Source organism: Haliotis rubra, unplaced genomic scaffold (genome assembly GCF_003918875.1).
Source record: "Haliotis rubra isolate DU_JTF1 unplaced genomic scaffold, ASM391887v1 Scf1643, whole genome shotgun sequence".
In the NCBI taxonomy this organism is placed as follows: Eukaryota; Metazoa; Mollusca; class Gastropoda; order Lepetellida; family Haliotidae; genus Haliotis; species Haliotis rubra.
In genome coordinates, this window is record NW_025765607.1 from 1 (window position 1) to 135,789 (window position 135,789).

Below are 135,789 nucleotides of genomic sequence, written 5' to 3' on the forward strand. Positions count from 1 at the left end.
TAGATACCTGGGGAAGGGTGGTTTCCAGTCGGAATTGGTTGATTTGCACGGGTTTCACACCCTACTGTCTCCTGTGCAATTGGTACCACCGTAGACATCTTGTCTAGGAAACTAGACCGTATACGTTTTCCTAAAGATGCAACCTCACAGCGGGAAGTCAAATAGGTGTTTCACGCACTTTCTGGCTATTTTCCCAATGTGCTTGGCTGCATCGACGGTACTCTAATTGCAATCGTCCGTCCACAAGCATGCGAGGAGGCAGCGTATGTTTGCCGGAAGGGATTTCACGCTGTAAACATCGAAGCCATATGCGACGGAGATCTAAGGTCAGTATGAAAGCACTCATAACTTTCTAAATCATACCTGCATACGTAAAACTGGATGGATACAACTCTACTGTACAATATTTACAGAGAGAACACAGTAATATTTTGATGCAAGCCAAATGCGGAAGTGATTACTTCACAATCTATAACCTTGACATTGAGTGATTAATTTGAATATCTATTTTTAGAATTTAAAGCCTGAGAGGCCCGTTTGAGGTGTCGCAGTTATTTTATTCTAATGAAAAACGTCTAAAAATTAAAACTGGAATTGTACACTGTAATGTCATTGACCGAGTGCAAAGGATGTAAATGACATGTTCATGCATTATTGTTAACATAAAGAAATTAGTACACAATTAGAGATAGAGAGTGTACTATTCCTTACATGTATGGATTATAAATTATATATTGGAAAGGAAATTTTAAACTATGATACATACTGCATATACCCTGGAAATATATATTTTAGCATTAGCATCACATAAATTGTTTTGTACTCCGGCAACACGATTTTCTCTTCTTGGTATGTTGGTAGAAATGTATGTTGTGTTATTACAGGTTCACCAATGTTGTATGCAGATGGCCAGGTGCAACACATGATAGCTACATCTTTAATAATAGTACAATTGAAGCTACCTTTAAGAGTCTGGAGGTAGAAATGGATGGTTGCTTGGAGATTCAGGGTAAATTTGATTATCATTTTGTAATAAAATAAGCTTAAAATGAGTGAAGTTTCATAAATAAAATATATGTACTTGATTATTCCATTTACTAAGAGTAAGAATACATCCAGTTTGAATTTGTGTTGTATTTACTAACATTGTCTTCATATTTCTCTTATAAATCATTTGCGTGTATATCTACAAAATCCTTCAGACATGCCTGCAGACCATGGATGGTCACCCCTGAGAAGCAACCCCAGACACAGGAGAGGAGAGATTTAACCGAGCGCTCTGTCAAAAAGGAACACAGTGGAAAGAGCTTTTGGCCTAATGAAGTCTCAGTTTCGGTTAGTTCGATTATCATAATGAAATTAATATTTCAGAATAAGCAAAATAAATAATTAAAAAATATATAATCTCAAGGTGTTAAACACAAAAATTAAAAGTTCATTTATATCAAAACTGAAGGCATGAATCTGTCATTTACTTACAAAGAATTAAACCATTTTGCAAAATGAAGTTTAAGATAAAGTATGAAAATATTGTAAAAATTATCCATATAGTTATTGTCTGATAGAGTAAGGAGACTATCTCTTTACAGACATAGCTCCAAAACCTATAAATGGAACTTTCAATCACTGAGGTATCGATAAATTGATATAGCTTTAACATGAATGTAGTAGGTTCTCTTTAATAATTAGATGCCTACACAAGTCAACGGGCTGCCTGCCTTTCAAACCAGACAAGTGTCATCGGCTCGTGTATGGTGTGTGCCAGCTACACAACCTGTGTATCAACCATCGCCTTCCACCCATGCCAGCCCTACCTGCAGAGGATGGCAATGACCAGCCATATGACGGTCCACTTAGAGATGGACACCAGACAAGGAAACGCTTGATAGAAAGCCCTTTCAACTAACATATATGGTAAGTTTTTACAACAGTTCATTTGTTTTCCTTGTATATGTCAGCATGAAGAGAAATAAATAACCAATTTTTCGATAAAAATATAATCTGTTAATGCATTTAACTATGGAAAATACACTAAGTACATACATCTTATGTTATGAATGTACACTGGTATTTTGATAAGGACTTGTTGTATTTGTAACAGGAACATTGCAAAGCATCATTAAATTGGTTCATTTTTCAAATTTCTGGGTTATCCTAAAGGCACCAACTTCAACTTCATATGTACATCAAATGAATGTGTAAATTTCATAACCAATTTCATCCAAAAAGTATTTCTTAAGTAAATTTAGTATCATTAAAATGTCAATATATATATATTTTTCAATCTTCTAAATAATTAATTTCAAGGATATATTTCAGAATATGATAAGAGAATTCAATGCCATAACAATTTCACCATATGAATAATCAAAATACATTTTTACCTCACATACATTGCAAGTTTGTCAATTGCCAATATCCTGAATCATTGGAGCAATGTAAACTTAAATCTAGTAATCAATCATAACATTATTCTGCAGATGAGGAAAATAGGTCTTTAGGTGATAAATTTCATCAAAGACACCACTGAACCATCTATGGAATGTTTCAGTAAAATATTCAGTAAAATAACAGTTGATGTTTGAGATATGCATGGCATAAACAATGGGACGGATTGAGTGAAAAACAGTGTTAGGGACATGTATATCAACTCCTATGCAAGTGGTGGTACAATAAATAGATTCATTTTCACAAAAGCATTATATCAGCAGACACATGGAAGTTTTATTCAGTATTTTAGCCGATATGACCTATTACAGTACACTTGTAGATGTTTTACACTGTACAGTATAGTTAAAATAGAAATATACATACATAAATGAACTTATATTTGCAAAAATAATATTAGATTGATATTTCTTGAGTTTAATCAGTTTTCCATTAGTTGATATCTTTGTACAAAGTTGTGAACATAGAGAGGTATCTGTTTAAGAAAATTAAAACTTTACAAATGAAAAGTTCATGACACTCATCCTTGACATTGCTTTCATGACAATAATGACATAAACTGAACTATTATTGTTATCATGTACATTTCTCTTCTAAGTTTTAAAAGACATGAAATTTTGGTAATGATATTTGTAATGTAACATATGTTTTATTTGGGATTACTCTTCTTAGTGTATTAATGATATTTGTAAGGCTCAGAGAGCTCCTAAAGTCCTGTAGCTTGCAGTTAAGGTACATACCTTCTGTAACAACAAATGATTTCATACAAATTATTAACAACCAATGGTACTTGATAATTTAACAGGACAACTCGAACAAGCTTGAACTACTCACATCCCCAACATATGACAAAATGGATTTATTTCACTTCATTGTTAGAATGTCTTAATAGCAAAGTATTGTATATACATTCAGAATTCAAATGTGATGATGGGTGAGATGCATATGGGAGTTACAGTCTGATCTGCCTGTTTTCTCATCAGCCGCAACCATTGAGTATTGGCTCTTGCAGGCGCTCTCTGTCGATCTGCAAGCGTTCCGCAAGATGGCCACCTTCTCCCTCTCCTGCTGGACCACTTCAGCTGCCTGGGCTGCACTGTCTTCTAAAAACAAACGACAATCATGTCATATCCACAATAATTTTCAACAATTTCAGATACAAACATTGTTTTGTTTTTCCTTTTGTATTTTTTACTATAAAGGAACTTACTTGCAATCATCATTGATTGCATTGTACCTTGTAAAGTTGAACTGGTATATCACATTGTTAATATATGAGACAATTTCATCTTTGAAAAACTTTTCATACAATCATTACGAAATATTACTCATTGACAGTACAAAGGTTAATAATTACCATGAGTATGAACTTTTGTCTTTTGTTTCTTACTCCCAGGTCTCGAAACTACAAAGAAAATTCACAATATAATTGTTTTCAAGGATATATTGCAGAATTTGAATGTAATAACATTAAATTATTTTTTTGACTGCATCATATTATAAATGCAGTACGTATACATAATTCTTCCATTACTATAAGAAAATAGTATTGAACTGGAACTTGGAAATCTGAAGTTAAATCTTGGAATTTATTAAAATCTTAAGTATTTATAGACTAATAAACATTGTATTTGTCAAGAATGGACATATTTTCTATTTATTTTCATTTTAATACATTGCGTGACGTAGTAAGTGATATCACACTGAAAACACCAAATATTCTCTATATATTAGTCTGAGGTATATTGTCTAATTTTGCACACCAAATCTAAACGAGATAAATCTATAATTATCATGATTTGCGATGTGATATTATTACCTATGTCTGGTGACAATTGGAACGATGCTGGTGGATCATGCGGTGTTGGTGGTGCTGCTTGTCGAGGTGGAGTGCAGGGCGAAAGGAGGATAGGTGATGTCCGGGCAGAGTCGACATTCAAATTGTTGCTGCTAGTTGAAGTCGAGGGAACAGCTGCATCAAACAACACACTGCCCAATCCTGAGAAGGCTGGAAATTAATGTTTTATATGTCAGAATACCTTTGCAAGTATATTCTTTAACAAAAATGTATAAATTTATTTGGAATATTTAAAAAGTACATGACACTTAAACAAAGAGGTAAGTTACTGGTTTGCAAATATTTTAGGGCACAACTTATCATTATGCAATTAATGCTATAGGCCCCCATACTGTCACTTATACAAAACATTAATTTCACACATTACTTGGTGATCACTTGTATATCATAAGTGTTTTATGATAACGGATGAATACCTGACAAGTCTTCACTATCCAGCCCCCCTGTGCAACCATTGATTTGTGCGGATGGAATGAGGGACACCACCTGTAAAAAATTAAATGAACTTTTCAGTAATTAAACAAAAGCATAAATTTGATTATACATAGACACATTGTTACAGGTGTGACAATGCAAAAATTTAACTTGAGACATGTGCAGGTATACAGTACAAAAAAGTGACTGTACCATGATACTGAAAATATCATTGATTTATACATTCTCATATCAACAACATCCAGTAATAAACAAGTTTTTAAATTCATAATTTTATAATTTCATTACTTAAGTTTCCTCATACAAATATAGATTTATGCAATATACCTTATACTCAAAGTCACTCAGTGGAGATGGTGATGGCCCTCCGCCTGTCTGGAATATAGCCTTCTTTAGGCTAGTGGCTTTCCTCCTTGTGTCACTCCTGTTACAGATTAAAGTACATTATATCAAATTATTTCCATCTTTAAGATCATTTACATTCAAATAACACTGACCTTGATAAATTCATTTCTTTGAAGAAAATTATCAGCCTGAAATTGAATTATTGTAAAACTAAATATGTACATTTTCAATTTAAGTAGATTTTAAGGTTCTCAAAAAGATGTTATTTTAATAAATAAAATTATCCTTTTGGAAGTTAGTTCTTTGTTTCAGCTTGTTTGTCAAAGTTAAAGCCGCAGTATTGAAGGCATCCTTATAATATATTAGATAGGTTTACTGTTCTTGTTTAGTACATGAATATTATATTTTATGTAGTCTTACTTTAGAGTGGTCCATTTTTTTGACATCCTCTGATGAGCGGATAGAGGACCCGCAAGCACTGACTCTGAAAATATCAATAGGATTTGTGTACTTCACTGCAGACATTCTAATCTTTTCTTTATCAGTTATGAAAACTTTAGTAGCATGTAATATACTGTTAAACAGTATAATTCATTATCAAAAGAATAGATTGAATTCACATCAGTACTCAGAGCTCATGATAAAATATCTAATGTCTTTCTGAAATTCACTCATCAAAATATTGTGATCAATAACATTAGCCATTTCTGTGGGATTGCTAAAAATATAATCAGATAAAGTTATTTTGAATTATTTTTCGAGAGGAGAAACATGCCTGTGAAAACAATAATTTTGACTAAAATGACCAACAGAGCCAATGAGTCCTACTTTGACATTGCATTGTTTACATTTACGAGCTGATCGCGATCAATAAATTGAATAATTAGATTCACCTGTTTGATATGTCCTTCCAAATCTGTTGCTTCTTGCTGTTGGTAACAACGGATGAAAATGAGCTAAATAGAATAGACTTATGCTTCTCCACCTCATCAACTAAACAATCCATCTCGTTCCGAGTCCAGTTGACTTTTCTCGCTTTCTTTTCTGCGGTCGCCATCTCGCTTGAGCTTGACATTTTGACGTCTGCTCGGGGATTTCCCAAAAAGCTGTGACGTCATATGGGAAATCCCTTCGCTTTTCTATCTCACCGACTGAAGAGCTCGCTATCCTAGCTAGGATCGGAAACTCAAGTTAGGACAGGGATAGGATCGTTTCGAGAATGGGTCTTATCTTAAAGTTAGGATGTCCTAACTTCTGTCCTAACTAGTTAGGATCTGTCTTAGCTGGGACACTTTCGAGAATAGGGGCCCTGGTACTTATTTGTAACGTGCAATGTTAGCCATGCTGCAACAGATTAAATATCAGTTTAGGTTGCACGGGATTATGACGTGTGTTTTGTTGCACCATTATGGACACACCACCTTCCCAGTGTTTGATGATTAGCTATGTTAAGTATTATGTGAAAAAGAGTGAGACATCGGACAAAGGTTCTGAACGTTCATGATGTGCGATGTGAGAGATGGTATTCAGCAATTTATTAGCGCCAGCTATCTTGTCTTTACGGTTTTCCATAAGAAGGTCAAATCCGCCATTTTCTTTTTATGACGTTACATAGGTGTGACCTTTGTGTGACCTAATCGATTGTTGAACCCCACCCTCCTTCGGGAGTCCGGCCAAGGTGTGTGTGTCACCTTCAGGTTCACCTTAGTGGTCCGTGATTATTATTCAATTATCTTATGAGTGGTATGAGTTTGCCGACTCGAGTGTTCACACGAGAAACATGTGTTCCTTCTGTAACCCTAGTGACTACAGTCGTTGGGTGTAATACCATTCTTGGTTTAGACACTGTACTGTGCGGACGTATTACCACTGCTCTGGGATATCATGGATGTGTGTGGACATTACCCAATCGACAAGACACTCGATTGCTGTGCAATCAGTACTGCATGGGCTTCATTCCAGAAAAGATTTGATTCGTTTAAGGACTGGTCAGTGCAGATGAAACCGAGTCCTAGTCGCATGGCCCAGGCAGGATTTGTGTACTTAATCAGAGGGGACACTTGCAAGTGTTTTCAATGTGAGCTCGTTCTCAAGAACTGGGAAGTAGATGGCGATCCCTGGGTCGAACATGAAAAATGGTCTCCAGACTGTCCGTATTTGGCCCTGGTGGGAGTACCTCAGAAACATATGGCCCGCTGGGGTAGTCATGTGGATTTGCAACCAAGAGAGTGATGTAAAATGTGTGAATATTAGAAATAAATCAATGTTAAGAGTATATCTATGCATTGGTTGTCTATGTATAGTCTTTTGTTGATGTATAAATAGAGGTTTACTCAAATACTAATCTCATTGATATCCCAATCACGATAAGAGCTTGTTTGCAAGAAATTATTATGGCTAGGTACGTGTTGAAACATTACGAATTTTTAAGGTTCATGTTAATGTTTCAAGACATTGAGGAGATTCGACAAGACATCTTAGAAATGAACAGCAAACAGATTCTTGCCGTCAATGGTATTATCAAAAGGTTATTAAAGGGAAGGTTACCAGTGACTCGATATGAAAGGCGTCGTGTCCTGTGGAAAAATGATAGAAATAACTATCTAGCTGTGTTACGAAGATTAGTTCACCCCCTTTGGACGACAGACAGTATGTGGAAGAGTCTTTTTGCCAGTAACATGCCTATCGTAGCATTTGTTTTGAAACCACAGTTTGTCAATGCACTTAGAGATGAGGCCATTCAAAATGCCTGGTTGTTTGATAGAGCATTGGCTTAGTACATCTGGTACACCCGTCTTAGGTTTGTCAATCCGGGAAAAGAGCATGTATGACCATCCTGGCAGCGATGTTGAAAGCTACACCAAGCCCAAGGTCAATGAAGATATCTAAATAACAGGCCACAAGGGCTATCTAACTTCATTTAGCCGTGGACAGTGGACACGATTTTACATGCTCAGGGCTGAAGGGAAAGGAGATCCTTATCATTCTATAATGCGTTGAGGAGAAAAATCTCCCATAATGTCTGTCGATCGATATTTGGAACTGTATGATCCAGAGTGGAAGAAAGATAAACCAAAAGAAACCTCAGTACAACCTAAGATTAATTTCGTTACCCCTACTCAACAAGTGGTCGAACAAACCAAGGCTCTTATTCAGATGCAGAAGAAAGGGGGATCTAAAGTTGGAAGTTCCTATCAGATTCCCATGAAGAAATGGAAGACGACTTTTTAGATAAAAGCAGTCAGTAGACATGGTTCCCTGCCATTTAGACTCGGACCACCATGCAGTCAACAACGTGTCCCGTGTGCTACCAGACTTTTTCCAGGACAGACAATATGTTGAGACATAGAAGACAGAAACATAACAACTCCCTCCTCCTCCTCCTCCTCCACAACCACATCAACAACTCTCTCCTCCTCCTCAACCACCATCACCACCACCACCACAAGCATCACCTCCACCTCATGGACCTCCTCTTTCATTAATGCAAACTTGGCAACATCATCATCAGCATCAGCAACTACAGCAGCAGCAACCAGTGCAACCACATTCACCAGAAAGTACTACCCAGTCATTGGAAGAATCAAGGCTGCAACGTCCATTCACCATGATCGTCTCAGGGCCCACCTCCTGTGGGAAAACCTACTTAGTGAAACAGCTTCTAGAAAGAATGAACATTAAACCTTATCCTGAACGTATTATATGGCTCTACAAACGATGGCAGCCATTATAATGCCATTCAAACCCATGTTTATCCCTATGAAATTTCATCAAGGCATTCCTTCTGATCTCGAAAAGGATGCATTTCTGGACCCCAGTGTTGTGAACGTGGTTATCCTCGATGACTTAATGTCTACTGCCAGCAAAGATCCACGCATTACAGATTTTTTTTACCGAAGGAAGTCATCATCGTAATCTCTCAGTGATATCCTTGAACCAGAATTTCTATTACAGTAAGGATCCCACACAACGAAGAAACTGTCATTATCTGCTTCTGTTCAACAACCCTATTGACCAACAACCCATCATGACTTTGGCGAGGCAAATGTTTCCAGGTAACACAGACCACTTCATGGAGCCATTTCAAAGGGCCACCCAGAAGCCTTATGGCTACTTGTTGGTAGATCAAAAACCCCAAACACCTCCCCATTTGCGACTTTGTCCCAACGTATTTAATTTAAAAGGAGGCCTCCAAGCTAGGACAATTCAGTCCGAGTTAGACGTTCAGAGTGAGCAGATGTGTGAAGAAAACCTCCCAACAATGCCATCTTGTGATGACTGTGGACTCGTGTTTCAAGACGTGCATGATTTGCAAAAACACAGAAGAAACTGGTGTCCTGAAAAGTCTTCAGTGGGTCCACCTGGAATACCCTAAGTGAAAAGGAAGTGGGAGGAAGACGACAACTTCTCTCTTGTGAAGAGACCATGTCCTCTGTCAGATTGTGACTATTGTGGTCACTTGTTTAGCAATAACCACAACTTACAAAGACATTTACACGATAAACAATGTCCTGAAATGGAAACTGATGAGGATGATGAATCGTTAAAAGATGTCACACATGGCAACAGGAAAAATAACATAGTTGATCTCGAGGAGCAAGGTATAAAACGAATGTATTCACGGACGTGTGAGGTAAATAAAGACTTTTCGGATGAGAAACGACAGCTGTACATGAAAAGAAGTATAAACAAAGACATGATTCAAGCCAAACTGAAGAAATTCATCTGGAGCACGTTTAAAGAGACGTATGCCCGATTTATTACTTATCTGTACCATATGTAGTATGGACCAAAGACACAAGGAATACTGAAACGAGTAAAAGATACAAATGATATGTATCATGACGTGTTTTCCAAACTGTACCAATATAAATCTTGGGTAGAAGACTTAATTGATGATGATTATGAAGACATGACATCTGATGTAGAGAGTGAAGGGCCGGACGTTGAGGAAGGGCAATAATACAATTAGCACAACAGGTAAAGTAGACATTTGGGTGAGCTCCTATCCTAAAGCCTACTCATTTGAAACTGAGCTAATAAACAATGAAATCTGTATATCTTTCTTGTTTTTAAATGTATTGTACCCATGAAGGTCTAGGCTACCCTTCAGTAACCCATGCTTGTCGTAAAAGGCGACTAACGGCATGTGAGTAACCTATGTGTCACATGATGTCAAATAAGTGTCATAAACATGGACATAAGATGGGTGTTTTTCATGTTTGCAATTTGAGAGTAAAAGTTTTAAAATGTTGAGTAAAAGTGAAAGTTTTACAGGAGAACACATATTTCTTATTCAGTATTATATATGACAAATGCTAAATCATTTCATCGCTGTACAACCAAACTACTTGAGATATTCAGTGACCATCTGTCCTGAACTGCTTACTATTTACTGTCAATAATTCCGGTCAGACACTTGTCTCCTTACATAATGGAAGCTGACCACTTGTCAGCATACATTCAACATCACATTGAAAATTATCCATGCCATGTACTCATGATTACAGTCTGACCTTTAAACAGCGGAAGCTGACCGTTTGTGACCACGCTGAAAATAATCAACAACCATGCACACATGATTACAGTCTGACCTTTAACTTACAATAAAACAATTTCTGGTCAACTTGAACCGGATAACTTTGCGAGCACAGGAAGCTAACACATCAACCCTCCCAGGTCCGCACCAACTGTCACCTACTTGAACATAATTTGTACACGCATAATTGATACAAATGACAGCATTAAATACTTAAAAATGGTGGTCAGTTTTAATGACTGGATGCTGGTGCTTTTAACAAACATAACACCTTACACTTTTTCATCCAATCACAGCTGTCACATGTCTCTTCAGAGACGGCTCAGTGAGCAAGCGATTCTGCTATGCAAAATAGCATAGTGTTATGTATTAATGCCTATAGACAGGGCCCCATTCACGCATATACAGGTTCACGTGAAATTTAAAAGCTACAACCGTTTATTGTTGACAGATATGTAAAATACTTGTTCCTTGTTTGACAGCTTATTTTAAACTGGCTAGTGATTTAACAAAATGCGCTGTGATATTTTGACCTTATAAATAGCAGCTAAATTCCCCCTCATTGTGTGATATTAATTCTACTTTGAATACCTATGCTTATTCTGTCTCACTGTCCCTGAACCACATTATTTTCCCTCCTTCCACATGCCCTCTCTGCAGTGCTAAAACCCTAAATAAAACAAGTCTAGATTTCCTCAGGTTCTGAATCTCTGGGGTCCTTAGGGATCCTTTTCAATTTAAACGGGCTTGTTGGTTATTATCAAAATTATATATACTCAGAGACTAAGCATTAGTTTGTCCTGTGAACACTCGAGTCGGCAAACTCATACCACTCATAAGATAATTGAATAGAAATCACGGACCACTAAGGTGAACCACCCCAACCCCCCAACCCCATACAACAGCTAGATCACATCGTGCACGTGCCTTTGGACACTTCTTCCGACAAGAGGCGGTAGCAAATCTACCTTGGCCTTCGTGTAGTCCAGATCTCAAGACATAGATAAATGCTTGGGACATTATGGGTCGTGGTTTACGCCACAGAGATCCCCCAGTACAAGGAATAAACATATTGGAACAAGTCCTCCATCAAGAATAGAACACACAACATCGCATCTTCTGATAGTCACTGCTTGGAATTATTGCAATTTTCGGAGGTGACGGATGTTACACCAGATATTGACATAGTGCTCGGTTTGTGATTCTTGATTGCACGCCAGAATCTTGAAAATGTCCACGGTTATCAGCACTACTATCTGATTCAAGTTTTCACCAGGTTTGCTTTTTGAAGAAACTGCAGTGTGTTCGTTCTTTTAGATTGGTAAGTAAAATAATCCTCCATGGTTAATTTATTCAGATTCTAAAGAAATTTGAGGTTTGGATGAGTTCCCTTTGCTATAGTTAATAGTTGCATGTTGATATTATAACAAATAGAGGGTCTTTCGACACTGTTTTCCGTGTGTACATGAACTGAACAAACTATTTCTTATTTTTTCCAGGTTAAACCGGTAAATAAATATGAAAACGAAATTGTCATCTTGTAATAAATGTGCTATATAAAATGTGGCTTCATGTGATGTGTATACATATAGGTGTTGTTCCGGTTAAGATGAAATACGTTCCTACATCAACTATGCAAACGCTAAAGCAAGACATACACCTGGCACCCAAGTGTTACAACAGGTGTTTGCATGGTCAGCGGTTGATAGGTGACCGTAGCCCTACTGCCCCATATGAAAACATTTATCTTGATAGTAGATGCCATGACGCAGTTTAGGCTGTAGCAACGACCATATATTAAATGAAGAGCGTGTTTAACTGGTCTCAATATATTTATTTATGGAATATGCGGCCCATTTTGAAACACAAGTCGCAGGTTGATAGTGTGCATGGCTTAAATATTGAAGATCTCAGAAACTTGGTTGAACAACTATTTTGTATAAAAGTCCAATTTTCTATGCAGAACTAAGTATAATCTACTCGTTTGTGTATTTAACATATTGTGCAAATTAACTACAAAATGCATGCTTATCATTCATTTGGTCTATATATACAACAACCCTGACATGAGACAATATGCGTAATGCCCTGTAGATATGGAACACTATTCTACATAATACCGCTGCGGAACAGATACTGACTGACTGACTGAGTTTGGTTTTACGCCGCTTTTAGCAATATTCCAGCAACATCACGGCGGGGGACACCAGAAATGGGCTTCACACATTGTACCCATGTGGGGATTTGAACCCGGGTCTTCGACGTGACGAGCCAACGCTTTAGCCACTAGGCTACCCTACCGCCCCTACGGAACAGAGAAGAACGTACTCTTAAAAACCTAATGAGATGAGTAGACAGGGTGACACTTTCCATGATAATAAGTGGCGGGGCGGGGGTGGGGGTCGTGGTGTTTGGTGTGTGTGTGTATGTTGTGTATGTGTGGGGGGTAGCCAAATGGTTACTAGCGTCCACTCGTCACACTGAAGACCCGGGTTCGATTCCCCACGGGTACAATGTGTGAAGACGGTTTCTGGTGTTCCCCGCCTGAAATATTGCTAAAAGCGGCGTTAAACGATACTCGCTCACTCTTAGAAGTTGGTATGATGAAGGAGGAACAAGTTTATTCGTGTCTGCACGTTGAATTTATTGCAATTCATAAAAAAACTTCAAATACAGTCATTTGGCAATTCACAACTGGTTCTCAGTATGTTTCTGGTACGGATCAGTTGTCTTGTAATTAACAAGATATGTGAGTTAATGTATGTTGTTTGTTTATGTCGCCATAGCTACGGTATAGCACACCATAACAAACCAAAAAATCATGGCGTCGTGAGATACCTGAGTAGATTGAGGGCCTCGCATATATTAGTGACTGACAAAGACGCATTTTGCACCGATGTCATGTAACACAAAACATCGTACGCTCTGGTATTACCCTACTGCGTGTTTACAGTTGATAAGATATTGATCATGTGTCCAGATCATATATATCATATGTATCCGGATCGTGTACAGTGTCTCCTTAGTGTTTTCCTTAATCATATTACATACCGAGTTCGATTCCCCATATTGGTCCGATATATGAAGCCAATTTTTGGTGCCCCCTCCGTGATATTGCTAGAATATTGCTAAAAGCGGCTTAAAACAATACTCACTCTCTCACTCACAATACGGTTCAATGTTGGCACAGAATCGAGGCGGCTACAGTACGTAGCTGAGATTGGGTGGGTAGTTGTGCCTGTTCTCTTTAATAATGTGTGTGTAGACGACCTGGATACCGATGTTCCCTGGAAACAAAGGATCGAGAAAGCTACAGGACGTAAGACAACGAAAAAATGGAGAAAGTGTGTTGCATGTAAGCGGTCTATATACCATGGCTACGCAAGCGAGCTTATACGTGAGTGCGTTTGCATTTGTGTGGGCGTGTGTGAGTTTCAAATACAGTACCAAGACGCTTTACGCACCATGGTTCATTGTAGGCTCGGAAAGGCTACAATAGGGAACAGAACTTGTAGAAATTCGTTCTTTTGTACCTATGTGTGTATGTCTCTGCTTGTTGTGCATGCTTTTCAATATGTTATGAGCGAATATGTTATGTTCCACGACAGACTGTCGTAGAAGGCAAAATCAGGCTACAGTACGTAACACTGACTGGGTGGTTATATGCGCGTATTTGTATCCGTGTGCGTGCGTGCGTGTGCTTTACTATTTCCTGAAGACGAACTGTACACTTCACTGTGAGTACGTGCTTGAAAAAAGCTTCAGTACTGTCTTTGTGTACATCGAAAAGGATATCATGAGTGAGTGAGTGAGTGAGCATAGCTTAACGCCACTCTGAACAATTTCACTTATTTCATCATGTTGAAGGAAAGGCAAACATGACATAGCGGCGAATAAAATGCCAAATCAAAAAAAAGAACAACAAAAAAATTAAACCCTCGATTAAAAATTTCCACTCAGCGAGACAAATTTATGTGAGAGCGAGTGGGGTTAATATTCATGACAGCAATATAAGCCCATTTGTAAGGCCTTTTGTTTATGCTGAATGTCAAGTCCAAAGTCCATTATCACTCCTTGGGAGTTTACAACTCAAACTGAATTTAATGTGCTCGTTGATTCTACCTGGTATTTATCAGCTGTTGGCTGTGAAGTCGTATTTGGAACAACTTCACTCCCAAAAAGAGACACCACATGTATGTGCTTCAGTGTAGGGCAGGATCTAAGCAGGCCTCAAAACATTCGGGAACCAAGTTGCCGAACACGGTCACCCATCCAAGGACTCCCTGCGACTAATGTGACATACCTTCGCCTGATACGTAGACTAAATCTTAATGTCGTCTTGAACAATATTTCAGGTTTTCACAGTATGTCTGCTAGATATCGGAGGAAGGCACAAAGTGATGTGTATAGTGCTAGGATTCGAACCCAGGTTCAGAGTTTGCACCTCAGAGACGCAGCTCTGCACAGCGAATTGCGCCGTCTAAAATGGCAAGTCCATCATACGCATCGACTTGAAAGTTGTAGGAGACCGTCTATTAGAGACGACACCAACATACACACATGAACAAACTTGTCGAGCAGCAAACCTCAGTGCCATTGATACGCAAACAATATGTTAAGAACTAATGGAGGTAACAAAAGACCACAAGAGGTTTAAAGAGAGAGGATAACTATTCCCGAGCATGCGTAGATTCACTTACTACACGTGCGCAATACTAGTAATAGTAATAGTAATTTATTCGCTTATATGGCGCTCATATCCATGCACATTGCCTGTTTACGGCGTTACGTACATTACTATCATAGGACACTATCGTACTTTCCAAAACCTTTTTCAACTCCCGCGGGATCATACAGCCATGCTGCCTGTTATGCGCAACGAACTATACACTGACATTGCCAGCACATCTTCACGGGTACCCAATTTACAGCTGTGTGAACTGAGACAATGTGGATCTAGACAACTTGTCCAAGGATTAGAGACAGCTGTGCCTACCTCGGGACCCAAACCTAGGTGCCTCCACCGGGGATCGAACCTGGGCATTCAGCGTGATAGGCAGACGACTTACCACTGCACTATTAAAAGGCAACTGTGCGACAGTGTCCCTTTAGGATTCTATAATTTAGCACTTTACGGTCGGATTCTCATTTCGAATTTTGTAGAAACCATGTTATTTGAGCTATGTATGAACGCTGGTAAGTTGACTCTGTGTTTAGTACTCTATCGAGTACTTCGATCACTTCAAAAGTGTAATCCAGTAATACGTGTCTGTCAATTACCATATACTAAGTTTTTGAGCGTTTATTTTTATGACGTTACGTTTGTCATTGCCTACCAACGAGCAGCAAACCTCGTGATACAGTGGGGGCGGTGGGGTAGCCTAGTGGTTAAAGCATTGGCTCGTCACGCCGAACACCCGGGTTCGATTCCCCACATGGGCACAATGTGTGAAGCCCAATTCTGGTGTCCCCCGTCGTGATATTGCTGGAATATTGCTAAAAGCGGCGTAAAACTAAACTCAGTCAGTCAGTCGTGATACAGTGATATTTACGCGTAACGGCTGACAAACACCCTTCACCATGCGGTACAAAGGGCGGGGTAGAGCACGGGACAAGTATAACACATAGATAACATTTCAATGTGATAAGGTGCGTTGGCTCACACAGAAATCATATCAGGGTCATTTGTGCAAGCTGCATTCAGCCTACCACATAGGTGGGTCTTCTCACAATAACCCAGCTGACAAAGACAGTATCGCCCTGTCGATAGATATCAGTTATCTCCCTTTTAATGCAAAACGAAGAGCATGATCAGCTTATTTCTCACCCGTATATTAATCATGCATTCACAACCCGGAAGAAAATGAGCGCGGTGTCAGAAGTCCACAAACAGTTTTTTACCACCAACCGGCCTGACCTACAAGGAAGAAATATTAAACTTGTTGCCGAACTCTTACCCAAGAAAAAGGGTGTGCAAACACAACATGAATGTTTTTGACACCTCGGCGTGGGAGTCTGGGTACATCTGCCTAATTCTGAACCACAGTTCTGATAGCCTAACTACAGCTTGTTGTATATCTACAGAGTCACCTGTATATGGTTAGCTATGTTTTGGTATCTCTACTGACACAGTTGTTGTGTGACGCCATAGTCAGGTGAACAACAATGTGTTCCAGAAATAGAAGAAACAATTACTTCCTCCAACGTAAAGTACTAAAGTATCATACAAGACCGTTTATAATTTATGGCTAGGGGGGCTGATGATGATGTTCATGGAGAAGTATGTACAATGTGAATGACAACCACCTTCACCCCTGAAATATATATACAAAGTAAGTGACACCACCTGCCTGTCACGTTCAAGATTGCTAAACTTCCCCTGGTACATATGTGCAAATTTGATGAAATGATGAGCGATATTCCTGTAGATAACAATTTCATACATGTTTCGCTTTCATGCACATTTATTTAAACTGTTGAGCGTGATTAGAAAATTGTAAATTGAATAAAAAGAAGCATCTGGTGAAAAATAATTACAGATAATTATAGATATATCATTCATTCATTCAGTTGCCATCATCTATTTACAGGGGCAGGAAGCGTGGAAGAAATGAAGTAACAATGTTTTGTATTTTCCTCACCCAGACCTAAAACTCTCAAAGATCAGCTTCACAAAGAATAAACACCCAAGTAGCGTGCGAATGTCTTAACTCCTGAGCTATCTAATAGCTCCCTCGCTGACTATTCATGCCCTGTTATCTCCCGGTTTTTCTTGGATTATTGTATATGTATACATCATACCTAGTCAAATTGACCTGACAAGTTGTTTCAGTTGGTTAAAATATTGTAAACAATCTGTCTCAGGAAATGATTAAAGAAATATAATTGCTGCCCCGAAAAAAAATCAATCTGCAAAGAAATCACTAGGATCCTATGAATAAAACTACAGATGAGGGTGAAAATACACGTTACATGATTATACCTGTTATTTAACTGCTCGGTCCTGTACCATGAACGGTTCGACAGTTTCAGCCTTATGCCCTTTCCCAAGGAGCTGGACATATAAAGAACGCAATGAAACCAACACATTATAGGCTATCTTTCGTTTGAGCGAAGAATCACCGCCGGGTCTAAACATTCCACTGTAACTGTTTCCTACAGAAACAAGAACTGAATCCAGAGTAAAGAAAAAAATAGCATAGTAATAGGGAAAAGAAGCATTTTGGCTTAACAAGGTAAAATTTGTAGACGAACATGAACTTGAACAACCCTCTTTTTCGTTTGCAGACCTTACAGTTATCTTGTGAATTACAATAGTTGGTACGGATACAGTGCATCTACAGGTACAAGACGTTTTAGGGGCCCTCGTAACTCTACAAAAGCCAATAAAACTGTCGAAGAGGCACTTCACCCTTGTTGAACACGTGCTTTGTGACACTAGCTACCTCTGTAATATCAACCGGAGCAATGTATTGGGAGACACAAACAAGAAGAGCTTAAAATATCTTGAAACACCCAATAAATGAAGAACTTTCAATTGTCATGCGTCATCAGTTTTGCTAATTTAGATAAGAGGGGATGATCGCGTGTGTGCGTGCGTGTGTGTGTGACGCCGGAGACCCGGGTTCTATTCTCCACTTTTTCAGTATACTTCAGAATAGGGATGGGATGCATCTCATCTTTTCGAGAACGTTACTGTTTTCAGTGAATAGAGGGAGTTTACAGGCGGAAAGTCAGAAATGTCGAATAAGTCTTTCATCATGACTTCACAGATGTTACCAATGGGCATGATGTAGCACAAGGAATCGGTAGGGGTATTGATCCACAACAGATGTGATGCAGTTTTAGTAGAAATAGTAGAATTAAATCTTGGATACTTTTAAAATGGAATTCAAATACAAATGCAATCTGTGTACTGCTACCAACCTGTCGTTGAAATATACTCAGGACGTGAAATGAGCGTTTGACCAAATCAGGCCCTCTTCTATCCTTGAACTAACTTCACATCCACGTACCTGCGTAAATTATCCACGAAAAATACGCCGAAGGGTGAATTCTTTATCAATTTCAATCCTGTTTCAAAGTGAATCCTGAACCTACACTATGCGGGGTTAAAATTCAACGTATTCTTTCAGCTCATATTCTCGGTTGAATTGGAGCATCCAGTGGACTTTGGTCAATCTTAATCTTCAAATTTTAGATACTGCTAATGGATCATATACTTTGATTTGGACTGAAGACCGGGGATGAACTTTTCAGCGGTGGTCCTTCTCAGACTAAGATCCTGCATGACGTGTTTGGCATATGGCGAGAACATGTCTTCTGTCACTCTCAGTCTCACAGGTGCTTGGGAGATATCCTCCTGGAGCTACTGAGGATAGTCCCGGTCCTCCCTAACATTCACCAACCAGAAAGTGGAACTTACTGAGTGGCACCCATTGACCTTAACCTGTGTAACCTTTGACTGTTAAATTGCTTCTACTGTCAAGTGGTACAGTATCGCAGTGTTCCATTGGCAAGAAGGATATCAAATTAGGCACTGTCCAGACAAGTACAGTGACCTTTACCCTTTCAGGGTTGACCATCGTCATACAGTTGATTGTCGCGCCATCAACATCCACACACTCACAGGTCAAATCGTCAATCAAACACTTGCCTTTCTTTTTGGCAAACGGTCAAGCAGTCACTAAATCCAATAACATAGCACCAGTGATTTATTGTCTCATGTTAAAGAGTGAGTTCGTCAAACATTTAGGTCAAAAGAATTTTGGTTGAAAAAGGTATGAAACTGCATCACGGTAAATATTAAAGAATGTAGACATTCATGTAGATTCAAATAACATCATAGCTGGTCGGAGGTTGGCAGATGGTCACGGCAGCAATACTAATGCGGTAAGAGGTCCAGATAACACTGTTGCTAAAGATTATTGTCCTGTATTACTTTCCAGAATAGTTCACGTGAGAGAGCCAGAAAACACTGTGGCCTTAGAGAACAAACCTAACATATACTCCCACTCTCCATTGTCGAAATTTCTTCGGTCATGCGATCGCGCCTTGTCAGACGAATTAGGTCAGGGTCATCGTGGTCATTGCTACTCCTCGATCTTCAGTGTCTTGGATCATCCCTTATTTTTACCGGTAGGTACGTGCTTCCTCAAAGGTCGACCAAAGACCGGTTTGTTACCATCAAGTTAGCACCAATGTTGCATCAAGACATCATTGCGTCATGCAATCCAAAAACTTGCCATCGCGTATTGTTTCGTGTGCCTTGTGAAGAATAATTAATTCTTAATACTTTAGCTATGAACGCCTGTTAAATGTTCAAATGTACCCTTGCATACAGCTGGTGCTTAATCGATGCTCATTTGTCGAGAAGGGAAATCATAATTTTGTGTGTGATGTTCTGTCATATGTTCGCTTCACTGTGACATTTGAGGGAATTGAAAGATCTGCATAATAGTCACAATCAGTCGTTTGTATTTCATGTCGACATGGGGCGGTGGGGTAGCCTGGTGGTTAAAGCGTTTGCTCGTGACACGGGTTCGATTCAGCACATAGGTACCATGTAGGGAGCCCATTTCTTTTTCCTCGCCGTGATATTTCTGGAATATTGTTAACAGCAGCGTTGTAAATTAGACCACTGCCATGACTAACCGTATCTGTTGACATGAGTGGTTTACCATCATAGCACATGGACTCCCTCTGCATCTCTGTTGACTGTCACCAAGGACGACACAGACAGGGAAGTGGTCTTTGACAATGTGCGTACATGGTGTCCACGAGTGGGGAACCTACGGGAGAGGAAACATTTACCTGTTCGCCAAGCCCTGGAATCTTCACTGTGTGATACTGATTCATAAACACATGCTTATGATATAGTTCATATGTTCATGCTCATGAGTGGATCATATGAATATGGAAATCTAAAATTCATGGTCTGATAAAGATTACTAGATCAATATATTTGGTAAATGTTTGTATATAAACGTTGCGAGTCTGTCGAGATCTTTTCGTATATAATCTGTATCATGATATTATTTTGTATCATGACATGATGAATCCAAAGATAATCTTCTAAGTGTTGAATTGGTCTCAATAAATATGTTCACGGTAGATAAGCTACGCATAGTATCTTTGATACTGAGTCATTCTTGAACTTGGTGTTAATGAAACCATACAGTAAAATATGACCTTGTTCTTTTCTCTTTCGGGTGAGATGTCCATTCTTATAGACACCACTGTAAACTCCGGAGTCCAAGTGCCCTTGAGTATCACGCTACACCTGTCAATTGATCACAGCTGTTGGTGGCATGTTTCATGTACTTCTGTTGCTTTAATGATCCTAGGATAAGGGTTTTTATGAAAGCTTAAATAACCTTAAGATGTTTATGACAGTCCGGACCGACGGATGGAATCTAACATTATTAAACGGTACTGAGATACATATAATTCTATTCTTTAGATCAAAACTCATGTTGAGATGACAAAGGGTTTCACTGTGAACGTGTTTGCTTTACATACAATGGACAATGGCATTGTAACGCTTTGTTTGTTTGCTGTTTAACGCCTCACTCATCAATTATCCAGCTATATGGCGGCGTTCTGTAAATAACCGAGTGTGAACCAAGCAATCCAGTGTTCACCGCCATGAGCATTGGTCTACGCAACTGGGATACAATGACATATATCAACCAAGTCAGCGAACCTGACTTCCGATCTCGTTTACGCACAAGCATGGGTTGCTGAAGACCAAATCTTACCCGGATCTTTACTTGCAACTCACGACCTTAAAGCGGAGAAAGTAATTTCATGAATGTGTACAAAATTATACAGCATTTAATTTCGGAATAAATATTTGTTACTGAACTTTATGTGAGGCACAGTTATATTTTTCGTTAGTGTATTATTTGTATTGTACAGGACTCAAATAAATAAAACTATGTACTTTATCTTACTTCCATTTAGTATACGTGTATTCAGAATGATTGATATACAACGTTTTTGTTCTGTCAAAAGCGACGTTTCGACATCGATTCTACTGTCGTTGCCAAGCAAGTAATGTGATTCTAAAATGCCCATCAAAGATGTTCTACATGTTTTGCCAATTGATATTATTTCTGAATCATAGTGTCTAGAAATGAAAATGATTACTGTATCCAACAATGTTACAATTATCCGCCTATAATGATATTACGGGGTGTGTATAGATCTGTTTCCTGGTGGTTAAGTCTTTAAACTGACATAAAGGTTGACAAAGCTCTAAGAGTAACTTAGGTAAGATCCAATCTCCAAAATAAAACAGAAAGATGCGATTACAATCGTCTTGTTTTATGATTACAACGATACATAGGAAGCTCCTTTTCTCTCTGAACAGGTTGGCCTGTCTTGAAAAAAGTATCATAAGAGTCATAAATTGGCACGTATCTATACATAAATTGACTACGATATGTTATTATCTCACGACCGCCTCAGATGTATATATGTTTGAGACGGTAGAGGTATACTGAACTATATTTAGACACAGCCGAACTAGTTTGTCATGGGCGATGTGCATGTACACAGGTACTCTACTTCCGTGTTACGTTCCCCAGTCAGACAGGACGATAACATCCTGGACACACCGAAGTCTCAGCTGGTATGTATAATGTATAGAATGTGAACCGTAACTTCTTATTGGTCTGAGTGGTCCATATCCTTATATCACTGCTGAAATACAACCGTGTCTGTTTGAAACCTGTCTGCAAAATATAACAGACCACTGGTGGATCGAAACTCCTTAATTACATAACTCTGTAGCTATACATACGTGTCAATAGCATAATGCATTGCTAATGTAGCGTTAATTAAATGCAACATTTTAACGAGTTACGTACAGTTTTAGTACAGTTTGTGTACAACAAAGTCTGTTTACGGTTCGTGTGTGAGCCAGCCGCTAAGTAGAGTTGCGTCCCTTGGTCCATATACCGTTTTGTATGAGCTTTGATGTAGATATGCACATTATAAACTAGTTATATGAACGCAGGACATCTTTAGACTTCCCGTCAGTAAAAAATTGGCTTTAAAAACAATGTCATTTGATTGACAATTAACATTAATATAAGTCATATACATTTCGTCGCCTAATATGGATCAACGCACAACATTATATGAGAGTTTCTGCATTATGTTTACGCTGCATAACGGCTTGAGTATTAACAATTCGGGTTGTGTCATTATTGTCTCAATTTGTTTATATATGTGACATTATATACTCTTATATGCATGCATGAACGCACGCACGTGCTTTCTATACATTCATACAGTGTTAACAAGTATATATGAACATAAAAAATTGACAGTAAATGTTGCCTGCTACATATATACAAGTAACCACTATACAGAGTAGTTATGGTAAACGATGACGATTTTCTCCAGATCTCACCGAGGTGCCAGACAACAGGCATGGTCAAGGTAGTTTCGGTTGCTATTTTTTGTGTGACTGCAGGTACGTCTTTCATATCTGTCTTATGAGTTTATGTTAAACTTAATTATGTTCTTTGTTCACATTTGAGACCTTGTTTACCTGATACACATTGAATGCCGGTTTACTCATTCTACTTCGTTTCTGCCACCTCGTAAGTGACTTCTCTCTACAGGTGTTGTATCAGGTGCCGCCAGTGCCAGTCCAGTGTTGTCTGCTGTGTCTGACACAGCCAGGTTCAGCTGGGAGATTCCACAGGGAGGTCTGGGGACAGGAAGTACTTTCTATGCTCTCAGTCCTGCTGGTGTTGTTGTGTTCATAGTGACAGGCACTGGGACATTCAGCCCCACCCCCAACTACACATCTAGACTGGTGTACCAGGGGAACAGAGCAGCCAGGAATGTCACCTTCACCCTCAGCAACATCCAGACATCAGATGCAGGGACATACACTTGTGGGGCTGGAGGGGCCGCTAGTGTGATACAGAACTGTGGACAGAAGCTTGTTGTCCTGGGTGAGTGGTTACTTTATTAGTTGTTGTTTAACATAGGATTAATATGGATCATCCATGTTTGTATTCAACATACATATTCCCATGAAAATATAGTATGTCTCAGCTATGTTACGTGTGTCATTATTACACCAATCAAAGATTATTCGAAATTTAATAAAAGCCCGGGTGTATTAGGTTTGTCGAGTTAATTGATGATCAAATCTATTGCACCAATCCCCACGTATCAGAGTTTTAGGATATCTATAAACATGAACGTCTACACTGGTTGCAATGTACTTGTTGTCCGAGAGCAAAAAGGTTGTTTTCGTAGAACAATTTACATTTGCGATAAGATACCTTGGGTACCGCATCGAATATGCTTAAACCTCTTTTAAATATAAATACAATTAGAGCAACTTTATGCAAAGGCCTGTCCTAATCATGGAAGAATAACCGTATACATTTTTTATTTCCAAGTTACAAACTGTTGTAATGTAAGTTAATGTCGCATGTGTGCAAGGAACCAATGATGTAACTGATATGTGTAGTGTTTGTAATGATCAATCGCATTCCGTTTTGGGTTATATGGTTTTGTGTTAACCCAATTTGCATAAATCGACATGTACAAGCACCTAATTTACATATACTGTATTTTGAAAGGCAAACCCACATCACCTGGTCGTCCACCAGTGTCAACAACACCTGTCTACAACCAGCAAGTGACCTTGACCTGCAGCTCCACCTCTACCACTGTCCCTGCTGACCATGGTCTGACCTTGACCTATACATGGCAGCGGGACAACACTGACATCACAGTTACCTCCCCTGGTTCCTCCTTCACCTTCACAGTGAGTTTCCGGGACAGTCACAGCTACAGATGTAGAGCGAGAGAAAGTCAGGGTCTGGAGTCAGAGTGGAGCCAGGTGTACAACATGGAGCCTCAGTGTGAGTACGCACGACGACTACCAACACTCTTATCTAATCGTAAAAAGTAACTACTTCTTCACATTTATACATACACAATGCATGAATATATGCCATTTTTCTATTGAAATCATGCTTTTTAAACCGATAATGAGGTTTTTTCATGGACTACTGAGGACTGTGGGCTACTTTTGTCAGAGACAGAGTTTCAAAATGTGCAAGGTGTTAAGCGACAGGAGTGTTTGGGCAAGATGAAACGGGAATATATTCTCTATCGCTACATTCGTCTCACGCAGCGCAGCACGTCTCAGGCATCGTAATTGCTGCACTTTTAAAATCGACCAGCAAAACACCATTAATGCACTGTAAGTACACTTAGGACCGTAGTGATTGGCGTCATCTATTGGTAAAGTGGTAAAGGGGGATAACTGAGGAATGTACCCCCATTGCAAAGAAAGAGTTTGTGACAGAAACAGCAAAACCTAATTTCAACAAACTGATGCTTACCCGAACTGCAGAAGATAAGTTGTATTGTCTGGTGTCCTATAGTCACGAAAGGAAATATTTTTGCAGTGAAGCCCCGTTAGTCTGGACCCCGATAATCCGGATGTCTCGCCTCACCGACGATTTCAGCTTGTTGCCAATCTATGCCTATTTAATTTGCCCTGATAATCCGGAAATTCGGTTTCCGGAACGTAGCTGTCACCAATCAGTATAAATAAACAGTAAATTGCGTCACAGTCCGGACGCTGTAAGTCGTGTTCACGAACCGTAACAACACCTCCCGGCGGGATGGCCTAAAAGTCGGGCCAAGAAAAGTCGGGTCGGGCCACCGGGTAATACTAAAAATGGATTGCAGAATATTAAAACGAAACCTGCACATTTGGGTCGATACACTTCCTGCCTTCACAAATGCATAGTTTGATTGAAAATGTATAGTTAATGGTGAAAAAACCCACACAACAACAATGACTACATACCGAGATTCCCGTAGAAAAGACACTGTCTTGTTGTTATGTGTTTTCCTTGATATGTCTATGAGGGAAGGTTGCGTGTGACATCCTGGTGTCCTCGGCAGGAAGTGACAGTGTTTTGACTGCTTTTCTTTCCTTAATTAAGATAGTGGGGTTCAGCATTTAACCTTTGTTGTCTCAGGCTGAATCAGCACAGGATGTTTATGTTAAAGAGACGTGGATATCGGCGAGTGTCAATGGGCAAATATGACATGATTATGTATATTAAAAGGAATATTTGAAATCACAAACTTTTTGTATATGTTATAAAGGATCAAACAAAGTATGCATTCACAAACACCAAAATTTTTGTTTTCATTGTAAACAATACCAGCTCAAATCAGATAGCCAGCGCGTATGCATATTCTTATATTTACCAATACACATGAAACACAAAATGGTATTATATCTACCTAAATACCACTTCATAAAGTAAAGTAAAAGTGAAGCCCCTTTCTCTCTCCATTCCCAACGATTTAGGAAAATGAAATCCTCGGAAAACAAAATCCGCAATCAAAAGTGTTTAGTCTCTGTTCAGCCCGACTTGGCCCGCGCTGTCAAAAAACAACTTAAACCTCACACATGTATTCTGATTTGTGTTTAAATCCATAGATTAGTATTATATCTACCTAAATATCAATGTGTGATGCTACAAAATGCCACATGTAAAGATAACTGCTCCGTTAAAGTGAAGCCCTTGTCTCTCATTTTTCAACATAGCCTCAATCAAAAGTGTTTGGTCTCTGTTCAGCTCGACTTGGCCCGTGCTGTCAAAAAACAACTTAAACCTCACTCATGTATCTTGAAATGTGTTTAAATCTATAGATTAGTATTATATCTACCTACATTTCACGTTACAGAGTCTCAAAGCGTATATATTTGAAGCAAACACCTTGCTCAAAGTGAAGCCCTATTTCCTATACATACTCAACAAAGACACAGTGTCACAAGCTTTCGGTCCGGCTTGGCCAGGGCTCTTAAATGCATCTTATATCTCACAGATGTATCTTGGATTGTGTTTAAATCCATAGATTGGTATTATATCTACTGTTCAGTGTAAGTATATAGTCTACACTGGTGACAGTGTTACAGGCAGTGTTGACGGAGTCAGTATACTGTGTCTGAGTGGGGTATTCATGCTTCACTGCGGCATGGTATCTCAGTGAGCTAGCACTATAAAACCAGCTTTAAGTGAGTTTATGGGGTGGTATGTGATTGGATATAGATGTAAAAACATTTTCGGGCCGACGGAAATGTGTATCGGAATTGGCTGAAGTATTTATACGTTTTAAATCGCGTTTCGTTTAACGATTCCACTTTTGGACGTAGCCTCGGTCAGCCAGTTCACAGGCTTCTCGTCTTCCTTGGTTTTAGCCGATTTACTCGAAATAAAGTTGTTATGGTACGCGTTTGTGGCTCCCGATTGATCAATATTATCATGAGTGTATGTTGCATTGATTAATTGTAGGCATGGTGTTCGTTAATGGGTTTATTAGCCAATAATAGATTTGACCCGCCTTGGCCCGGCCCGGCCCGGCCCGACTTTTAGGCCATCCCCCTCCCGACGATGTTTATTTGACTGGCCTCAAACAATGAACACTCGGTGTCATGGAGTTGACAAGATGAACTCTGCTAACTTTTGAGAATGTCAATTAAAGGTTGTTGTTTTAATTAGACATTAAAAGCTGTACTCACAAAAAAATTGTATATGTAGTGTGTATATCATATCTCGGTAGCAACTACGTACCGTGGGAGTGTGACCGATCACTGAGGCATTTGATGCTTTTATTTTGTGTTGGTTCATTGTGGTATAGTTTTCAAGGTTCTTTTCAATGTCGGGGCGATGGGGTAGCCTAATGGTTAAAGCGTCGGCTCGTCACGCCGAACACCCGGGTTCGAATCCCCACATGGGCACAATGTGTGAAGCCAATTTCTGGTGTCCCCCGCCGCGATGTTGCTGGAATATTGCTAAAAGCGGCGGAAAACCAAACTCAGTCACTCAGTCAGTCTTTTCACTGTCATTTTTTAATACATGTAATTATAAGAAGTGTTTTCTAAATGTGTGGAAGTGCATGTTCATGCAAACATAGAGATAAATCGTACACACAGTATCAGTGCCACATTACCCTCTACTCCAGACGGTCCCTACCAGATCTCCTTGACTCCCTCCACCTCCTCCTACACTGTGACAGAACACCAGGCTCTTCCATCAATCTTATGCTCCGCCCTCTGTAGACCCGGATGTAGCTACAGGTGGTTACACAATGGAACCGTCTTCAGCAGTGGAGCGGTGCTCCAGGGACAAGCTGACAGATCCAAGACAGGCTCCTACAGATGTCAGCCTTACAACACACACGGGAGAAGTGACAGTGTTACAGTCAGTGTTGATGTTCAGTGTAAGTATATAGTCTACACTGGTGACAGTGTTACAGTCAGTGTTGATGTTTAGTGTAAGTATATAGTCTACACTGGTGACAGTGTTACAGGCAGTGTTGAGGTTCAGTGTAAGCATATAGTCTACACTGGTGACAGTGATACAGTCAGTGTTGATGTTCAGTGTAAGTATATAGTCTACACTGGTGACAGTGTTACAGGCAGTGTTGATGTTCAGTGTAAGTATATAGTCTACACTGGTGACAGTGTTACAGTCAGTGTTGATGTTTAGTGTAAGTATATAGTCTACACTGGTGACAGTGTTACAGGCAGTGTTGAGGTTCAGTGTAAGCATATAGTCTACACTGGTGACAGTGATACAGTCAGTGTTGATGTTCAGTGTAAGTATATAGTCTACACTGGTGACAGTGTTACAGGCAGTGTTGACGGAGTCAGTATACTGTGTCTGAGTGGGGTATTCATGCTTCACTGCGGCATGGTATCTCAGTGAGCTAGCACTATAAAACCAGCTTAAGTCTGGGCTAGTAGAAGCAGCCGCACATACACATACACACGCATGCACGTCGTCATATGAGCGAAATATTCTCAAGCAAGACGTTAAACCCAATTTCACCTCACCTCACAGTCAGTGTTGATGCTCAGTGTAAGTATATAGTCTACACTGGAGACAGTGTTACAGTCAGTGTTGATGTTCAGTTTAAGTATATAGTCTACACCGGTGACAGTGTTACAGTCAGTGTTGATGTTCAGTGTAAGTATATAGTCTACACTTGTGACAGTGTTACAGTCAGTGTTGATGTTCAGTGTAAGTATATAGTCTACACTGTTGACAGTGTTACAGTCAGTGTTGATGTTCAGTGTCAGTGTATAGTCTACACTGGTGACAGTGTTACAGTCAATGTTCCGTATACCATACTTATTTCAGATTGAAATGTTTAGCCATTTTGTTTTAACCAATACCATGTCAATGATGCAGTTGTTCCCCATTTTCAGACCCAGCCGACATAAGTATGTTTACTGTTTTTTCTCTTTTGGAAAACCTCACATTGAATTCAGTGTTCAGCCATTTAGTTTCAGATGATACAATATCAATGATACAGTGGTTCTTCTTTTCAGATCCAGCCAACATAAGCACTTTTACCGTCAACTCTCACAGTGGCTCAGTGACAGTTAACGAGTCTGATGAAGTGATCTTGAGATGCCAGATTGATAGTAATCCAAAGTCAGCCATCAGGTTACTGAATGGAACTGAGGAGTTGACAAGGGCAGATAACTCCGTGACAGCAATATATAGACTGGAGTCAGCAGACTGTAGACAAAGAGGGAACTACTCGTGTACTGCCACCAACAACATCGGGGCAGCTGTCACCCAGAAGGTGGAATTGCTGGTCAGGTGTGAGTACTTTGCACTTCAGCAAATGGTGGTTACATGTGTACAGGTACATGTGATTGTCATTATACCATAATTATTTCACACTCGTTATGGGCAGGCACAAGTAACACCTTTGGATACAATGCTCGCATGGTAGTGTTATGATTATACTCACTTCTGGTTTTAGATATGTGTTTGTCTGTATCGTCAAATGTCTGACAAACTCACAAAATGAATTTAAGAAGCATAAACAATCCTGCAGAATAATTCCTCTGTAATTGTTTTCGAGTACGTACATAAATTTGCTACTTTGATCTTCATCTTACCCCTCCTGTGTGACCGGGCTAGTAGTTGTACCTGAGCCAATATCAGTTATATATCAGAATTTAACCAGGTCCACCTCGACTTGACGACTCGATTTCCAAGCAACTCAAGTTCCCTGCTAGACTTGGTGGTGACGTGACTCTATCTGTGTCAGTCCTGGCCTACCCCCTTCCTACATTTACCTGGAGTAGATCGAACAGCACCAGCCAGGACGTCAATGGTTCCTCCAGCCCTGTCTCAGACATCTCAGTCACTGCCAGACTACATCTTACTGACCTCCAACAGCAGGACTTCGGGGACTACAATCTGTCAGTGGGCAATGGCGTGGGCAGTCCAGTCACATACACAGTCAGTGTAGTGCCTGTAGGTGTGTTGTGCTTTCAGATTTGCTATTGAAGCTTAAAAGATTCAACTGTTTTCCGTCCGTCCGTGCACATTTGTCTTTCCGGAGCTGAACTCTAAAACCGTTCACTATTTCTTCACCAAACTTGGCACATAGATAGATCTGGTGGTGTACTGGTCCCTTTTGGTAGTTTTGGAATTCTGAATAAAATATTTTGGCATTTCAATGGCAAAAAGTTTTACTTAAACAGAAATTAGTGGTGGTGTACTTTTCCGGAGCAGAACTCTAAAACCGTTGACTATTTCTTCACCAAACTTGGCACATAGATAGCTCTGGTGGTGTACCGGTGCCTTTTGGTAGTTTTGGAATTCTGAATGAAATATGTTTGGCATTTCCATAGCAACAAGTTTGACATAGACTGAAATTGGTGATAGTGGTCCTTTCTGGAGCAGGACTTTACAAAACCTTTCAATACTCTCCTTCCACTTTTCTATATACACACCTAAATATTTGACATAATCATAACTTGTAGATATAATCATGAAGAGTATTTTGCCATTGCGGGGGATATTGATGACTTTGTCTTCTTGTTTATTCTGTATAGGTGACGTTTCGATCGACATAGATTCTAATGCCGTTGTCAAGCAATAATGAGTTGTATATCCATAACAATTGTCCTCATTTTTTATTTGAACTTTTCAACCAATGGAATTACATTACAATAATGACGTTTTTATTTGTTTATTTCTTGTAAGGGCCACCTCAGACACCTACACAGTTTCGAGATCTGGATAATGCAACAGCGTCGTCAATATGGTTCTCGTGGCTGCCTGGGTTCAATGGTGGACGCCCTCAGACGTTTCTAATTGAGTATCTTCAGTTTGCGACAAGAACGTGGACTGTGTACAAATCCTATGATGATCCTGGCGAGATGATGGTTGTTGAAGTGACCGGGCTTACACCAGGAGAGATTTACATATTCCGACTACAAGCTAGAAATGACTACGGGGATTCTGATAGTTATGTATTGGTAGAAGCGGTGACTGCTGGTGGTAAGTGTGTCTTCATGACCATCACTCACTGGTAACACTATGTATCTTATGGAAAACGTGTTTGCTGCAACTGAAGGAAATATATGGGTATCTTTCATGTATAATTTCTTATTTGGGTATATATTCAGAGAACAGAAAAAGAGTAATTTCTGAGTCCTTGTACGCTAATGCACTTCGTGTTTCACAAAGGGAATGTAAATGACCATATATCTGAATAAATATAATTATGTAGCCTAAGTAGACTAAGACTAAGATATCAATTCATCATCAGATATTAGGGCGTAAATATGAATATGCACAATCAACGTTGATTTAGACAAATGGTTTCGCAATTCTTTGGAATTACAGTAAACATTTATGTCGGGGTTTGTTGTGATGAGGATGGGCGTGAATAACAATGGGACTGAACTGCTTGGGGAACTGGGTAAGAACTGGTTCCTCATTGACCCCTGCTTGTTGTAAACGGTGACTAACTGGTTCTGGTTGTCAGACTCTATTGATGCATGTTATCAAGTCACTGCATGGTCTGATGGAATGTCTACAGACCGACGTCTATGTCACTAAGATATTGCGAGAAGCGTCTAAGCTAAAAATGAGCTATATACGTTGTACCCGTCTTTGGAATTTATCATGTGTCATGTATATTACAACCCACCGCTTGCAAGGGTAGCATCTACAGATAAATAGTGAAGACCGAATCTCAAAGTTAATTTTATCCTAAGGGTTTTACAGAAAACTCTTTCGTGACACCAAGTTGTAGATAAAGCATTATTATCATACTTGTGAGGAGCCCAATGCATAACGTTTCCTCAACGTAAACTTGCAACAGTGATATTACGTTGTGACACAAGGTTGCACAGTGATGTGATAATAACGATGTCAGAAATAATGGAAATTACGTCTCTGTGTCTTTAGTATATTAATTGGATGGAAATAATGCACTACCGTCTTGTTTTCTGCCGAATTACAAATAATTCGATGTACGCTCTTGTTCTTGCAATTTTCGGGAAAGAGACAGTTTACGTCGCACCACCGTTTAAGAAACGATGAATCATAACATTGTGTAACAGTCGATACACGACGTTTTGACAACGTATGTATGTAATGTTGCTGTAACGGTGTGAAATAACTTTTTATAATGACGTCATATTAATGTGGCGACAGCGTTGTATCATGACGTTACCAATGTACATCCGGAAACGCCAAGTAAACGTTGTGTGAGCTTGGCACACACACTAATGATTTGTGCGAGGCTTGTGCTTGTCACTACAATATTGCACAGGGCTCAATTGAACCCCAAATGCACACAAATGACAGTCATATTTTATGCTGTTTTGATTACATAATAGATCCACCAGACCAGGAAAAGCTCGAAGCGTCATGCATCGGTACAGGGGTAATAGCAGGAGCTACAATAGGAACCTTTCTTCTTACCCTGCTCATTGGAGGGATGGTTCTAATGGTGCTGTACCGAAAGGGATACAGAGTTGCAAACATTCTAAAAGGTACATAGTATAAGTACAACGCATGTATTTTTATAGTTTCCATCCACAGTAACTTACAGAAAAGGTATTTGTGTCTCTCCATTTCGTTTATGATACGACATGTTGATATTTGTGAAGTGTGTTTCAACCACCATGACATATTTACTATTCCTGTTTTCCAGGAGCTGCACGAAAAAGGTAATCCATATATCAATACAGTTAACTGAAACACTGCATGTAAAACTACGAAATAAGTAAGTAACTTACAATAGGTTAACTAAAGCATATTACTTTTACATTATGAGGTTTATCACCCGATTGTTTTAAAAACCTGACCTGATGTTGTTTTGTAGCTCCAGCCATCTTGAACCTGTGGAAATGGACAACAGAGGATATTCATCTCTAGGTATGTACTGGCTGCTGGGTGTTTCCCTCTAGTTGATATTACAACCATCTCTCGATCTGTTAGCACTAAATCATTACAATATGTTTCAGATCAGATCGCGGCTCCAGCGCAGTATTCAAATGTGGAGGAGGGATCTGAAAAACAACAGTACACACAGTTGAAGATATATGAGAACACAAAAGGTAGGGGCAGCTTGGTTCATATTGTTTAATCTCATGTTTCACATGGATGTATTGTCAGCTTGTTGAAGAACCAGTTCAAAGAATTGAGGTGTAATTTGTATTTGGACATATATTATTTAATTAATCTTATCTTCAGTGGATGCTGCAGCAGATACAAGTACCTATGAGGGCGTGACAGAGACTGCTCCTGTGACCTATGAGTCCATCAGGGCATCGCCATATCAGAACACTGGGGCACATCCTCAAGGTAACCAAACCATGAAACACTCCTGGTGATTCTAATCGCGTTACATCGTCATCGATCAACTGTGTTCTTAAGTGTTTCAACAGTAGTAACCCAAAGCATATGCTTCCCCTTCTGTTCGAGTTTCATACGTTTACTTTATGTGATATGTTCAGTTGATGTGATATTTGTATGTTTAATTACCTTGACTTCTGTACATTTCAGGTCTTGACGAATGAAATACGAACAAAGTCAACATCATGTCATGAGTTTCAGCTGTGGACACAGAAACACGACGTTCAGGACATAGCATCACTTTGCTTTGTGACAGGACGTCCCTGTTATTGCTTCATATTCACATTACTTCACACGATAAAGTTCCACATGCACGTTTACTGTTAGAAATTCAAATCATGTTGGTTACGCTTATGTCATCTTTGTCGATTATGTATTTAATAGTGAATATTTCGCAAAGCAAATAAGCAATATATTTTCACAATGAACACACAAATCCAATTGGTGATTACGTTGACAGATGTACATAAACAGAGACAGAACAGTCTGAAAAGTATGGCATAATATTATGGTAGCAACATAGGGGGATCAGTCATGATTTAGTGAGGTGTCAGTGGGGCAGGAAGAACCGATCCCCAGTCCTGCAGTAGGCACGAGGATACCTGTGCACTACAGAATTAACATCTGGGTGTGTAGTGACTCGAACGAAAACGAACGATTTCATCGTTGATTTGAATGACTGAATCTGTGAATCTCAACAAAATTTCAGTAGTATAATATATGCAAGTGCCTTCAGCTGAATTGATTTGAACAGACAGCGTGTATGATTTCCAACAGGTTCACAACAGCCACAAAGCAAAACTTGATTTCACGGACGGACATCGGTGTAACCATTTTATTTCTTCAGAGTTGGACGGGGCTCCGACTGGTACAACAAACTGTTATGCAAACTGTGTCTTTAGTTTTTGGAGAATCTTCGACACTATATTTAGCACAACACTGACGTCATCCTAGACGCCTAGGGGAATCGAGGAAAAGTCAATACGTTGAAGTAGTAAATTAGTTACCGCCAAAAGGTAAATAACAACCCAAGAACATTAAATATTTCACTCTTTAAGCCTTCAGTATCCCAATAGGCGTTCCTTCAATCGGAATCAGCGTTTACTGTAGGGTGTATAATACCAAACAACAACCAGGAAAACTCAGCCTGTGGAACGACCCGCGTAAACAACACAACCGGAAGTTGATCATGCATAACAACTTGGTGTATATTTTTCTTATACAAAAAAGCTACTGGCAGTTATCAGGACACAACGCAAATACCAAGTAACTTTGTAAACACCTACCAGGAAAAAGTGAGGAGGTCAGGGTGAGTGTACACACCAGATGATTATATAACTGACTTTGATTGTGTCCAAAACAGGATTCCGTAGATGTCATTGTGTAAAATGAAAGAAGGATGAGGTTACAGTGATCTTTGTGTTACCTGCAGTCACTTCCAGGTTACTTACTGTGGTGTGAAATGGTCTTACGACCGTCCACCAGAATATTGCAGACTGGCAGCACATTGGCTGAAGTGAATTACCCGAAGTTGTTTGTGACATAATCCAGATTTATCGAAGTACTGACGACATGCTGCAGCCACGTCATGGCACTTACATATCTGTGAACGAAGACAGGGCTGTTTTTATCTCTACCAGTGTGAATACTGGATATGAATCGTTTACCTCGATATAGCCAAACATGTATTGTGTACGAAGCTGTTATCACCACTAATATAAGTATTGAATGTATATCATATATGCTAAGTGTACATCAAGTATAGGTGAATAGGGATTATATTATGAGGTTATATTATGTTTTTGCCATTATGGATATTGAATATATACCGTATATCGGGAGTGTATTGCAGACATATTGATGAGACCTGTCAAAACTGACACCAAGCAATATTCTTTTTGGTTTCATCGTGTTTAAATAGACCCGTGAAGATCCGGGGTAGAATAGGTCTTCAGCAACCCATGCTTGCCACAAAAAAGGCGACTATGCTTGTCGTGAGAGGCGAGTAACGGGATCGGGTGGTCAGGCTCGCTGACTTGGTTGACACATGTCATCGATTCCCAATTGCGCGGATCCATGCTCATACTGTTGATCACTGGATTGTCTGGTCCAGACTCGATTATTTACAGACCGCCGCCATATAGCTGGAATATTGCTGAGTGTGGCGTGAAACTAAACTCACTCTATCACTCTCGTGTTTAAATAAACGATAATGTTCTCTGCCGACTGCAGGTTACACCGAACGACCAAATGCAGTCTTCATGGCCAAAGTCTGTCGTGTGGCCAGAGATGGTTGGAGCTAAGTCGTCCGACTGCAGGATACTAAGTGGTGGTTCATTGTGTGTCATTTGTTAGCATGTGTTAGGTTTGTCCACATGTAGTGTAACCTCAAACACCCAACAGTGTTTGTAAATTGTTATCAAAACAAAACCATGCAATTGGTCTCGAATATTCACATCATTATTATGTCGTTTCTTTTAAAAAAATTGTACATGTTTTGTGTATTATATTGTCCCAGGGTATGTTAATAGAAAAGAAACCAAGGATTTCACATATGTAATGATAAAAGACTGAACTCCATGGATTTGACACTTTTGTTGTTTGCTATACGCAAATGCATATGTATGTGTTTCATTTATTCATTATCATGTTGTGATATGTTGTGGAACTCGGGAAGTCCCTCTCTACTGCTTCAATATTGGAGACTGACATATTGAAGAGTTCTACAAGTTTGTTTAGAGACTAGTCTTTGAAACTAGTTCAAGTCACACATTAAATCTGCAGGTATTCTGTATGAATATATACCGACTCTTGGTAATTACATCAATGGGTATATAGAGTCTACACAGCCACATATTAAAACACATATACAGACACTCAGACAAATAGTACGTACACATATACCCGGTCGCCCAACACTATATGTGACGCACGACCTATTTGATTTGAGTGACATGTAACCTGTAGTGAATATCCAGGTGTTATGCTACGTCTACACAGACACATTATACAAGCAACAAAGGTACACTGTCGCCTATCATAATCGCTAAATGTCTTGACACATGACCTACTTCTCTGAATACCCGTCTGAATGACACACATCAAGCCATACATATCCAGCTAGCATATCAACACCGGAAGTATAATTACATACACTGTTCACCAGTGCTAGTATCTATTACTTGTGTCACTAGTTTCACACACCACCAACATGTCCATGCTGTACCTCCGTCTTATCTTCACAGTTGGGACTCGACTGGTGGACGTTCCTCACAAACAACGTGGTATGTACACGTATCTTACTTGTATGTCTATAACATGTTTTAGTTGTCACTGCATTAGGGGCAACGCAACGAGTCTCACGCCTCAGGTCCCACACACACAGTCGCCTACAATAGAACCAGGAAGTAGATTTTATGTACATCAGTACATGTCAACGGGTAGTACAGGTCTGCAGCTTTATAACTGGGGCCGGATTCACTAAATTTCGCCGAATATTCTTGAGCCTTAAGAATTCTTAAGTCTGGTAAGAATTCTTAGTTTCCATAGCAACCTATCTAAAACTAAGATTTTTGCTTAAGCAATATTCATCAAACCTCTTAGTGCTTAAGAGTTGTTCTGAACTTAAGAGTCCTCCACAGGTTACTTACGCACTTAGAATTTTCTTAAAGTAAACAAAGATGGCCGCCTATGCATTCATCGATAGAACCAACATTTTAGAAACATACACAGAAACAGAGTTGAAACGAAGATTTAGATTATCAAAAGATGGTATACAATTTGTAGTAAGTCTCATTTCCAATGAAATTTCGCCTCTCACTCAAAGAAGTCATCCTTTATCAAAGTTCTACTGACGCTGCGTTACTTTGCTTCACGGGCAAAGTACAGCTGTGTAATGCGGACCTCATTGGTGTTTCACAGTCTTCAGTGAGTAGGGCCATTAACCAAACAATAACTGCATTGTCTGCCCCTGCCATTGTTCGACAGTTCGTTTCGTTTCCTACCAGTCCGACTGAAATCCGACGAAACCAACTTGGTTTCTATAGCATCGCTAACTTTCCCGAAGTGGTTGGGGTTATAGATGCACATTCAGATTATAGCACCATCCGAGCACGAACCTGCTTATGTGTACAGAAAGCAGTACCACAGCATCAATACTCAGGTTGTCTTTGACCACAGTTCACATATCATTGATGTAGTTGCGAAATGGCCCGGGTCCGCTCATGACTCGCGCATACTGACCGAGAGCGGCGTTTGCACTTTGTTCTCTCGCCACATGATGCCTGCCGGCTGCCTCTTGCTTGGAGACAGTGGATATCCATGTAGAGACTGGCTCCTCACTCCTTATATTCAGCCTAATCCCGTCTCTCAGACAGCATACAACAGGCATATCGAATCTTGCAAACGACATGACTTTTCTCGATTAGTCAATTAGAGTTATGCCCCTGTCAAATATGACTATAAGTGAAACTGGGTTGCATTAAAAAAGTGATGTGTTCTTTCCTGGAACAATCTACAATCCTAGAATACATCAAAAGCTTTCTGACAAATACATAATGAAATGACAGTAAACATAAAAGAATACTTTAGGGCTGAATAGATTATTTATCTACATCTGTATCATGTTATGTATTTACATGCCAGTTACAAATTGCAAAATATGCTACTGAAGATGTTTTTCATAACATTTGATTTTTTGACTGACAGAGCTCATAAGAGGACACACAGCATGGTGGAGAGGGGAATAAGGAACGTTTAACTTCTTTACAAATCAACAAAATATACATTAATTATTGTAGGAGGCAAATACTTCACAGTTACACATACAAGGTGATAACATTTTAAAGTGCACTCAAAATTTACGACCGTCACTTCCCTGTGAAGGTGGCATTGATCTGCTTGGTTATATTCGTCCAAATTTCCTTCTTTCGAGCAGATGTAACGCCCGGTCCAAACTTGCCGAGTAATACAGCCTTGTTTTCCTCAACAAGGCGAGTTAAGAACAACGTCTGTTCGGCCGTCCAGTTGGATTTTCTGGTACTTTTCTTCTCCATTCTGATGTGTTGTTGTCGTCTGCGTAACTGTTTTTATATCTCCACGCGAGGAGAGTTCAACTATGCTATTAATAGATACGGGTATTTCGAATACGTCATCTAAGAAAACTCTTAGCATAAATTTGTATCCCATAATCCCATGCGTTTCTCACTTAGAAAATTCTAAGCATTTTAAAATATCTCAGGTAAGATTTATGCTCAGTGGCTTGGTGGATTGCTACTTAAGATAAATTCTCAGGTAAGAATTTTTAAGGAAACTTAAGCATAAACTTAAGCAAATTCTTGGAGAGAGTAATAGTTACCTGTACCGTTGATAACAGACAGAGCGGCCTACACAGAGAGAGTAATAGTTGGCTGTACCGTTGATAGCAGACAGAGTGGCCTACACAGAGAGTGTAATAGTTACCTGTGCCGTTGATAGCAGACAGAGTGGCCTACACAGAGAGTGTAATAGTTACCTGTGCCGTTGATAACAGACAGAGTGGCCAACACAGAGAGAGTAATAGTTACCTGTACCGTTGATAACAGACAGAGTGGCCTACACAGAGAGTGTAATAGTTGGCTGTACCGTTGATAACAGACAGAGCGGCCTAAAGAGAGAGTGTAATAGTTACCTGTGCCGTTGATAGCAGACAGAGTGGCCTACATAGAGAGTGTAATAGTTACCTGTGCCGTTGATAGCACACAGAGTGGCCTACGCAGAGAGTGTAATAGTTACCTGTGCCGTTGACATCAGACAGAGTGGCGTACACAGAGAGAGTAATAGTTACCTGTACCGTTGATAACAGACAGAGTGGCCTACACAGAGAGAGTAATAGTTACCTGTGCCGTTGATAGCAGACAGAGTGGCCTACACAGAGAGTGTAATAGTTAACTGTACCGTTGATAACAGACAGAGTGGCCTAAGCAGAGAGTGTAGTAGTTTACCTGTGCCGTTGATAGCAGACAGAGCGGCCTACACAGAGAGAGTAATAGTTACCTGTGTCGTTGATAACAGACAGAGTGGCCTAAACAGAGAGTGTAGTAGTTTACCTGTGCCGTTGATAGCAGACAGAGCGGCCTACACAGAGAGCGTAATAGTTCCCTGTACCGTTGATAACAGACAGAGTGGCCTACACAGAGAGTGTAATAGCTAGGAACATAAAGCAAAATCGAAGAAATAAGGAAAATAATGTAACACCTTCAAACAAACCGAGGAAAGATTAAGTTATGACAACTTCCGGGTAATAGTTACCTGTGCTGTTGATAGCAGACATAGTGGCCTACACAGAGAGTTTAATAGTTACCGGTACCGTTGACAGCAGACAGAGTGGCCTACACAGAGAGTGTAATAGTTACCTGTACCGTTGATAACAGACAGAGCGGCCTACACAGAGGTTGTAATAGGTACCTGTGCCGTTGATAACACACAGAGTGGCCTAAACAGAGAGCGTAGTAGTTTACATGTGCCGTTGATATCAGACAGAGTGGCCTACACAGAGAGTGTAATAGTTCCCTGTACCGTTGATAACAGAGCGGCCTAAGCAGAGAGTGTAATAGGTACCTGTGCCGTTGATAACAGACAGGGTAGCCTAAACAGAGAGTGTAATAGTTACCTGTGCCGTTGATAACAGACAGAGTGGCCTAAACAGAGAGCGTAGTAGTTTACATGTGCCGTTGATATCAGACAGAGTGGCCTACACAGAGTGTGTAATAGTTCCCTGTACCGTTGATAACAGAGTGGCCTACACAGAGAGTGTAATAGCTAAGAACATAAAGCAAAATCGAAGAAATAAGAAAATAATGTAACACCTTCAAACAAACCGAAGAAAGATTTAGTTATGTCAACTTCCGAATAAGTAATATACTTGCTTCCTAATGAAGTTAGTTTAAATCTGGTTTAAACAGTAAGTGAGTCCCGGTGTGAGGTGACAGGTCGGTGAGGGTGGAATGACAGAATGTATGTATATCTTGGTCATTTACCTTGGTGAAACCCATGGACACAGGTGTGGTGCAGACACACCAAAACACATAATGTGGTAAACAGGTATTGGATGCCCCAGGAATATGTTTCCAGCACGCCTAAAGGGACGCAACTCCGCAAAGAAAATTGCGGTGTTGTGGATGACTGGGACACATGTTCCTCTGCATCGTGAAACAATATGACAACAGAGGTGACGTCAGTGACAACAGCAGTGCTGAATACGTCAGAGAAGTTGTTTACCGGAGAGAGAAGATTTTGTCTTTGATAGTCATGTGTTGTTATTCTTATTCTGAAGTCGTTTGCTTCCGTGAAGATTATGTCCATGCAGCTGAACATCGTTCTGTGAACTTTCAGTTTCTGCCCAGAACTATCAGCTGACGTCATCATGTGGAGGTTCTGTGGAGGCAGGAGGGAACTGTACTCTGATGTGTTACACAGGAGACGCTTCACATGCAACTATACAGTGGCAGAATGGAACTATATTATACAGCGTAAGCCAGGGTAGCTGCAGCTCCACCTCCCCCTCTCTCCCAGCTGACTACACCACCTCCTGCCACAGCTCCACCAACTACACCCTCACCATCAACAACGTCGTGTACGGCAGGGATAGATTCAGATGGAGGTGTGACTATCAGTTTGGAAGCAGAGCCAGTAACCAGATACAGATGGATGTTCTTGGTATGTTTGTCATGTTGACATATGGTTAAAGTTGGGTGGATGTGAGGTGGAAGCACATCACCTGTGTTTTCAAACCTCAACACTCAACTGCTCAAACCTGTATATATTGTTTACTTTTTTGGTATTTGTTTATGTGTAATGATCACTTGACTTCAAGAAAGCGTCGTCCCACATGGTCATATCATACTGTAGCTGTGCTATTATTGACTTCCTGTGACCAATGTTACCATCTCCAGAACTACTGCATCTACCCCCTGTGTCTCCAAAGGACTGCCGTCCTACACATATACACTGTTACTTATATAGCTATTTCGTTGTTTCTCTGACCAGTGTTACCATCACTGAACCTCCTGTATCTGTCACCTGTGTCTCCAGCCCACCACCCTCCTACACAGAAACACCATACTTCATAAAGCTATTTAGTTCTGTTTTTCTGACCAATCATACCATCACTGGAAATTATTTCAACTATCGCTCATATCTTTCACCTACCACTAATCTACACCATGACAGCATACTTCATAAAATGGTGTTATTATTTCAGTTCCTCTGAACAGTGTTAGCCTTACTAGAACTACTACATCTATCGCCTGCGTCGCAGTCTCCAACCCACCACCGTCCATGACGCTGTACAGAGACGGAACCAGAGTGGTGACCAGCCCAGCAGCAGTAGAGGGATACACTGGCTGGACAGCCACCATCAATTACCAGCTAACAGGCAACATGAGGAACTCTCTGTACTACTGCCAGGCTTCCAGCACACAGTCTAGACACAACTCTACTTATTCCTTTCCTGACAGTAAGCACATGTACTGATATATCCTAAAATGTCATTCATGCTGTTGAGATACTTGTTCTATCCCTGAGATATTGACATGTTGGGTATGACCTGTATATACGATATTCCCTTTCCTTATTCCCTTTCTATCCAGTTGCTGTCAACAGTGTGTCACTAACAAACATCACGTCAGCCAATCAGGAAGTGGGAGCTGCTGAAGGTCAGCCCTTGGCCTTGACCTGTGTGGCCTCTGCCAGTTACCCTGCTGCCACAATCACGTGGTACAAGCACAGTGTTCAGGTGGCAAGTGGGATATCCATTGATCACATACCCCAATCAGGCGTTGTCCAGACCACAAGTACAATGACCTTCACCCCTGTCAGAGGTGACCTTGGTCATACAGTCTACTGTCGCGCCACCAACATCCACAACCCCTCCCCAGTGCAGTCTGACAGCGCCAGGATAGGAGTATGGTGTGAGTTGTATATTAGGTAGTTGTTCAGTTTTCATGTCAGCCAATCAATACTTGTCTAATTGTCACACTGAGTGAATAGAGACACCTAGTTGAATAACATGACACCGATGATAAATTAAGAAGATCAAATATATTTTGGTTATACATTATGAGAGTTATTACGATAGATATTTACCTTATGTTGACGTGCTTGTAGAGATATAACAGACAGCGGTCATCTAGTTGAGCAACATGACGCCGATGATAAACTAAGAACATCATGAGTGTTATTACGATAGATATTTACCTTATGTTGACGTGCTTGTAGAGATATAACAGACAGCGGTCATCTAGTTGAGCAACATGACGCCGATGATAAACTAAGAACATCATGAGTGTTATTACGATAGATATTTACCTTATGTTGACGTGCTTGTAGAGATATAACAGACAGCGGTCATCTAGTTGAGCAACATGACGCCGATGATAAACTAAGGAGATCAAACATTTTGGCTAAACATTTCGGTACATATTGAACTATGTTGACGTGCATGTATACACATAACAGACTGTCAATATTAATGCAGTAAGAGGACCTTCACCGCCGCCACAGATTATTGTGCTGCATTACAGTCGGTCCAGAACAGGTTGATGTGACAAAACCAGACAACTCTGTAGCTGTAGAGAACAGAAACCTGACCTTGACCTGTACTGCCTCCGCCTATCCCAACGTGACGTTCACCTGGGACTACAGTGATTGAACACCTGTAGATGGCAGCACGGGGTCTGTGACAGGATCTTCTACCTGGTGGTACCAGACTCTCACCTTCAGGCCAAACAAAAACAAGACAACCGTGAGATGTCAGGTCAGAAACACAAGGACTTTGACAACTAAGACAGGTTCTGTGTCACTGGATGTCAAATGTGAGTATTCCTAAGTATTCTTAGTATTCTCTTTAATGTATACAGTCTCGACATGATGACTTGCCAATGTTCAGTTTTTGCTATGTGTCTGTGCCATCTCTTGTATATTCTTATTCTGTTGATGTGCATCGAAAGACCTTCTGGAATTTGTAAATAAATATAAACAGGGTTGCCTAGGAGTGTTATACAGAGGAGTTATCACACTTGGATACATTGTGCATTCTATCTGATGAAGGGATTTCTTTGGGTGTGGAAATACCGAGCTAATTGTATTGAGATCAGTTGGGTCATGGGTTCTGCTGTTACATCTGTACTTTTATTGGTTGATAGTTGCTAACTTGGTTGTTCATGTTTCAGATCCCCCGCCTGTCCCTCCTTCCATCACACAGTTTCCGGATGTCATGTTTGAAGTTGACCAACAGACAATCAGCTGCTCGGTGACAGGAGGAAATCCTCTAGCTACGATCACGTGGTTCTGTCCTGGCACTGGATCAGCATCAGTCAGTGACAGTGGTCAGACAAGGACATCTACTCTCTCCTTTACAGTCAGCAGGAGTCAACATGGTCAACAGTGTCAGTGTCTGGGGGCGTGGCAGTATGGAGGATACAACTACACTGATGTCAGGACATTCAACGTCAGCTGTCAGTATCGTTAACTGTTTCTTGAGGCACAAGTCTATAATTTTCCAAATAGCGACACGTATCTAGGATAAGATTTCTATGTGATGGATCCCTAACGTTCGCGGTCATGCCATGAAAAGCCAGGAATACCATGAATCTTAAAGGGAAATATGTTTTACATTTCTTGTGTACCGATCCTTTGTCGCACAGTTTCTAAAACTGACATGTATTACACACCATAATTGAAGGGTAGATCGTTGGTTTGGAATATATAGGTGTACGATCTCCTGCCTGATATTATGCCGAGGACATAGTTAAATGTAATCAGCCTTTCTAACAGCAAGCTATCTGTCTGTAAAGTAAATATTGCAGTTCCCATCGACAGATGTATTTTTGAATACGTGTATGTGTGATACTATTTGTGTAACACTTAGGACGATGCAGTTTAGATATAGAGGGAATCTTTATAAAGCACGTGGCACGGAAAGAAAAAACAGCTTAAAATGCAAGTCAACTCTTTCATTACGAAACAAGATATACTTCACGTATTTATCATTTTATGCTGCAGGTCCCTCAAACCCGGAACCGCTCAAAGCCGACTGTAACATGACAGGTGTAATAATAGGAGCCACAATAGGAACCCTACTTGTTACTTTGCTGATTGAAGGATTAGTTCTAACGGTTCTCTACAGGAACGGGTTTAGGTTTGGAAACATTTTCAAAGGTAAATTTCAGTAGCATTTGAAGTAGAATCGTGTTGTGGAGATAATTACAGAAGGGATCTTTCAATTCACACTTTTATAGATAAAGATGAGTGACACTCGTGGTATAACAACTTCACATTGAGCTCATCCTGTAGCTTGAATCTATACACAATCAATAATGACAGGAACCATTTTTCACCAATGATTGCTTAGATGCAGGGTGTTGTTTATTAAATCGTTATCCTTTCATATATCTCATTTTTCCTTTCCAACAATTCCTAAATACCAAATTCGTCATTTGTGATGTTTGTATTTCGGGGTACTAAATAGGTATTCTCTCCTTTCAGGAACTGATTCACCAAAAAGGTAGGCTAAGCATGTAAATAAAAAATTTTGAAATTATCTGCTTTGAGATAACGTACGAAGCCATTTATAGTCAGATATAAACATCAATTATTTAACGCGTTCCTTTCCATGGTATGTTCAGTAATCGACCTTACTTGCCTTTGTAGCACCAGAAATCCTGAAACTGAAGAAATGGAAAACACAGCAGGATATTCATCCCTTGGTAGGTTCAACATTTCTAGTCAGACATATCGAGATGGCCACTGACAGGGAGATGTACTGATACCGTTAATATATGTTCATGTTTATTTGTTACTACAGATCACATCAACAGTCCAGCTCAGTCCCCAACCATGGATACAGAGGGTTCGGAAAGACAACATTACACACAGCTGAAGGTGTATGAGAATACAAACGGTAGATGGATACAGTTTCTTACATTACTATAGCACTCAATCATAAGTGTAGTGAGGGTATGCCATATTTCAGGAATTATATCTATCGTTGTGTTTACGTTTGGAAGGGTATACAATATATGAAATGTTCTTAGGAAATGTCATGATTTTCAGTTGAGGCCAAAGCTGAGGCAAGTAACTACGAAGACATGACAGAGACGCCTCCTGCGCCATACGAGTCCATCAGCGAATCTCCATACCAGAACAGCGGCTCTCAACCTTGAGGTAACCAATATTTTGGTTATCAATAATCATGAATAAAGAAAGCTACTATAATGAACTGTACTCAAGAAGCAATGATTATTTTCAAACATATGCCCAAGCTTCTGTTTTCTAATGTAGAATGCATTATTTTAAAAAAAAATTAGCACATTTTGTGCGATAATAAGGTAAGACATTTCACTGATATTTTTCAGATCTTCACTTTGGGAATGCGTGGAAAAAGACATCTGACACTTGGATGGATATGACTGCTTAAACTTCCTTTTGTCCAAAGTGAAGGACACCTTATAATGTGTTTTGCTCTATAACAGATGAGTTTATGGGAGGAGATGAAACAATGAAGGATTGAACCAACATCCAATCCCAATGCGAGCGATCTTAACTTACTTTAATCGAATAGATTGTAATATTAAAACACAAAACATAGCAATATCTTATGTCACATGACATTGGAATCTGACTGGTTGACACTAACTTTCTTGCACAACCTTGTGTTCATGTTGAGGGAATACCTTATAATGTTTATTACGTGTGTTAAATCTGTAACATATGAGTTCATGTGAGGAATATCATCCAGCAAGACATATTGACCCAATATCGCATTTGCTTCAGCTTGTTAAACATCTAAATGTAAGTACAGTTACCTTACCGAGGCTCGTGAGGTTCTAACATCCATTGTGTATGGCCTATCTTGTAGGAAATCCTGTCAGACAGCTGGCATAGCCCACCCAAAGGAACATAGCATAGTATAGCATAGGAACAAGTCAATCACACCGCGCAGCCATCTGACGGGAACCGCTCTCACTGTAAGGAAACATACACACGGCTTTATGTTGTACATACTCAACCACATTTGAGGAACTTATGCTGGACATAAATAGCTACGTTGATATGTCGTCTGTTTGTATCACACTTTTCTCGCAATGAATATCGTGTTGATAGAAAATAAAGTTTGTTTTCACGCTGAATATATATCGCATTACTAGTGCCAACTTCACTTTGTCGACCCGTGAGGACCCGGATTAGAACTGATCTTAAGTAACCCATGCTTGTCGTAATACTAACGGGATCGGGTGTCATGGTTGACACATATAGCTGGGGTGTTGCTGAGTTGTGTGAGGTGTAAAACTAAACTCACTCACTCACGTTTGTCGGTATTTAGACAACATTTTCTAAAATATGCATTTTATATCATTCACTGTTTCTTTGAACTAGAAAGTTTACTCCGATATCCACTGCACCAAATACACACGTATCCATCCCTACTGGGACATTACCTGCTATGCTAACAATTCTACATAAACATATTATCAGTAGTATCTTACAGTAAGTAATATATAAACACGTGTTTAAAATCGTTGTTTCACAATAAAAAGTATAATTTATATATCTGCAGATATATGTAAACACCATACAACATATCCGTTTACAACTTCAAAAACACTTCCGTAAACTGCTACACAGACCTGATAGGTTTGAAATTACTATGTTATAATCAGTCGTTTGAATATCATGTCAACAGATATGGTGAGCCCTTTTGTTGCTCGTGGTGTACTTCAGAACACTACAGAGTCAGTCGTCTGTATGTGCGTATTGTAAGCCGAGGCTGGTTACACGGATCCACATTATTCGTGTTTTGTATAGGTCTTTGCAGCAGAACAGAACGTTGAACGTGAGTGCAGTGAACTTTCCGAATTATTTACATTCTTATTGTAAGGAAATCATTCTGAACACGTCTACCAAAAACAAACATACACCAGATAGTCCCCTGTGAGAGGGAATAACGTAACAAATGTTATTAACAAATGCCCTGTACACGATGTCCACAGAATTGGGGAGTATTCATGCACAGGGTGGAGTGGTGTAAGACTTCATTGCACACTTTGTGGTGAATTGTCAGAGTTGCCTTGTTACTAAGGTGACAAGTGCAGATGATTATTACAAGACCTATTCAGGAACTGCGGAAGGTGATAAGGTGTCATTTGGCTGCCATATTCTCATTGTTGTGATAGTTTGACACGGTGGTATTTAGAATGACGCTGCAACGCATCACAAGTGATCTACAGGATGAAATGTCATCAAACAACAAGGCGACCAGATAAACACTGGTGGCCAGTTAATAACATCTTGAACTGAGGCCCAGTGCAGAGTGTGTCCATCACCGCATCTATATCACAGGAGGAAGCAAACACTATTTGTGTTGATTGCCGCGTATCAAAGACAACGGGCCACGTATAAATATAATCTTATGTATGTAACCAGGTATTAATTGAATGAATTGTTCGTTTAACACACTGGCAGGGGAAAAAATAAATTTAACAAACAGTAATTTTCAAGATTGTTTTGACCAGTCGGTGAAAAACAAGCATCTCGTTAAAATTGTGTTTCCAGTTTATTTTATTTCTTTAGTGATGCAGAAGGAAATTGTAAGAAATGATACATATCTGTTTGTTCAGACCAATGAACATCGACAATATATATTTAGTTTAATATCATTTTTAGTGAGTGAGTGAGTGAGTGAGTGAGTTAATATTTAACGTCACATCGGCAATATCTTAGCCATATCGTGACGAAAACAATTTATACAATAAAAAAATGAAAACATTGTGAAGAGTTAAACCTGTCGACGATGGACAGTAAAAATACTAGAGTATCACAGATATAAACATAAAACTAGCATGTAAAACTAAAACAGTGTAATCAAAGAAGACAATACAATATAAAACACAGCTATAGATCGCCAGCATCTGAAGGCAGATCACCATACTAGGAACCATGGGGACTTACATTACTTTTGCTACCTCTATGGAGCCTAGCTGGATTAGGACCATCCCTTCAGCCACTGGCGATTGTAGGATAATTTAGAATAACAAAAATACTACGTTTACAAACTTGGTACGTGAAAATGTTACTTTGAAAGTTTTTAGGACTTACGTACACTCTCAGGAGGCCAATAATTTTACGCTACTTCAACCCCCTTTGAGGGTACAGCCACTAACTATCTAAGTTGATAATCTGAACTACCAATTATAAAACTTTATTTTTTTACAAAACATATATCAAGGGTTAAGTCGTTGAAGAAACGTTGATACTGAAGACTTAATGTCTGTTGGACGTGAACCTGATACTTCTGACAACAAGCTGACACATTTACGTTGTCACCTCATTGTGGATCAAGGCCTCCGTACAACACAGTAAATGTGGAGATATCCAAATATGATACATGTACAATGAATCAGAGATTGAATATGTACACATACCTACACAGCCTGTCTGTCAGCTACCCGGAAGTAAATTGGTATTGTCAGCTCTACATACATCGCCTCTACCTGTGTATGTCGGTGGGCTGCTGCAAGCTTCAGTCAGTGACACGAGTCCACGTGTGTTTCTGGAGTTGATTCCACTACTTATTCTGCTAGATACTGCCCAGATACGTCGTTGTAGTAGGTACACATTGTCACTTATACTGAATGTTGTTTGTGTATAACAAACGTTCACTAACCTGTGTGCACCTGTGCATCTCTTGACGGCATTGACAGGACACATAACTTCCATACAAACCTTGTGCTGGGAATTATCTACTTTGACAGATGGTTTTCTCTCTAGCACATGTGACATATCAGATGATACCATATTTCTTGTCATAGTTCTTGTCATATGGCGTTTGGAACGCAAGTATCAACACACAAGTGTGAACAGGGTGTCTTGAAGAGAAACGCGATTTTCATTGTTTACAGTTACCTCCCTTAGTACACTGCTCAAAGAGTTCCCCCGATAAGGACTCACAGATCTGCACAGTACCTCATCTGAAGCAGGGCGATTACCGATGACGTGATTGGGAAGATATTCAATGCAGTATTAAATCCAACTCATCCTCAAGTACTAATCTTCTATGAAGTGAAAATAAATCAACATTTCTATTACAATACATTAAGCTTAAACAATATATTTGATTATTAAAAACCAAAAGAGAATAAGACGCCGACAGGCTCTCTGCCAAACTAGGTCTTGTTGGTGAAATCACATCAAACTTACAGAACATCCGTTATTAAAATAATAATGTAATATACATGTACACAGTATCGTTTCTGATGCAACTTTGAAAGTAAGAAATAATAACTAACTGTACATATAACAACATATTAGGAGCAAGGGCGACATTGTGCTGTTCCATATGTTACCAGAAACATATATAACAGCTGCATTGATGTCCCCAATATCAAACTGACACACCCAGATGACATTCTGTTCGAAACAGCGTTATAACATAACAAGGTTACCAGCAACACGGAAAACATACAACCTACGCGCCATACTGTTTCAGAGTCAGCTCCGGTTCTTGCCACCAACAGACGTGTTCCTGTGGAGGGTGTCAGCTTCACCATCACCTGTACACTAGATGCAGCTATCACTTCCACTGCACGGTTCATTAAAGGTCCTACTTCTGTCCAGGGAGGCTGCTTCTCATCCGGCAGCTGTAGGACATCTGTGTCAGGATACACTCTGAGTCTGGACAGTGCATCCAGGATCATGTCTCTAGACATCGCCTCTCCAGATTCCACCAGAGACAGCGGGACTTGGAGATGTAGTGTTGGCGCTGCAGTGTCAAATAGCATCACACTGTCTCAGTTTGCAGGTTGGTTTTATGTGTGTCAATAACATCATGATGAATGGAAACCCTTTAACTGTGGCTGAACCTGTGTGTACATTGCTACATCCGAGGGCAGGCCCCACGTCAAACCTCACACCACCAGGTTGTGTTGTCAAAATAGCACTGTTGTTTGAGAAGACATTTGGTATGATTGTGAACATGTTGGGTGGCTTTCATTTGCACTAAATTTCGTGTGAAAAGGATTAAAACTTTATTGGAAAGTACAACAATTGGGTAACACATATATTTATATTAATATATTATATATTTTTCAACTATGTAATGGAAACATTTTTATTTATTTATTAGCCCTCACTGTAACGAGATCATTACTATGACTGAGTATTTTGCTTGTTTTTCGGAGCTGTTAAAATACATAGGACAAACTTATCCATTGTTTATTCAAGTCAAGGAATCCACACATCTCTTATACTCTGTTGGTAAAAGTCTCTCCGTAACGTACAGCGAAACTGAACTGACAATATTTCCACTTAATTGGTTGTTTCTGATTGGTCCACATACATGTCGACGCCCTGTCATGTTAGTCTCTCCTCTTGTATCCAGCTGACACATAGGACATAACTGGTTAAAAGTGTGTTAAACATACACACACTTCACGTAGTCATGGGTAATGGAACAAGAGAACTAAATATCATACAAGGTTATAACATTGTTATGACACATTTGGTATTTTTGTGTTTTTTATAATACCATTGTGGCCGTGCAAGGTGCTTAAAGGTTTAGTTATGTAAACAGACACTATGTGTCGATACCAATCCTTCACTGACTGAAACGTATTGCGCTGTACGATCTAGTTAAACCACGAGGACTAATAGTTGACATCAAATCTTTACTGTATTACTCTTTACACGATGGCAGAGCGAACTGTATTTGGTTTCTGAGATGATATTTTCTACACCGGCGATTAATCTAAGGTACAAAAGAAGTCATAACGATGTTATCATGATCTAAATTAACAATCCTTGTTTAGGGCTAACTGACGTTTTGTATCAGGAGTTCGTCTCCTCTATACGTTAGGGTACATGCTACCAATAAAGAAAATGATTAAAAGTTTCAAGACGGTTCACGTTTAGGTTAATATCTTCTATTTATAAATTCAAATATATTTATCATTATATAACATCATATGGTTTATATGAAAAATATGAACGACGCACTTTTACTGCCAAATTTAAGTAAAAATAGTCACGTCATCTTGCACGGATGTATTGTTGGACAGTGGGCGTTGGACAAATTAGAGAACATTTTAAGGTCCCAGTTTACTTGTGAGTCAAGCCACTAAAACATGAAACAAGCTGTTTGCAATGCAATGAAGGATACTGCAACAGGCTATGCCAAAACGTACGTTTGATTACAATGTGGCAGACAAGAGTGGCGTACGGAAGCCAATTCATTGTGATGTAATGTGAAAGGCGTACTTTATTGCCATAATAGTCGGTGCCATTGATCTTTTAGCGAAGTATCTCAGAAAGACGTGTAAATATCAACATCAAGGCGATATTATTATCTGTCCTTACCAGCTGTCCTAGACTGGAGCTCTGTGACCTTCTCAACACTACTGACTTCTCTCCCGTCCTCCGTGACCCCGCAGAACACCATCTCCGTCACTGTGACCACTCCGTGTGCTGCCACTGCCGCCGTCATCACATGGGGATACCAACAGGTAAGACTCTTCCCACAAGTCCATCCCTCCCAGCAGTACATCTTCCACTCAGGGATCATGTCCACCAGGCCAGGTCCAGACAACCAACACTCTGTCTCTACCAGGGAACACAGTCAGACTATCTAACTACTGTTTTGTGTTTACAGGGTGTGAGTGGCGTCCCTCCCAGCAGTACATCTTCCACCCAGGGATCATGTCCATCAGGTCAGGTCCAGACAACCAGCACCCTGTCTCTACCAGGGAACACAGTCAATCTATCTAACTACTGTTTTGTGTTTACAGGGTGTGAGTGGCGTCCCTCCTAGCAGTACATCTTCCACCCAGGGATCATGTCCATCAGGTCAGGTCCAGACAACCAACAACCTGTCTCTACCAGGGAACACAGTCAGTCTCTACAACAGGCAGGTGTCTCTCACCGTCAGTGTGGAACATGACTCCTTTGATCCCCCGACGTATACCAAGTCTGTCACTTATAACACCATACAGTTCCTTGGTAGGTACACATCAACAGCCAATCATCCTGTTGTTAACTCATGGTTTCTATTGCAGCAAAAAGAAAGATAAGTTTCACATCGGCAGTAAACAAAGACAGTGTCTTAGCAAAAGTCTTGGACGGACACCCAATTATTAAATGTGGTGTTTTATGCGCCACGAATGGAACACAGATCATAAAAAATGCCACTTAAGAAGCTGTATCTGTTTGTAATGCATGTTATGCTTCAAACACCTCGTACACGTGAACCAAGGTAGGAAGAAATGAACTTCGCAAACTGAAACCAACAATCGGTTATACCAACTTGGGTTGTCCGTCAAGACGTGATGGCGTATTTCTACGACGATGTCGTATTGGCCACAGTCGGTATACTCATGGCTATCTGCGCAAAACAGATGGAGATGGACCTAGTTAGTGTTTTCACCATCAAACATATTCTGTTTGGTTGAGTGGACTTTTCAAGCAGGCATCTCATTACCAACTATTTGAGAGAAAATTTGAGACTTCACGCCTGTGTCTGTTCATCCTGAAACTAATGGTCCTCATCAGTGTATATCGAGCTATTCACATTTTGTTGGATATATTTTGTATATTTTAAAACTTTATCCTTGGCAAACTGCGAGTAGTATAGAGTCGATACACATGCATTTTGTGTCGAATTTTTGCACCGGACATCACGAAAGATTGTTCTCTATCAACCAATTTACACGAGAAATGTTTCGTTAAAGCAAAGTTGTTCTGAAAAGTCGAATTTAGAAACAATTGCGTAATTATGAGGGATTGTATGTTTTCTAACCCTTAGACCAATACTTTTCTACATCTCCACTCTAAGACAGCGCAATCGTCCAGCACAGATACCTTGTGTTGCCGTCTTTAATGGAGATTAAGCAACCACTCTAAACACAAGACGCGGCAAACAGTGTCTGGTGTAGTGGTGCAGGATTCTAAAATGTCATGGTGGAATATTTATCATATTGAAATGCGTCAAATTGGTGCAGCTACTATTGCTGTCAGATTTGTTTTATTTTCATGTGGGAAGATCAGTTGATATTCTTGTAAATATACTAGCAGAATATTCACTTTCTTTAAATGGCCTTTTGTAATATATCCGATTTTGTTACAACCAATGGGTGCTATGTCGATATGTTTCCAGAAGAGGTACACAAGACCGTACTTTCAAAATATCTCAAATCAGCATCGAACACTAACTCGGAGGTTCTTTATAGCATTTTGTAAATATCACGATATCATCAGCTCTGTGGTTTATGGTACTAAAATAGTGATATCCGGTATAATTGTTTGTCATGCCGATGTTAGCATCGATGAGTTCATTTGTTACAGTCCCGGTCAGCTCTGTGACACTGGCAAACATCGGTTCCGATAATGAGGAGATAGGACGTGAAGCAAATCAATCTTTGACCTTGACCTGCGTGACCTCAGCCAGTTTTCCCATTTCCACTGTGACCTGGGTGACCTTGCCATCAGGAACGTCACCTACAGTCAGCACAGAGACGACATCTGGTGTCCTGGTGAAGAGAACAAGCTCCGTCACATTCACTGTCAGTAGGAGTGACCAGGGGAAGAGCTTTCGCTGTCAGGCTGAAAACATCAACGGTCAGACATCCCCGTAGTCTACCAGAGCCACACTGGAGGTCTGGTGTAAGTAGACACATTCTAGCAGAGATATGTTAGATGTTTGATTTAAGTAGAGACAGTCTGGAGCAGAGTGTAGACAGATTAGATGTTTGATTTAAGCAGAGACATGTTAGATGTTTGATTTAAGTAGACACACTAACTGGAGGTTTGGTGTAAGTAGGTGACAGAGCCACACTGGAGCAGAGACATGTTAGATGTTTGATTTAAGTAGACACAGTCTAACAGAGCCACACTGGAGGTTTGGTGTAAGTAGACACAGTCTAACAGAGCCACACTGGAGGTTTGGTGTAAGTAGACACAGTCTAACAGGGCCACACTGGAGGTTTGGTGTAAGTAGACACAATCTAACAGAGACATGTAAGATGTTTGATTTCAGTAGACACAGTCTAACAGAGCCACACTGGAGGTTTGGTGTAAGTAGACACAGTCTAACAGAGCCACACTGGAGGTTTGGTGTAAGTAGACACAGTCTAACAGAGTCCGATTTGAGGATTGGCATAAGCAGACACAGTACTAGTCTTGTTGACCAATGCTGGAGGTTTGGAGGGAGTAGCATGGGTCTAACAGGGCTACACGTTTGGTGTAATTTGTCCAACAGAGTTATACTGGAGGTTTTATCTGAGTAGACACGCTGAAGGTTGGATGTGAGTTGTGTGACAGGTATGCAATGTCATGTTTACCAGAGCCATAAGACATGTTTGGTGTCAACAGACTTCTATCTATTGATCAGTCACAGTGTAACACAGCAGAGATGAAGCGTTTGTGAAAGTAGGTGATTTGTACAAAGAAGATAGAGTCTTCAGAGCTACACTGAACGATTGCAATAATTATACGAAACAAATTGGTGGTTTGTGACAAAGTGACAAAGTGTAACAGAATAAAGGTAAAGCTGATGCGGACACATATCTGTCAGATGTACGCTAGAGGTTGTGTATCAGTAGACACGGTTTAGCAAGTAGCACTGTAATGATACATAATTGTGCTGCATTCCAGTCGGACCAGAGCAGGTTGATATGACAAAACCAGACAGCAACGTGACTTTAGAGAACAGTAACCTGACATTGACCTGTGGTGCCACCGGTTACCCCAACCTGACCTTCACCTGGGACTACAACTCTCAACTTCAGGCCAAACAAAGGCAAGGCAAATGTAAGATGTCACGTCAGAAACACAAGAACCTCCCCCACTAAGACTGGCTCTGTGTCACTAGATGTCAAATGTGAGTATTCCCATTGAGGAAATATCGAGCTAATTGTATTGAGGCCATTCTGAAAAAAAGGTTCCTAGTCTCTGCTGTTACATCTATACTTCATACATTGTCATTTATACTTCATTTATACTTATACAATCTTGATTAATCCTATTACAGACCCACCACGTGCCCTTCCTTCCATCACACAGTTTCCGGATGTGATGTCTGAAGGAGACCCACAGACAATCAGCTGCTCGGTGACAGGAGGAAATCCTCTAGCTACGATCACATGGTCCTGTCCTGGCACTGGATCTGCATCGGTCAGTGACAGTGATCAGACAAGGACATCTACTCTCTCCTTTACTGTCAGCAGGAGTCAACATGGTCAACAGTGTCAGTGTCTGGGGGCGTGACAGTATGGAGGATACAACTACACTGATGTCAGGACATTCAACGTCAGCTGTGAGAATTAGTGTATCTGGAGAGGTTGATAAGTACAGAAAGCAATTCCCCACACTAAGATTTGAAGGATATATAGCATCCGATTTAAGATATCATTGTGGCCAAAATATGTCTATTTACGTTATGTTATATACCACTCCTTTCTCGAACAATTTTCCACATGACACGAATCAGACACTAAAAAGTGACAGTACTTTGGTATGGTGAGGACCGGTTATTTTCACGTCTTCAGGTGTACCATCACCTGTGTTGGAGCAAGCTGTTGATGAATTAAAGTGCAGCTAGGTTCTAACCGCGGGTTATCTTGTTTCGCAAAAGTTAAGAAGCTTAATGGTACAGTTTTCTTCAACAGATATACATATTTATATCGATATATGTGGATGCTGTAAACGATATTCAATTACGCATAGATATGTCTGTGCATTATCTTTAGGTTTCACTTTAGGTAGATCTTTAGAAGCTGTATCGACGAGGTAGATGATACTTTTGTAAAACACGTCACGTCACACAGAGGGATAACAATGCCTCAGTACTAACTCAGTAGTTATACAGTCAATATATATTTCATTTCATTCGCAGGTCCCACAAACCCACAACCACTCAAAGCCGACTGTAACATGACAGGTGCAATAGCAGGAACCGCAATAGGAACCCTACTTCTTACCTTACTGATTGGAGCACTAGTTCTGGTTGTCCTCAACAGGAAGGGGTTCAGGTTTGGAAACGTCATGACAGGTATGTTGTTAAATCTCATTGTATTGGAAGTATAATCATGAAGTATTTAATGAAATATTTACAAAATAGAGATGTTTCATATCAAAGTGGCTATATTGATGACTATTATGGTGAATGTCAAAGTTACCAGGGAATCAGTTCTGACTCAAATGCGCAAATCCAGGGGTGGTAATATATTAACGATGAAACATTATATCCTTCAGAGCAGAATTTTTTCTTTCATTAAATAATTAACGTTTCACATTTCTTGTTCTTCCTTTGCAAACCCTGCACCAGTAACCAACATTATCCAAATTGTCGAATCTTCATTTGTGTTTATTTCAGTGTACTAAATGTTCATTCTCTTTGTTTCAGAAAATGCTTCTCGAAAAAGGTATACTTCATTTGTAAATAAACTGTTTTGAAATAAGTTTGAAATACGTTAAATGTCACATACTGAAGGTTCGTTTCCATTATTGAATTCAATAATCGATCGCCTTTACCTTTGTAGCACCAGAAATCCTGAAATTGAAGAAATGGAAAACATAGGATATTCATCACTAGGTAGGTTCAACATATCAGGTTTGATACAGGTGGTCACATTTAGTCATACACCTCGTGTTTTATGTATTCATGTTGATTTGTTACAGATCACATCAACAGTCCAGCTCAGTCTCCAACCACGGATACAGAGGGTTCGGAAAGACAACATTACACACAGCTGAAGGTTTATGAGAATACAAGCGGTATATATATACAGTTTCTTACATTACTATAGAACTCAATCATAAGTGAAGTGAAGACATGCCATATTGCAGGTATTATACATGTATGTATCGTTGTGTTTACGTTTGGAAGGGTATGTAATAATGTGTATATATTTTGTTTAGTCGATGCCAAACCAGAAACAAGTACCTACGAAGACATGACAGAGACGCCTCCTATACCATACGAGTCCATCAGCGCTTCTCCATACCAGAACAGCGGCTCTCAACCTGAAGGTACCCACAACTGAGGTGATCTATCGTATTGAATGAGAGGAAAGTTACAATAATGAATTGTACACAAGAAGCAGTGTTAGTTTCCAACAAATACCTAAGCTTCTGTTCTAGTGTAGAATGCAATATTTTTATTTTTGTCATATTCTGTACGATAATAATGTGACACATTTAACTGATATTCTGTTTTCAGATCCTCACTATAGGAATGCGTGAAGAAACACCAGATGAGACGGACACTATGTCACGGGATAGTAATACACAGCCTGTGAACTGATAGGTTTCTTAGCTCTCATGTAGTGTGTTTTAATGTCATCATTTTCTCGTTACCTCATAGTATTCCCCTATGATATTTCCAAGTAGTATGTACATTATAGTAAATAAACCCAGAACATAACAGTCGTTTATGTTACTTGCATGGAATCCGACTGGTAGAATTTCTTGCACCGCCTTTTGTCCACATTGACGGTGCACACATTAACATGTTTATTGCGTATGTCTTTTTCTATAATAGTAGATGAGTTCACGAGAGGATATGCCATAATGAAGGATGAATGGTGTTCATTGTCTGTTTGTATCAAATTTCTTTTTAAAGATTACGAGTTATATCGGACATAAACACTGAATATATACTGCACTCGTATTACCACTGACATTTTAGTATTAAGACAACATTTTCTAAAGTATTTTTGCTTATTTACTGTCTTATTGAACTGGAAAGGTTCCTCCGATACCCACTGCACCAAATACACACGTATCCATCCATATTGGGAAATTATCTGCTGTGTTAAGAGTTCTACATAAAATATTATAAATAATATAACATCTTTGTGTACGTAATACAACAAATCCGCAAACTGCTGCACAGACCCGCTGGGTTTGAGATTACAGTGTCACAATCAGTCGTTTGAATATCATGTCAACAGATATGGTGAGTATTTTTGTTGCTCGTGGGCTACATCACAACACAAAAGTCAGTCGTCTGTATGTGCGTATTGTAAATCAAGGTCAGTTACACGGATCCATATTATGTACGTTTTGTATAGGTCTTTGCACTAAGGTGCCAAGTACAGGCCCGTTCACCTGTACAACGAAATATATTTCTCTTACTGTTGAAAACGTACTAAAAGATCAGTTTTTACAAAGGTGGCAATGTGACATCAGAAGCAGTCCCAAAGGACTGAAAATTATCGTGTCCTGAAAGATTTCCCATCAATTGAAAAATACCTTCTATTACCAAAAGAAATATCTTATCCCTTGCTATTATTTAGAACGAGTAATCGTCATCTCCCAATTGAAACTGGCCGTTGGAAACGCATCCCGCAAAATGATAGAACCTGCCATCTCTGTAACTCACCTTCAACAGCTGATGAATTCCATTATCTATTTAGATGTTCTGCCTTCACTCAAACTAGACGTCACTATTTGGAACCATATTATTGTACGTTCTCTAACTTGTATAAGATGAAATCATTGTTCGCATCCAACAAACTGTCTATTCTTAAGAAATTATCAAAGTTTATATCTATTATCAATAAGCCACGCACAAACTGTAAATAATGCAACGATCTTCCAACAATGCAATTAAATTTATGTATACTATATATCCTATGCTCTTGTACCACCGTGGAGGTTAAAGGAGAATAAAGATTGATTGATTGATTGACTAAGGTGCCAAGTACAGGCTATTACCATATCTATCAAAGAACTGTGGCAACGGATTATGCCTTACTTTCAGCAATGCGTCGACGTGTTTTTGGCGTGTATTGAAGCCAATGTTGATCACACTCACAATCGATTCATCATTCTACCATGGCTACGTGAAATGCTCGGTTTTGACTGGTCAATCAATAAAATTAGACGCTATCAATTTTGGATTGAAAATTGGTCTGATTTCACGACCGCTTCACTGCGCACGTATGCAACACTGCCGCATCAGCTTGACCACCAACATGGCTGATATCAACACAACAGACGTGATGGAAATGCTGATAAAACATTTATTAAAACTCGAAAAATACAATTTTTATATGATTTTTCCTCCCCAATTTATTAGGGAACCTCACTATCATATAACCTTCAATAATAAAATTTTCAATTTCAATTACAATACACAGCCCCAAACATAAACAAACATTATCTAACATGTAAATCAGAAAGCCTTGTAATTTTTATCGCTATCTATACAAACTGTGCAGCAAATCCTTACTAGACATTTACCTACCTGGTAAATGGTATATTTGTTTCCGTTTAGAATCATAAGAATTGGAAATTCGCAAGGTAACGGTCAGGCTAAATGTTCACAAAATTTATTCCACTCACACTCCATCATGTCCCGTTGCATCGTTCAAAAAATACATGTAAAAAATTGAACCACCAGAATTCTGCTCTGCCAGCTTCCCCACAAGACTGTCACTGCTGGTGATCTATGTTCGTACACTTTGAAAAAAGCTTGGCCACAATCCAGTCCCAAATGATGAAACCAATGTTTCAAGGAATCCCAAGTTAGTCGCATGTACACAAAGCAGCACTGTCACTGTTTTCGTAGCTTGCCGGGGTGGAGGCACCTACAGCCTTCTACTCCCTTCACAGAAGAGTTCAATTCGCCTCTCGCACCATGCCGGATGTCGCAGTGTCTTCCGCGGAAGGAAGGAAATGGATTTTAAATCGGTTATGGTAGAATGGAGATAAACGTATTGTGTTGGAAACTTATGTGAATGTTAGGCAGAATTGACACTCTCTAAATTAATCATTTGAACCGCGTTCGGTTCAAAATGAAATTTAGAGACTATCAATTCTGTCTAACACAGTACGTTTAACTCCTAATTTGATAACATTTTGATATACAGAAAACGCCTTATATATGTGTTTCTTTTCTTTTCAACACTGTATGCTTTCTTACGAGCGCTAGTTTATATTCTTACCTCAGCCTGGGCACAATATGAAAACGGCCCTGAGCTATAACATACACACAATTCCTAAAAATGAGCCTACATGTTGATGCATGTTAAACATTGCAGAAAATAACATTGCAATTTTCCGCTGCTTAACTATTTTAAAAAATCAGACGAAACCTATCCCAGAGCAGAGGTTACGACTAACACTCCGTACTTCAACTTTAAGGGTTCAGGGCAAACCTCTACCCATTGTAGTACACATAGGAACATCGTCAGAGTCGGGTCTTGAAGTTTGTAAAGACATCAAGTAAACATACCAAACTAGGAGACACTATTCAATAGTCAAGAGGGACCCGCCATTCGGGAAACGTAGAGGTATTCCACATCGTCAGTGTCGGATCTTGAAGTTTGTAAAGACATCAAATAAACATACCAAACTAGGAGACACTATTCAATAGTCAAGAGGGACCCGCCATTCGGGAAACGTAGAGGTATTCCACATCGTCAGTGTCGGGTCTTGAAGTTTGTAAAGACATCAAGTAAACATACCAAACTAGGAGACGCTTTACAATAGTCAAGAGGGACCCGCCATTCGGGAAACGTAGAGGTATTCCACATCGTCAGTGTCGGGTCTTGAAGTTTGTAAAGACATCAAGTAAACGTACCAAACTAGGAGACACTATTCAGTAGTCAAGAGGGACCCGTCATTCGGAAAACGTTGAGGTATTCCACATCGTCAGAGTCGGGTCTTGAAGTTTGTAAAGACATCAAGTAAACATACCAACCTACGAGACACTATTCAATAGTCAAGAGGGACCCGCCATTCGGTAAACGTAGAGGTATTCCACATCTTCAGTGTAGGGTCTTGAAGTTTGTTAAGATATCAAGTAAACATACCAAGCTACGAGACACTATTCAATAGTCAAGAGGGGTCCGCCATTCGGGAAACATAGAGGTAGTCCACGTAGTCAGTGTCGGGTCTTGAAGTTTGTAAAGACATCAAGGAAACATACCAAACTAGGAGACACTATTCAATAGTCAAGAGGGACCCGCCATTCGGTAAACGTAGAGGTATTCCACGTAGTCAGTGTCGGGTCTTGAAGTTTGTAAAGACATCAAGTAAACTACCAAACTAGGAGACACTATTCAATAGTCGAGACGGACCCGCCATTAGGGAAATGTAGAGGTATTCCACATCGTCAGTGTCGGGTCTTGAAGTTTGTAAAGACATCAAGTGAACACACCAAACTAGGAGACACTATTCAATAGTCAAGAGGGACCCGCCATTCGGTAAACGTAGAGGTATTCCACGTAGTCAGTGTCGGGTCTTGAAGTTTGTAAAGACATCAAGTAAACGTACCAAACTAGGAGACACTATTCAATAGTCAAGAGGGACCCGCCATTAGGGAAACGTAGAGGTATTCCACATCCAACGGTGCTAGATGCTTTCTTGTAGTAAGAAAATGGATATGGATGAAATACAATGACACATATCAACCGTGAAATGTGCATCCGATAATCCTTGACATGGGTTGATTTGTTGCAAACTTACCCAGTTAATTATGAATGGGATTTTACAATATAGACTGGTTGGTGACTTTGCAATCTCATTTCTCCACACAATGCATTCGGATATAAGGCAAATGTTCTGTTATTGAAGGATCACTTCAGCATGACATCAGTATAGAACGAATGTGTCCCCACTGAGCTACCACATATTAGGTCTAAATATAGCCCGTCCTACCCGACAGCAATGAGGAAGTATGATGTGTGATATTATTAGTGCACTGTGTTCAGGTTTCCACCAGACGTAGGTAGGATGCTTCATGGATAAAATACAAATTAGAAGACCATACCAGCTGAATCCAGGTAAGTGTTGTTTTTAGGCAATGCAACAATCATCCGGGTACTTTTAACCCCCCGGCCCAAACGGAGACCCAGGCAAAGACAGAGCAGTGGTCGCACACAGTGAATCCAAGAGGGTTCGATACGTTTAGGATAGGATATTAAGTGTACGTATTTTCAGGTGCTGGCGTTCTCTTTCAGGGAGTTATGAAACAAGAGGTGTAGGTATCTATATTACACTCTACGTTTAACTCCATTACTTCTAGCAGAAGCACACTTGGCAATATGCCAGCGAGAGTACGCCTACCTGTATGTTTACACAGGTGAACACCAGTTGCATGTACATATGGATTATGAGTGCTGCATGACTTGTTGAAAGCTTTACACAAACAGACGGCCCACAGGAAGGTTGTACTACACACACAAAGGCGGCCTGGTGAGATTAATCTGCATTTTACCACAGAAATATCACCAGCATATCCTGCCAGTTCAGGGCAACGGTTTTCGTTTAGGTCGCTCACGAATATGGTGAATGCTACAAGTGGTGGAGTTTCAATTTGTGTATCAATGTGTCAGTGTACAACTCAAGTGTACAAGTCAAGTATAAAGATATAACTTCCCATGAGGCACTTTCCAATGACAACCAGGGGCTCAGATAGTGGACTTTGAAATGTCCTGACGAACAACAATAATCTGGTTTGATACCATTATTTGCGGATGAACGGAATACATTTGGAAAAGTGACAGCATAGAATCGATGTGTTTACAACTGGCCACGTTTCAAACTTGATGAATCGAATTAGGTGCGTTGAATTTGGAAGCTGAACTGTAAGTTTCGACAGACCAAAGGCAGATGACTTGTCGTGTTACCTTTGGATAAGAGAGTGAGTTTGGCTTAACGTCATTTTGCACATGCTTAGAGAATGAAGAATACAGAAGAATGAATAAATAAAGAATTGGTTTTATGGGAAACCAAAAAGAGAGACAACATATATCCCTATTAAACCAGACATGTGATAATGATACTGATTGTTAAATTCAACCAGAAATCGTTTTCTTTACAGAGACATGACCAATCCGACCAGTTTTGTCATGGATACTTTGCATGCGGGTTTGATGATGTATGTTATCGGAATTGTCATCACTGGTAGGTTTATTCTGTTTTTGTAATACTCTTACACACACACAGGTGAAGTTTTACCTTATCCACTAACTTCCACTTTCCTCGATGTGTTCGGGTCAGATCCAGTACAATATCCGTTTTTTACATTTCTAATACATTTAGCCCAATGCACAAAATCAACAATCTCTACACTGTGTTGTTGTGTTTTCTCCATTCTCCGAGAGGATTCGGTGAAACAGTGCACCTCCTCAGTCCGTGGCGTCCATAGAAATCAGAGCAATAATATCTGGGGAACGAAGTCAATCAACCGAAGTAGAGGCATTTGAATGTAAACTGGCTCTGGCACTAGTACTGACTAAATGTGTAATCTATGTTTGGATCTTAGTTCGGGTTTAAAACTAATGTACGGCCATTGTTAAAAGGTTCGTTTTAGTTTATGTCTGCACTTTCCATATGCTTTGCGAAGTGTCCATAGAGAAATATCTATTTTCAAGTGTTAAACTGTAAACCATTTAGGTTCGTGTTTCAGAACTGCTTCTTTCTATACAGTAGGGATATATCAGAATACATGCATTGCAGTTGCAGAAATTGTCGAACGAGTCAGAAAACACTGTAGGATGTAATGGGTCAAACTGGTCATGATACTGGTGATACTTGTTTATAAAAGATACATTGCCATTTCTCACTGTCTTTGTTGTACAAGGCCGTTGTATGTAAAACACAATCACCTATAATGGGATTTTGATGATATCTCTCTGCTCTGATGTCGGTATAAGCGCGTTTGTTGACAATATAAAAGTCTGAATACACAAACCCCGTAGTTTTTGGTCGTTATCACAACATAAGTTTTGTGAGCCAATGCTTGGAATATCCTCCTTATGCCTGCCATAAAACGTGTCGAAAGCTTGATTATCGGAACATCATTTAAACAACGTTTGACACACTGCGTGACACTCTTTAAATCCATCGTAGACTGAGTGTTAAGTCATCACTGCGCACATGAGCATATAACACAACGTTTCCACAGGTGTACAGTCTCAGCTGACCAGTCCTGTGATAGTGAGGGAGTCTGAGACAGCCAGCTTCAGGTGGCAGGTACCAGCTGTATCAGGGGGATTCACTGTCATGTATGTCATCAGTCCATCTGGAGCTGTAGTACTACTGGCCAACACACTCAATAACAACCAGATACTGGGGAACTACACAGCTCGTGTCACCTACACCGGGAATCTAACTGCTGACCCCAAGGCCATGGCCTTTGACCTCCGTAGTGTTGTCAGATCTGATGCTGGGACCTACATCTGTGGGTATGGTGGAGTATCTGACATCATACCTCAATGTGGACAGAAGCTGGTTGTTCTAGGTAAGAGTATGTGAGGAAATGTTACCAACAGTGTCAGTCATTTGTCTGTCAAATAATAAAACAAGGACACCGAACTACTTACATTACATGATACAAGCGAGGATTATGTTTAGATTACATAGTAACAGTGCCATTCAATTGCCAGTCATGTAATAAACACGACTAGCATACGTGTGGCCGTAGCATTAGACACAGAATACGGTTGTAGAGAATTATTGCAGCAGAAATATTTCCATCGATGTTACATGTTAGTAAGATCATAAAGATTTTGGCTTCATCACAGGGTACATACATATGTACATAAGGGAAAATAACATGGTTGATCCAGGTAATTATTATATGTAGAAATACTATTAAAGGTGTCACTCACTCTCGGGAAACAACCCTTAAAACAGGAACAGGGTACAATCTTGTATTTCACTTTGACCAGTAAAATACAATGTCTCTGAGTTTTATTTGTGCATGTGAATTGGCTATTTCATGATTCTTGAACGACATATTACATCATCGATACACCTGGAGAGGAAGTACTGTTTGGGCAAATTACTTAGTATTGACTTTGTCAAACCAAGCCAAAATTCAGATTCATAAGCTTAAAGAAACACATCCAAAGGGTAGGAGCCCAACTCGTGTCCATGGATAGAGCTACCTCTTGTTTAAATGTTTACCTTACATTTTACGTTGACTGTACTGGTGAAGAAGGCTTGTATTTCATATATAAACTGACCGGCAAAAGAAAGTATACAAGGTTTTCAAGAGGCGAAAGGTTTTCAAGAGGCCATTTTCATTGACCCAGACGACAAAGACACACAAAACATAATGCAGTGGTGTTAAGAACATCTTTCCTCAACCTGAGCTAAACATCACACGCATACTACAGACACACGTGGCGTCAGACATGCGCAAGTTCACTGGGGGTCCTGAAAACCAGCTTCCATTCACATAGAGGATAAGCAGGTACTGCGTTACACACAATACATGTTCACTGCCATCACTCTAGTATCATATATGTCCACTCCTTGCATCAATACAGGCACGCACACTCCTTCTACCCGAAGACGTCAGTGGGTTAGGGCGTTTCCGCACACGTCTGTCTAGTGCATCCCATATGTCTGGAGAACGTGCTGGCCACGGTAGATAGTTTCACGTTGTTCCTCTCCAGAAAATCGGTCACAGTATGAGGGCGTGCATTGTCATGTTGGAAGACGACACGATTAGCCTGCTGTTTAAGAAACGGGAGGCCGATTGCATGCAGAACTGAGTCCCTATACCTCTCTGCAATCAAAGTCCCAACAATAATATAACTTCTCCACAGATGGCTCCCCAAACCATGTCACGCCCACCACCGTAGGATCTAACTTCTGGGACACAACAAGCAGCCAAACGTTCACCTCCACGAAGGTATAAACGTCGATCAGAGCTGTATAGGGAAAACCTGCTTTCGCCACTGAACATTACACGAGCCCAGTCGTGACGCTGCCAACGACAAACAACTGGGGCCCAACGCAATCTGTGACGTCTGTTTTCAGGGGTCAACACCTGTCCTTTGAAGGGTCTGTAGGCTCTGATACCTGCTGGCCGAAGACGTCTAGCCACCTTGTATCGACTGACACGATCAAGGGAATTCGCCGTTAATGACGTTACCGTCAGGAAACGGTTTCACATGCGTACCGTCCTCAAATGCCTTTCTTCAGCTGGTGTTGTTACCCGCGGCGTCCCACTTCTTGGTCTGTCCTGTGCCTGGCCCGTCTGCCTGTAACGTTGCAGTAGTCTACTGACGGCTCCACGGCTGCAGCCGAAGGATCTCGCAACGTTAACGTGTGTCGACCCCATCTGGAGCATACCTATGGCCCTCTCACGTTCAACTGATGATAGTCGTGGCATATCTGTGTAACCTGTCCGCACACTATCTTTTATACCCTTAGTGCATGTGAAACTCTGACAGAGGCCCAAAGTAATGGTTTATACAATTGACAACTTTGATGTTTTATTCACTACGTGCACGTGAATTTCACTGCAGGTATCAAATTGCTGCGTTTGGGCGACATGTTTCAGTGGATAATTTACATACAAAAATTGTTCTTTTAAATTTGAGAAATGGTAACTTTTGGTATACCTTCTTTTGCCGGTCAGTTTAGTTTTCCCAGTAAACTACAGATTACACTTGCTTGCGTTCTCTTTATCGCCAAATACCCCGAAACTTTTGATATAGAAATGTAAGTATACCTATCCTCACCACTTTTATTAACAAATGCACCATGAATGAAGGCATCAAGTCTTTCTTTACGTTTGCTACGAAGTGATGTATAACGTTGAAAAGTCAAATGTTTTCACAGAACACGAATTGTAAGTTACACTGAACTGTTCAACGGTGTGATGTCAAAAACCTGTTAAGCAAGAGAACGTTCACAAAGTCCTTCCTTGCTGCGTTCGCGTTTTAGATTGTTAGACCACAAACATACGTCTTCAAGATATGACAGATGTTTTCGGTGTTTTCCCGTCCTTGTGTTAGCGCAGTTTTTTGTAATTTATTTATTAATTCAGTTATTTCTAGTTTTGAACATAACGCTTTCAACTCATGTATTCACAACCGTATGAGAGATATGCTCAGTATACTTGAACGACACTTGAACATTTTCAGGTCAACCCACCAAGCCAACTCTCAGTGGACCACCATCCCCTGTGTTTGGAGGACAAGTGACCTTGACCTGCAGCTCCACCTCTGTCACTGTCCCAGCTGACCATGGTCTGACCTTGACCTACACCTGGCAGCGTGACAACACTGACATCACAGTTACCTCCACTGGTTCCCCCTACACCTTCACAGTGACTTCCCGGGACAGTCACAGCTACAGATGTAGAGCGAGAGAAAGTCAGGGTCCGGAGTCCGAGTGGAGCCAGGTGTACAACATGGAGCCACAATGTGGGTCTAAGGAAATTCATACCACTATTCTACATTAAAACTAAGCCGCCTTGCAGAGAAGGTGCATGGGGTACTTGATCGCTATTCTGACGGTTATACTTTAAGATATTATGATGGATTTCACTGATACCTCCGCACGGGTTTGAATATTTTTAATATATATTTTCATTCATTTTCTTACATTTCATTTTGGATGTGGGGGAAAATTGGAAGGTTAGAAAATCATCAGTGAGTGAATATCGATTTACGCCACACTCGGTCTGTAAATACTCAAGTATGGACCAGACAATCCAGTGATCAACATCATGATCGATCTACGCAATTGAGATACGCTGAAATGTGTCAATCAAAGGTTACTGAAGATCAATCATTAATGCAGCGGTAAGAGCATATATATACTCCTTAAAAAAAAGACATGACATAGGAACAATTTAAATCTTAGGAAAATGTCTGACTCAAACCAGTCCCTGCTGGACCCCAACATGACGGGGATTGGCTGCCGAAGACAAAACGTTTTACCGAACACTTTCTGAATAATCATGTTTTGGAGGGAAGGTCAAGAGTGTGTACCAAGTATCCTGTGTTCCCCCATCTGTGTGTACATACATTGGTTTAATCTGTTTCACTGTTCTTCCTCTCTGACAAATGGCCCCTATGTTGTGGTACTACAACCCTCCGCTCTGTCCTACACCAGGAGGGCAGGACAAGAGAGTGTACCAAGTATCCTGTGTTCAGCCACCTGTGTGTACATACATTGGTTTAATCTGTTTCCCTGTTCTTCCTTTCTGGCAGATGGCCCCCAGGCTGTGGCACTACAACCCTCCACTCTGTCCTACACCAGGAGGGAAGGTCAAGAGAGTGTACCAAGTATCCTGTGTTCAGCCACCTGTGTGTACATACACTGGTTTAATCTGTTTCACTGTTCTTCTTTTCTGGCAGATGGCCCCCTGGCTGTGGCACTACAACCCTCCACTCTGTCCTACACCAGGAAGGAATGTCAAGAGAGTGTACCAAGCATCTCGTGTTCAGCCATCTGTGTGTACACACATTGGTTTAATCTGTTTCACTGTTCTTCTTTTCTGGCAGATGGCCCCTATGCTGTGGTACTACAACCCTCCACTCTGTCCTACACCAGGAGGGAAGGTCAAGAGAGTGTACCAAGTATCTTGTGTTCAATCACCTGCAAACCTGCCTGTACATACAAGTGGTTCAAGAATGGGACATCTCACAGTGATGGAGCTACACTGACACTCCCCATGGCTGACAGGTCACAGACAGGATCCTACAAGTGTCAGGCTTCCAATACACACGGGACTGTTGACAGCTCAAGTGTCTCGGTGGATGTCACGTGTGAGTATTGTCTAATAAAGCCTGCTGTATAACGTTTAGAACCTATTGTTTGGATCTGGAAGGCACATCATTAAGCATATCTCCATATGTATAAATTTGCATAAATAAACAACTCTTCGAATTCGATTCTCTTTGAATCCCCGACTCAATTTGTTGAAATAGCGTGATTTTCCAAAACTTAGGTTTGTCTTACTTTTAAAAATAATGAAACTTTTGACATATTGCTTGATGCTGAAATATTTTTTATAAGTTTAGAATGACTTTAGGGTTCTCTTGAGAGAAGGGGCGATGGGGTAGCCTAATGGCTAAAGCGTTTGCTCGTCAAGCTGAAGACCCAGATTCGAACCTCCAATGGGTACAATGTGTAAAGCCAATTTCTGATGTCTCCCGCCGTGGTATTGCTGGAATGTTGCTAAAAGCGGCGTAAAACTAAACTCCCTCACACTCCTTGAGAGAATGGCAGGGTTCTCCTTGAGAGGCATCAGTCTGAGACTGCTGTGGATGAGAAACCTGTCCAGTGGGTTATTCTACAGATGACATATTACCAACACTCGTTATATTATGAAACACCCAATGTGTTCCAAACATTGCCCTCAGTGCCGTTGGTACAATGGGGATGGCCTTTGCCAATAATGCATCACGAAGGCACGGTAGTTCCAGTCGGTGAGTGAGATCAAGTTTCTCCATATTCCGTAGTAGTGCTTATTCTTTGCAGCAAGCAACCGAGCCTGAATCACGATGGAGGGTGCTGTCCGATATCACTTTCCTCATGACTATGACGAGATTATGTTTCGTAACTTGATTCTTGCGGCATACACCAATTTAATTGCCATACGTCGGCGTATGTCTCCGCTGATTCACCCAAAAATAGCCTGCATGTTTAGCATGGTAAAGAAAGACCATCTCATGCGTATATGTACGATTTCATGCTTTCCAAGTATAACCAACAAATGCTTTTGTTCCAAATGTAAAAAATATTGTTAATGTTCCAATTATAAAATAAATACTATTAAAGCACAAATGTTGATGTGGATTAAAAGCTTATTGAATGAGAATATATTATGGAAAAATAATGCTTCAATATACATTCCAAATATGTCAAGGCTATGGACGGCTGATTGAGAATATATTATCAAAAATATACTACCGTAAATCACCAAAAAAATTGGATAGATGTACTGACGGCATAGTCAGAGTGTATAAACATTGGCAACCAAAGGGTATCTGAGGGAAAGGATATATTAAGCCAATCAATATGGTGTAATTATAACATCTTAATAGGAGGAAAACCGGTTTGTTTCAAGAAATGGGAGGAAAAGGGAATTATATTTCTGAGTCATATTATTATAAATCAAAATGTATCATTTACTCCCTTGAATATATTAAAAGCATTTTCTGTATTGACACTAATTTCCCTGAATACCTTAGCATTAAGAATGCAGTACTTGACTACTTCAAGAAGAAAAATATGTCTGTTAAAATGCTTCCAAATAAACAAGTATATCCTATTTTATCATTCAATATAAGTTTTGTGAGAAATGGAAAGAAAAGTAAATATTATTACCAAATATTATGCGACTTTACCTTTGTTAAAACAACAGATCAACATAAATGGGATAAAATATTAGGAAGACGATTTTCCCCAAATGAATGGGAGAATATAAATTTAATGCCCAATAGATGTACACAGAGTGTAAATTTGAAATATTTCCAATAAAAGATTACTCAGAATAGTGTAACAATACTTACTTACATAGATTGGAATTAAAGAATCACCATTATGCGCATTTTGTAAACAGACACGAGAGTCGGTACGGCACCTATTGTTTGAGTGCAGTTTTTCACACACTGACCAAGCAATTTTTTTACATTTTGGTCATCTCTCCACACTCTCCTAGCAGAATAATAAGTAATAGGCAAAGTTTACCTAGACGTATTGTTGTCCCACATAAAATAATTATATGACGATGTACTTTTATTAATCAGATACTATCATTACTCAGATAATGATTACTGTACACATTCATGACTATGTATGTATGTATGTATGTATGTATGTATGTATGTATGTATGTATGTAATGTATGTATGTATGTATGTATGTATGTATGTATGTATGTATGTATGTATGTATGTATGTATGTATGTATGTATGTATGTATGTATGTATGTGTGTGTGTATGTATGTATGTATGTATGTATGTATGTATGTATGTATGTATGTATGTATGTATGTATGTATGTATGTATGTATGTATGTATGTATGTATGTATGTATGTATGTATGTATGTATGTATGTATGTATGTATGTATGTATGTATGTATGTATGTATGTATGTATGTATGTATGTATGTATGTATGTATGTATGTATGTGTGTATGTATGTATGTGTGTGTATTTATGTGTGTGTATGAATGTATGTGTGTATGTGTATTTGTGTGTGTCTGTGTGTCTGTGTATGTATGTATGTATGTTTTTATGTGTGTGTATGTATGTATGTATGTATGTGTCGGTGTGTGTGTCTCTATGTGTATATGTATGTATGTATGTTTCTATGTATGTATGTATGTATGTATATGTATGTGTGTGTATGTATGTATGTATGTGTGTGTATGTATGTATGTATGTATGTATGTATGTATGTATGTATGTATGTATGTATGTATGTATGTATGTATGTATGTATGTATGTATGTATGTATGTATGTATGTATGTATGTATGTATGTCATGTATGTATGATGCACTATTATTAATCAGATACTATCATTACTCAGACAATGATTACTGTACATTTCCATGACAACACAACATGACTTGACAGATGGTTTGCAACTGCATATGTATTCAATACATTATCAGATAATGAGTGCTGTACGCTTTCATGATCACTGCAACTAAAGAGCTGGTTTGTATGTATGTGTGTATTCGATATGGATTGCCTGTTATATTTAACGTGTATCTTTTAGAAATAAAAACATATAAAAATATATACATTAAAAAAAAACCTTTTGCTCCAATAGTTTAATTAAAATGTACGTAATCATAGCTGAGTCCAAGATAATCAAAACGAATAGCGTACGATGAGGCTGATTTGACAACGCGAATTGTAATGTATGGTGCAAGGTGGTACGATTCATTACTAGATATGTTGTCTTCTTGATGATGTAATTCGTGTATTTTATATTGCTTGCCAGAGCCTGAAAATACAAGTTCAAATGGTTTTAATATGTTCAAGAAGTGATCCACAAATATATGAATCTTCCTTATACATGCAGATGCCCCTGAGGCAACACTGAGCCCCACATGTCAACCACACAGTGTCTATGTAGGGCAGCCCAATGCTCAACTGATCTGTCAAGTAACGGCAGCCAACCCAGCAGTGACGTCTTACATCTGGACACACAATGGTTCTCCTATCTCACCAGCAACAAGCAGAGAGTACAGTCTGAGTCCTGTCTCCAGGAGCAGGGGAGGAAGCTATACATGTGCTGGGAGGAACTCAGTGGGGACGTCTAGTGTGTCAGCTGTCACAGTGGAGGTGCAGTGTAAGTAACATGACTACACTACTGAAAGACAAAGATGTGTGTGTGTGTGCGCACGTGTGTGTGTTGGGGAAGCTATACATGTACTGGGAGGAACTCAGTGGGGACGTCTAGTGTGTCAGCTGTCACAGTGTAGGTGCAGTGTAAGTAACATGACTACACTACTGAAGGACAAGGATGTGTGTGTGTTGGGGAAGCTATCCATATGCTGGAAGGAACTCAGTGGGGACGCCTAGTGTGGTAGCTGTCACAGTGGAGGTGCAGTGTAAGTAACATGATTACACTACTGAAAGACAAAGATGTGTTTGTGTTGGGGAAGCTATACATGTGCTGGTAGGAGCTTAAGAACGTGAATGTTTGCATCATGAAATAGCTTGTAGGTCCATGGATTGCGCATTATATGCATTCACAGACCAGTCCACGAGAACACAGGTTGAAGATCACGTGGATAACCGAAAGTGTATTGTGCACTTTCATAAAACTATAATATACCTCATGTTACAATCAAATAACATTTTATCTGATAGCTTCAATATACGTACTTTCACTTTAACAATGCCTCCAGTGGTGTTGTAAGCATCTATACCTGTATCACATCAATCCTAAACAGGTGACATTATAGTTAGTTTTGGAATTGTGACACACACATGGTTTAGTTGGTTTACAGCCAATCATTTATGTGCTAGACAGACTGATACCATTACGCACTTTGGTAAATGTAGTTGAACCTACGTAACTATGAAGCCACGATTTCTACAAGTATGTGCATGTATGTGTCTCCAGACAAACCTACAGTGTCAGTTCCCCAGTCCACACCTGTCAGGGAGTCACAGACTCTCAACATAACCTGCTCTGTGGATGCCAACCCTGTAGCAGCCGTGGCGTGGACAAAGAAAGATGACAGCAGCTTTACTCCTCAGACTGGATCTACTCTGACCATCAATAACATACGGAGATCACAGGCAGGGACGTATGTGTGTACAGCTTCCAACACCCTCAGTCCTTGTGTGGGAATATCTGTAGTGAGATCTGACTCTGTGGAAGTGACAGTGGATGTACAGTGTAAGTATCAGTGTTAGAATACTGGACATATGTGTGTACAGCTACCAGCACCCTCAGTCCTTGTGGGGGGACAGCTTTACCACAGTCTGAGTCGAGGGAGATGACAGTGGATGAAAAGTGTAAGTATCATTGTTAGAATACTGGAGATATGTGTGTACAGCTACCAGCACCCCCAGTCTTTATGGGGGGGACATCTGTCCAGCACCCCCAGTCTTTATTGGGGGGACATCTGTAGTGAGATCTGACTCTGTGGAGGTGACACTGGATGTACAGTGTGAGTATTATTGTTAGAATACTGGACATATTTGTGTACAGCTACCAACACCCTCAGTCCTTGTGTGGGGGCAGCTTTACCACAGTCAGAGTCTAGGGAGATGACAGTGCATGTACAGTGTAAGTATCATTGTTAGAATACTGGAGATATGTGTGTACAGCTACCAGCACCCAGGCTTCATGAGGGAGGGAGACATCTGTAGTGAGATCTGACTCTGTGGAGGTGACATTGGATGTACAGTGTAAGTATCATTGTTAGAATACTGGATAGTTGTGTGTATAGCTACCAACGCCCTCAGTCCTTAAGGGTGGATATAGTCTACACTATCAAGCTGACAGATCCAAGACAGGCTCCTACATATGTCAGTCAAAAAAGAAAACACACGGGAAAGGTGACAGTGTTGCGGACAGTGTTGATGTTCATTGTAAGTATATAGTCTACACTGGTGACAGTGTTACTGTCAGTGTTGATGTTCAGTGTAAGTATATAGTCTACACTGGTGACAGTGTTACAGTCAGTGTTGATGTTCAGTGTAAGTATATAGTCTACACTGGTGACAGTGTTACAGTCAGTGTTGATGTTCAGTGTAAGTATATAGTCTACACTGGTGACAGTGTTACAGTCAGTGTTAATGTTCAATGTAAGTATGAAGTCTACACTGGTGACAGTGTTACAGTCAGTGTTGATGTTCAGTGTAAGTATATAGTCTACACTGGTGACAGTGTTACAGTCAGTGTTGATGTTCAGTGTAAGTATATAGTCTACACTGGTGACAGTGTTACAGTCAGTGTTGATGCTCAGTGTAAGTATATAGTCTACACTGGTGACAGTGTTACAGTCAGTGTTAATGTTCAATGTAAGCATGAAGTCTACACTGGTGACAGTGTTACAGTCAGTGTTGATGTTCAGTGTAAGTATATAGTCTACACTGGTGACAGTGTTACAGTCAGTGTTGATGTTCAGTGTAAGTATATAGTCTACACTGGTGACAGTGTTACAGTCAGTGTTGATGTTCAGTGTAAGTATATAGTCTACACTGGTGACAGTGTTACAGTCAGTGTTGATGTTCAGTGTAAGTATATAGTCTACACTGGTGACAGTGTTACAGTCAGTGTTGATGTTGATGTTACTACACTGGTGACAGTGTTACAGTCAGTGTATATATAGTCTACACTGGTGGCAGTGTTACAGTCAGTGTTGATGTTCAGTGTAAGTATATAGTCTACACTGGTGACAGGTGACAGTGTTACAGTCAGTGTTGATGTTCAGTGTAAGTATATAGTCTACACTGGTGACAGTGTTACAGTCAGTGTTGATGTTCAGTGTAAGTATATAGTCTACACTGGTGACAGTGTTACAGTCAGTGTTGATGTTCAGTGTAAGTATATAGTCTACACTGGTGACAGTGTTACAGTCAGTGTTGATGTTCAGTGTAAGTATATAGTCTACACTGGTGACAGTGTTACAGTCAGTGTTGATGTTCAGTGTAAGTATATAGTCTACACTGGTGACAGTGTTACAGTCAGTGTTGATGTTCAGTGTAAGTATATAGTCTACACTGGTGACAGTGTTACAGTCAGTGTTGATGTTCAGTGTAAGTATATAGTCTACACTGGTGACAGTGTTACAGTCAGTGTTGATGTTCAGTGTAAGTATATAGTCTACACTGGTGACAGTGTTACAGTCAGTGTTGATGTTCAGTGTAAGTATATAGTCTACACTGGTGACAGTGTTACAGTCAGTGTTGATGTTCAGTGTAAGTATATAGTCTACACTGGTGACAGTGTTACAGTCAGTGTTGATGTTCAGTGTAAGTATATAGTCTACACTGGTGACAGTGTTACAGTCAGTGTTGATGTTCAGTGTAAGTATATAGTCTACACTGGTGACAGTGTTACAGTCAGTGTTGATGTTCAGTGTAAGTATATAGTCTACACTAGTGACAGTGTTACAGTCAGTGTTGATGTTCAGTGTAAGTATATAGTCTACACTGGTGACAGTGTTACAGTCATTTTGTAATCTTAAGTATAAGTATATAGTCTACACTGGTGACAGTGTTACAGTCAGTGTTGATGTTCAGTTTAAGTATATAGTCTACACTAGTGACTGTGTTACAGTCAGTGTTGATGTTCAGTGTAAGTATATAGTCTACACTGGTGACAGTGTTGCAGTCAGTGTTCATCTTCCGTATAAGTATCCAAATCTACAGTGGACACAAGTGTTATGGTAAGTGTATCTATATTTGGTGTAAGCATATATATTAGTATTCTACTCTTGCGATAGTCCTCGTTATTATTCTGTGCAAGTACATGAGCTGAAATACTGACAGTCGTACGTGCAGCCCATGTACCCGTTCAGTAATTATTTAACTCAATTCGATTGTAAACTATTTTACAAAGATTTACAGTCATATGCACTCTATCCAAACATAAATATGTTGCCGTATGATAGGTAAATAAAACAGTTTTTTCCACTTTCAGAAAACCGCATATTGAATTCAGTGTTCAGACATGTCAATGCCATATCAATGATGCAATGGTTCTCATTTATCAGACCCAGCCGACATAAGCATGTTTACCGCCAACTCTCACAGCGGCTCAGTGACAGTTAACGAGTCTGATACAGTGACACTTAGCTGCCAGATTGACAGTAATCCAAGGTCAGTAATCACGCTTCTAAATGGAACTGAGGCGTTTGCAAGGGCAGATAACTCCCTGACAAAAATATACAGACTGGAGCCAGCAGACTGTAGACAAAGAGGGAACTACTCCTGTACTGCCACCAACAACATCGGGGCACCTGTCACCCAGAGGGTGGAGCTGCTGGTCAAATGTAAGCAATTTGTATTTCATCAAAATTAATGTTGGATATATTTACACGTAATGTGTTTGGAAAATATGTTCGCGTGGTTATGTTGTGATTATTGTCATTTATGGTTTTAGATATTGCTATTATCTGTAGCTAAGTTTGTCAAGTGAAGGAGATTCTTCTAAATTAATCAAATGAAATGCTTATGGTATCCTTCTATTTTTGATTTGCTACTTATATATATATATATATATGTGTGTGTGTGTGTGTGTGTGTGTGTGTGTGTTATATTTCTGCAATGTAGAGTATCGTGAGATGACAACAACAAAAAGAACTTAAGCATAACAAGTCATGAAGAACAATTTCACTGTTATTGTTTTGGAGTACGTACATAAACCTGCTATTTGATCTACTGAATCAGCCTCATTACCAGCTGTCAATTTGTTCTTTCCCCTCCTGTGTGACCAGGCTAGTAGTCGTCCCCGAGCCATTGTGGATGTTGTTATCTACGTTTAACCAGGTTCACCTCGACTTGATGACTCAGTGTCCCAGCAACTCAAGTACGCCGCTACACTGGTTGGTGACGTGACTCTATCTGTGTCAGTCCTGGCCTACCCCCTTCCTACATTCACCTGGAGTAGATCCATCAGCACCAGCCAGTACCTCACTGGTTCCTCCAGCCCTGTCACAGACATCTCAGTCACTGCCAGACTACACCTTACTAACCTCCAACAGCAGGACTTTGGGGACTACTATCTTACAGTGGACAATATTGTGGGCGGGTCAGCGACATACACAGTCAGTGTGCTGCATGTAGGTGTGTTACTAGTTGGGATTACAACTTTAAAATCATTATGGTGTGTTATGATTTCAGATTTACTATTGAAGCTGACCAAATTCATCTGGTGACATCTTTTTCAAATTTGTTTCCATTTAACCTTCATTTGATTTATTTCAACTTATGAACTTATGATATCAATAGTTACGGGATGTTTTTTCATCTTAATTTGTTGCAAGGACCACCACAGACACCTACACAGTTTAGAGATCTGGATAATGCAACAACGTCGTCAATATGGTTGTATTGGCTGCCTGGGTTCAATGGTGGACGCACTCAGACGTTTGTCATTGAGTATCTTCAGTTTGCTACAAGAACGTGGACTGTGTACAAATCCTATGATGACCCCGGTGAGGTGATGGCGGTAGAAGTGACCGGGCTTATACCTGGAGAGATTTACATATTCCGACTACAAGCTAGAAATGACTACGGGGATTCTCATGGAAATGTATTGACAGAAGCTGTGACTGCTGGTGGTAAGAACATAAAGGGAACGCAAATGGTCATATAGCTGGATAAATTAAATGTAGTATAGCTGATGTAAAGCGTGAAACGTTTATGAGTATAAATACCATTTCATCATCAGATATAAGGGGGTAAATGCTAGTACGTCCATCAACGTTGATTAAAACGTATCATTTAGCAAATTTTCGGAGTTACAGTAAACATTTATGTCGGGATTTGATGTGATGAGGCTGTGCGTGAATAACACTTGGAATGAACCCCTTTGGGAACTAGGGAAGGACTGGTCTTCATTAACCCCTGCCTGTTGTAAACGGCGACTGAATGGTTCAGGGCCCCGTTCCTCAAAGCGATCGTAGCGCTAAGGTGATCGTAACTCCCATACTTTAACATAGACTTACGACTGTCGTAGCGCTACGATCGCTTTGAGGAACGGGGCCCTGGTGGTCAGACTCGCTGATTTGCTTGACTTGATTATCGTGTCACTGCATTGCCTGGTGGAATATTGACCATGTCACTGGCATATTGCAGACAATAAAATGAAAATGAGTTTTATAGTTTTCACTCATCTTTGGAATTTAACCTGCGCCGTTTGTAGTATAACCCGCCGCTTGAAGAGTAGCATGTGTAGCTGTTTAGTGAAGACCGAATCTCAAAGTGGATTTCGAATAAACACCTTTGTTCCTAGAGGGTTTACAGAAACTCTATCGTGCCACCAAATGGTAAGAAACGTTGTTATCGTAAAGTAGCGAGGAGCCTCATTCATAACGTTCCCCAACGTAAATGTTCAACGGTTTTATAACGTTGTGATATAACGTTCCACATGACGTGATATTAAAGTTGTCAGATAGAAATTACATGTCTGTGCCTTCAGTATATTTATGGGATGGAAATCCCAAAGTGGAATATTAAAGGTAAATAATGCACTACAGTCTTGTTTTCTGAAGAAATTATGAATTATTCGATGTACGCTTTTGTTCTTGCTATTTTCGGTAAAGCGACAGTTTACGTCGCTTCAAAGTTTCACAAACGATGAAACATAACGGCGTGTAATAGTCGATACACGACGTTCTGACAACGTGCGTATGTAATGTTGCTGTATCGGTGTGAATTAACGTTATACACTGACGTCATAATAATGTTGTGACAATGTTGTATCATGACGTTACCAATGTACAACCTTCCAGAAACGTTGAGAAAACGTTGTGTGTAGCTTGGCACAAACACTAATGATTTGTGTGGGGCAGCGAAAATTGGACAGTATCAGCCGTCTGTATGATCGTTTTAATTGCATTTTAGACCCACCAGACCAGCTAAGGCTTGAAGCGTCGTGTATCAGTACAGGGGTAACAGCAGGAGCGACAGTAGGAGGCATTCTTCTTACCCTGCTCATTGGAGGGATTGTCCTAATGGTGCTGTACAGAAAGGGGTACAGATTTGGAAACATTCTCAAAGGTACATAGTGTACCTTGCAGGCAGTAGGTGCTTTTCCACATGTAGGTTCCTTGACACCACCGAAGATTTAAGAAATCAGAGGATGTCAATATTTCGTATATTGATTGATGGTAATACATTTACACTTTAATGTGAGTTTATGTATGTATGGTTGTAGTTTCCACGCACGGTAATTTACAGAAAGGTCATCTGTTTCTCTCTCCATTTTGCTTATGACTGATGTGACATCAATATATTTGTGAAGTGTGTTTCACACTCCATGACATTATAACTATTCCTATTTTCCAGGAGCTGCACGAAAAAGGTAATCCATATGTCAATATAGTTCACAGAAACATTGCATGGATCAGGTAAAACTAAGAAATAAGGTTGTAACTTACGAAAGGTTAATTAAGATGATTCATTACATTTTACATTCTGAGGTTTATCCCTCGATTCTTTTATTTCAAATGTCTGAAAATGACCTGATGCTGTTTTGTAGCTCCAGCCATCCTGACCCTGTGGAAATGGACAACAGAGGATATTCATCTCTAGGTATGTTCTGGTTATTGGATGTTTCTGTTTAGTTGGTATAACACTTGTCTCTGGATCTGTTAGCACTAAAATATTACGATGTGTTTCAGATCAAATCACGGCTCCATCGCAGTATTCAAATGTGGAGGAGGAATCAGAAAAACAACAGTACACACAATTGAAGATTTATGAGAATACAAAAGGTAGATGATGTATTTACTCAATATTGTTGAGACTCGTGTTTTCACGTAGATGTATTGTCAGCTTCAGCTTGTGGGAGAGCCATTTCATAGATTTGTATTTGGTTATAAATTATGTAAGGAATTCTATCTTCAGCGGATGCTGCAGCAGATACAAGTACCTATGAAAGCGTGACAGAGACTCCCCCTGTGACCTATGAGTCCATCAGGGCATCGCCATACCAGAACACTGGGGAACATTCTCAAGGTAAACAAACCATGAAACACTCCTGGTGATTAAAGTTGTTGTTACCGTCAAGGATCAACTGCGTTCTTGAATGTTTCAACAGCAGTAACCCAAAACTTAGGCTTTCTCTTCTGTTCGAGTATAATACGTTTACATTTTGTGATATGTTCAATTGAAGCGGTATTTGGAGGTTTAATTACCTTAAGTTTTCTACATTTCAGGTCCTGACAAATGAAATAAGCACAAAGCCAAACGGTTTCAGCTGCGGATGAAGAGAGAGCATTACTTTGCTTTGCTTTGTTATTTTCTTTGAATACACATTACTTCTCAATATAAGGTTCCATGACACTGTTGAGAAATTCAAATCATGTATGTTATGATTGTGTCATCTTTATCGAATATTTAATTAAATATTCCGCAAACCTGAAAAAGCAATATATTTTCTCAGTGAACATACAAATCTATTTGGTGACCACGTGGAAAGATGTACATAAAGATAGAGAGAACAGCATTAGTCCGATCTACCAAGTATGTCATAATATAATATGGTTGAAGTATAGTGGTGTCAGTAATGATTTAGTGAAGTGTCAGTAGGGATGGAAGAGCCGATCACCAGTCCTGCCACAGGTACGAGGACAACAGTGCACATTCTGGGTGTGTAGTGACTCTGTATATTGATGCAATCGGATTTCAAGCTCGAAGATATCGAAGATAACGAACGAACTCATCATACCAGGGTCGGTGATGGCTTCTCAGAGCAGGAGATCATTGTCCCATGGAGTTGCCAGTCCGGTCATCAGACATCAGCTCTACTCAACACATGTGGAATGCGCTGGAGGTCACCCTCTAGCAATGCCCTGTCCATCCGACGATTATAAAGAACTCGGCAAAGTTCTCACAGAAGTGTGGAACAATCTCCCTTCCTGACACCTACTGGGAGGCCCAAGACGGTGATGAAAGGCTATCTGTTGAAGCATCAGGAACGGGCATATTCGAGGTTTTTTTTAGGACAACCAATATTGTACTGTGACGTTTTATATTTGAGTTTGTGTCCCTTCTACCTTCAACAGATCTTTACGAAAGTTTGTCCTTTGTTGTTCAACAGATGCTCAGAATATGACGACTGACTAAATCTGAGAATCTCAGCAAACACTGAGTGTTATAATGCATGCAAGTGACTGCAGCTGAATTGATTTAAGTACACATTGTTTATTAATTGCAATAATTGTACAACTCTTACAAAGCAAAACTTGATTTCACGGACGGACTCCGTTATACAAACCCGTCCTTCAGTTTGAGAGAATCTCCGAGAGTCTATTATATCACAACACTACCATCACCGAAGACACTAATATCATGTTAACTACATTACCCACATACACGTATGTGAAATGTTGGATTTGGCTTTGATTCCATCAAAATAAAATGGAAACTTTGAAACATTGGACATCGAGAATATAGTTTGGCCGACTTCTTTTTGAACGACCCTCATGGAAATCGTCTAATCGGAATCGAACCATTAGCTACAGTCCGTACACTGAAGTGGTAAATTAGTTAAATGTTCCACTTTTCTTAGTCTTAAATAAACCAATAAGCGGTCCACCAATCGGAATCGGCGTTTGCTGTAAAGTGTATTATACCAGACAACCAGCCAGGAAAACTCCGCCTGTAACAACCCGGGTAGATAACTCTACCCGGAAGTGAGTTCTGCATCACAACTCGGTGTTTCCCTTGTAGAAAAAGCAACTGGCAGTTATGAGAATACAACAAATATATCCAGTAAACTTGTAAACATCTGCCAGGAAGGAAGTGACGAGGTCAGGGTGTTAAATGGTCTTACGCATGTCCACTAGAATATTTCAGACTGGCAGTATATTGGCTGAAATGAATTACCCAAACGTTGCCAGTGACATAATCCAGATTTATCGACGTACTGACGACATGCTGCAGTCAGGTAATGGTGGGTACATATCTGTGGATGACGAGGAGCTGTTTGTCTGTACTAGTGTGAATATAGAGTGTATATTGTGTGACTCGAGTGCAGCCAAACATATACCGTGTACGGATCAGAGCGGTTATTGCCACTAATATAAGCATTGAACACATATCATATATGATGCGTTTACAACAAATGTGATGAATATGGCTTGGAGGTTATATGATATGTTTGTCAATATGGATATTGAATATATATCGAGTATTGCGAGTGTATCGCAGGCAGATAAATTAGATCTGTCAATACTGAGAGCAAGCAATATTCGTTTTGTTTTCATCGTGTTTGAATACACGATAACCTTCATGATTCTCTATGTTTCCCTGCCGACTGCAGGTTACACCGAACGACCAAATGCAGTCTTCATGGCCAAGGTCTGGTGTGTGGCCAGAGAAGGTCGGAGCTTAGAAGTCCGACTGCATTATTTATATACTGAGTCAAAACAGAAACTTCACAAAATGTAATTTGAAAAAAATAATGAATAATCTTTCTCTGATGATACATCTATGTATCCCAAGTGGGATCCCTATCTTTCGACTCTAGAAAGACGTTAGCAAAACCCACACAAACCCATCCACTCCTCGTGCAAATGACGTTAGTGCCAAATCAGGTTTTGCACGTGCAGTCGATCACGTGATCCTTGCATCGAGGTTTTCTTCATATGCACGTGTTTGCATTGGCCTCAAGAATTGAAAAAACACTTTTAAACCACAGTTCTAACGGTACTTGAAATGCCACGATTGTCAAATGTGCAAAGTTAACGTGCCGTTGGCATGTTGCAAGCGGGAAGATCAGTTATTGACGTCGCAAGAGCAATGGGATGCAGCCGTCGTACTGTATATGACTTGCGAGGTCGTCTACAACAAACTGGCACCAGTTCTGATCGCCCAAGTTCGGGTCGTCCACGTGTGACGTCACAAGTAGAAGACCGTCAAATCGTCCTACGTCACCTACGTGACAATTTCTGCCGGCTACACGAACCAAGGCTGAGATGTTTAGAGGTCGACTGTCCTCACAGACCATTCGAAATCGGTTGCGGGCTGCCAATCTCCATTCTCGACGTCCATATCGTGGGCCAATATTGACGCCGTTTCATCAACGTCAACGTCTGCTGTGGGCCCAACGTCACCTCTGATGGACCCAGAGAGACTGGAATCGAGTCGTCTTTAGCGATGAATCCAGGTATACCCTCAGATTCGCGGACGGCAGGCATAGAGTCTGGAGACGACGTCGTGAACGGTATGCCCAATGTTGTGTACAGGAAGTCGACAGATTCGGGGGCGGAAGTTGCATGGTGTGGGGTGCTTTCTGTGGGAACAACCGTTCCTGACTTCTGGTCATCCGTGGAAACCTCACAGCTGCTGCTTACCGCGACCAGGTGCTCACCCCTGAACTCGTTCCTTTCATGGCGGCTCATGGCCCAGGTCTACAGTTCCAGCGATGTTGACACGAAATTTCCTTCAGAACGCTGGAATCAACGTCATGGACTGGCCATCGAGGTCCCCTGACCTTAATCCAATAGAGCACGTTTGGGATGCACTTGGGAGAAGGCTTGGTGGTCTTAGGAACCAACCTCAGAATTTGCAGGAACTTGTCGCTGTCTTGCAAGAGCAATGGCGCTGAATCCCCAACCACGTCTTCACAAGCATCAGGCAGTCGATGAGGAGACGGTGTTTGGCAGTGGTGAATGCGCGGGGTGGCCATACACGATATTGAACTGAGAAATTTTGCATTTTTATTCTTGTGACTTGACATTCTGTATACCCATGTTTTGGAACGGCGGTGTAGCCTAATGGAACTGATTATAGCACTGTCAGTGTATCGAGTACATCACACAGATCTCAGCAATGAAATAATAACAATTTAACCATCTTACCATCTCTTGTTCTTTTATAGTGCCCTGAAGAAAGAATGTGCAGTTTCGTTTTGACTCAGTATACTTAACGATGGTTCGTTGCGTGACCAATGCATGAGTTTCGGGATCAGGAGATAAAACAAAATCTGCTCGGCTTAGTGGAGTCAGTGGACTGTGTCCATGTTAAACCGCAGCTTGGTGTCTCAGTGGCGAGGTCGGAATTTGAAAAAGAACACGCAGACATGGAGACACATAAGCACGCAGACACAGACACACAGACTCAGAGAAACAGACACACATGTTCAGGCATCGATATAAGGGAAAATGAGCATGGTGACTTCACTAAATATTTGAGTAGCCTTTATAATTACATTACATTCTGACTCAGTATAATGCTTTCATCACAACTCATTTGTGAGCTTGGGCTAGGTTTGTCCACGTTGTAAACTCAAACAACCGACTGTGTTTTGTAAAATGTGATCCAATCAAACCATGCTAATGGCCGGAAATATTCATACCATTGTCATATAACTCAGGATTTCGCATATGTAATGATAAAAAGCCTGAGCTCAATGGATTTCATCCTTTTGTTGTTTGCTGTACGCAAATGCAAATGCATATGCTCTATTTCTTCATTAACATGTTGTGATATGTTGTGAAACACGAGAAGTTCCCCTTCACTGCTTCAACATTGGAGGCTGGCATATTGAAGAGTTCTACAAGTCTGTATGGAGACTAGTCTTAGAAAAATAGCACAAGTCGCGCTAAACCTGTTCTGTATGAATATATAGTGACTCTTGGTAATAATATAAATGGGTATTTGACTATATCATGTTTACACAGCCACATATCGGACAATCAGTAAGTGCAGTCGGTAAGTGCCCCCAAACGCCCAACACTACATGTGACTCACGACCGAGTTTGTTGGGTAATGATTTGAGCGACATATACCCTGTAGTGAATATCCAGGTCTTTTGAATGTCATGTCTACACAGACACAATCATACAATCAACAAAGCTACACTGTCACCCAACACCACAATCTGCTAAAAGTATGTGTGACACACGACCTACTTCTCTAGATACCTGTCTTGGTGGCATACATCAAGCCGTACATATCCAGTCATATTTTATTAATGCAAACTAAGAGCGAGCATATCAGCACAGCCGGAAGTATAATTACATACACTGTACACCAGTGCTAGTATCTGTTACTTGTGGCACTACTTCCACACACCACCAACATGTCTATACTGTACATCCGTCTTATCTTCACAGTTGGGACTCTACTGGCGGACATTCCTCACAAACAACGGGGTAGGTACACGTATCTTACTCGTATGTCAATAACATGTTGTATGGCTAAAATGGATAGAAATATCATTAAACGCCCGTATGTTATCAGAAATGAGCGGGCCATAGTAACTTGATAATTCCTCGACAGGCCATTATCATGCTCGTTGTTAGGTGACGTCATAAGGAGCTCAGCTCTTGATGTTCAATCACCCACGGCTCGTTTGAACTTGGATTCAATATTGACGACATTTCTGACTCACAGTTGTCACATGCACCTGTGCCATTATGCACTTTCTTGCCGGTACTAACCTTAACAATTGTACCTTAAATTACAACATGCAGCAATGAAAACATCGACTGGAACGTTGGTGAGCATTGAAAAAAAAGGCGACTGGTAGTATGGGCAAAGGTCAAGGTCGAATGTCGTCACTCTCAATAGTGACGTCATCTGTTTTGTTCTATGACGTGTCCTTTTTTGTAAAAGTGTGTAAGTGACCTCCGTCGTTTGTTTGAGCAGCAAATGCTTCAAAACCAATACTGTTGTTACTACAGTTGTTATTATAGCTAATATAAATATGTTTTTTATGTGTAACGCCAAGAATCTCACAGTCACCTAAAGTAAAACCAGGCAGAAGATTCTATGTATATGTCAACGGGTAGAGCAGGGCTGCAGCTGTATACCTGTGCCGTTGATTACATACAAAGTGGCCTAAACAGAGAGTGTAATAGTTATCTGTGCCGTTGATAGCAGACAGAGTGGCCTACATAGAGAGTGTAATAGTTACCTGTGCCGTTCATAGCAGACAGAGCGGCCTAAACAGAGAGTGTAATAGTTACCTGTGCCGTTGATTGCAGACAGAGTGGCCTAAACAGAGAGTGTAATAGTTACCTGTACCGTTGATAACAGACAGAGCGGCCTAAACAGAGAGTGTAATAGTTACCTGTACCGTTGATAACAGACAGAGTGGCCTAAACAGAGAGTGTAATAGTTACCTGTACCGTTGATAACAGACAGAGTGGCCTAAACAGAGAGTGTAATAGTTACCTGTGCCGTTGATAGCAGACAGAATGGCCTACACAGAGAGTGTAATAGTTACCTGTGCCGTTGATAGCAGACAGAGTAGCCTACACAGAGAATGTAATAGCTGGGAACATAAAGCAAAATCGAAGAAATAATGAAAATTTCGTAAGACTTTCAGACAAACCAAGGTAAGATTTAGTTTTGTCAACTTCCGAATGAGCAAAATATTTGCTTCCTAAGATTTAGGATTACAAGAATAATGTATGAATAGATAAGTGGAGTTCGTGTAACGCTGGTTTAAATAGTAAGTGAGTCACAGTTTGATGTATCAGGTTGATGAAGGTGGAATTTCACTTAACTTGGTGAAACCCATGGACAACAGGTGTGGTGCTGACACACCAAGACACATAATGTGGTAAACTGGAATTCGATGAACCGTGAACATGTTTCCAGCACGTCTAAAGGGACGCAACTCCTCAGAGCGCATTGTAGTGTCGTAGATGGCTGGGACACTTGTCCTTCTGCATCGTGAAACAATATGACACAATAGGTGAAGTCAGTAACGACAACAGTGCTGAATACGTCGGATAAGTGGTTTACCGGAGAGAGGAGATTTGTCTGTAATAGTCATGTTTTGTTATTCTTATTCTGAAGTCTTTTATTTCCGTAAAGAGTATGTCCATGCAGTTGTCATCGTTCTGTTAACTTTCAGTTTCTGCCCAGAACTATCAGCTGACGTCATCATGTGGAGGTTCTGTACAGGCAGGAGGGCGCTGTACCCTGATGTGGTACACAGGAGAAGCTTCACATACAGCTATAGTGTGGCAGACTGGGACTACATTATACAGAGTAAACCAGGGTAGATACAGTTCCACCTCCCCTCTCTCCCAGCTGACTTCAGCACTTCCTGCCCAAGCTTCACCAACTACACCCTCAACATGAACAACGTCATGTACGGCAGGGATAGGCTCATCTGGAGGTGTGACTTTCAGTTTGGAGGAGACCGAGTAACCAGATACAGGTGGATGTAGTGAGTAAGTTTGTCATGTTGACATTTTGTTAAAGTTTTGTATGTGAGGTGGATGTCACATCACCTGTGAATTCAAACCGAAACACTCAATTGCTCAAACCTGCATGTTTATTTATATATGTTTACTTTTATTTGTATTTGTTTATGTGTAATGATCACTTGACTTCAACCAGCGGCGTCCACCATGATTACATCATACTGTAGCTATGCTATTATTGTAACTTCCTCTGACCAACGTTACCATCTCCAGAACTACTGCATCTATCGTCTGTGTCTCCAAAAGACTGCCGTCCTACATAGACACACTGTCCTTTATGAAGCTCTGTCGTTCTGTTTCTCTGACCAGTGTTACCATCACTGAACCTCCTCGATCTGTCGCCTGTGTCTCCAACCCACCACCCTCATACACAGAGACACCATACTTCATAAAGCTATTCATTTCTGGTTTTCTTAGTTCTGTTTGTCGGACCAATCATACCATCACTTGAAACTATTTCATATGTCGCCTGTGTCTTTCACCCACCACCACTCAACACGGAGACAGCATACTTCATAAAGCTGTGTTATTATTTCAGTTCCTCTGAACAGTGTTAGCCTTACTAGAACTACTACATCTATCTCCTGCGTCGCAGTCTCCAACCCACCGCCGTCAGTGACGATGTACAGAGACGGGACTAGTGGGCCACCAGCCCGGCAGCAGTAGAGGGATACACTGGCTGGACTGCCACCATTAACTACCAGCTGACAGGCAACAGTAGGAACTCGCTGTACTACTGCCAGGCTTCCAACTCACAGTCAACTACAGTCAACTCTACCTATTCCTATCCTGACAGTAAGTAATCTGTATTGCTGTACATATAAAAGTGTGATACCCAGCAGCAGGAAGTTCTTGTACTACTGCCAGGCATCCAACACACAGTCTGCCGTCAACTCTACTTATTCCTTTCCTGACAGTAAGCATATCCTGATATATCCTGAACTGCCATGCATGCTGTTGAGATACTTGTTCTATCCCTAAGATATTGACATTATTCCTTATTTCCCTTTCCATTCAGTTGCTGTCAACAGTGTGTCACTAACAAACATCACATCAGCCAATCAGGAAGTGGGAGCTGCTGAAGGTCAGCCCTTGACCTTGACCTGTGTGACCTCTTTCAGTTACCCTGCTGCCACAATCACGTGGTACAAGAACAGTGTTCTGGTGTCAAGTGGGATATCCATTGATCAAACATCCCAATCAGGTGTTGTCCAAACCAGTAGTACAATGACCTTCACTCCTGTCAGAGGTGACCTTGGTTATACAGTCTACTGTCGCGCTACCAACATCCACAACCCCTCCCCAGTGCAGTCTGACAGCACCCGGATAGGAGTGTGGTGTGAGTTGTATAATAGGCAGTACAGTTCTCATGTCAGCCAATCATTACTTGTCTAATTGCCACACTGAGTGAATAGAGACACCTAGTTGAATAACATGACACCGATGATAAATTAAGAAGATCAAATATATGTTGGTTATACATTATGAGAGTCGTTACGATAGATATTTACCTTATTTGGACGTGCATGTAGACATATAACACACTGTCAATACAGAAAGAGGTCCAGATATCACCGCTGCCACATAGTCTTGCACTGTATTACAGTCGGTCCAGAACAGGTTGATGTGACAAAACCAGACAACTCTGTAGCTGTAGAGAACAGTACCCTGACCTTGACCTGTACTGCCTCCACCTACCCAAACGTGACCTTCACCTGGGACCATAGTGATGGGACGCCTGTAGGTGGCAGCACGGGGTCAGTGACAGGATCTTCTACCTGGTGGTACCAAACTTTCACCTCCAGGCCAAACAAAGACAAGACAACCGTGAGATGTCAGGTAAGAAACACACGGACGTTGACAACTAAGACTGGTTCTGTGTCACTGGATGTCAAATGTGAGTTTTCTTAAGTATTCTCAGTATTCCCTTTGTATATTCTCATACTGTTGATGTGCATCGAAAGACCTTCTGGAATTTGCTGAGAATTATAAACAGAGTTGCCTAGGAGTGTTATACAGAGGAATTATCACTATTGGATACATTGTGTATACTCTCGGATGAAGGTATTTTTGTGTGTGGAAATACTGACCTAATTGTATTGAGATCAGTTTGGTTATGGTCTCTGCTGTTACATAAGAGTATATTTGTTGATGGTTGCTGTCTTGGTTTTTCCTGTAACAGATCCCCATTTATGTCATTTATACTTACAATCTTGGTTGTTCCTGTTGCAGACACACACACCCTCCCCCCTATGTATCCCTCCATCCATCAAGTGTTGTTTTTTTGTTGATAGTTGATGGTTGGTCCCTATTACAGACCCACCACGTGCCCTTCCTTCCATCACACAGTTTCCGGCTCTGATGTTTGAAGGAGACCCACAGACAATCAGCTGCTCGGTGACAGGAGGAAATCCTCTAGCTACGATCACGTGGTCCTGTCCTGGCACTGGATCAGCATCGGTCAGTGACATTGGTCAGACAAGGACATCTACTCTCTCCTTTACTGTCAGCAGGAGTCAACATGGTCAACAGTGTCAGTGTCTGGGGGCGTGGCAGTATGGAGGATACAACTACACTGATGTCAGGACATTCAATGTCAGCTGTTAGTACCGTTAACTGTTTCTTGAGGCACAAGTCTATAAGTTTCCAAATAGCGACACGTATCTAGGATAAAACTTCTATGTGATGGATCCCTGAGGTTCGTGGCCATGCCATGAAAAGCCAGAAATACTAGGAATCTTAGAGGGAAATGTGTTTTACATTTCTTGTGTACCGATCCTTTGTCGCACAGTTTCTAATACTGATCTAACATGTATTAGACACTAAATTGAAGGGTAGATCGTTGGTTTCGAATATATAGGTGTACGATCTCCTGCCTGATATTATGCCGAGGATATAGTGATATGTAATCAGCCTTTCAAACCGCGAGCTATCCTGTGTCTGTAAAGTAATGTGTATGTGTGATACTATTTGTATGATACTTTGGACGATGTAGAGATGCAGAGGGAATCGTTATAAAGCACGTGGCACGGAAGGAACAAACAGCTTAAAATGCAAGTCAGCTCTGTCATTACGAAACAAGATATACTTCACGTATTTATCATTTTATGCTGCAGGTCCCTCAAACCCGGAACCGCTCAAAGCCGACTGTAACATGACAGGTGTAATAGTAGGCGCCACAATAGGAACCCTACTTGTTACTTTGCTGATTGAAGGATTAGTTCTAACGGTTCTCTACAGGAAGGGGTTTAGGTTTGGAAACATTTTCAAAGGTAAATTTCAGTAGCATTTGAAGTAGAATCGTGTTGTGGAGATAATTACAGAAGGGACGTTTCAATTCACACTTTTATTGATAAAGATGAGTGACATTCGTGGACTAACAAGTTCACATTGAGCTCATCCTGTAGCTTGAATGTATACACAATCAATAATGACAGGAACCGTTTTTCACCAATGACTGCTTAGATGCAGGGTGTTGTTTATTAAATCGTTATCCTTTCTTACATCTCATTCTTCCTTTCGAACAATTCCTAAATACCAAATTCGTCATTTGTGATGTTTGTATTTCGGGGTACTAAATATGTATTCTCTCCTTTCAGGATCTGCTTCACCAAAAAGGTATGCTAAGCATGTAAATAAAACGTTTTGAAATCATCTGCTTTGAGATAACGTACGAAGCCATTTATAGTCAGATATAAACATCAATTATTTAACGCGTTCCTTTCCATGGTATGTTCAGTAATCGACCTTATTTGCCTTTGTAGCACCAGAAATCCTGAAACTGAAGAAATAGAAAACATAGCAGGATATTCATCCCTTGGTAGGTTCAACATTTCTAGTCAGACATATCGAGATGGCCACTGACAGGGAGATGTACTGATACCGTTAATATATGTTCATGTTTATTTGTTACAGATCACATCAACAGTTCAGCTCAGTCCTCAAGCATGGATACAGGGGGTTCAGAAAGACAACATTACACACAGCTGAAGGTTTATGAGAATACAAACGGTAGATGGATACAGTTTCTTACATTACTATAGCACTCAATCATAAGTGTAGTGAAGGTATGCCATATTTCATTAATTATATCTATCGTTGCGTTTACGTTTGGAAGGGTATACAATATATGAAATGTTCTTAGGAAATGTCATGATTTTCAGTTGAGGCCAAAGCTGAGGCAAGTACCTACGAAGACATGACAGAGACGCCTCCTGCACCATACGAGTCCATCAGCGAATCTCCATACCAGAACAGCGGCTCTCAACCTTGAGGTAACCAATATTTTGGTTATCAATAATCATGAATACAGAAAGCTACAATAACGAACTGTACTCAAGAAGCAATGATTATTTTCAAACATATGCCCAAGCTTCTGTTTTCTAATGTAGAATGCATTATTTTAAAAAAAAATTAGCACATTTTGTGCGATAATAAGGTAAGACATTTCACTGATATTTTTCAGATCTTCACTTTGGGAATGCGTGGAAAAAGACATCTGACACTTGGATGAATATGACTGCTTAAACTTCCTTTTGTCCAAAGTGAAGGACACCTTATAATGTCTTTGATCTATAACAGATGAGTTTATGGGAGGAGATGAAACAATAAAGGATTGAACCAACATCCAATCCCAATGCGAGCTATCTTAACTTACTTTAATCGAATAGATTGTAGTATTAAAACACAAAACATAGCAATATCTTATGTCACATGACATTGGAATCTGACTGGTTGACACTAACTTTCTTGCACAACCTTGTGTTCATATTGAGGGAATACCTTAGAATGTTTATTACGTGTGTTAAATCTGTAACATATGAGTTCATGTGAGGAGATGTCACAATGAAGAATCTCATCCAGCAAGACATATTGACCCAATATCGCATTTGCTTAAGCATGTTAAACATCTAAATGTAAGTACATTTTCCTTACCGAGGCTCATGCAGTTCTAGCACCCACTGTGTATGGCCTTTCTTGTAGGAAATCCTGTCAGACAGCTGGCATAGCCCACCCAAAGGAACATAGCATAGTATAGCATAGGAACAAGTCAATCACACCACGAAGCCATGTGACGGGAACCGCTCTCACTGTAAGGAAACATACACATGTTATGTTGTACATACTCAACCACATTTGAGGAACTTATGCTGGACATAAATAGCTGTGTTGATATGTCGTCTGTTTGTATCACACTTTTCTCGCAATGAATATTGTGTTGATAGAAAATAAAGTTTGTTTTCACGCTGAATATATATCGCATTACTAGTGCCAACTTCACTTTGTCGACCCGTGAGGAACCGGATTAGGACTGATCTTAAGTAACCTATGCTTGTCGTAATACTAACGAGATCGGGTGTCATGGTTGACACATATAGCTGGAGTGTTGCTGAGTTGTGTGAGGTGTAAAACTAAACTCACTCACTCACTTTTGTCGGTATATAGACAACAATTTCTAAAATATGCATTTTATATCATTCACTGTTTCATTGAACTAGAAAGTTTACTCCGATATCCCCTGCACTGCACCAAATACACACGTATCCATCCCTACTGGGACATTACCTGCTATGCTAACAATTCTACATAAACATATTATCAGTAGTATCTTACAGTAAGTAATATATAAACACGTGTTTAAAATCGTTGTTTCACCATAAAAGCTATAATTTATATATCTGCAGATATATATGAACACCATACAACATATCCGTTTACAACTTCAAAAACACTTCCGTAAACTGCTACACAGACCCGATAGGTTGAAATTGCTATGTCATAATCAGTCGTTTGAATATCATGTCAACAGATATCGTGAGACTGTTTGTTGCTCGTGGAGTACGTCTGAACACTAGACAGTCAGTCGTCTGTATGTGCGTATTGTAAGCCGAGGTTTGTTACACGGATCCACATTATTCGTGTTTTGTATAGGTCTTTGCAGCAGAACAGAACGTTGAACGTGAGTGCAGTGAACTTTCCGATTTATTTACATTCTTATTGTAAGGAAATCATTCTGAACACGTCTACCAAAAACAAACATACACCAGATAGTCCCCTGTGAGAGAGAATAACGTAACAAATGTTATTAACAAATGCCCTGTACACGATGTCCACAGAATTGGGGAGTATTCATGCCAAGGGTGGAGTGGTGTAAGACTTCATTGCACACTTTGTGGTGAATTGTCAGAGTTGCCTTGTTACTAAGGTGACAAGTACAGATTATTATTACAAGACCTATTCAGGAACTGCGGAAGGTGATTTGTCATTTGGCTGCCATATTCTCATTGTTGTGATAGTTTGACACGGTGATATTTAGAATGACGCTGCAACGCATCACAAGTGATCGACAGCATGAAATGTCATCAAACAACAAGGCGACCAGATAAACACTGGTGGCCAGTTAATAACATCTTGATCTTAGGTCCAGTGCAGAGTTTGTCCATCACCGCATCTATATCACAGGAGAAAAGCAAACAATATTTGTGTTGATTGCCGCGTATCAAAGACCACGGACCACGTATAAATATAACCTTATGTATGTAACCAGGTATTAATTGAATTACTTGTTCGTTTAACAGACTGGCAGGCGAAAAAATAATTTTAACAAACAGTAATTTTCAAGATTGTTTTGACCAGTCGGTGAAAAACAATCATCTCGTTAACACATTTATCAAATTGTTTTTCCAGTTTATTTTATTTCTTTAGTGACGCAGAGGGAATTTGTAAGAAATGATATGTTTGTTTCAGACCAATGAACATCGACAATATATATTTAGTTTAATATCATTTTTAGTGAGTGAGTGAGTTAATATTTAACGTCACATCGGCAATATCTCAGCCATATCGTGACGAAAACAATTTATACAATACAAAAATGAAAACATTGTGAAGAGTTGAACCTGTCGACGATGGACAGCAAAAATACTAGAGTATCACAGATATGAACACAAAACTATCATGTAAAACTCAAACAGCGTAATTAAAGAAGACAATACAATATAAAACACAGCTACAGATCGCCAGCATCTGAAGGTAGATCACCATACTAGGAACCATGGGGACTTACATTACTTTTGCTACCTGCATGGAGCCTAGCTGGATTAACACCATCCCTTCAGCCACTGGCGATTGTAGGATAATTTTTTCCGAAATTTAAAATAACAAAAATACTACGTTTACAAACTTGGTACGTGAAAATGTTACTTTGAAAGTTTTTAGGACTTACGTACCCTCACAGGAGGACAATAATTTTACGCTACTTCAACCTCCTTTGAGGATACAGCCACTAACCATCTAAGTTGATAATCTGAACTACCAATTATAAAACTTTATTTTTTTACAAAACACATATCGAGGGTTAAGTCGTTGAAGAAACGTTGATACTGAAGACTTAATGTCTGTTGGACGTGAACCTGATACTTCTGACAACAAGCTGACACATTTACGTTGTCACCTCATAGTGGATCAAGGCCTCAGTAGAACACAGTAAATGTGGAGATATCCAAATATGATACATGTACAATGAATCAGAGATTGAATATGTACACATACCTATACAACGTAGCCTGTCTATCAGCTACCCGGAAGTAAATTGGTATTGTCAGCTCTACATATACCGCCTCTACCGGTACATGTCGGTGGGCTGCAAGCTTTAGTCAGTGACATGAGTCAACGTGTGTTTCTGGAGTTGATCCTACTACTTATTCTGCTAGATACTGCCCAGATACGTCCTTGTGGTAGGTACACATTGTCACTCACATGGAATGGTGTCTGTGTATAACAAACGTTCTGTAACCTGTGTGCACCTGTTCACCTCCTGACGGCATTGACAGGACACATAACTTCCATACAAACCTTGTGTTGGGGATTATCTACTTTGACAGATGGTTTTCCCTCTAGCACTTCCGACTTAGCAGATAACACCATATTTCTGGTCATATTTCTTGTCATAGACATATGGCTTTTGTTAGCAAGAATCAACACACAAGTGTGAACAGTCTGTCCAGAACAGAAACTCGGCTTTTCTTGTTTAGAGTTACCTCCCTTAGCACACTGCTTAAATACTTCCCCGGTAGGGACTCGCATATTATCTACACAGTGCCTCTTCTAAAGCAGGCCGACGGCCAATAATGTGACTGGGAGGATATTCAGTGCGGTGTTAAACCCAACTCATGCTCACGTACTAATTTTGAAAGAAGTCAAAATAGATCAATATTTCCAGAAATGTACATTACGCTTTGATAATATGTTTGATTATCTCAAACCAAGAGAGAACAAGACGCCGACAGGCCCTCTGCCATTCTTGCTGGTAAAATCATATCAAATTTAAAGAACATCCGTTGCTACAATAATAATGTAATATACATGCACAAGGTATCGTTGCTGATGGGACATTGAAAGCGAGAAATAAATAAATGTACACATCGAGTGTACATATAACAATTTGTTAGGGGCACCAGCGACGTTGTGTTGTTCCTTATATTACCAGAAACATATATACACCTGCATTACTGTGCCCAACAACGAACTGACACACCCAAATGACATTCTGTTCGAAACATCGTTATAACATAACAAGGTCACCAGCAACACGGAAAACATACAACCTCCTGTTTCAGAGTCAGCTCCGGTTCTTGCCACCAACAGACGTGTTCCTGTGGAGGGTGTCAGCTTCACCATCACCTGTACACTAGATGCAGCTATCACTTCCACTGCACGGTTCATAAAAGGCCCTACTTCAGTCCGGGGAGGCTGCTTATCGTCAGGCAACTGTGGGACATCTGTGTCAGGATACAATGTGAGTCTGGACAGTACATCCAGGATCATGTCTCTAGACATCGCATCAGCAGATTCCACCAGAGACAGTGGGGCATGGACATGTAGTGTTGGTGCCTCATTGTCAAATACCATCACACTGTCACAGTTTGCAGGTGGGTTATATGTATGTTAATCACATCGTGATGAATGGAAACCTTTAAACTGTGGATGAAGATGGGATTTGTCTTTACTTTGTTACTTCCGAGGGCAGACAACACGTCAAAACTCACATCAGGTTGTGTTGTAGTCGATAGTTTGAGAAAAGATTCTTAACGGAATATTTTGCTTGTTTTTGGAACTGTTAAAATATATAGGACAAACTTATTCATTCTACATTCAAGCCCCGGCCATCACACATCTCTCCAGACGATGCGGTGTTAAACATACACACACTTCACGTAGTCATAGAAGGAGAGAACTAACGATCATACTAGGAAACATTGTTCACATTTGATATGTTTGTGTGTTTATAATACCATTGTGAAGGAATGTATGTTACCAGGACCTGGTGTTTATTTTTGCACAAACAGGTAAACAAACTGTACGCAGTCAGCGTGGTAAAGTATTAATGGTACCGTGTTAATACCAATCCTTCACTCACTGAACAATGTTGCCCTGGACGACTTAGTTAAAGCACGAGGAGTAATAGTTCAGATGAAAACTTCACTGTATCACAATTTACATGATGTCGAAGTTTACTATATTTCTTTTCTGAGATGTCAAATTTGACACCGACGATTGATCTAAGGCACAAAAGAAATCATAACGATGTTATCATGATCTACATTAACAATCCCCGTTCAGGGGGACGGTGGGGTAGCCTAGTGGTTAAAGCGTTGGCTCGTCACGCCGAACACCCGGGTTCGATTCCCCACATGGGCACAATGTGTTAAGCCCATTTCTGGTGTCCCCCGCCGTGATATTGCTGGAATATTGCTAAAAGCGGCGTAAAACTAAACTCAGTCAGTCAGTCAGCCGTTCAGGGCTTCCTGGCGTGCTGTGTCTGCTCTCTACGTTAAGATAACATGCTACCAATACAACAAATCTCGATCGTACGCATTCAGGTGAAAAGTCCCCTCTTTATCATTTCAAATATACTTGTGATTATCACATGGTTTACATAGGAAATGTTGTCAGTGCATTTAGGTCACAATGATCACGTCATCTTGCTCAGATGCATTGTGGGACATTTCCGTGTCGCAGTTTGCCTGTGAGTCAAGCCAGTGAAAACATGAAACGGGTTATTTGCAAAACTGTAATGGTCAATCGTGACGTCGGATACCATGGGTACGTTTGATACGAGGGGTAGACTAGAATGGCGTATGGGCGTCCATTCTTTGTGACGGTATTTAAAAAACTGTACTTTATCGCCTGATCTGTCCGCGCCATTGATCTTTTAGCAAAGTATCTAAGAAAGACGATTAAATATATACACCAAAGTTATGTTTAAATCTTTCCCTTTTTTTAGCTGTCCTGGACTGGAGCTCTGTGACCTTCTCTCCACAACTGACCTCTCTCCCGTCGTCCGTTACACCACAGAACAACATCTCCGTCACTGTCACCACTCCATGTGCTGTACCTTCCGCCGTCATCACATGGACATACCAACAGGTAGGTACCGTCCTACAAGTTCATCCCTCCCAGAGGTACACCTTCCACCCAGGGTTCATGTCCATCAGGTCCAGACAACCAACACTCTGTCTCTACCAGGGAACACAGTCAGTCTATCTAACTACTGTTTTGTGTTTACAGGGTGTGAGTGGCGTCCCTCCCAGCAGTACATCTTCCACCCAGGGATCATGTCCATCAGGTCAGGTCCAGACAACCAACACTCTGTCTCTACCAGGGAACACAGTCAGTCTATCTAACTACTGTTTTGTGTTTACAGGGTGTGAGTGGTGTCCTCCCCAGCAGTACATCTTCCAGCCAGGGATCATGTCCATCAGGTCAGGTCCAGACAACCAACTCTCTGTCTCTACCAGGGAACACAGTCAGTCTCTACAACAGGCAGGTGTCTCTCACTGTCAGTGTGGAACATGACTCCTTTGATCCCCCGACGTATACCAAGTCTGTCACTTCAAACACCATACAGTTCCCTGGTGGGTAGAACACCGGTTTAGAATTATACCAACAATTACCTTTTTGGTGGTTAATACTGATGCGACCGTTTAAGGTGTTGATATTAATTTCACTAAATGATTATGGATATGTTCGCGTAATCTTTGTGTAATGCGGTCTAATGCATTTAAATGCATGTATGGACGATGATAGACAGATACAAGTATTTGTCTTGAAGTAGTGATAAGTAACGAAACAATTCTAATCTATACAATATGCAAAACAAAATATTCAGTCCCGACTCCGGCTTACGTTGAGCGATCTAATCTAAATGCAGAAACTTTTTTAAAATGACGTTCTTTCTGTACTAATAATTCAATTGTTCCTTACATGTATATTGTGTCTCAAGGGAAAAGCATTGAATACGTGTCTATTCGCTTGTTTGTTGATCAAGCAACACTTTTTCGTGGAAATATATATGTTTGAAATGGAATCCACCTCATGACATATTCATCATTAGAACATACCATCCTTTGCGAATCAAACATGCTACATTTCCGGGAACTCGATGTGACAGTACATTGCTGTTAATGTCAGGTGTTATTACAGTTCAACTTGCTATTCCAGTCCCAGTTACCTCAGTGACACTGACAAACATCAGTTCTGATAATGAGAAGATAGGACTAGTGGCAGGTCAATCCCTGACCTTGACCTGTGTGACGTCAGCCAGTTTCCCCACTTCTACTGTGACCTGGGTGACCTTGCCATCAGGAACGTCACCTACCGTCAGCACAGAGAAGACATCTGGTGTCCTGGTGAAGACAACAAGCTCCGTCACATTCACTGTCAGTAGGAGTGACCAGGGGAGGAGCATTCGCTGTCAGGCTGAAAACATCAACGGTCGGACATCCCCGCAGTCTAACAGGGCCACACTGGAGGTTTGGTGTAAGTAGACACAGTCTCACAGAGCCACACTGGAGGTTTGGTGTAAGTAGTCACAGTCTAACAGAGCAACAATGGAGGTTGGTGTAAGTAGACATAGACTAACAGAGCCACACTGGAGGTTTAGTGTAAGTAGACATAGTCTAACAGAGCCACACTTCAGGTTTGGTGTAAGTAGTCACAGTCTAACAGAGCCACAATGGAGGTTTGGTGTAAGTAGACACAGTCTAACAGAGCCACACTGGAGGTTGGTGTAAGTAGACACAGTCTAACAGAGCCACACTTCAGGTTTGGTGTAAGTAGACACAGTCTAACAGAGCCACACTCGAGGTTTTGTGTAAGTAGGCACAGTCTAACAGAGCCACACTTCAGGTTTGGTGTAAGTAGACACAGTCTAACAGGGCTACACTCTAGGTCTGGTGTAAGTAGACACAGTCTAACAGAGCCACACTGGAGGTCTGGTGTAAGTAGACACAGTCTAACAGAGCCACACTGGAGGTCTGGTGTAAGTAGACACAGTCTAACAGAGCCACACTGGAGGTTTGATGTAAGTTGACACAGTCTAACAGGGCCACACCGGAGGTTTGGTGTAAGTAGACATAGTCTAACAGAGCAACACCGGGGGTTTGGTGTAAGTAGACACAGTCTATGTGGCTACACTGGAGGTTTGGTGTAAGTAGACACAGTCTAACAGAGCCACACTGGAGGATTTGTGTAAGTAGACACAGTCTAACAGAGCCACACTGGAGGTTTGGTGTAAGTAGACACAGTCTAACAGAGCAACACCGGAGGTTTGGTGTAAGTAGACACAGTGTAACAGAGCCACACTGGAGGATTGGTGTAAGTAGACACAGTCTATGTGGCTACACTGGAGGTTTGGTGTAAGTAGACACAGTCTAACAGAGCCACACTGGAGGATTTGTGTAAGTAGACACAGTCTAACAGAGCCACATTGGATTTTTGGTGTAAGTAGACACAGTGTAACAGAGCAACACCGGAGGTTTGGTGTAAGTAGACACAGTGTAACAGAGCCACACTGGAGGATTGGTGTAAGTAGACACAGTGTAACAGAGCCACACTGGAGGATTTGTGTAAGTAGACACAGTCTAACAGAGCCACATTGGATTTTTGGTGTAAGTAGACACAGTCTAACAGAGCAACACCGGAGGTTTGGTGTAAGTAGACACAGTGTAACAGAGCCACACTGGAGGATTGATGTAAGTAGACACAGTCTAACAGAGCCACACTGGAGGATTTGTGTAAGTAGACACAATCTAACAGAGCCACATTGGATTTTTGGTGTAAGTAGACACAGTGTAACAGAGCCACACTTGAGGATTGGTGTAAGTAAACACAGTCTAACAGAGCCACACTGGAGGATTGGTGTAAGTAGACACAGTACTAGCCTTGCTGACCAATGCTGGAGGTTTGGAGTGAGTAGCAAGGGTCTAACAGGGCTACACGTTTGGTGTAATTTGTCCAACAGAGTTATACTGGAGGTTTTATGTGTGTGAGTAGACACGCTGAAGGTTGGGTGTGAGTTGTGTGACAGGTATGCAATGTCATGTTTACCAGCGCCGTAAGACATGTTTGATGTCAACAGACTTCTATCTATTGATCAGTCACAGTGTAACACAGCAGAGGTGAAGCGTTTGTGACAGTAGGTGATTTGTACAAAGAAGATAGAGTCTTCAGAGCTACACTGAACGATTGAAATAATTATAAGAAACAAATTGGTGGTTTGTGACAAAGTGTAACAGAATAAAGGTAAAGCTGTTGCGGACACATATCTGTCAGATGTAAGCTAGAGGTTGTGTATCAGTAGACATAGTTTAGCAAATAGCACTGTAGTGATACATAATTGTGCTGCATTCCAGTCGGACCAGAGCATGTTGATATGACAAAACCAGACAGCAACGTGACTTTAGAGAACAGTAACCTGACCTTGACCTGTGGTACCACCGGTTACCCCAACCTGACCTTCACCTGGGACTACAGCGATGGAACACCTGTAGGTGGCAGCACGGGACCTGTAGCAGAATCTTCTACTCGGTGGTCCCAGACTCTCAACTTCAGGCCAAACAAAGGCAAGGCAAGTGTAAGATGTCACGTCAGAAACACACGAACATCCACCACTAAGACTGGTTCCGTGTCACTAGATGTCAAGTGTGAGTATTCTCATTGTGGAAATACCGAGCTAATTGTATTGAGGCCATTCTGAAAAAAGGTTCCTAGTCTCCGCTGTTACTTCTATACTTCATACAATGTCATTTATACTTCATTTATACTTATACAATCTTGGTTGTTCCTGTTACAGATCCCCCGCCTGTCCCTCCTTCCATCACACAGTTTCCGGCTCTGATGTTTGAAGGAGACCCACAGACAATCAGCTGCTCGGTAAAAGGAGGAAATCCTCTAGCTACGATCACGTGGTCCTGTCCTGGCACTGGATCTGCATCGGTCAGTGACAGTGGTCAGACAAGGACATCTACTCTCTCCTTTACTGTTAGCAGGAGTCAGAATGGTCAACAGTGTCAGTGTCAGGGGGCGTGGCAGTATGGAGGATACAACTACACTGATGTCAGGACATTCAACGTCAGCTGTTAGTATTATTGTATCTGGAGAGGTTGATAAGTACAGAAAGCAATTCCCCACACTAAGATATGAAGGATATATAGCATCTGATGTATGTGGATGCTGTAGCGAAATTCAATTACGCATAGATATGTCTTTTGCATTATCTTTAGGTGTCACTTTAGGTAGCTGTATCGACGAGGTAGATGGTACTTTTGTAAAACACGTCACACAGAGGGTAAACAATGCCTCAGTACTAACGCAGTAATTATACAGTCAATATATATTTCATTTCATCCGCAGGTCCCACAAACCCACAAATACTCAGAGCCGAATATAACATGACAGGTGTAATAGCAGGAACCGCAATAGGAACCCTACTTCTTACCTTACTGATTGGAGCTCTAGTTCTGGCTGTCCTCTATAGGAAGGGGTTCAGGTTTGGAAACGTCATGACAGGTATGTTGTTAAATCTCATTGTATTGGCAGTATAATCATGAAGTATTTAATGATATATTTATAAAAAAGATGTTTCATATCAAAGTGGCTATATTGATGACTATTATGGTGAATGTCAAAGTTACCAGTGAATCAGTTCTGACTCAAATGCGCAAATCCAGGGGTGCGAATATATTAACGATGATACATTATATCCTTCAGAGCAGAATGTTTTCTTTCATTTATAATTAACTTTTCACATTTCTCGGTCTTCCTTTGCAAACCCTGCACCAGTAACCAACATTATCCAAATTGTCAAATCGTCATTTGTGATGTGTTTATTTCAGTGTACTAAATGTTCATTCTCTTTTTTTCAGAAAATGCTTCTCGAAAAAGGTATACTTCATTCGTAAATAAACTGTCACAGATAAATCAGATCTAAAAGTCATATACTGAAGGTTCGTTTCCATTATTGCATTTGAATCGATCGCTTTACCTTTGTAGCACCAGAAATCCTGAAACTGAAGAAATGGAAAACATAGGATATTCATCACTAGGTAGGTTCAACATATCAGGTTTGATACAGGTGGTCACAAATAGACATACACCTCGTGTTTTATGTATTCATGTTGATTTGTTACAGATCACATCAACAGTCCAGCTCAGTCCTCAAGCATGGATACAGAGGGTTCGGAAAGACAACATTACACACAGCTGAAGATTTATGAGAATACAAACGGTAGATGGATACAGATTTACATTATTATAGATTTCAGATGTTCTGTTTAGTGTTGTGTTACGTTTAGAAGGGTATAAAACATATGAAAAGTTATTTGGAAGTGTGTCTCGCTTTTTTCAGTTGAGACCAAAGCAGAGGCAAGTACATACGAAGACATGACAGAGAGGCCTGTTGTACCATACGAGTCCATCAGCGCATCTCCATACCAGAACAGCGGCGCTCAACCTCAAGGTAACCACTACTAAGGTTATCTATAAATTTGAAAAAGGATTGGTTGGTAAGTTGATGTTTAATGCCGCAGTGAGCAACATTCCAGCTGTATGGCGGCGGTCTGTATATAATCGAGTCTGGACCAGACAAACCAGCATGACAGCATGAGCATCGACCTGCGTACTTGGGATACGATGACATGTGTCAACCAAGTCGGCGCGTCTGACCACCAGATCCCGTTAGTCGCCTCTTACGACAAGCATAGGTTACTGGAGACCACCTTTTCAAGGATCCTTGAAAAAAAAGATTAAAGAACATATTGTACACACGACCCGATTTACAGTCTCAAACATATTGTACACACGACCCGATTTACAGTCTCAAACATATTGTACACACGACCCGATTTACAGTCTCAAACATATTGTACACACGACCCGATTTACAGTCTCAAACATATTGTACACACGACCCGATTTACAGTCTCAAACTGAAGCTTGGGCTGCCTTTTCTGTTTTAATGTAGAATATATTGTTAACAGTGTTCTATTTTCACTTGGACTATGTTAGTACATTCTGTTCGATAATATGTTAATGATGTTCCAGACCTTGATTATATTTCATTCATTTTCAGATCCTGGCTACGGGAAAACGTAAACCAAACAAGACCTGGGATGTGATCACTGGACAGTAATACACAGGGCGTGAACTGATAATCAGTTTACTTGTGGGATAGTTTTATGTTAACATATGACTGTTACCTTATTACATATGCCTTTGTTATTTTAGCATCTGCTGCGTTGTTTTAAGTAAACATGTGACATGTCACACATTTCTTGACATAACCCTAGTTTGCAATTTGACTGGTTGACGCGACTTTTCATTACTGTGTTTTTGAATAGTGGATACTTATGCATAATACATGAGTATATGTGTTGAGATTTAACTATGAATTATCTCAAGTGGCAAAGGACATTAACTCTTACAGCAGTCCAATTTAGAATCTCGAATATATGTGAAAGTAAAAAGTAAGACCCCAATGCTGATGAAATTGTCATAGCAGAAACATTAATAGTCTGTATAAGTTAATCGTGTATGTCACCTGCTCCGATAGTTGAGCAAGTCTTCTTCAATGTTATACGAATATGTCTGATATTCCATTCTATACTCATGCCAATAATGGTTGTCACCCCCTTCTATACTCATGCCAATAATGGTTGTCACCCCCTTCTATACTCATGCCAAAAATGGTTGTCACCCCCTTCTATACTCATGCCAATAATGGTTGTCACCCCCTTCATTTGTTTTATTGGCATGAGTATATAATATTTCAAACTGTATGACTCCGTGGACCCCAAACTCTCACGTGGAACTGAGTCATCAGCACACCGTTACCAGACAGGTATCTTACTGATTAAAACGTGTTTAACATATTAACATATCACACAAACGTAACTAAATACAATTGTGTATTGACGGAAGTTTACCATTACCTTTGACTTCCGGAATTCACTGGTCAATGTTGATTCCGCAGGGTGTTTTCGCCCTTGTTCTCAGCAACAGTATTCACATTTTACATACGCTTCATCAACACGCACTTTGTTTTCACTGTACAGACACAAATACATGGCGTGATGTTGAAGATACTTTGTTTGTAAGAAATAAAATACAGAACTCGAACCAATGCATGTCTGTAATATTTCGAAAGCTGCTGATAGGTGAGTGGGTGAGTGAGGTTACTAGGTTTACGCCGCACGCAAAAATATTCCAGCTATATGGCGGCAGTCTGTAAACAATCGAGTCTGAACCAGACAATCCAGTGATTAACAGCATGAGCATCGATCTACGCAATTTGCGATACGATGACGTGTGTCAGTCAAGTCAGCGAGTCTGACCACCCGACCCCGTTAGTCGCCTCTAGCAGCCTTAGGTTAATGAAGATAATTCTAACCCGGATTTTCAAGGCTCTGCTGATAGGTAAAATGTTTCATGTTAAACAAAAACTTTCGACCAACTGATAAGCTTGCTTGACACCATGTAACCAATCACACTTGGGTCCATATTCTGCTCAACAAAGGTTACAAAAATAGGTTTTGATTGTCTGTATTCCTTCACTTTGGGACTGATGGACACAAAATACGTTGTGCTAGGTTCATTATTGTAAGACAATAGTCAGCTTTCACACTGGCGTAACGAACCTCATTTTAGGACATTATTGGGTCGTTATTATTGAAATACGTAGTTTTGATTTTTTAAATAGCGCATGTCTGATGTCCAATTTTCTTTTCCAATTGTATACCATTTTCATGGCAACCTAGTACCTTCAGTATTGACATCTCCCATCTCAATATATATGTCTGTAGACAATGACGTCCTGGCTCCTAATGGATAGCATTGTTATATGTAACAAAACAATCTGACTCGTTCTCCTTGGATGTTTAAGTACATTTGTGATGCTCAGTCCCATATTTCAGACATGTGGTACAAATGGTAAAATATATTGGAGTCAGATATTTCGCAAACAAACCAAACCTGTCAGTATTACTGAAAATGTTTGTTTCAGTTTATTATGACAAAAGTAATAACTTACTTTCCGATATTATTTAGTTTGAATCGCTATCAAATAACAAGCCATGGAAACAATGCATGTAGGCATGTTCCAGATGTTTCTTAATTTGAAAGACAGTATTCGGTACATTCCGTTCTATATTGTAAAATCAGTAAATAACCACACAAGGTTAATGACGTCTCAGCAAATGTTATTACAACACACTTGATTATATACACAATGAAAGACAATGATGGTACATCAGGGGAGGTCATTCACCGAGTGTGGTGTCCAGAGTCGGTCCTTTAGTCCTTCTGGAGAAACCACAGCAATGTGTATGTATGCAGTGTGTGGAATAGAATAGCAATCCAACCAATTATTTTGCCTGGATAAAATCGGCTGTCTTTAAAGTGAAACAGTTGTTGTTGTTGTTTTTTGCTTCCCAGGATCACTCACTTCCCACTCGCACTTGCCCAAAGCTAATTCTTTGGTAGAATGTTAATATGAAATGTCGATTATGTAAAGAATTGGATGTCTTCCTTGGCACAAACATCGCATCTTAATGACATGACTCATTGCTTCTATTGCCCTTGCTTTGTGGCGTTGACTCCGCGTTCCACCCAGGACCCTGGACATGTCCAAGGCGTCAATGCATGCTCTTAAACTTCTTTGGAATAGGGCCATATACAGCCTGCAAAAATTCCTGCCAACAAACCTGAGCTGTCCTTTTTGATAAAGCCAATAGTTATGTTATTGAATTTACTATCCCATTTGACAGCAATGTGAATTGCAATATTCAAGAAAAGCATGGTAATATACGGGCCTGAGCTTTGAGATGTCTTGCTTGGATCACAGGTGCACTTTTAACAGGTAAATCTTCCAAATTATCCTTACTTATCTTTAAATTACTTTTTAACGACACACATTTTGGAAAAAGTACGCATAAATGGATAATGAACATTAAACATACGTTTGACGAAATTAGACTTAGTTAAATCTGGAATTATATTCCCAAAATTTTGAAAACCTGAATAAGCTAAAAAATAAAGTTAAATGTGAACTAGAAGATGCGTATAAGCAAGTGTGGTAGAACATTCATCCAAAGGTATCTTATATAGCTCCTTATCAAACTCAGATTTAAAGTTAAGTAAATATTTGGATATTTTAAATGATAAGTGTTCAAGGGCAGTGTTACGTTATAAAACAGCAAATCATACCTTACCGATTGAAACAGGCCGTTTGAGCAATATCCAAAAACGTGATAGATTATGTAAACTTTGTAATGGTAACGGCATTGGCGATGAATTTCATTATTTATTTATTTGTTCTCACTTTATAAATGCAAGAGTTAAATATTTAAAGCCATATTTTTATACAAGACCAAATTTTCATAAAATGTATACATTATTCAATAGCAGTAAGATAGGTATTCTTAGAAAACTCGCTTTATTCTGCAGTATTATTATAAATGTTTTTAAGAATCGTCGGTAAGAGTGCTCTAAATATTCCTAAAGATATGTAGATATAAGATATAAGAATTTTATATTCACTCTATCCGTAATGAAATCTATTTGCATATATGTACATGTGTGTATGTGTGTGTATGTATGTATGTATGTATGTGTATATATGTATGTGTATATATATGTTTGTATATATATATAATGTATTGTGTATTAAATGTATAGATACTGTACATAACTTTATCGATATATATATATATGTATATGTGTATATATATGTGTGTGTGTGTGTGTGTATGTGTGTGTGTGTGTGTGTGTAACACAGACTTAACCTTATATGCCTCTGCCTGAGTTGAACTAAAGTTCAGTTCAGTTCAGTTCAGTTCAGTCGTCAGACACCCCAATGTTCTCGGTGCGTTTGGTTTGGCACTTCTTGATATATTGACGTAGATCAAGAGTGTGTCCCAGTTCTCCACCGGGAGCACAGCCCTTCTGACACTCCGGGTAATGTCGAAGACTACAGTGGATGGGAGTTTCCATATTCTAAGGAAAGTTTTTGGTGGGTTCGACAAAGCCGCGCTTCATGGGAGGAGTCCAATTCGCAGTGGTGATGAGCTTTACCAGCCCGACTATGCCGACCCCTCTGTGTTCCATTATAATTTAAACAGCCTGACTATGCCAGGATCACCCGTCCTCTCTGTGCTGCATTGTAGTTTAATCAGCCTGACTATGTCAGGATCACCCGTCCTCTCTGTGCTGCATTGTAGTTTAATCAGACTGACTATGCCAGGATCACCCGACCTCTCTGTGCTGCATTGTAGTTTAATCAGACTGACTATGCCAGGATCACCCGACCTCTCTGTGCTGCATTGTAGTTTAATCAGACTGACTATGCCAGGATCACGGGACCTCTCCGTGCTGCATTGTAGTTTAATCAGACTGACTCATCCGACCTCTCTGTGCTGCATTGTAGTTTAATCAGACTGACTATGCCAGGATCACCCGACCTCTCTGTGCTGCATTGTAGTTTAATCAGACTGACTATGCCAGGATCACCCGACCTCTCTGTGCTGCATTGTAGTTTAATCACACTGACTATGCCAGGATCACCCGACCTCTCTGTGCTGCATTGTAGTTTAATCAGACAGACTATGCCAGGATCACCCAACCTCTCCGTGCTGCATTGTAGTTTAATCAGCCTGACAGTATCAGGATCACACGAACCCTATTTGCAAACATTATTATGATCACAGCCAAACATATAATACAATAATGAACTAACAACATCAGTCCCTATAACATGCGTATATTGACTCACTGATAGGAACTTGTAAAACTCGAATGTCTCGTCGCGGGGCTTTCGAATGCCAAAACAAATCGGCCTTCTCTTTCGTTTATGTATCGGAAGAGTCAGCCTTCTACAAACTGGTATCTCGCGATACAACTAGAATATGAGTGTTTTAGGGACACTTGGAGGTAGGTCTAATTATTGGGCTGTTACATTCCAGGGTGCCGTTGTACAAAGAGATCTTAGTGCTAAGGTGATCGTAACTCCCATGATTTAATATAGAGTTACGACTGGCGTAGCGCTAAGGCTGTTTTGTACAACGACGCCCAAAGAAACAAAGTCTCTTGACATTTTACGAGGTGTCGAATTATCTGCCAGTATCAGTCGTTAGAAATTCACATTTGATATAGGCTTTACGAAAAGCAATATACAAACGTGTACAGTTAGATCAGTACTACCTAGGCTCAAAGTGAGAGTAACTAAGCCACTTTTAGTCTTCAGCGTGACGAGTGGACACTTTAACCTCTAGGCTACCCGACCTCCCTCCTGGTTCAGACTAACGATTAAAGCGTTCTCTCGTCACGCCGAAGACCCGGGTTCGATTCCCCACATAGGAACCATGTGTGAAGTCCATTTCTGGTGTCACCCGCCGTGATGTTGCAGGAACATTGCTAAAAGCGGTGTAAACCCAAGCTCACTCACTCACTCACTCTTGGTTCAGAAGTAATCAACACAATCAGAAACCATTGCAGTCATATGTAAACCAGGTGGTAAAATGACCGTGTCTGTGTGTCTTCAAACATTCTAAAGTAGAATGTTCAGCACCCAGAGGGACCTCACTGGTTCCTCCAGCCTTGACCCAGACATCTCAGTCACTGCCAGGCCACGCCATAATGAAGGGATAGAAATGTTCCTTTTTCAATCTTTTAAATATTTTTATGATCAATAATTATTCATGATTTATTAAAATCGATTTTGTTTCAACAATGCATTTTTTTTATGTGCATACCTTCTGTGTTAGTTATATGCTGTTTAATGAGCCACTTGAGAAACCGACACAGTTTATGCCCAGGACGATACAACAATGTCACTCATATTGATTTCCTGGCAACGTGGACTCAATGGTGGACATGCAAGGTCGTCCAGGGTCGAGTATCATCAACTATCATCAACAGATGGTGGCTCCTGCAAGATGATATCGATGGATGTGGAGTCATACACCTGATGCAAAGTCGAGTATCGTCAGGGCGCCACAGGAACTGTCTAAAACAGATGATAGCTCCTATAAGATGATATTGGTGGATGTGGAGACATTCACCTGATGCAGCTGCCACACATTATATATGACCATGGTAAATACGCTTCACACGTCTGTATGGACACTACAGCGACAGGAGGTCATTAGCACTTACACAGAATCGGAAATGACTTATAAACAATTCCAACCGCCTGTTATCCATCCTGGTTGGATCCTAATAGACTCGGATACTTAACATTATACTGGATGAAGCAAACATATTACTTAAACATTATGGGTGGTGGGGTAGCTTAGTGGCTAAAGAGTTTGCTCGTCACGCCGAAGGCCACATTCCCCACATGGGTACAATGTGCGAAGCCCATTTCTGGTGTCCTCCGCCGTGATATTGCTGGAATATTGCTAAAAGCGGCGTAAAACCAAACTCACTCACTCATCCAATCACTGAAATGTCTGGCTATTATTATTGCTGAAATATTATCAGACAGCCGCCATTTTGGTGGAATGTTGCCTAGTGCGGCGTTAAAGGTACAAGCAAACAATATATTTCCAAAGCAAGTGCCCATTCAGTTTTTGAAGGTAATTAAAATGACTTCAAATTGTGCGTTCAGGCTGGTATAAAATACTTTTGTAAATTCGGTCCCCAATACTTTGTGGATTTGCTGTGTGTTTTAAGATTTAAGATTATATTTTACATAAACGCAACTAAATAGTCAGATCAGTTATTGCATAGTAACAATTAACAAATGCTAGCTTCACAGATAGCTCATCAGTAACATGCTGTTGACAACTGTGTGAAATACGGGATAACGTTCTTCGCACCATTAGAAACTTAGCTCGGTTAGTCAATCAAATGGCAATTAGCTTAGTGGTTAACGCCTTAGCTCATCACACCGAAGACCAATGTTCGATTCTCGGGTGGGTATAAAATGTGAAGCCCATCTCTGGTGTCCCCCGTCTTCATATTGCTGGAATATTGCTAAAAGAAGCTACAAACGTAACTCAATCACTTGGAGAGTCTCCGTCATGCCTTCGGACCTGCTGCAGAATCCATTAGAACATACATTCTAGAGGGGTTATTTATGTTTCAGTTCCATTCTGGTTGCAGTCTTATGTGTACTGAACAGCCTATGATTATCTGTCCGAAGCTTAACTGCCCGATTGATAAAATGAATGCTGATGGAATGTGAAAATAGCATGACGACCTTCTGTTATTGTTGATTGATATTATGAGGATCGATCTAGGCAACTGTGGTGGATGACATGTATCACTCAGCAAACCTAAATAACTGATCCGTCATGTCGCCTGTAAAGACACCCAACTTTATGGCGGAATGTCGGCGGCCATTTCCTTCTTGAATAAAACTGAAAAGTAAACTGTCTGGGTTCTATGTGGCCAGTCTATGTGTTGCAACACTTACCTTTTCCTCTTCATTTGATCTGAATCAGTAAACCCTGACTTCGCTATTTCTTCTCCTTATCATTGATTTACCACTTGAAAAAATAAGTCATCCAGACATCTGTCAGAGCACATGTATGTGATGTATTCGTGTTGTGCAGTTGACAGGAATTTGATCAAGCCGTTTAAGCTCGATATCGTATTCTATAGTGCAGTGGCTTAGGTCCGATTTTGAGGTTGACCGTTACATGCCGGACTAAAGCATGAAACTTTGCCAAGTGCTGGGGAATATCATGATAAAACATATTTTTTGGGGGTGTGCCCGATTTTTCTTTGCCCATTTTCCGAAAAATCTAAGATGGCGTCCAAGATGGCTGCCGAAAATCAAGGATTTTTCCAATTCTAACACTAGGTGACTTTTCCACGCTTGATTAAAGCAGAAAACCTTGCACGGTGCTAGGTAACATAATGTTAATACATATTTTTGGTGTTTGCCCGATGTTTTGAGCCTATTTTCACAAAAATCCAAGACGGCCGCCAAAAATCAAAGAGTGCTGAAGTCCACCCAGAATGGTCGCCAACTATAAAAAAATCTTCATTTGTTGCAATATGTGCGATATATTCGCCGTTCAAAGATCTATTTATAATACTTTCAAGAAATATAACAAACAAGATTTATGTATATTAGTTAAACATATAATTCATCATCCAATAAATGACAAAAGTTACTGTTTTGATCAGTCACGCGACATCATTTTGTCAAACATCAATCTCTGTGATTCTGAAGTCACTTTTAACAGTTCCTATTGCAGTTACAGAGCGATGTGCATAGAAGTTGAGAAGATTTACAATGCACTTCTTTGAACGCAGAGGCTGAGACGTGAAGCCACATTTGATAAGTGTTCGACAACTTCGTGAAGTTTTTGGCAGTGTCACCCATACCGGTTGCCATGCATTGTTGTCCATTGTCCAACCAAATAATTCTGGCTCTGGTGCTTTCTGTCTGGGAAGTAAACAAGTAAGCCATATGCTGGCCTGGTACAAGCTCCTGTTGGTGTGCTGTAGCAGAGCATCCTGAGTGGGAGGAAAGTTCTTTATCATATTAATCTTGCGGCCGTGACAGAACATCTCTCGTCGCAGTTCGTTGAATATGTTCACTGGTGTAGTGCTGTCAGACAGGATCCATGTGAATCGCTAAACTTAAGAAAACACTTCTGAATCTTTGGCCACAGGTTTGAATGGATGTTGTGGGAGAAAAGGAAATCTCTCAGTCACATCCTCATAGGACATCCAAGTCTTCCAAGCACTTTTCTTGCCTTTTCCACTGAAGTTGTAGGTTGTGTCAGAACCAGCGAATGCGTGGAAAAAGGGAAACGCCAGTAATCTTCGACCGCCGTGATGTTGCTGGAATATTGCTAAAAACGGCATAAAACCAAACTCAGTCAGTCAGTCAGTCACTAATCTTCGACAGCCAAGATCTTGGAATATTCTGTTGATGTGATAATATCTGAAGTTTTTCCCTTTTCCTAATGATACCTACAGCTGAACAGCAGACTTTAGTTCAACCAGTTTGGACAACAACATCTGTGTAGACAGTGCTAACCATGATGTTTGTAGCACCTTTTTGCAAAGCATCTTTGACATGAAGGCAGATTCTGGTATCCGTCTCTTCCTGATCAGTGCACTGCATATCCTCTTCACTTCCTACTGTAACCACTGACTCCACAGCTGTTATGAGCACCACCATTCCTGGTTGGTAAGAGCTGCAAGCCACAATATTTGTTAATAATAAAAAGAGTGCTTCTTTGTCGTATGAATCTTTTAGAAAAATGGTGTACTATAATTGCCATCGCGTGGCGCTACGACAAAAAGAACGACGTCGCATAAAAAAGACTACGTCGACAACGACGTCGTGCAGAAATGTCGTGCAGAAAATGATCTACGACAAAAATCGCATAAACGATCGACAACGACGTGCAGAAATACGATACGACAAAATACAAAATCGACGTCGCGACGTCGTGTTTACGTCGTAAGAAGTTGTTATATTGGAAAATCGGGGAATAACCTTTTGTGATGCAGTTGTACTGCTATTGATCTCTAATCACTGATTTCATGTTCAACATTACTACTTATTTAAATAAACCAATCGAGGGGTTAGTGCCAGAACACCTTAAGTAAAAATTCTGTCAAATTTAGTTGATGTTTGATGTTGTGAAAACGGTGTTGTTTTAAGGGATCAATACACTGGTTTTCTACAAAATGTAAAATGTGTCCACTCAGGAAACGAAATATGACATTTGTACCAGCGGGTTGACATGTGAACCAGCGGGTTTAGTGAGTGAGTTTAGTTCACTCAGTTCATTAGTAGTGAGTTATTCAATTTCTTACATAAACTTGCAAGCTATAAGAATGTTGGAATTGACAGTTTTCATCATCATTTCCACAAATTCAGTTATGGAAAATGCACAATTGGTTTGTTCCTACTTCTCCTGGTGGAACATACATATATGTAAATGGTTATATGTTTATTGTGAACAAGAAGAAAAGGGGAAAATGGATCTCGTGGAGATGCATTCAGAACGACTGCATATCAGTCTTAACAGTGAACGACATAATTTCCCAAATACCTGGAGACCACAACCACGGACCTGTACACAGCGAAGTCAAAGTGAATCTTTTCGACTGTACCAAAAATACTGACGGTCCCCGCACAAACAACAACCTCGGGTGTTGCAATTGGCATGGCCGTCTCAAGAAAGTTGTGGGAAAACAACATCCCAACCTATTCGAGATGGCCAAGTTCTTGGCAGATGAACAAGGACTGAACGAGGCAAAGATGCTTCAGTATAATGCCGGCCAAAGACTGTCCCCTAAAAGAAGTACAGAGATTTGGAGGAACGACTAGATACCTTGAAGTTCAGGCTTGCAAATAACCACCCGACATTGATGGAGTACCTGGACAATGACAGACAGACAGACAGACAGTCACACAGGTTTTATTCAGTAGTTAAGGCCCAGTGGCCCAGAGTACAATTGAAGTTGCTCAATTACAACTATTGGTCACGTGACATGAAATTATGTTTTACATGTGATTTACGGATGGACATCAAATGTTTTATGAAAATGGCAACAGATTTAATAATATCAGCATTATTAGAATTAAGTACATTATATATCGTTTGTGGGGCATCATTAGAGCATTTTAAATACTTCTTTCGGCAGGCAGAGAAAGTCTTACAGACTAATAATAAGTGACGTTCGTCTTCAGTTTTACCAGAAGAACAATAAGAACATGATAAATCTTCCAATGTATTATTATCGTTTCTAAAACGTTGTATTTTTAAGGCATGTAGAGAGATTCTAAATTTACAAAAAATTCTTAAATGGGACTTATCATTAAGAACACTGATATATTTTTCAGGTATGAACATCGAGTTACATTGTGAATAATGACTAAGAAAACTGGATGAATTGACTGATGCATACCAATTCTGAATATATATATATATTTTATTCGTTGTTTAAATGTTGACAAAAACATTTTTATATCACCAACATCTTGCTTAAACCAAACATAAGAATACCCGCTTGAAAACATATTTTCCATCTGAAGCCCATGACTGACTGACTGACTGAAGTTTGGTTTTACGCCGCTTTCAGCAATATTCCAGCAACATCATGGCGGGGACACAGAAATCTCACACAAGCCCATGAACCCGGGTCTTTAAACATTAGGCTACCCCACCGCGCCTGAAGCCCATGAATACTTTCCACATTTATCTAGTGATAACAATAATTGATAGCTTTGATGGGGGTAGCGATAATCAGGCATTCTTATAAGTTTAATCCAGTATCTAATAACTCTCATTTGACTCTCAATATGCATGTTATAGCGTCCTGTTTCGCCAAGTATGGCTTTATTGGAAGCAAATTTACCTATTGAATGAAATCTTTTAAAATATGATGCATGGACATTTTCAATTTTCTTCGAAATAATTTGCTCCCCAAATTTCTGATCCGTATAACAAAATTGGTGCTATTTTGGGGTCAAAAAGTAAGCAAGTAGAATCAAATGAAACAAACTTATCAGCCTTAAAAAGTTTGAAAATGGAAAATAATGCCTTCTTAGCTTGCGCTGCGAGAGTTTTACATGCCATGGACCAATTTAATCGGCTGGAAAGTAAAAGACCCAAATATTTATAATATGAAACAACATTCATATTTTTGCCACGGAATGACCATTTTTCAGAATGTGCCACTATACCCCCGTTTCTAAAAACAACTATACTAGATTTATCCATATTCAACTCTAATCCCCATGTGTCACAAAATGTTTGAAGAATATTCAACTGTCTCTGCAAACCGTTTACCATAAATGAAAACGTAACAATATTGTCTGCAAACAGAAGTAAAAGTAAATCCTTGATTGTGGGAGTAACAAATATTCCATTATTACATGATTTATACATATTATCTACAAGTTCATTAATAAAAGATGAAGAGTAAGGGGCTTCGTACACAGCCTTGTCTCACACCAGCGGAAGTGTTTAACGTTTCAGTGTTGCCAGAATTAGTTCTAACACAGGCTGCAACAGAGTCATACATGCTTCTTAAAATATCATACATTTTGCCATGGCATCCTTTGGTATGTAACATGAATAGCAATTTCTTACGGTCAACAAAATCAAAGTCGATGAAAGCGCAATAGAATCACCCTTTAGGCCTGCATAGGTATTTTGTATATAATGATTGTAATATAAATAAGTTATCAGATGTACTATAATCGGGTCTAAAACCAGCTTGAGCCTCGTCGTTTAGATCAACCCAGGCACGTAAACGCCTTTCTAAAATATTAGCAAATAGTTTTCCAGAAATATTTAAAAGAGATATTCCACGATAGCTGCATGGTTCAGATACACTCCCAGACTTGAACAGAGGGACAATCATACCTATATTCCATATCGATGGGAATTTACCATTATCGATAGGCAACCTCCTTCCACAAGAGTTGACTGACATAATATCCAGCAAGAACTTAGATTTGAGTAGAATTGAGGATTCAGACGAAGCTGAGATTGAGAGTCTTCTGGACACAATCTATGATGATTCGGCATAATGGTAACTCAATGTTATAGGAAGCCAGAGTGAGAATAAACTATCATGCTTTAAGTATAGCTGTAACGTTAATGTTGATCATTTTAGAGCAATTGAAGCAAGAATACATTCTTAAACCAACTGCCAACTAGTGTAGAAAAACAGCTTTCAAGTTTGATTTACCCCTTCTAAGCAATGCATTTTTCAAAGTTAGTCTTCCTGTGCCCCTAACTAAGTAATAAAAGTTAAATATTTTCATTGTTCCTGATAAAGAGCAGTTATTAGAATGTATTTTGTGAAAAAAGAAAAAAATCATTTTTCGAAATTGTTACCCCTTCCCCCTGGCCGCCTTCAAGGGGTCAGTGCATGAAAGATCCCCCGCACCCAGACTACAATAAACCACCTCAAAGTCTTTTCATGCTTTGAGTATACCTGTAACATTAATTTTGGTCATTTTAGAGCTATTGAAACAAGAATACTTTCTTAAAACAATTGCCAACTAGAAAGCGTAGAAAAACAGCTATGAAGTTTTATTTTTTCCTTAGACGCAATGCATTTTTCAAAGTAAATGTCTTCCTGTACCTGTAACTAATCAATAAACCTTAAATATATTTAAACAGGTCCTGGTAGAAAGCAGTTATTAGAATGTAATTTGTGAAAAAAGCAAAAACTAATTTTCCCAATATTTTCCCCAACCTGCCCCCCTTTGGGGGGCATGGTCACCTATATCAGCCCATGGACTATATGGATTTAATCAAAATTCAGATACATATGTGAGGTGTAGGTTGAGGTGAGGTACTTTTGAGAGCCCGGGCCAAGCCAGACGGAAGGCTTTCGATATAGCAACTCTGTTGAAAAGCGGGCTTCGCTTTGAGCAACGTGTTTGCTTCAAATACTACGATTTGAAACTTTTTACAGTGACATGTAGGTAGATATAATGCTAATGTATTAATCTGGACACATTTCATGATACATGTGTGAGGTTTAAGTTGCTTTTGACAGCCCGGGCCAAGTGGGGCCAACAGAGACTTAACACTTTTGATTGAGGCTATGTTGAAAATGTAGAGAGAAAAGGGCTGGAAAAGTGATATATACGTAGATATAATACTAATCTGTGAATTAAAACACAATTCAAGATACATGTGTGAGGTTTAAGCTACTTTTGACGGCCCTAGGTATGCCGGACCGAACAATAGTGGCGGTGATTATGTTGAGAGTGTGGGGAAGAGAGATCGTTTCATTTGCAGATGGGTATGCCTTACATACAATGAACAGTGGCATTCTATGGTGGTATTTGATTGGATAGAGGTGTCAAAACATTTTCGGGTGGACAGAAATGTGTATCGGTAGTGACTGAAGCATGTTTGCGTTTTAAATCCTGTTTCGTTCAACGATTCTTCTTTTAGACGTAACCTTGGTCAGCCACGTTCAGAGGCCGATAACCACTCGATATAGACAGACGTCGGCCACGACGTCGCCCACGACGTCGCCCACGACGTCGCCCGTTATTTTTTGTAGCCAAAAAATATTTAACAAAGCGACGTCGCGCAAGACGTCGTCTTTTTTATGCGACGTCGCCCACGACGTAGTTCTTTTTTTTTACGCGCCACACGATGGCAATTATAGGACACCATACTGAATGGACTCTCTTCTGTTAACAGGAAGGGCTTTCATATCTTCGCTGACGAAGCGAAGCGTTCAGAGTTGGTGTGATCAAGAGCAAAGAACCAAGGGACAAGTTGTTCCAATACCTGGACAGAGACATGTTTGACGATGTAAATTGTAATAACGCGGTAAAATGTAATAGACTGCGGCAAATTGTAATAATACTGCGGAAAATTGTAATACCACGGTAAATTGTAATACAAAAAGCGGTCAATTGTAATAACTGCACCGCGGTAAATTGTAATAAAAACTGCGGTAAATTGTAATAACCTCTGCAGTAAATTGTAATAAAATACATTTTATTGCCTATTATGAAAGGAAACATTCATGATGTAAAAATGTGAGACTAAGCTTTATAAAAATCACAACCCGGACTTTAAAAACATCGACATCTCAGAATCCTTCTAATTCCCAAAGAAGGTCGAATTCCAGCTTTATAAAAATCACAACCCTGACTTTGAAAACATCGCAGGAACCGAAAATTGTAACAAACTGCGGCAAATTGCAATAACAAGTGCGGCAAATTGTAATAACATCTCTGATTCCTTCTAATTTCCAAAGAAAGTCGAACTCCAGTGTTTTTCAACTTGATCATGGTCAAATGAAATCACGGGGATGTTAAATGAATGAAGAAGCGGAAATAGTTTGGGCTATTTCCATCATTCGAAACTGAGAGGCCGATGCCGTAAATTGTACCAAACTGCGGCAAATTGTAATAAAAAGCGCTGTAAATTGTAATAAACTGCGGCAAATTGTAATAACAGGCGCGGTAAATTGTAATAACATCTTTGATTCCTTCTAATTTCCAAAGAAAGTCGAATTCCAGTGTTTGTTCGACTTCACCTGGTCACATTCCACCTCTGGCATGTTAAAAGAACGAAAAAAGGCAATATTTTGCACTATTTCTATCATTCAAACTGAGAGGGAGGTGCCGTTTATTGTAACAAACTGCGGCAAATTGTAATAACAAGCGCGGTAAATTGTAATAACATCTTTGATTCCTTCTAATTTCCAAAGAAAGTCGAATTCCAGTGTTTGTTCGACTTCATCGTGGTCACATTCCACCAATGGTATGTTAAAAGAACGAGAAAAAGGCAATATTTTGGATTATTGTTATCATTCAAAATGAGAGGGAGGTGCCGTAAATTGTAACAAACTGCGGCAAATTGTAATACCAGGTGCAGGAAATTGTAATAACATCTCTGATTCCTTCTAATTTCCAAAGAAGGTCGAATTCATACACACTCTTAAGTAACGGAATATAGGCAGTGTTTAGTGCTTGAAAATGACAAAAATAAGTAGCTAGATTATGATGTGTTGATCACGAGTGAACGGCATTACCCCACATGAACAAATCCCAATCTAGCCATTAAACCTACACTGACTTGACCAAGTTGACTTTATCCACCCATAACATCACAAAACATGTAATTTATATTATAGACACCTCGTCTTAAAGCTGCACCTTTAAAAATCATCGCAGTTATTACAATTTGCGGCATATTTTGCTACAAAGTACTCAACATTTTTATTATAATTTACTGGACAAGCTTCACAGCAGGAAAGATAGAAATGGATAATTTTTTCAAAATCTCATTTCTGTTTCTTTAAACATGATAGAGGACGGAATTAAACTTGACAAAGTAAAACAAACACTGCAAATCGACTTTCTTTTGAAATTAGAAGGAATCAGAGGTGTTATTACAACTTACCGCACCTGTTATTACAATTTGTCGCAGTTTGTTACATTCTTCGGTTAATGCCGATATTTTCAAAGTCAGGGTTTGATTTTTATAAAGCTGGAATTCGACTTTCTTTGGAAATTAGAAGGAATGAGAGATGCCGATGTTTTCAAAGTCCGAGTTGTGATTTTTATAAAGCTTAGTCTCACATTTTTACATCATGAATGTTTCCTTGCATAATCGGCAATGAAATGTATTTTATTACAATTTACCGCAGGGGTTATTACAATGTACCGTGGTATTACAATTTACCACAGTGTTATTACAATTTACCGCAGTTTATTACATTTTACCGCGGTATTACAATTTACGTCGTAACAACATGTTTCTTTCGCGATGGGACCTCACAAAGATTGGTATCTTTGTCTCGATATATAGAATCAAATCCCAGTATTTGAATGAACGCACTCTTTTCTGACAACCGATTTTCATGATTGTTAAACATGCGTTTTCAAAGCATCTCTTTAAAGCTTTTTCTTGTGATATGGCAGCTATTTGATGATCATGCCTTTGTAACATGAGACGCTGAAATGAAAGATTCAGCTGTTCCACTTGAGGTAATACCCGCTTCTGTTAGTGCTGAAGTCCACCAAGAATGTTCCAACAAGTCTCCAACCATATTCCATAGGACTATTTCAATGTGAACACCTCCTGATAGTGAACACGTCTTCACCAAACACATTAGGCCATCTCCATTGGACATATTTTGCTAGCGCAAAAAGTGGTTGTTATACAACCATGACTGGGAGTTGTCCTGGTTTGCAGTGTTCTGTGACTGTCTTGATGATAGACATACCATGCCTAACCATGGCAAGACTTGCTGCTTTGTCCTTATAGAGAGGAAGGAGAGAACGCATTCCTGCTGCAACCTGAATGACGAGAAGCATGAAATGCACCAGGCAATAAACTCGTCCTTTTCCAATGTTCTTTAGCAAGAAGGCCAATGCAGTGCTTGATCCAAGACTATTCTTTAGCTTTGGTGATCTTGTCCTCGACTTGATGATGCGTGTGACTTCCAGGCACATTTACTCTCTCCACATTGCAGGCTACTGCAGGAACTATACAGTATCTGCCTGGAAGTGTGGGCGTGGAAGAGCTTGAAATAGGTTTTCCGCCGGTACCATTATCATCAACATTACTAAATGTGGCAGAACCTCTATACTCCAAGATTTTGTAAATCTTCTCAACTTATATGCACATCGCTCTGTAACCTCAATGGGAACTGTTAAAGGTGACTTCAGAATCACAGAGATTGATGTTTGACAAAATGATGTCACGTGACTGATTAAAGCAGTAACATTTCATTAATTGGATGATGAATTGTATAAACATAAATCTTATTTGTTATATTTCTTGAAAGTATTAGAAATAGATCTTTGAACGGCGAATATATCGCACATATGGCAACAAATGAAGATTTTTTATAGTCGGCGACCATTCTGGGTGGACTTCAGCACTCTTTGATTTTTGGCGGCCGTCTTGGATTTTTGGGAAAATAGGCTCAAAACATCGGGCAAACACCAAAAATATGTATAAACATTATGTTCCCTAGCACCGTGAAAGGTTTTCTGCTTTAATCAAGCGTGGAAAAGTCACCTAGTGTTAGAATTGGAAATCCTTGGTTTTAGGCAGCCATCTTGGACGCCATCTTAGATTTTTCGGAAAATGGGCAAAAAAAATCGGGGACCCCAAAACATATGTTTTATCATGATATTCCCCAGCACTTGGCAAAGTTTCATGCTTTAGTCTAAGTATCTGTTTTCACCCTAAGCCACTGCACTACTAAGATTAATCGGTCCATTACTTTTGCAGTTTTGTACCTCTGGCGCCCTGAACGGATGCGATTATAAGCATTTTGTAGGTACAAGTTTTACAGTGTGCTTGTAACAGACTGTGATACATTGACCGATAAGATTGAAAGAAATAAATATCCACAGAGATTTATCAACCATCTGTAAACGTGTCAGAATCAGGAACGACACCTGCACACGTGTGTAATTCTACTGCGCGCGCAAATACAAACTGATACATGCGTCACACTGAATGCATTGCATTGAAATGAACAATAACCGCTGAGTTCCAAATGCTGGTATACATTCGTTGCATCATCAGTCGTGTATGCCGACAATAACAAATCAAATCAAATTAGACATTTGTATAGCGCTACATATCCAGAGTCCTGCTCATGTGCGCTTAGTCGAATGCTCGTTTGAAGAGGATGGTTTTGAGACAAGATCGGAAACCGTTGATATTTTCCGATTTTCTGGGATGTTCAGGTAATCCATTCCAGAGTACAACAACCGCTCTGCTAAATGTTCTGTCCCCGTATGTTGTGGTTTGGACAGATGGAACATCTAAGGTTTGCTGACTAGCTGATCTGAGTGACCTTCCAAGCTTGTGAATGTTGACTAGTTCCTGGAGATAGAATGGAGCAAGCCCATTAATGGACTTGTAAACAAACACAAGAAGTTTGAATACAACTGTCTTTTACAGGGAGCCAGTGTAAGTCCTTCAGAACTGGTGTTATGTGCAAATACATATGTGTGCGTGTTATGAGCCTGGCAGCTGTGTTTTGAACACGCTGTAACTTGTCCATGTACTGCTGCTGTATTCCATAGAGCAGACTGTTGCAGTAGTCTAGACGTGATGTCACAAATCCATGGGTTAGGCATTTTTCTGATTGTGTGTCCATGTACCTGCTAATCTGTCTGATGTTCCTTAGGTGGAAATATGCAGATTTGCAGATGTTACTGACATGATTTTCCATGCTTAATGTTGAGTCAAAGATGACACCTAGATTTCTAGGATGGCTTTCTGGTTGAAGAAACGTGTCTCCAATGTCAGGGACCTTGAACTTTCATTTTGTCTGTTTGGAGCTGATGATGAGAATCTCAGTTTTGTCATCGTTCAATTTCAGAAAATTCCTGTTCTTCCAACATTTGATCTCAGCTATGCAATTTGTTACACTCCAAACCTTAATTCTCTACTCTCAGACCTTACCCCATCGATGATAACTGATTGCTTGCGTCCTGTGAGATACGATTGAAACCATGATAACGCATTGCCAGTGACTCCAAGACGTAACTGTAGAGTTTCCAAGAGAGTGGAATGGTCTATTGTGTCAAACGCTCCTGATAGATCCAAGAGGACAAGAATTGCCGCTCCGTTGGAATCAACAGCATGCAGAAGGTCATTCTGCACACGCAGCAAAACTGTTTCTGTGCTGTGACCTATTTTGTATGCTGACTGCATGATATCACCAAGACTGTTGTCCATCAGGTGTTGTTTCAGTTGGTTTGCTACAATACGCTCTATCAATTTGGAAATGAATGGCAGATTGTGAAACTGGACCATAGTTGTTAAAGACATTTGGTTCCATTTGGTACATGGTATATGGTGACGGTACAGTTAGGTGAAGGATGGTAGATGGTGTATGATGACGATACAATTAGGTGAAGGAGGGTACATGGTATATGGTGACGGTATAGATAGGAGTAAGATGGTACATGATATATGGTGACGGTGCAGTTATAAGAAGGATGGTACATGGTATATGGTGACGGTATAGTTAGAAGGATGGTGTATGGTATATGGTAACGGTATAGTTAGAAGGATGGTGTATGGTATATGGTGACGGTATAGTTAGAAGGATGGTGTATGATATATGGTAACGGGATAGTTAGAAGGATGGTGTATGGTATATGGTAACGGTATAGTTAGAAGGATGGTGTATGGTATATGGTAACGGTATAGTTAGAAGGATGGTGTATGGTATATGGTAACGGTATAGTTAGAAGGATGGTGTATGGTATATGGTGACGGTATAGTTAGAAGGATGGTACATGGTATATGGTAACGGTATAGTTAGAAGGATGGTGTATGGTATATGGTAACGGTGTTTTTAGAAGGATGGTACATGGTATATGGTAACGGTATACCTAGAAGGATCGTGTATGGTATATGGTGACGGTATAGTTGAAGGATGGTGTATGGTATATAGTGACGGTATAGTCAGAAGGATGGTGTATGATATATGGTAACGGGATAGTTAGAAGGATGGTGTATGGTATATGGTAACGGGATAGTTAGAAGGATGGTGTATGGTATATGGTGACGGTATAGTTAGAAGGATGGTGTATATGGTATATAAGGTGACGGTATAGTTAGAGAAGGATGGTGTATGGTATATGGTATAGGAGGAGGATGTATATTTACATTGTATATGGAAACGTATGGTATAGGGTATAGTTAGAAGGATGGTGTATGGTATATGGTGACGGTATAGTTAGAAGGATGTTACATGGTATATAATAACGGTATAGTTAGAAGGATGGTACATGGTATATGGTAACGGTATAGTTAGAAGGATGGTACATGGTGTATGATGGCGATTCAATTAGGTGAAGGAGGGTACATGGTATATGGTGACGGTATAGATAGGAGGAGGATGGTACATGGTGGAAACGGTATAGGTAGAAGGATGGTGTATGGTATATGGTGACGGTATATAGATAGGAGTTAGGATGGTACATGGTATATGGTGACGGTGCATGGTATATGGTGACGGTTAGATAGGAGAAGGATGGTACATAAGGTGTATGGTGTAAGGTGACGGTATAGTTAGAAGGATGGTGTATGGTATATGGTGACGGTATAGTTAGAAGGATGGTGTATAGTATATGGTGACGGTATAGTTACAAGGATGGTTTATGGTATATGGTGACGGTATAGTTAGGAGGATGGTGTATGGTATACGGTAACGGTATAGTTAGAAGGATGGTGTATGGTTTATGGTGACGGTATAGTTAGAAGAATGGTACATGGTATATGGTAACGGTATAGTTAGAAGGAAGGTGTATGGTATATGGTAACGGTGTTTTTAGAAGGATGGTACATGGTATATGGTAACGGTATACTGAGAAGGATGGTGTATGGTATATGGTAACGGTATAGTTGAAGGATGGTGTATGGTATATGGTAACGGTATAGTTAGAAGGATGGTGTATGATATATGGTAACGGTATAGTTAGAAGGATGGTGTATGGTATATGGTAACGGGATAGTTAGAAGGGTGGTGTATGGTATATGGTGACGGTATAGTTAGAAGGATGGTGTATGGTATATGGTGGCGGTATAGTTAGGAGGAGGATGGTACATTGTATATGGAAACGATATAGTTAGAAGGATGGTGTATTGTATATGGTGACGGTATAGTTAGAAGGATGTTACATTGTATATAATAACGGAATAGTTAGAAGGATGGTGTATGGTATATGGTAACGGTATATAGATGGTATAGATAAAAGGATGGTACATGGTATATGGTAACGGTATAGTTAGAAGGATGGTACATGGTGTATGATGGCGATTCAATTAGGTGAAGGAGGGTACATGGCATATGGTGACGGTATAGATAGGAGTAGGATGGTACATGGTATATGGTGACGGTGCAGTTATAAGAAGGATGGTACATGGTGTAAGGTGACGGTATAGTTAGAAGGATGGTGTATGGTATATGGTAACGGTATAGTTAGAAGGATGGTGTATGGTATATGGTGACGGTATAGTTACAAGGATGGTTTATGGTATATGGTGACGGTATAGTTAGGAGGATGGTGTATGGTATACGGTTACGGTATAGTTAGAAGGATCGTGTATGGTATATGGCGACGATATAGTTAGAAGAATGGTACATAGTATATGGTAACGGTATAGTTAGAAGGAAGGTGTATGGTATATGGTAACGGTATGGTTAGAAGGATGGTGTATGGTATATGGTAACGGTATAGTTAGAAGTATGGTATATGGTGACGGTATAGTTAGGAGTAGGATGGTACACGGTATATGGTGACGGTATAGTTAGGAGGAAAATGGTACATGGTGTATAGTGACGGTTTAGTTAGGAGGAGGATAGTACACGGTATATGCTAAAGGTATAGTTAGGAGAAGGATGGTACACGGTATATGCTGTCGGTATAGTTAGGAGGAGGATGGTACACGGTATATGGTGACTGTATAGTTAGGAGGAGGATGGTACACGGTATATGTTGTCGGTATAGTTAGGAGGAGGATGGTACACGGTATATGGTGACGATATAGTTAGAAAGATCGGAAGGAGTATGGTATATGGTGACGGTATAGTTAGGAGTAGGATGGTACACGGTATATGGTGACGTTATAGTTAGGAGGAAAATGGTACATGGTGTATAGTGACGGTTTAGTTAGGAGGAGGATACTACACGGTATATGGTAAAGGTATAGTTAAGAGAAGGATGGTACACGGTATATGCTGTCGGTATAGTTAGGAGGAGGATGGTACACGGTATATGGTGACTGTATAGTTAGGAGGAGGATGGTACACGGTATATGTTGTCGGTATAGTTAGGAGGAGGATGGTACACGGTATATGGTGACGATATAGTTAGGAGGAGGATGGTACACGGTATATGGTATCGGTATAGTTAGGAGGAGGATGGTACACGGTATTTGGTGACGGTATAGTTAGGAGGAGGATGGTACACGGTATATGGTTACGGCATAGTTAGGAGAAGGATGGTACATGGTTTATGGTGACGGTATAGTTAGGAGGAGGTTGGTACACGGTATATGGTGACGGTATAGTTAGAGGGATGATAGTACACGGTATATGGTAACGGTATAGTTAGGAGGAGGATGGTTCACGGTATATGGTGACTGTATAGTTAGGAGAAGGATGGAAAACGGTATATGGTGACGGTATACTTAGGAGAAGGATGGTACATGGTTTATGGTGACGGTATAGTTAGGAAAGGGATGGTACATGGTATATGGTGACGGTATAGTTAGGAGGAGGATGGTACACGGTATATGGTGACGGTATAGTTAGGAGGAGGATGGTACACGGTATATGGTGACTGTATAGTTAGGAGGTGGATGGTACACGGTATATGGTTACGGCATAGTTAGGAGAAGGATGGTACATGGTTTATGGTGACGGTAGAGTTAGGAGGAGGATGGTACACGGTATATGGTGACGGTATAGTTAGGAGGAGGATAGTACACGGTATATGGTAACGGTATCGTTAGGAGGACGATGGTGTATGGTATATGGTGACGGTATAGTCAGGAGGAGGATGGTACACGGTATATGTTGTCGGTATAGTTAGGAGGAGGATGGTACACGGTATATTGTGACGCCATAGTTAGGAAAGGGATGGTGCACGGTATATGGTGACGATATAGTTAGGAGGAGGATGGTACACGGTATATGTTGTCGGTATAGTTAGGAGGAGGATGGTACACGATATATGGTGACGGTATAGTTAGGAAAGTGATGGTACACGGTATATGGTGACAGTATAGTTAGGAGGAGGATGGTACACCGTATATGGTGACGGTATAATTAGAAGGAGGATGGTACATGGTATATGGTGACGGTATAGTTAGAAGGAGGATGGTACACGGTATATGGTAAAGGTATAGTTAGGAGGAGGATGATACACTGTATATGGTGGCTATATAGTCAGGAGGAGGATGGTACACGGTATATGGTGACAGTATAGTTAGGAAAGCGATGCTACAGGGTATATGGTGACGACATAGTTAGGAGAGGGATGGTACATTGTATATGGTGACGGTATAGTTAGGAGGAGGATGGTACACGGTATATGTTGTCGGTATAGTTAGGAAAGGGATGGTACACTGTATATGCTGACGGTATAGTTAGGAGCCGGATGGTAAACGGTATATGGTGACTGTATAGTTAGGAAAGGGATGGTACATTGTATATGGTGACGGTATAGTTAGGAGGACGATGGTAAACGGTATATGGTGACTGTATAGTTAGGAAAGGGATGGTACATGGTATATGGTGACGGTATAGTTAGGAGGAGGATGGTACACGGTATATGGTGACGGTGTAGTTAGAAGGAGGATGGTACACGGTATATGGTGACGGTATAGTTAGGAGGAGGATGATACACTGTATATGGTGACTGTATAGTTAGGAGGAGGATGGTACACGGTATATGGTGACGGTGTAGTTAGAAGGAGGATGGTACACGGTATATGTTGTCGGTATAGTTAGGAGGAGGATGATACACTGTATATGGTGACTGTATAGTTAGGAGGAGGATGGTACACGATATATGGTGACGGTATAGTTAGAAGGAGGATGGTACACGGTATATGGTGACGACATAGTTAGGAAAGGGATGGTACACGGTATATGGTGACGATATAGTTAGGAGGAGGATGGTACACGGTATATGGTGACTGTATAGTTAGGAGGAGGATGGTACACGGTATATGGTGACGGTGTAGTTAGAAGGAGGATGGTACACGGTATATGTTGTCGGTATAGTTAGGAGGAGGATGATACACTGTATATGGTGACTGTATAGTTAGGAGGAGGATGGTACACGATATATGGTGATGGTATAGTTAGAAGGAGGATGGTACACGGTATATGGTGACGACATAGTTAGGAAAGGGATGGTACACGGTATATGGTGACGATATAGTTAGGAGGAGGATGGTACACGGTATATGTTGTCGGTATAGTTAGGAGGAGGATGATACACTGTATATGGTGACAGTATAGTTAGGAGGAGGATGGTACACGATATATGGTGACGGTATAGTTAGGAAAGGAGGATGGTACACGGTATATGGTTACGGTATAGTTAGGAGGAGGATGGTACACCGTATATGGTGACGGTATAGTTAGGAGGAGGATGGTACACGGTATATGGTGACGGTATAGTTAGGAGGAGGATGATACACTGTATATGGTGACGGTATAGTAAGGAGGAGGATGGTACACGGTATATGGTGACAGTATAGTTAGGAAGGAGGATGGTACACGGTATATGTTGACGGTATAGTTAGGAGGAGGATGATACACTGTATATGGTGACTGTATAGTTTGGAGGAGGATGGTACAGGATATATGGTGACGGTATAGTTAGGAGGAGGATGGTACACGGTATATGGTGACGACATAGTTAGGAAAGGGATGGTGACACATAGTTAGGTGTATGGTGACGATATAGTTAGGAGGAGGATGGTACACGGTATATAGTTAGGAGGAGGTGACGTATATATAGTATAGTTAGGAGGAGGATGGTACACGGTATATGGTGACGGTGTAGTTAGAAGGAGGATGGTACACGGTATATGTTGTCGGTATAGTTAGGAGGAGGATGATACACTGTATATGGTGACTGTATAGTTAGGAGGAGGATGGTACACGATATATGGTGACGGTATAGTTAGGAGGAGGATGGTACACGGTATATGGTGACGACATAGTTAGGAAAGGGATGGTACACGGTATATGGTGACGATATAGTTAGGAGGAGGATGGTACACGGTATATGTTGTCGGTATAGTTAGGAGGAGGATGATACACTGTATATGGTGACGGTATAGTTAGGAGGAGGATGGTACACGATATATGGTGACGGTATAGTTAGGAAAGGGATGGTACACGGTATATGGTGACAGTATAGTTAGGAGGAGGATGGTACACCGTATATGGTGACGGTATAGTTAGAAGGAGGATGGTACACGGTATATGGTGACGGTATAGTTAGGAGGAGGATGATACACGGTATATGGTGACGGTATAGTTAGGAGGAGGATGGTACACGGTATATGGTGACGGTGTAGTTAGAGGAGGATGGTACACACGGTATATGTTGTCGGTATAGTTAGGAGGAGGATATATGTATGGTGAGGTATAAGGAGGCGATGCTACAGGGTATATGGTGACTGTATAGTTAGGAGGATGGGATGGCTATATATCGGTATATAGGTGACGGTATAGTTAGGAGGAGGTATGGTACACGGTATATGTATATGACGACATAGTTAGGAAAAGGATGGTACACGGTATATGGTGACGATAGTTAGGAGGAGGATGGATGGTATATGTATGTCGGTATAGTTAGGGAGGAGGATGATACACTGTATATGGTGACGGTATAGTTAGGAGGAGGATGGTACACGATATATGTTGACGGTATAGTTAGGAGGAGGATGGTACACGGTAAATGTTGTCGGTATATTTAGGAGGAGGATGATACACTGTATATGGTGACGGTATGGTTAGGAAAGCGATGGTGTATGGTGACGGTATAGTTAGGAGGAGGATGGTACACGGTATATGTTGTCGGTATAGTTAGGAGGAGGATGGTACACGGTATATGGTGACGGTATAGTTAGGAAAGGGATGGTACACGGTATATGGTGATGGTATAATTAGGAGGAGGATGCTACACAGTATATCTTGTCGGCATAGTTAGGACGAGGATGGTACACGGTATATCGTGACGGTATAGTTAGGAGGAGGATGATACACTTTATATGGTGACGGTATAGTTAGGAGGAGGATGGTACACAGTATATGGTGACGGTATAGTTAGGAAAGCGATGATGTATGGTGACGGTATAGTTAGGAGGAGGATGGTACTCGGTATATGTTGTCGGTTTAGTTAGGAGGAGGATGGTACACGGTATATGGTGACGGTATAGTTAGGAAAGGGATGGTACATTTTATATGGTGATGGTATAGTTAGGAGGAGGATGGTACACTGTATATGGTGACTGTATAGTTAGGAAAGGGATGGTACATGGTATATGGTGACGGTATAGTTAGGAGGAGGATGGTACACGGTATATGGTGACGGTATAGATAGGAGGAGGATGATACACTGTATATGGTGACTGTATAGTTAGGAGGAGGATAGTACACGGTATATGGTGACGGTGTAGTTAGAAGGAGGATGGTACACGGTATATGTTGTCGGTATAGTTAGGAGGAGGATGATACACTGTATATGGTGACTGTATAGTTAGGAGGAGGATGGTACACGATATATGGTGACGGTATAGTTAGAAGGAGGATGGTACACGGTATATGGTGACGACATAGTTAGGAAAGGATGGTACACGGTATATGGTGACGATATAGTTAGGAGGAGGATGGTACACGGTATATGGTGACTGTATAGTTAGGAGGAGGATGGTACACGGTATATGGTGACGGTGTAGTTAGAAGGAGGATGGTACACGGTATATGTTGTCGGTATAGTTAGGAGGAGGATGATACACTGTATATGGTGACTGTATAGTTAGGAGGAGGATGGTACACGATATATGGTGACGGTATAGTTAGAAGGAGGATGGTACACGGTATATGGTGACGACATAGTTAGGAAAGGGATGGTACACGGTATATGGTGACGATATAGTTAGGAGGAGGATGGTACACGGTATATGTTGTCGGTATAGTTAGGAGGAGGATGATACACTGTATATGGTGACAGTATAGTTAGGAGGAGGATGGTACACGATATATGGTGACGGTATAGTTAGGAAAGGGATGGTACACGGTATATGGTTACGGTATAGTTAGGAGGAGGATGGTACACCGTATATGGTGACGGTATAGTTAGAAGGAGGATGGTACACGGTATATGGTGACGGTATAGTTAGGAGGAGGATGATACACTGTATATGGTGACGGTATAGTAAGGAGGAGGATGGTACACGGTATATGGTGACGGTGTAGTTAGAAGGAGGATGGTACACGGTATATGTTGTCGGTATAGTTAGGAGGAGGATGATACACTGTATATGGTGACTGTATAGTTTGGAGGAGGATGGTACAGGATATATGGTGACGGTATAGTTAGGAGGAGGATGGTACACGGTATATGGTGACGACATAGTTAGGAAAGGGATGGTGCACGGTATATGGTGACGATATAGTTAGGAGGAGGATGGTACACGGTATATGTTGTCGGTATAGTTAGGAGGAGGATGATACACTGTATATGGTGACGGTATAGTTAGGAGGAGGATGGTACACGATATATGTTGACGGTATAGTTAGGAAAGGGATGGTACACGGTATATGGTGACAGTATAGTTAGGAGGAGGATGGTACACCGTATATGGTGACGGTATAGTTAGAAGGAGGATGGTACACGGTATATGGTGACGGTATAGTTAGAAGGAGGATGGTACACGGTATATGTTGTCGGTATAGTTAGGAGGAGGATGATACACTGTATATGGTGACTATATAGTTAGGAGGAGGATGGTACAATGTATATGGTGACAGTATAGTTAGGAAAGCGATGCTACAGGGTATATGGTGACTGTATAGTTAGGAGGGGGATGTTACACTGTATATGGTGACGGTATAGTTAGGAGGAGGATGGTACACGTATATATATGGTGACGGTATAGTTAGGAAAGATGATGGTACACGGTATATGGTGACGGTATAGTTAGGAGGAGGATGGTACATGGTATATGGTCGACGGTATAATTAGGAGGAGGATGGTACATCGGTATGGTGACAGTATAGTTAGGAAAGGAGGATGGTACACGGGTATATGGTGAAGGTATAGTTAGGAGGAGGATGGTACACAGTATATGGTGACGGTATAGTTAGGAGGAGGATGGTACACGGTATATGGTGACAGTATAGTTAGGAAAGCGATGCTACACGGTATATGGTGACTGTATAGTTAGGAGAAGGATGGTACACTGTATATGGTGACGGTATAGTTAGGAGGAGGATGGTACACGGTATATGTTGTCGGTATAGTTAGGAGGAGGATGGTACACTGTATATGGTGACGGTATAGTTAGGAGGAGGATGGTACACAGTATATGGTGACGGTATAGTTAGGAAAGCGATGATGTATGGTATATGACGGTATAGTTAGGAGGAGGGATGGTACACGGTATATGACGGTATAGTTAGGAGCCGGATGGTAAACGGTAGTTAGGTATAGTTAGGAAAGGATGGTACACGGTATATGGTGACGGTATAGTTAGGAGGAGGATGGTACACAGTATATGGTGACGGTATAGTTAGGAGGAGGATGGTACACTGTATATGGTGACGGTATAGTTAGGAAAGGGATGGTACATGGTATATGGTGACGGTATAGTTAGGAGGAGGATGGTACACGGTATATGGTGACGGTATAGTTAGGAGGAGGATGATACACTGTATATGGTGACTGTATAGTTAGGAGGAGGATGGTACACGGTATATGGTGACGGTGTAGTTAGAAGGAGGATGGTACACGGTATATGTTGTCAGTATAGTTAGGGAGGATGATACACTGTATATAGTGACTGTATAGTTAGGAGGAGGATGGTACACGATATATGGTGACGGTATAGTTAGAAGGAGGATGGTACACGGTATATGGTGACGACATAGTTAGGAAAGAAAGGATGGTACACGGTATATGGTGACGATATAGTTAGGAGGAGGATGGTACACGGTATATGGTGACTGTATAGTTAGGAGGAGGATGGTACACGGTATATGGTGACGGTGTAGTTAGAAGGAGGATGGTACACGGTATATATAGTTTGTCGTGTATAGTTAGGAGGAGGATGATACACTGTATATGGTGACTGTATAGTTAGGAGGAGGATGGTACACACGATATATGGTGACGGTATAGTTAGTTAGGAGGAGGATGGTACACGGTATATGGTGACGACATAGTTATGGTGTGGGAATTGTTATAGAAAGAGGATGGTACACGGTATATGGTGACGATATAGTTAGGAGGAGGATGGTACACGGTATATGTTGTCGGTATAGTTAGGAGGAGGATGATACACTGTATATGGTGACAGTATAGTTAGGAGGAGGATGGTACACGATATATGGTGACGGTATATAGTTAGAAGGAGGGATGGTACACGGTATATGGTGACGAGTATAGTTAGGAGGAGGATGGTACACGGTATATGGTGACGAGTATAGTTAGGAGGAGGATGGTACACGGTATATGGTGACGGTATAGTTAGGAGGAGGATGGTACACGGTATATGTTGTCGGTATAGTTAGGAGGAGGATGATACACTGTATATGGTGACGGTATAGTTAGGAGGAGGATGGTACACGATATATGGTGACGGTATAGTTAGGAGGAGGATGGTACACGGTATATGGTGACGACATAGTTAGGAAAGGATGGTACACGGTATATGGTGACGATATAGTTAGGGAGGAGGATGGTACACGGTATATGTTGTCGGTATAGTTAGGAGGAGGATGATACACGGTATATGTTGTCGGGCTATAGTTAGGAGGAGGATGATACACTGTATATGGTGACGGTATAGTTAGGATGGTACACGAGGATGGTACACGGTATATATGGTGACAGTGGTAGTTAGTTAGAAGGAGGATGGTACACGGTATATGGTGACGGTATAGTTAGGAGGAGGATGGTACACGGTATATGGTGACGGTATAGTTAGGAAGGAGGATGGTACACGGTATATGGTGACGGTATAGTTAGGATGGTACACGGTATATGTTGTCGGTATAGTTAGGAGGAGGATGATACACTGTATATGGTGACTGTATAGTTAGGAGGAGGATGGTACAGGGTATATGGTGACTGTATAGTTAGGAGGAGGATGGTACACGGTATATACACGACATAGGTATATGGTGACGGTATATGGTATAGTTAGGAGGAGGATGGTACACGGTATATGATGACGGTATAGTTAGGAAAGGGATGGTACACGGTATATGGTGTCGGTATAGTTAGGAGGAGGATGGTACACGGTATATGTTGTCGGTATATTTAGGAGGAGGATGATACACTGTATATGGTGACGGTATGGTTAGGAAAGCGATGGTGTATGGTGACGGTATAGTTAGGAGGAGGATGGTACACGGTATATGTTGTCGGTATAGTTAGGAGGAGGATGGTACACGGTATATGGTGACGGTATAGTTAGGAAAGGGATGGTACACGGTATATGGTGATGGTATAATTAGGAGGAGGATGCTACACAGTATATCTTGTCGGCATAGTTAGGACGAGGATGGTACACGGTATATCGTGACGGTATAGTTAGGAGGAGGATGATACACTTTTATATGGTGACGGTATAGTTAGGAGGAGGATGGTACACAGTATATGGTGACGGTATAGTTAGGAAGCGATGATGTATGATGTATGGTGACGGTATAGTTTAGGAGGAGGATGATACTACGGTATATGTTGTCGGTATAGTTAGGAGGAGGATGGTACATTTTATATGGTGATGGTATAGTTAGGAGGAGGATGGTACACTGTATAGTTAGGAGGAAAGGGATGGTACATGGTATATGGTGACGGTATAGTTAGGAGGAGGATGGTACACGGTATATGGTGACTGTATATAGTTAGGAAAGGATGGTACACTGTATATGGTGACTGTATAGTTAGGAGGAGGATGGTACACGGTATATGGTGACGGTGTAGTTAGAAGGAGGATGGTACACGGTATATGTTGTCGGTATAGTTAGGAGAGGAGGATGATACACTGTATATGAGTGACTGTATAGTTAGGAGGAGGATGGTACACGATATATGGTGACGGTATAGTTAGAAAGGAGGATGGTACACGGTATATGGTGACGACATAGTTAGGAAAGGGATGGTACACGGTATATGGTGACGATATAGTTAGGAGGAGGATGGTACACGGTATATGGTGACTGTATAGTTAGGAGGAGGATGGTACACGGTATATGGTGACGGTGTAGTTAGAAGGAGGATGGTACACGGTATATGTTGTCGGTATAGTTAGGAGGAGGATGATACACTGTATATGGTGACTGTATAGTTAGGAGGAGGATGGTACACGATATATGGTGACGGTATAGTTAGAAGGAGGATGGTACACGGTATATGGTGACGACATAGTTAGGAAAGGGATGGTACACGGTATATGGTGACGATATAGTTAGGAGGAGGATGGTACACGGTATATGTTGTCGGTATAGTTAGGAGGAGGATGATACACTGTATATGGTGACAGTATAGTTAGGAGGAGGATGGTACACGATATATGGTGACGGTATAGTTAGGAAAGGATGGTACACGGTATATGGTTACGGTATAGTTAGGAGGAGGATGGTACACCGTATATGGTGACGAGTATAGTTAGAAGAGGATGGTACACAGTATATGGTGACGGTATAGTTAGGAGGAG

The 135,789-nt window shown here is 40.4% G+C and overlaps 7 protein-coding genes across 10 annotated transcripts; 6 read left to right on the forward strand and 1 right to left on the reverse strand.

Moving 5' to 3' along the window:
• Positions 1-3,404: 3,404 nt before the first annotated feature.
• LOC124271921 lies at positions 3,405-6,312 on the reverse strand (the record flags this gene model as incomplete). The annotated part of the gene is made up of 6 exons (XM_046707095.1): positions 5,980-6,312; positions 5,069-5,165; positions 4,723-4,792; positions 4,268-4,456; positions 3,806-3,853; positions 3,405-3,551 (listed from the first exon to the last, which is right to left on the reverse strand). Coding segments are annotated over exons 1-6 (733 nt in total), but the record flags the coding sequence as incomplete, so codon positions are not given.
• Positions 6,313-22,129: 15,817 nt separating this feature from the next.
• Positions 22,130-34,780, forward strand: LOC124271925 (protein turtle homolog B-like). Of its 2 annotated transcripts, XM_046707100.1 has the most exons (14): positions 22,130-22,260; positions 23,040-23,109; positions 23,261-23,599; positions 24,239-24,523; positions 27,654-27,911; positions 29,026-29,304; positions 29,676-29,972; positions 30,704-31,000; positions 32,350-32,505; positions 32,667-32,682; positions 32,838-32,890; positions 32,980-33,072; positions 33,209-33,319; positions 33,521-34,780. In XM_046707100.1, exons 1-14 carry the CDS (start codon positions 22,165-22,167, stop codon positions 33,532-33,534), a joined length of 2,364 nt encoding a protein of 787 aa, XP_046563056.1. In that variant the 5' UTR covers positions 22,130-22,164; the 3' UTR covers positions 33,535-34,780. The 2 variants fall into 2 exon arrangements, with proteins under 2 accessions (XP_046563056.1, XP_046563057.1); XM_046707101.1 differs by lacking the exons at positions 32,667-32,682; positions 33,209-33,319; positions 33,521-34,780 and having other exon boundaries at positions 32,980-33,025.
• A 1,484-nt stretch (positions 34,781-36,264) lies between these two features.
• LOC124271927 (hemicentin-1-like) lies at positions 36,265-43,632 on the forward strand. 3 transcript variants are annotated; one of them, XM_046707105.1, is made up of 6 exons: positions 36,265-36,654; positions 40,742-41,065; positions 41,610-41,864; positions 41,998-42,334; positions 42,931-43,221; positions 43,579-43,632. In XM_046707105.1, exons 1-5 carry the CDS (start codon positions 36,582-36,584, stop codon positions 42,947-42,949), a joined length of 1,008 nt encoding a protein of 335 aa, XP_046563061.1. In that variant the 5' UTR covers positions 36,265-36,581; the 3' UTR covers positions 42,950-43,221; positions 43,579-43,632. The 3 variants fall into 3 exon arrangements, with proteins under 3 accessions (XP_046563061.1, XP_046563060.1, XP_046563059.1); XM_046707104.1 differs by having other exon boundaries at positions 41,998-42,318; positions 42,885-43,221; XM_046707103.1 differs by having other exon boundaries at positions 36,274-36,654; positions 41,998-42,318.
• Positions 43,157-46,536, forward strand: LOC124271922. Its single transcript, XM_046707096.1, has 8 exons — positions 43,157-43,163; positions 43,579-43,863; positions 44,411-44,566; positions 44,894-44,912; positions 45,059-45,114; positions 45,213-45,308; positions 45,461-45,571; positions 45,763-46,536. Exons 1-7 carry the CDS (start codon positions 43,157-43,159, stop codon positions 45,568-45,570), a joined length of 729 nt encoding a protein of 242 aa, XP_046563052.1. The 3' UTR covers position 45,571; positions 45,763-46,536.
• Positions 46,537-48,748: 2,212 nt separating this feature from the next.
• LOC124271923 lies at positions 48,749-82,602 on the forward strand. Its single transcript, XM_046707097.1, has 28 exons — positions 48,749-49,011; positions 49,893-50,204; positions 51,761-51,903; positions 52,186-52,396; positions 53,738-54,023; positions 54,764-54,810; positions 55,046-55,201; positions 55,422-55,564; positions 56,796-56,814; positions 57,071-57,166; positions 57,311-57,421; positions 62,113-62,125; positions 62,913-62,963; positions 63,225-63,307; positions 64,311-64,646; positions 67,288-67,569; positions 68,656-68,919; positions 72,199-72,468; positions 73,249-73,527; positions 76,355-76,633; positions 77,130-77,426; positions 77,627-77,923; positions 79,209-79,364; positions 79,653-79,668; positions 79,846-79,898; positions 79,988-80,080; positions 80,214-80,324; positions 80,525-82,602. The coding sequence occupies exons 1-28, from the start codon at positions 48,792-48,794 to the stop codon at positions 80,536-80,538; spliced, it is 4,638 nt and encodes a 1,545-aa protein (XP_046563053.1). The 5' UTR covers positions 48,749-48,791; the 3' UTR covers positions 80,539-82,602.
• A 6,160-nt stretch (positions 82,603-88,762) lies between these two features.
• On the forward strand, positions 88,763-92,480 carry LOC124271924. The gene is made up of 9 exons (XM_046707099.1): positions 88,763-88,874; positions 89,142-89,432; positions 89,853-90,137; positions 90,652-90,807; positions 91,135-91,153; positions 91,300-91,355; positions 91,451-91,546; positions 91,699-91,809; positions 92,001-92,480. Exons 1-8 carry the CDS (start codon positions 88,763-88,765, stop codon positions 91,806-91,808), a joined length of 1,125 nt encoding a protein of 374 aa, XP_046563055.1. The 3' UTR covers position 91,809; positions 92,001-92,480.
• A 2,529-nt stretch (positions 92,481-95,009) lies between these two features.
• Positions 95,010-104,509, forward strand: LOC124271926 (mucin-5AC-like). The gene is made up of 15 exons (XM_046707102.1): positions 95,010-95,271; positions 96,154-96,465; positions 97,821-97,963; positions 98,105-98,162; positions 98,299-98,451; positions 99,038-99,355; positions 101,230-101,520; positions 101,670-101,954; positions 102,230-102,385; positions 102,742-102,760; positions 102,869-102,921; positions 103,008-103,103; positions 103,224-103,334; positions 103,947-104,327; positions 104,373-104,509. Exons 1-14 carry the CDS (start codon positions 95,199-95,201, stop codon positions 103,967-103,969), a joined length of 2,091 nt encoding a protein of 696 aa, XP_046563058.1. The 5' UTR covers positions 95,010-95,198; the 3' UTR covers positions 103,970-104,327; positions 104,373-104,509.
• The last annotated feature ends 31,280 nt before the right edge of the window (positions 104,510-135,789 follow it).

What these genes read in the sequence shown, in the direction of transcription:
- LOC124271925 (XM_046707100.1), top strand. Translation starts at nt 22,165, where the DNA reads ATGGGCGATGTGCATGTACACAGGTACTCTACTTCCGTGTTACGTTCC. An exon ending in ACACACCGAAGTCTCAGCTG is followed by an intron (nt 22,261 to 23,039) that starts GTATGTATAATG and finishes GATTTTCTCCAG; the next exon opens with ATCTCACCGAGGTGCCAGAC. An exon ending in GGTGGAATTGCTGGTCAGGT is followed by an intron (nt 29,305 to 29,675) that starts GTGAGTACTTTG and finishes GAATTTAACCAG; the next exon opens with GTCCACCTCGACTTGACGAC.
- LOC124271927 (XM_046707103.1), top strand. Translation starts at nt 36,582, where the DNA reads ATGTCCATGCTGTACCTCCGTCTTATCTTCACAGTTGGGACTCGACTG. An exon ending in GATACAGATGGATGTTCTTG is followed by an intron (nt 41,066 to 41,609) that starts GTATGTTTGTCA and finishes TTATTATTTCAG; the next exon opens with TTCCTCTGAACAGTGTTAGC. An exon ending in CGCCAGGATAGGAGTATGGT is followed by an intron (nt 42,319 to 42,930) that starts GTGAGTTGTATA and finishes GCTGCATTACAG; the next exon opens with TCGGTCCAGAACAGGTTGAT.
- LOC124271922 (XM_046707096.1), top strand. An exon ending in CAGGACATTCAACGTCAGCT is followed by an intron (nt 43,864 to 44,410) that starts GTCAGTATCGTT and finishes TTTATGCTGCAG; the next exon opens with GTCCCTCAAACCCGGAACCG. An exon ending in GGTGTATGAGAATACAAACG is followed by an intron (nt 45,309 to 45,460) that starts GTAGATGGATAC and finishes CATGATTTTCAG; the next exon opens with TTGAGGCCAAAGCTGAGGCA.
- LOC124271923 (XM_046707097.1), top strand. Translation starts at nt 48,792, where the DNA reads ATGTACAATGAATCAGAGATTGAATATGTACACATACCTACACAGCCT. An exon ending in TCACATGGGGATACCAACAG is followed by an intron (nt 51,904 to 52,185) that starts GTAAGACTCTTC and finishes TTGTGTTTACAG; the next exon opens with GGTGTGAGTGGCGTCCCTCC. An exon ending in AACTTGATGAATCGAATTAG is followed by an intron (nt 62,964 to 63,224) that starts GTGCGTTGAATT and finishes TTTTCTTTACAG; the next exon opens with AGACATGACCAATCCGACCA.
- LOC124271924 (XM_046707099.1), top strand. Translation starts at nt 88,763, where the DNA reads ATGACCTTCACTCCTGTCAGAGGTGACCTTGGTTATACAGTCTACTGT. An exon ending in CACCCGGATAGGAGTGTGGT is followed by an intron (nt 88,875 to 89,141) that starts GTGAGTTGTATA and finishes ACTGTATTACAG; the next exon opens with TCGGTCCAGAACAGGTTGAT. An exon ending in TGTGTCACTGGATGTCAAAT is followed by an intron (nt 89,433 to 89,852) that starts GTGAGTTTTCTT and finishes TCCCTATTACAG; the next exon opens with ACCCACCACGTGCCCTTCCT.
- LOC124271926 (XM_046707102.1), top strand. Translation starts at nt 95,199, where the DNA reads ATGAGTCAACGTGTGTTTCTGGAGTTGATCCTACTACTTATTCTGCTA. An exon ending in CGTGTCACTAGATGTCAAGT is followed by an intron (nt 101,521 to 101,669) that starts GTGAGTATTCTC and finishes TTCCTGTTACAG; the next exon opens with ATCCCCCGCCTGTCCCTCCT. An exon ending in CAGCGGCGCTCAACCTCAAG is followed by an intron (nt 103,335 to 103,946) that starts GTAACCACTACT and finishes ATTCATTTTCAG; the next exon opens with ATCCTGGCTACGGGAAAACG.